This window comes from Rhopalosiphum padi, chromosome 4, assembly GCF_020882245.1.
Source record: "Rhopalosiphum padi isolate XX-2018 chromosome 4, ASM2088224v1, whole genome shotgun sequence".
NCBI classification, from domain to species: Eukaryota; Metazoa; Arthropoda; class Insecta; order Hemiptera; family Aphididae; genus Rhopalosiphum; species Rhopalosiphum padi.
Genome location: NC_083600.1, coordinates 19,813,408 through 19,916,355, shown reverse-complemented (window position 1 = coordinate 19,916,355; position 102,948 = coordinate 19,813,408). Strand labels below are relative to the sequence as shown.

Genomic DNA, 102,948 nt, shown 5'->3' with positions numbered 1-102,948 from the left:
TCCATTTAGGTATAATATATTCAATAAATAATAAATGTATAAAATAGTTATATCTTATATTAATAAAAATACTTCTATTTCAGAATAGATAGACATAGAAAAATGACAATTATTATAATTATTTATTATTATATTACTAGGTAAATTGGTATTTTATTACAATGTTAATTGTTAGATTTACACATTTTATTTTAAATTGTTAAAAATAAAATTTATAAAATAACAATAGTAATATTATCATTTTAATAGATTATTTGATTTGATTTAATTTACATGATATACGTACACGGTGATATATTATGAGTTTATATATATGAATTTAGCCAATTTAGGTATACTGAAGTTATGGTCTCTGAGTTCTTCCTATAATAGTTTCATGTCTTGCAATAGTACAAGCTAATAGCGATCTTCATGAATGGCAGTATAAGTTATATATTGACACGCTTTCGAGTTTTAACCAGCCGCAGCAGCTATGCGAGGCTACAACCTACAAAGTGTTGGCATTCATCCCGTCACCGTAACATCCAAATCTGTACGATTGCAGCCATCCACTCTACGGTTACCGGGCGGAGCCGCGTCGATGTCCAACTTCCGGTACCGGGTATAGATAAGGCCGCTGTCTGATCCACACATCGGCACAGAAAACGTGAAATCGATAATCAGTGGCCAAAATAACAGTATAGAAACGCCATCAGTTATCTTCCTCTTTTAAGTTTTAATGTCCATCTGTTCACTGTTCAGTCATAGTACTATAGTAGTCAGTAGATATAGTTTTATATACAAGTAATATAATGTAGGTATAGTTAATAATTATATATTATACTTATTAGTATTTTTTTTTATGTTTTTGTTTGATCATTAATTTGATACCTCTTCCCTTCATAGGTTGATCATCCGTCCGAACATCGGTCAAACTCTACATTTCTTTGACACTCAATCTTGCATGTTACATCGCAGTACCTACATAACGTTGCAACCGCAACACATAAAGCCTTAAAGATTCCCCGGACACCTTTCCAGAGGGCCGACAACTGACAAGATACGACGTATGCATGGGTCTACCACAATATTTATATATTATGTATACCTTATTTACATATGATTAAGTCGGAATAATAGAGTACAATGAGTATATATAAGTAGATATAGATATTTTAAAAAATCGTCTTCAATTTAAGGCTTTAAGCATACAATTTGTACTATCAATCAGAAAAACGGGGCTCTGTAAATAATTTTAGTATTCCCTACATAGTAATGTAGCCATGTATCCGTAGTTGCGCTAATGAAGAGTATAAATATTTATAGATAGTGGTTTTAAATATATTTATATGGAAATAAATAAGAAACTCGTTATATTTTTAATAATTTCAAAACGTTTGACGACCTACATGACATCTTATTGCATTTTATTACCTACTGGCTACTACCTAAAGTGGCTATATTAGTACCTACTATCCACCTATACATTACTATTCCTACATTTACAGCAAATACATTAAATAAAAATAAAGCCAATGATTAACTAAAAAATATATTACCTACTTTTAGGTTATAAAATATAGGTAATGTTTATCAATTGTATCTAAATCATGGGCGGGACTCGTATTGGCCCAGGCTAATTGGCTCCGTATAATGTATACATTTGCTAAGAACATATTATTTTAAATGTAATAAAATAAATTAGGTATAACTCCGAAAAAAATTGAAAAATTAATTGCACGTAATAAATAGAATAGTTTAAATGTTTAAAGTATATTTAGTATCTGTATTTCACATGTAAGATTTAAGTTTAAATTAATAGAGATACAATTTTAGATTTATAAATTATAACATTATAACAATATAACATCAATAATTATTAATTACTTATGTTATACACTTATACATTTGTATTGTAATAAAAAACATTGGTGTTCCTTATTGCCATCCACTCTTTCCTTTGGGTATGATAGGAGCAAAATGACTCTCATGAGTGACCCAGTGTAATGAAAATTTCTAGTTTCCCTATGAACTAAATTCTAAAATATTGTTGTCAATAAGAATATAGAATATTGTATATTTGTATTGTTTTTTATTGATATCTGTAGTGACTGTAGCAATCGTTCAAAGTACACATTCCCAGTAAACATAGTACGTATTATAATCTATGTGTATAAAAAGGATAACTTTGGTGTATGTCTATACGTAGTTATTATTCGTATAATAATGGTATAATATACATTGAGATAGGTTGATTTTACATTGATAATAATTAATAAGTATAAACTTATTCGTACATTTTTCGATAAAAAAATACGTTTTAACGGTTTATCTAAAAAAATTCAAAATCTGGTAACCTTAATACATTAAGTACATTTATACAAATATTTATCATATAAAGTACTCAAAATATATACTACATTTATACGAAAAATATCCATTCTATTCTTCAAAAACAAACAAACTTTACATGGAAAATATCCATTGCATACTCTAAATATATACTAACGTTACACGTAAAATATTTAAATATCACAAAAACAACTTCATACTTACATAGAATATACGTTGATTAAACACGCACAACTAACGGATACTAAACGTTAAATAGTTATCTTTTGACCTAAATTTATACCATAATTATACTATTTATCAACTTAACATTTAATAGTATCATCTATATCTAATAGTAACATGGACAAGTTGAACTATATTATTTTTTATTCACCAATCATAGATTAATAATCTTTATTAATCATCAATTATAAATATTGCTAGTTTACATAGGCACATAACTAATTATAACTTGTAACTTCTTTAAAATAAATCATACAACTATCTAATATAAATTATATTAATAGTAATAGTTGATTAGAAATATTAAGATCAATAGATTTAAGGTAGTTTTATTTATTATATTGTAGATATTTAAAAACACAGTATATATTTTCTTTAAGTATGTATATATTTTTTGAACATTCAAACATTAATAATACTAAATTCCAAGAATTACTAATTTCTACCATGTCTAACCATTATAAGTATTTTTAATCGGTCATATTAATTATAATATTTAGGTTTAATAGTTTTTAAACTATACAAATCTTTCATGTTTTGTGATTGTATTAATGAAAACATTATGTAAACAGTAAACACAGATTGGAATGTAGTTTAATGATTGACCACTGACAAAATACACAAAAGACAATATTTGTGAGTTAACCCAGAATTTTGGTTGACAATAATAACTTTATGATAAACTTAAATGACTTTAATCTTTTATGAAGCAATAAAGTATCGGTAAACGAAGATAGCGAGCACTCCCATTGTCAAAGGCAGCAACCACGATTTCCAAAGACTAAAAAATAAAAAACATGAATTATTATAATACAAATATATGGATATTTCATAACTTATAAATAATAGTTTAAATTGATGAGATATGTATAAATATTGTAATTTCAATAAAATTAACATTGCTTTTCTATTAAATATTTTTAATAATTTTCACTTTATTTCAAATAAAATATTTAGTGTATTAGAACAAACTTTTACAAGAAAATTCTAAATTATATTAAGTTAATAACAAAAAAAAACAACATAAACTTATAAAAATAAACTCTAACAAACTTGTATTAAAAAAATATAATTAATATGTATATGTATATAAAATAGATTTTGATAACTTTTATCATTTTTTTTTTTTTACTAAATATAAAAAATTGTCTTATATAATCACAAGTAGTCATTACCATAATATTATATTATAAAAAAAATATATGCTAAGTTATTAATAATCAATATCATTAGTTATTAAATAACACAGCAATTTTAATCAGTCATAAGTCTTAAATTCTTTCATAATATTATAGAACTCGTAATGTGTTAAGAAATATAAATTATTATGAAACAAGAATAAATAATTTGAATAATTAAGAGGTCAGTAATATTTCAATATTTCAGTCACAACTATATCACTATGCTATAACCCACAGGAAATATTGTTTTTATTATTATAATAACTATAAGTTATTACTAATATAATATGGTAAATGAACAATTGATACTATTTTTAAATTCAGTTCATACTTAAATAATACATATAAAATGTAGTTAAACGATTATTATAAATTATAATACAATAAATAATAATATAATTGAATAAAAAATATAAACAAAATTAATTAATAAAAAAATGAAACTAATAATTTTTACTCAAAGCACTTAAAATAGTAGTAAATAGTAGAAAAAACTATTTCACTAGCATTAACAAAAATTGTATAAGTACAACTTATAATTTATGTGAAAACATAAAAGTAATTTTAATTTTGTATACATATATTATGTGTTTATGTCAAAGAATTGTAAACAAAAGTACTGTATTGAATTGATGCTCAAGCTCCACCTACTATGATTGTAAATAATTATTTATTTAAAATGTACACTTAGTTATAAGTTATAACATGTTAAAATGTTCAAGTAGAAATAAAAAGATATAGTAATATCAAAACATAATTAAATGTACTATATAGTAAGGATATTATAGTCATGGCTTTTTGAGTATAGATTTTTAATTTACAATATTCTTAATATTAAAAATTATGATATTAATCTATAAAAAAATGTATAAAACTTGTACATAGAAGATGAACTATTAATTCAATTTAGCACTTATTACTTATATTATACAATTATAATGAAAATAGTTTATATTAAATATTATTAAGAAAAAAACATTAAGTAATAAAATTTAAACTTTAATTTAACTTGATTCTGAGCAACAAACTATGTGGTTTGTTAACAATAAAATCAAACTATGATAAGTAAATAAATGTATATAACTATTAATATACATTTTCTTATTGATTTTAAAATGTAATGTAAATGCCTACTTACATTTCTTTATTAAGTAATTTCTTAAAATAAAAACTTAGTAATATTATTAAAATTAATAAAATAATACCCAAACGTAAATTTAGTTTTTTTACACATCTTACTAACCTAAAATCATCTCCAGAAGCACTTGATGATGCAGGTGTTGGTTTCTTCACGGGTTTCTTATTTTGTCTTTTATCTTCCTGTAATTAAAATATTTAAATTAATTACAAAAATCAAGTATGTTTATTTATTTAAATATTAGTTACAATTAATATAAAACTACGATTTGATAAATATGAATCAAATATAATATAACGTTTCAAAAATATTAATAATATTAATACCAATGGCTTAAAATACAAAAGGAAAAAAATTAGAGAGTATTAGAGAGTATTACATACCTAAAATTCAAATATCAATGTATAAGCTATAAAAGTACAAATACTTAAAATGTACGTATTCCTTGTATTTTTTTTATTGATTTATTAAATGGATAAATTATAAATGTTAATAATAACAATATTAAAATTATTTGTTAATTAATACAATTTATATGAATTTAATATTTTTTATTAATTAGTTTACCAAAAGACAATTGTGTTAGAAAAATTATTACATTGAAAATATAAATAACCTAATAATTTTTTGTATGAAAAACATAATAAGCTAATTTTAAAGTAATACCAATAGATTATAGTCTACAATAACATTTTATCAACCTAAAGGTATTAGATGGTAAAATTAAAATAGTTATTTAAAATTATATCCTAATAATTTTTAGAATAATTTTAAAAACAAAAAAAGGCTTATACATACTTTCAAAATTTCAATATTTTTTAGACAAATAAACTTAAAATAAGAATTATTTCTTTTCATGTCACGCTTCAGCATACCACTATATACATATTATTTTTTTAAAAAACAGTAGGTTATAATTATTTAACTATTTATGATAAAAAGGTAGGTAGTATTTAAAAATGTAATATAAAAGTATATATGTATTAGAATATACAACTACATATATATAACTAAATTAGTTATTGTTGTTTTTATCAGTTGTGGGGCAAACTTCCTTTATTTGCGATAGTGGCAAAACATACGTGGTATTTGAGAAGCGATCGCTTCTTGATTTTTTCTTAAGATTTAGGGGTGGGTAGGTGCCAATATGAAAGTACCCATCAATAACTAATTATTAGTATTACTAGTACTAGAATTAATTAAAATATATAGAAATATATTATGTCTAATGACAATTGGCAGTGGGTAGGTAGGTAAATTTTAGGTCGTTTATGGACTATTTTATGTTTATTTTGTCACTGGTTAAAGATATAACAAAAGTGAATTAACCCTTGTTACTTATTGATAAAATTAGAAACTTAAATTAATTATATGATATTGAACCATTGTTGCATCAACTCTGGTTAAATCACCACAGAATATAGCAAATCAAATAAATACATTAACATACCAACATCACTAACGATCCATAACGACTAAAAATTATCCAGCTAACCAAACAATGTGTTTGAAATCAAGATAAGTACTCATTATAGTTATAAAAATCACCTAATAAAATTTGTCCTCGAAATCAAAAAAAACTACAGTTTGCATACAAAGAGGAACTAGAACATTATCACTATCAGTACAATATTCAATATTGTATATGTCTATGACAAGGACACTTACTTCTATAAGTTCTCCAATCTTGTATTTTTGCATGACTTCGCGTGCGTCACTCGAGTGTCCAACATCTTCAAACTCCTCGGTTGCATCCTTGCCGGCTTGTTCCAACAGGACCTCTTCACCACCGGGGTGCTGTAAGCAAATAAAAAAACTCGGATTAAACAACGGATTAAAACCGATGACTAGACGACGTGTACCCGGTGGAACACAACCGGGATGGACGTGACTACAACGGCGGTGGACGTACGTCGTTAAGGAATTCTGTGACGTCGTATATACAATCATTGATCACGATCCACGGATTTGTAGCGTTCGCATTTGCGGCAACCTCGGCCAGAGAGTATTTTTTCACTTCTTTTTCGGTCATCGTGACTTACGGATAACTGTTACACTGCGGTAAGAGATACGACGGAATAGTGTGGAACACGAAAGTGCGACGGGCGAAAAAAACGAAAAATAAAAAACAAAAACAAAACACTGACAACGCCTACAACGCGACTGTAAAATTAATATTTTCTACGTGTATTATCGAATATCGACTGCTGAGCAAGCGGCGGACAAGACTTAGCGAACGAACGGTGCTCTGGCCGCGTAATGTCGGCAAGTACCGATTATTATAATTACGTAGTTAAAACGGGAACGGGCAGTAGCCAACGACCAACGGAAATGCAGATTGAAATAGACACGAGTACACGACGACCGGAGTACCGGGACCGGTATTCGTATTCGGTACACGGTATTGCGAAAAGGTGGGAGTGGTGAATACTACGAGGTGAGGTGATTGTGCCGACCACTGCCGCGAATCGACGTCGCAGCGGTTTGTTGGTGTTTACGATTATGTGCGCGGATCGGCGGGCGATAGTAATTTCCGGCTTTATCATCGAAATTGATAAAAACAAAAAGATTGGTAATACCGTTGATTATAAAAATGTATAATAATATAATTTATTGTAGTACAATATTTAATATTTTTCACAATCAATGGTAATGTTACCACGATTTAATTTAAGAAAAACGCCCTTATTGCAAATATTGAAATAATATATCCTAGTACTATATCATTTAACATTTTAATTCTTAAATTGAGATAATCGCTTACTATGATGGTCGACAAACATATTCAGTTTAAACATTAATTATCATTTATCGTAGTCAACAACAATAATATTATCTTTATTTATCTTATTTATCTGCGGCGATAATACTCTACCTCGGAGATAACCACGTTTTTTAATATTACACAGCTGCATTATATACTTGTATATAGTATATACTGCTTCTGTAAATCTGTGATAGCCGATATGTAGTTACATAGTCATTAATTGTCGGGCTCATTCTAAAGGACACTTGAGCTTGTTCTGCATATTTGGTAAATCAAGATGCACACTTGATAATCAATTTTAGCATAATTGATTTTTTATAATTTATTGTTATATTATTGAAAAAAGACAGAAAATAGTTGTTTTTATAGGTATTAATATGTTTTTAAATTTAAAAAAAATATTAACTTGTTTACTATTATATACGCTTGCAAGGCAAGAGCCTAGTATATTGATGAATATTTTGTTAGTACTATTAAACCTGTTGCTAACCTTGGTTGTAGGTAATTTGTAATGTTAATATTAGAAATACATTTGACATTTTGGGTAATTATTTAGATTTAAAGATTTAATGGAACATAATAGATTAGAAGAAACAACAAATGCCATTGCCTAAATTAGTGCAACATTTATCTGGGTCCAACGAGTTCAAAAATAGTAATATTTTACTTGCTCGTGTTCAAGCTGCACAGTACTGACGTTGAATGATTAATAAGTAAAAGCAATATTCTTAAATCAATAAACCGTCAATGAACGTATTTAGAATTGTAAAAACGGAAAATTAATATTTTTATTAATTTTAACATGCCTGCTTTTCAAAATTGAAAACACCCAATTTTGGTTAATCAAAATAAATTTCGCATCAAATAAGAATTTACCTATCTGCTGAAATCAAAGAACAAGAATGGTTTAGTAGGAATTTTATGGGAGTTTCAGGTATGTGCTAGTTTTGGTATGTTTTGTTTTATTTTTTGTAAATACCTTTATACTCATATTTGGTGCAAATAGGACATGAATTGGAGTAAAATTCCCCTTAAAATAAGTCGTCATAATCTCATATAGTAGCTACAATTACGTATGGTATACAATGTATACTCAATGCTATAATAGGTAAATATTGAGTATCCCTATATAATATATATTTATTATTTAGTCATTGTTCTAAAAAAAAAAATGTGTTATTTATGCCTAGAGTAATCTCAGATAACCATGATAGTAATTAGTAACTATACTAGTTACTAACCTAGTATGTATAAAATGATGTAAGAAGGCTGTTTGTATTGAGATAAAAATGTAATTGTAATGTAATTGTTAGCGAATGGTTTTTTTTATTATTATGGACTGGTCAAAACTTTTACCCCCTCTCAAAAACTTATTTTGATGGGCTTATTTAAATTAAGCGCTTAATTGATTAAAATTCTTAGAATAAGCGGTACCTACTTATATTTTATATATTTTAGTATAGTTAATAGTGAGTAGTGGCTAGTGGATTAGCGAGTCTACAGTATACACTCTGACACTCATGTATACTAATATTATATAATCAAATTATACCAAAGTCCATATGTCCATAAATACAAAAAAAAAACACTATTAGACAATTTTTTTATTTTTTAGGTTCCTCCATAGTTACTACCTACACAACTAAGAATCGGCAGTATAAAATGTTTTTTGGTACGTTACATGTTAGTTGTAACTACTTATTACTAACTTGTAACGCCGTATCGGTAGTTCAGGTAGTTGTGTATTTCATTTTTTCTAAATGTCCGTTGCATTATTAGTATTCATATTATTATTATCCTGGTTTACCGTTTACGCAGTTCTATTGCGCACCACAAAAATCTTACTTAAATACTATCTAGTATCTGATGATTTTATTGCGTACTTAAATTTTTCATTACATTATATTATTAAATTATAAATTATAATAATACTTGTAGGTATACAATGCCATTGTCGCGTCAACAACGCGGGACGACTGCGCAGTGCGCACTCGTTTCTATCCCCTCCGACCCACCGCTGACATGAGTGGGTTGCCCTTGACTTCTTCGGACCGATGAATGATGATGCGATTTCAGACCTCAGTAGGCAGTAGTTCAGTAGTATGAAATATAGTTCATTTATCAATTGATACTTGATGTTTGTGATTATAACTTTATCAACAACTAATTGTCGCTACAATATACCTACTATAGTACTATAATAGTAATATTAGTACCTATCTATATTATAACAATAATTAGAGTTAAGTATTAGCTACTTAGGACGACAAAAAGTTGGCTCCCGGGTTGTCTACAGGTAACATAGAGTTGGTTCCGGCAAGCTTTCATGATAATACAATATTGTTAAATTAGCTTTTCAAATTATTATGATATATTCAATCAGTAACATTTCCTTTCCATTTTATACAGACTTGGAACTGTGTAGAATTATTATAGATACATATATAAAAAATTTCATACTTCACACAGCTCAAACAGAATACCTAGGTATGGTTAAAAATGTTGCTCAGTATAATATATTTATACTATACACTATATACATATTGCTCAATACTCAATAATAATAATGAAGTGAAACTCAACAATTACTACTAGATATAAAATTATATTTACAAACTTTCCCGGGTATCGTAAACCCTAAAAAAAATATAAGATTATCGATTTGTACATATTTTGTAATAGTCGTATACTGGAGAGTAATTATATTTGGGAACAAATTTGAACAGTTGTATACTGTAAAGTAATTTTTTTGGAAACCAATTCGTGCACTTTATTTGACTATAGAGAACCAATTCCGCATTACCCCCTACTTATTAAACAATATATAAATTAAAATTGATAGTTTTTCATGAATCAACTATAATCAACACGTATGTGTTGAAAAGTAAAAAGTAACCTATTTTTTTTTTATTATTATTATTTAATGAGATTTCAACATAAATTATAATATATTGACAAATACATATCATTAAAAACAGACATATAAACTATAAAGTTTATATGAACTATAAAGAAAAATAAATAAATAAAGCTCACACTACTAAATTTGGTGGCCTGATTGGAGAATAAAACTAATTGTGTGTATAATCAGACTTCAGGGGCATATTTATGGGGGGCTGAGGGGGCTTCAGCCCCACTCCAAAATCCAGGAAATATTTAAATATTTATTAAGTCTGCTTATTATGTCCTATTATTTTTAAATTGTAGAAGTGCAATATAATTAAAAATATACCATTGCCCCTAAAAAAATTTCTAAATACGCCCCTGTCAGACTTTCATTATTATCCGAAAGAGTATTGACGAGGGAGAAGTTTATTCCGAAAGTGAAAAAAATCGGTTTAAAGCTGCGCTCTTTGGGGAGAGAGGGATGAACAGTTTAGGAGCAGGTGTTGGAAGTCAGAGTAATCCTCTCCACAGCTCGGTAGGGGGTAATAGGAGCAACTGCAGTTAAGTCCTGCAAGTTTAAATGAGTGATGTGGTAGTAGGCTGTGGCCTAAAGTACTATATAAGTACCTATAGGTTATGAGTTTACTGTTTATTACACAAATTATCTTGTTGAATTTATTGACCAATCATTATTGCATAATAGATATCCGTTTTATGCTTTTGATTTGTATAATAGATATATTTATTAATTATATCTGATTTTTCACGGCGATTCCCTTGACAAATTTAATTAAAAAATTAAACATTGCCATTTATTAATACATATATAATAAAGTCAATACAGATCATAATATATATACATAAATTTAAACATTTTAAAATTAAACTATTTAATATTCAAACAGAAATACAGAATAAACATCTATATAACTTTTATTTCCTAATTCATATACTAGTTGTGAACTGAGTGATTATTTTCAAGCATTCGACTTGAACACTCACTTTATTAAAAAATAATAAGAAATATTTTTGAAAATATTTTTTTAGAATTGTTTGGCACAAGTATACCTAACTATTCTGCATAATATTGATTCACTGCTGGTGACCTAATCGATCAAAAACTTTTTAAAATATAATTTAGTAAATTTGTCGACTTATTTAAGATTCAAAGACTATTATAGAAATATTAAAGAAAATCTACACGGTTGAACATAAAAAATGCTATAATGTTCCCATTTGAATAATAATTAATATGTTTATTATTGGAATGAACTTGAATATTTGATATTATGTAAAACAACTCTGGGACTGTATTATACAACATACCTATTAATTTAAAAAATTACAATAATATGGTATGAATTAAAAAAAACGATTGCATGGGTATATACGACGTAATAATGACCTCTTAGTGAATAATAATAGTAAATAATTAGGCTAGGTAATTTTCTATTGCTAAATTAAAAATATACTTATAGTTAAAAAAGTCATTTTTATTTTTTATTTCATTAAGAAAAATAAATTGTTAATATTTTATAATATAAAAATTAGTTGAAAACTAATATATTTTATTCTATACTTTAATTTTATTTAGAGGTTTATAATTTCAAAGTATAACTTAAGCCCATTATGGTATTGAATACTATGCAACGCTAAAAAAATTCTATGCTCAATCATAACTTAGGACACTTAAATTACTTAACCTAAATTTCCCACACTACTTCGCTCGCATCTAATCTTTGAATTGGCAGTTATCTTTAACTAATTAACCACTGCCTACTTGTTTAAAATTCAATTTTTGAATATTTGAAGTTTCAGAAACGTTTTTTACTTAGGACTACGAAATTTAAAATGTAAGCTGTTGTTCAAAAAAGTATAAGATAAAAGTATAGTTATACCATTAATTGGCGTTCCTTCATCCATTTTACATAATATGTATATTTCAATAACATCCACACTATACCTTAATTGGTTCGTGTGTCTCGTTGACTGGTCCTCTAAGTTGGAAGTTAAACGCAGGGTTAACTACCCTACCTTGATAAAAAAAAAATATTTTTTATGATACCATCGTAAACTAATCCTCTCAGACACAGATTAATGGGTTAAATATTGAACATTGAAATCGGTCTGTGGATTTAAAGGTTTTAATTTGGAATTTATAACGAGTATATTTAAAATTAGCACCTACCAAAACCCAGGTTGATATACAAGGTGCATTATATAATTATATAGAAATGTTACAATAGATTAGAATATTAGATGGATAGCGGTAAGAAAAATATAGATCGAGTATGTTACCTATGTACTTTTCAGGATAGATAGTAGACACAATTTTGGAAGTTTTTTAAAAATATTTATACATGAGAATATAAAGCTATATGTATGTATGAACTATGAATTCAATATAATATCAGATGATTCAGTTGATAAAACAATTTTAAGACTATTACAATTTGTTAAGAACTAAATATTGGTATATATATATATTATCATAATACATTCTAACATAGTAATACGTTATTGTAATACCTACTTCCCATAAAACCATATCAAAATAACATAATTAACTATAATTTGTTTTTATTTAAATATAATTTGGAAAATTAAAATATTTTATATTATAATCTCATATAGGAATGTAAGGTAATATACTAATATAATAATATATAAGATAAAAACTACAGTTTTGGAATAATGTGATTTTATTAGTGTAATAAACCATCTTCGTACTCGTATAAATCTAAATGTCTTAGCCTAGAAATAAGATTCAAAGAGAATATTAGCTGAAATCTTTATAAAATAATATTATACTTGTGTAAATTATTTTTAGTTTCGACAAAAACGTCGAATATTTCAATAGTTTTAACTTATAAATAATATATTATATAATATAAGGTAAAAGTTTAGAGCGCCTATAATAAAATTTATTCACAATGTTTAATTTCAAATTAACTAGCATAATACATCAATGTATTTTTATAAAGGTAGAGTATTATACATAGCTATTAGGTACCTCCTTTTAGTGACCAAGTTCTATTCGCGAAGGTCGAATACCAAGGCTACTTAATTGCCTAAATTAACGGTGTTTCAATTATATGAGTTATGACGTATTGACTTATTATACGTATATCTATGTTATATACCTACTAATTATACCTATGTGTTTAGTTAATATATAATCATTAATCAACCCTTTATTTTTTTAATATATATTTAAATATTTTTGTACTTATGCTATAAGTATGAATAATTATTAGAAATTAATGAAATAAAAATTTAATCATTCGTATATAATAATAATCATTTACAAAGTTTAAATAAAAATTATAAACATATGTAAAATTAGTCGATAATATTTGTGTTATAGTATATACCTATAATATTTTTTTTGGATATTTCATCACTTGTTGATTTAAAAAAATCTTTAATTTAGAGGGTGGAATATGTTGATTTTTTAAACAATGTTTATTTCATTATAATTAGGTACGTTTATTATTATTATTATTGTCAATATACAGTTAACTATTTAAGAATTTGACCTATACAAGTTAACATTTTAACAATGATATACAATATACATGATATATTAATATTATAATCATCAATAATATATATTATAATGTATAATGTGTGTAAAGTTTTAGCCGTTTTAGGAAAAGAATAGTTTAACATGCAGTAGTAATGTATTACTAAATACTATAATAGACAATACTAATCAGTAGTATAAACAAATGATGAAATATGAGTCTGACGTACATTTCATCATTGATCTTTATAATATACAGAAATCTTACCATACAAAATTTGTTTAATTTTTGCTTTAAACATTTTATTACTAAATGTTGTATTTTCGATAAATATTGCATCCAATACAACACAAATAAAAAAGTTATAAAAAAGTTACTTATCTTTTAACTAAATATTTTGAAAATGTCATTATGTAGGTATAGAAAATAATAATTTAAGTAACGAAAATAAATTAACTGTTTTGAATTTCTATCGAAAATGTTTTTCAAATAATAACAAAAATCTCTTGAAGAGAAATCGTTCCCTATTTTAAGTGAGAATATCAATGTCGTCAAAATGTATACTTTAATTACTCATAAAAATATATAAGATGAATTTATGACACTTAAATTTTTAATGACCATGAAAAATTGGATGGGAATCTTGTGCTACATTTTAAAAACTTATGTGTACAAATTAAAAGTTTTAATAACAATATAATTAACATATTTTTATGATTTTGACAAATTTCGTAAACATTTAAACTTTAAATGTTAATGAAAAAAATTGTGATTATGTATTTTGGATATTTTTTAGTTGCAGTAAAAATAACTTATAATGAACATTGCATTAAGTTTTCAATGTTTTTTTTCTAACAAACAATTTATTACATAGAAAAATTAGAAAAATTCAAACCTCTTTAAGACTATATAAATTGTACAAAGAAAACCAAAATATTTTGAAAATTATGATATAATATTCATAAAATGTTAATATAATTAATATTTTATGGAAATGTCTATAAAATTATTCATTTTAGAATTAGGTACAATAAAAAAAAAAATCAATTTTTCTGTTAATTTTTTGCTTTTGCAGATTATTTTGAAAATGATTACGAGTTATTATTTTTGCCTCACCAAAAAGACTAACTATAGTTAGATCCATAATAGATTCAATTTTCTACCAGAAACTATCCTTGAAGAGTTGAAGATTGAAATATTTGAAATACCTACCTCATCATTGTAAAACTAATACATTTATTGCTCTGCTCAGAATTTAAAATATAATTACAAATGTACGATGAACATATTATTTTGTATCATTAGTTTAATTATTTAAATTATTCAATATGTGTGGTATACTCGTACTATAATAATTCTATATCAATTGCCTATCACGATAAGTTATAATATGAATGATCGATTGATGTTACACCGCTGAAGCAATATAAGTTAAATCAATTGGTAAAATTTGCTTTTTATAAATTGCAAACATGGATTAATTATATAGAATATAGATATTAGTAGTTAAAACAAAAATATAATGATTCAATTTAAAATATTTTAGTACGTCAAACATTTTAATATATACATTTTATTTTTAAGTGTATTGTGTATACTCCAATCGATTATGGTTTATTTAAACACTCAATAGATAATAATTTAGTTACCTATGACATATAATTTTTTTATAGGTATTTATATAGTTACCAGTACACCACACTATTATATAATTTGATAAAACAGAGCTTATATTTTTTAAAAGCATTATTATTTAAGCTTCTTAAATATAAACAAACATCTAACAACAATTTTAAATAGAAATTAAAGGATTTTAATGTATAATAACCAAAAATCAATAAAATATTGTAAATTATTGTTGTAATATAATTCATCTCTAAAATGACACAATATACAGACGACAGACCTAAAGTTTGATTGTTTACCACGCAAGTAAAATAATAATTTGAAGGTTCTATAGTTCTACCATATAAAACCATATGGCATATATATATCCGTTTATCATTCACTTAATTCAAATTAATTATGAATTAATATAATAATATTAAATACTAAATAGTAATAGTTTAATATTTCAGCCCAAGGACCATTAAGTACTTAATTACATTCATAAAAGTACGGTTAAAACAATGACAATAATATTTTTGTCAATAATAAATTATCAATGCATATGCACAGATAGTTATTATTAAAGAATATATTTCATAAAAAGAAAACATACTGAAATATTTAATTTTAGTAATTAAAAATATTTATAAAAATACTGAGTAACAAAGACAAGAAAAAAAATGATAATATATTATAAAATAAATAAAATTGTAATATTACTTAATAATAATAGTGTTATGACTTTATGACGTTGAATTCGGTGTAATTAAAGATATTTTAGTAATGTGCAATGTGCATATTAAACAATATTAGAATAGTGGTGGTGATGAAATTGATGATCGCTATGAAAAAGACAGCAATTTTCTTTTCGTAGCAAAAAAATTATTGTAACTTGTAAGACTGTGTTTATTTAATAAAATAAAATAATAATAAAATGTAATATAAAACCTATTTTCATACATTACATCTAAGCATAAAAACTATAATATTATATTTCTTCCAAATAAATACACAAACCTAATATAAAAACTCACCTCATCTTTTGAAGACAACTTTCCTATTTTTAAATCGTTCATTAATTTGTAAGCTTCATCTGAGTGTCCAATACTATCGAAACATAATGTTGCATCTGTTCCTGCTGCTTCGACAAGAACTTCTTCACCTCCCGGGTGCTAAAATCATAATTTGACCATGCTTACATTTTTTTTTAATAATACTGGTATTTAATTATATTATATACTTTTATGTAAGTTAAATTAACTCATGATTCTTACAAAAAAGTAAATTAAGTAAAATTAAATTTTTCCATGTGGTATCACAGCAACTAAGGCGGTAACTACGAAATATTACTTCTTCATTAGTTGCATTATTGTACAATAATAGCAAAAAAATAATATAAAAAAATAGCAATCTATATTGTATTTATATATACAATATTATATATATGCTATGGTGGCTTATATATACATTAAATATTTATATATTTTTATACATATTATATACAAAATAAATAAATATATTTATTTTATTGTAAAACTATTTACCTACACATTTTAATTTTATATTCACTTTTTATTCTTAAAAATATATTTTTATTTTTTATATACAAAATGCAATAATAACAAATTATTATCTATATTTACTTTAATACTTTCCATGTATTATTTACTATAGTGATCATTTAACATATAAATAACTTGGAACTATTAAGACATCAAAATGCAATTTTAGATTGTAAATTATAACAATATTCACTATTCAGTATACTTAAACTTCATGATATTAAAGCGAGAAATTTGCCTATTGGTTATACAATATCTGCAGTGAGAGTAGGCCGAGTAGGGCTTAGGTATATAAAATATATCCAATTATATTAATTGTATATATTTTTATCCGTAAATGATTTTTCTAATGGAACACTTAAATATCAATGTTATAATTTAACTTGTGATTCTTCCTCACTGATCGTAGAGTTAACTGGCAACCGCTTAGTAATGATTTAGATGCATGTAGAGTTCTTAAAAGGATTTATCTACTGATAAATAATGAATTACCTAACAGAATAATTAATAATACATTATCATTAGGTTAACCAAGAACAATAGACAAAAAGGAAGAAATTAGAAAGATATTATATATTAAGATAGTATGAATATAAATAATATAACGATCGAGTTAACATTTAACAAATAACGGTAAAAAGGCTTTCTTTTGGTGGCTCAGGTTCAACTTAGGTTATTTAGCTGTCCAAGAAGAATGTATACATTCTACGACCTATAGATATAATATTCATTTAGAATGAGAATAAATAAATGAACGATATAATACAATACTGTATGTAATGTGTAAGTAAAAGTGGGAAGGAACTAGGAAGTATATCCAGTATATTCACTGATGAACCATAAACAATCTAGAATATAGAAAGCAAATATTGCAAATTTTTAGTCAACGGGGGTTAGAAGTAATCTGATATTGTTTTTTTTTATCTATATTAACTATTAAGTAGAAATAAACGTGCAATTATTGTAACAAGTAACTTAATAATAAATTGAAATGTTATAATATCTACGGAATAAGAGTATTTAAAAATCTTTTTTTATCTGTTATTATACTAATAAATATGCAAGTGCAAGCCAAAGTTCAAAACATATTTTTAAAATAAATGAAAATTTTAGTAAAGGAAACCATAAATACAATTTACTATGGTAAAATTATTAGCATCTACAGTCAATTTTTAAATTGTGTAAAACGTTAATAGATAATTACTTATATTACGTTATTATTACAGCATAATGCCATAATATAAAGTGTATTATTGTATGCTCGTACACGGTACACATACATCTATTTATATTATTAGGTACTTTATTAATATTTAATAATTATCAATTTTAATTAGAAGAAAAGAACAATAACTGAATAAATGCATCATTTATATAATATACATAAATGATATAGTATATAATATATTACATATAAGATATAAACAATGCTAATATATTATAGGTATATAATTTATTAATTTAAATATATTCACGGTTGAATTTAACTTAATAATAAATATGGATAATAAATACTACGTTTTTGTTATTAATTATTAGGTTGGTATATGCTACTATATTAGTTGATTTAAATTGTTTAAACTCAAACAGATATTTGTTTCAAATAGTAATATATTCTTTAAACAGTAACACATTATTTGAACATCTCAAATATTTTATAACCATGGTATCTAAAAATTAATAATAGATTGATAAAACCATATTTTTAATATTTTCCTTGTAATAAAATACATAGGTGTATAATTTATGAACACGATCTATTATAGGTAATTTATAGCCTTAGACTTAATATTATGTGGGGTAAATATATATCTATAGGTAATAAGTCAATACTTTGTATTTTTTTAAATTCGCTTTAAGTATTTTTTTTTTCGAATACTGTATTTACTTGTTATTTACATATCAGTTTTACATTTTAGAATATTTATAAGGATTTTAAAATAATTGAAGTAAATTATATAATAAGTAATAAATTGTAAAATACGCTTATCTCAATTCACGATACTTATCTCGGTACAAGCGTATATTGGGCACTAGATAAATTATAATAATATAAATAATAATATATTTTAATATCAGTAGTCAGTACTTAATATGAATTATATGCATGTAATACATTTATTATTCTATATAAAAATGTAAGTATTTACGATATACAATTTTGAATCAAATCACAACATTATAAAAACAATTTAAAAATTGATATCGTGTATACATTTCCATCTTCCAGAATTTTTTTTTGTTTTCCTCAATATTATTAAGAAAATATGTTGACCTCCACTCTTCTCTTCAAAAGTATCAAATAGATCCACTTTTCAACTAAAAAAGATATTTAATAGTTGAAAACTGAAGGATTTTTGTTGCTCTAAAAGACGGTTAATGGTTATAGACACAACAAAAATAAAACAACCCACATATTATTATCATTGTAAAATGATTAATTATTACACACTAAGTATATCGCATCATTGAGAATCTAAAATATTAATATTGTACACTGTACAGTGCAGAGTTATTATTACAACTATCTAAATTGAAAATTCTAAGTATCGATACCAAAGTATCAAAAAAAAAATATTTAAAATATTATGAATATTCATCGTAATTCAAATTAATTTGTAAAAAAAATGTTAGTCTCAATTGTCAAGATACTTAAGATATAAGTATAATATAGGTACCTGACACTTTTAGTTATTATACAAATATCTACTTATAACTTATAACTTATAAATTATAACTATTGTATTAACTTTCAACAATATATATTATATATATATATATGATATCAATTTATCATGTATTAAAATTTAAGTATTATGCTTGGTTTAATAACATTATATTTTTTAATAAATATTTAAACACTTTAACTATATTTTTAATGAATAATTTACCTAGCTATTATTGATTTATCAGTTGGTGGCTTGTTGCTCAACAATAAATTATTAGATCACCGTTAATTATACTGGTTAGCAATATATTACCGCATACTACTGCAGCAATAGCTTTAATTTATAAGTAAAATTCATAAGCATAGTAAATTAGTGTTTAGCTTTTAAATTATGCAGATAATGAGATAACAGATAAAGAGATCATAATATGAGAGCAAATACTATACAAAAATCTATATAAGATTATATTATTGTAGTAGATATAATATAAATTATTACTATTATTACCTATTCTATTAATAACAGTTAAAGCAGTTTTATAATATTTTATAGTACAATAAATAAATAGGTAATTGAATAATAACTCATTATACTCAAACCAAGTACGTCTAGTACGACTAATACTAGTATATTTCATATGTTTTTTAATATAGCTATTAAATTCATTTGTTTTACTATACTAGTATATTATGATAAGTTGATTTAATTTTTGCCAAAAATATATTTATTATATTATTAGTATTTAATTATTAAAATATTATATTATTAATTTTTAAGTCAATATCACCTTATAAAACAATGTGATTAATTTCATAGTGAAATGAAAATAGATTAAAATTAATATTCGTATTTTGAAAATTTTATAACGTAAAAGTTTTAAGTCCTAACCAATAATATTTTTGAATTATGACAAAATAATTAACATCGTTATTAATCATTAAATTTTGTAATTTTGTCCCAATTTGAACTTTAAATACTAAATACACGCTGAACGCTGGCTGATTTTTATTTCTTGTGTTTACAATACATATACAAGATTATTTCTTACTAAATAGGAAGTTATTAATAGTTATTTTCATTAAGTAATCTGAAGCTTGTGCCACCCCCCTCCCCAACTAAATTTATCAAACTCCGACTATATTTGTAAATTGCGCATAATTTGTTTAATAATATGGGAATATGTAGATATTTGATCTAAAGTATCTTTTTATTTATTTATTAAAACGATTTAAAATCTATACAGATAAGAGCATAATAATTAAATATGATCGATCATTACTATTAGTTGGTAATTGATAAATGACAGTTTAACACAAATGGACATGCTCACATGCACTCAGCAGTGTCGCCCAACTAAACTATCTAATAATATATTATATAATTTAGCGACTTCAGTTTTTATAAATAATATACGAGTATAATTTATGATTAATATTATGATACCAGTACTCACCACTGTAATAAAATTGGTAATATCATATACATTTCCATGAATGCTGATCCAAGCATCGCTAGTAGTTTTATGATTGGATACTGTGGTAGGAGTGTAACAATGTATAGACATATTACAAAATTCTTATTATCAAATTTACCTTATTTATATTAAGTAACAAAGTTATAAAAACACTAAAAATTAACTATCTATTTAAACAACATATAATATTACTCATTTAGAAATCGAATTTGCCGTGTGGCACTATGCTAGCTACTAACAAATATTGCATGTTAACATCAAATCATTTGAATACAATGTACAAGTTTAGGAAGTGTCGATCCTCAAAACAAAGCATAGAATATACATACAATTATATGTTTCTGTGCTGAAATATAGTAGATAGTACCTATATAGAGTAAATTACTAAGCATAATGTATACATTATGGTAAGTTCTTAATAATATTATTATGTGAGCCGTTGGGTTGATATCAAACTATGTGAACCGGTATGATTAATTAATTACGAATTATATAATAATAATCACCAAAACAATTTAAATAAAAGTATAAAGATACTTGTGTAATGTGGAATTTTAATCAAATACTTTAAATAACTAGAAATTGATTTATTATTATTAAGATTTATATGTAACAGCATGTTTTTTTTGCGACTTCTGATTATTGATTTTGTCAGTAATGTCCACGAATCACATCACGATGAGATAAATGGTGGTATTTTTATTTTGTATGTTTTTGCATATTTTGGATAAAATGCATATTAGCATGTATTGAATAAAATGCATATTATTACATAAATTGAATAAAATTAATATTATTGCATATTTCGATTATAAGAATGCAAAAATGCATGTTTTATAATATATTATTATATTTTATAATAAATACTAATATTAATATTTCATATTTAATTCTAGCCCTGCTGATTAAAGTATAAAACTTTGTTTTTTTGTCAAACATAAATTTTATTTTTATAAATACAATCTTATGGTACAATAATAGGTATGCGATAAAAGCTTCAGTCAATTTAAATCAATACTACAAACTACGAACCAATCGTCAATCATTATATTCGAAATTTAAAAATAATATGTGCTCGTAGCATGTAACACACGTATTTCCACTATTGAATGTAAATTATAAATTTTATTTTTAAATTATTTTATTTTATTTTATTTCTATATTTAACTATATTAAGACAAACAGCCAATCACAAACAACATATTTATTTATCACTGATGTATTTCAATAAATAATTTTTTTTTGTAACTATATTTTAGTTTTTATCTTATAAAAATTTAAATGCATATTTTACATTTTTATTATGATTTATGATGATAGTTTTATAGAAAATGTATTATGTTATCGATTATCCATTTGGTTTATTATAACTTATAAGATTGAAAAGCTTGAAATAAATTCAAGTTAATATGTATGTTCTTTAATGTTGTATATTATAAACATACATTTATTAATATCCTACATTCTATATCCTTATTATAATTCATATTTATTTATTTATTAAGTGACTAAGTGAGTATAGGTCCTAACCCCGGGCATGGACCAATTGCGCCTAAAACAAAATTTTTATACTAGGGTCAATATACCAATTGCGCTGCATATATTTTAGGGTCAGTGTACCAATTGCGCCTCTTATATTTTTCGGTTAGTGTACCAATTGCGCTCTTTATATTTTACGGTCAATATATCAATTGCGTTTGTATTCAAATTATATTATTCTAATTGCCATGCTCAAATTATTATTTAAAAAATTATTATCATTCTTAAAACGTGCAAAACATCATGATTACCTTAAACTCAAAATCTTATTATTATTATTATTATATTTTTATGATTTAACCACCTAGTCTCTTATTATTATTAATATTATTTTATTTTAATTTTCATTAACTCAACTGTATAAGCTTATACGTTTCACCGACTTGGAAGACTTTTACTTTTAACTCGCAAAAAAATCGGTTATTAAGTTTTCCTTAGGTAATGTAAAATGTATTGAGCGCAATTGGTCTATCGACCCTAACATTTTTAGAGCGCAATTGGTATATCGGCCCTAAAATGTTTCGAGCGCAATTGGTATATGAAAAGGTAATTTTAAGCGCAATTGGTAAACTCCCCTAACCCCATGCGCATTATCTTACTCGCTTAGTTTAGACCAATATTGAAGACTTATAATATCACCCTTTACTTTATTAATATAATATAATATGTGTTGTATTTAAATATTAAAAATTAACGACAAAAAAACACTTTACAGCTCAATAAGTTTAATGTAATTTTTTATTATTAAAACAGTCTATTTAAAATATCAATTGTAAATGATTTACATCACTTATGTATAGTATATATGTCAGTTTTTGGATTAATAGTGATAAAAATAATTAATAACTATCTATTTGAATGAATTGAACATTTTAGGACGTTATACCTGCATGTGTTGTAGTCTCTGTCTTAATCATGGCAAATTTACGTTCAGAAAAATATATTTTATATTATTAGCTTTAATACTGGAGCTAATTAATTTACCTTTTATCAAAGTTAAAGGTAAGAATACTATCTAGCTATCTAGGACATATTCAGTGGCGGCGGCAGATATTTTTTATTGAGGGGCGAGGGGCGATATCGGGTAAATTTTTTTCTAGTTGGGCATTTATGTATAGTATAGCTACTCAATTACCTATTAATTATTGTTTATACCATATTTTCAAGAAAGTGTTGGCAGACGGCAGTATTGCTAAAAATGTTTTAGGTATAAAATATGTATAATATATTAATATTATGTTATATTTCTAAATAAATAATCAAAAAATATACTTACTATATTATTATCACAAATGTACTACAGTAAGACTTCAAATTTCCTCCATTTTCTTTTATTTGTATGTAACAATAAATAACTTATTATTTTTTAATGCATACAATTTTAGAAAGTGTGCAGTTAGTATTAACTGTATTGAGTATTTTTATTTCTAAATGTGCGATAAATCATATTTAATTTGAATATAACAGTCAAACTTAAAATAATATTGGGTAGTTGCCCACCCATGCTCTCATGTAGCGCAGCCCCTGGACATATCAAATACTTTTATATATATTATCATTTAAAAATGAGTTATGACTTATGAACATTTTAAAGTTGTAAAATTTTATTTAGCTATAAATTACTTTAAAATAATAATACCAATAAAAGTATATGACATGTCCTGGATAATATTCTTACCTTTAACTTTGATAATAGTTAAATTGACTCCAGTATTAAAGCTAACAACAAAAAATGTGTTCTGTTGAACGCAAATTTGTCATGATGTATGACGTATGTTAGTGAGAGAAACAACACGTGCGGGTATAATGTCCTCGTAAATGTACCATTAAAATAATATACCTATATTTAAAAGACTATAGAAGGTACCTACTACCTACCTATTGGACATTAGCTTATGAGACCATACGTTCTTATTAAATTGCACGTACATAGTTTATAAATGGCCAGACCCCTCAAAATCATTCATAGCCCCCCCCCCCAAATTAAAAACTCAAATTGCGCCTATGCCCGAAAGCATAAATCGACCTTTTTTTCGATAACTCATAAGCGCAAAATTAATTTCCGTTTTTGTACCTTAGTAGTGGGATAAAAGCGCAAAAATAAATTGTATTACCTGATACAATATTTTACTGAACTAACGCGCGACGCTCGACGCTTTCCATGTACGCGTGGCCTTACCCGTTCCACGACAGATTGCAGCAACTCGTCGCGGAAATTATTGCATTTGTCTATGTTGCCAGTTTCATCTCGGGCAAGCCTGGTATAGACAAATTTCAAAATTAGGACTTAAAATTGAATACAACCAAAATGAATCAGAAATTTCACATTGGTTGAAGTATTTCTTTGGATTGGCTTTTTACCTTCTATTGAAGTTTCTGAAGCATTTTATGAACTATTTTTTATTGCTTCTGACAATCAGAAGATATCAACATTTTCAGATTATATTTTAGTGAATTTTATTGAAAATGGCAATAGATATCCACCACATGTCTGGGTTGAGTCACCTACGAACGAGCCAAGTACTACCAATGATCCAGAATCATATCATCGTCATTTGAAGGATCAATTTTATAGCCTACACCCATCTATTTATAATTTTATTGAAGTCATAGGCGAATCTAGAAATTCATAGCAGGGTGTGCCTTTACCTCAAAAAGGCCCTCTGTATAGTTCAAAATACTTATCAGTTATCATACGTTTAAAAGATGTTTCCCATTTGAAATAACAATATTAATAATATTAAATAATGTTAAGATTAATTTTTATTAGTTTAGATGCTATTTTTCATGCTGTAAAATACACATGTAATGTACCTATAAAAATTATTCAATTTAATAAACTACAACTATTGCAATATATGTTACTCAATTATTTTTGGACACACTTAAAATCAACAATTAAATTGTTAATCAATTATGTTTAAAATTCTTGGAATTTTAATATAATATCTTAATTTTATTATCATTAATAACAAAGAATTGTATTAATATATAATATAATAATTGTTGTAGTAATCAACAACTATTTTTTATAGGTACATTTGCTATCATGCTTATCACGATAATATTTATTGACAATATTTGTACTTATAAAAATGTATTAAAATTAAAAGATAAATTGTTTAATGTTATACTCAATAATCAATTCCTTTGTAACTGAAATGAGTGTTATAGGCCCTGCACAGGTTTATACGAGTCGCAGGGTGTGCACTGGCACACTCAGCACACCTGTAGATTCGCTTATGATTGAAGTGATTAAAGAACACCAAGCAGAAGTTTATTTAAAATTACAATCAAATGATCGAAAAACTACGAATCGTAAATCTTAAGTCATCTCAAATACAAAAACTTGGACCTTGTATAAAGATAAAAAATGTCTAGATTGGTATACTTGAAAACAGCGGGCTTCAAATTTCAAATTTAATTTTAAGGTACCTATTCATTATTATATTATTAGTTTAATATATATTTTATTTATTTATTCATGATACTTGTTTAACTAATTTAAAATAATACTCAAAATTATATTTTTTACTGATTTTTAATACTGACTTTTGATTTTTGGAACTAATTTCAATATCACTAATTTTAATATCACTGTAAATGCTTAATTTAATATTAATTATAACTACGATTTTAATTAAATATATACTTTTTTTATAAAATTGATTTTCGCTTATGGGTTGCGTTTTGGTAAAATTTTGCGCTTATGGGCTACAGGCTTTATAAATATTAAATACTATTTATAATCAATGCTACTACCTACTAGACTACATAATTTATGTTTATCATAATAACTTGGGCGTATGTTTGGTTATCGATTCTGAAATTATGAGGAATGAACTATCTATATAATATTCTATATACGAGTATCGTAGTATAAATATAAGTATAATATAATTTATTATAAATAAACAAATAGTATTTATAATCAATAATCAACTATAATAATTTATATAACTTTGTATATTATATAAATATATAATATAATAAAATTAACATATCTAATTTCGATATTTCAGTTATGGAAATAATTCAAAAAATACACAAATATATGTTAATATATTAGGAATATAAATAAATAACCCTACATTATATTTAGAAGGTATAAAAGAAACTTACCATATTTATGCAGACATGTATAGATATTACACATTAGTCATATATTCTTAGTATATACAAAAATCTGAAATTTATATAGATATAATCATTATTATTGAAATGAATAGTGTTTTTTTCCATTATTTATTTTATATTATTTCAAAAGATTAATAAATTAAAAAAAATATTAATCCTATATTGACTTAATTATATAATTTTTCTATTGCAATTTTATATTATATGGATTTATCGGTATTAATACGTTTTGTAATAACTGTATAATTTAGACAACACTCTAAACGATTTATAAATTAGTTTCGAAGGATTTTGTAACATTCAACTTAAATTTAGATGGTTTTTACTAATTCTAAACTTTTTAGGTATTTTCAAAATGCATACCCTAATAAATATGCAATCCAAATATTGTTGTATATTAGTATAAATTGAGGAAATGCATCATTCAATATAATCATGGTCGACGATCAAATTTTTGAATATACATATTATATTGGTTCGGAGAATACCAAATTATTTATTAAAATATTATTATTTATTAATCGATTAGTCACAATACAAAGTACTAATGAGTAATGATAGTCTATTTGATGTAGGTATAGACGGTATAGTCAATATACAAAAAAGTGTATTTTGTACTGGACGCTTGAATGGCATATATTTTATGGATGAGATAAAAACAGTGTATTACGATTGCAGATATCTTTGTTCTAAGGCTCTGGTCGTGATACTTACGATTAATCGAGGTTCTATTGTATTAGAATTAAAATGTACTTCGGATACAGAAACTATAAACATAGAATTGCTGGCTTCTGCTATTGACAACTATGTGTATATACTATATATAGTGTTGAAATACATAATATTTGTTTCTGTCGCACAGTTTATTCATTACTGTAGTGTTATTGTTACAAAGAATACGTTGTCTAACATATTCCGCTCCTTCTAAAAGTATTAAACATACATTTATCGTACAACTACATCAACGAATATTATACTGCATTATTTTGCAAAATAAAATTATCACATCCGACGGCGAGACCCGATCGCTGTCTGCTACGGCCGAGCATCAGGCGATGCTGCCGGTTTCAGCTGAACCATCACCCGTGAATGGTCAGTCAGAAAAAGTATATCGTGAGTTTTCTGGTCTGATGACAAGGCCATGTTGTTCAGTGCCCAACATAGTGGTGATGTATTGTGCAAACGGTCAATTAGAAAAATAATATCGCAAGTTTTCTGGTCTAACGACAAGGCAATATTATTCGATGCCCAACATTGCAGTGATGTATGGTGTAGGTGATGCAATTGAGTTGCAATCGCCGTCTTCGGTATCAACGCGGCCAGTTTCGGTGGGTCCGACCGAACGGGACGTGACGAGCGACGACTTGAACGGTCCGTCGAGGAAATCGTGTAGTTCGATGCCGAACATTCACGTGAAATTTAGCACAACTGAAGCGTCTGAAGCGACCGGATTTCAGTGTATTCATGTGCAAGCTTCAGTCGAAGTTAAAAATGGATTAACAATACCAGACGATGAACTTACTTCTTTGGATTCAATAGCCAGCAGCGAGGGTGGAATAGTTTTTACGGTACCTACGACTCAACGTGAGTGCCGTACGTGGTGGAAACGCACCAAAAAATTCGTCCGTCGGTTGTTTTGTTGCATGCGTAACACATAGGAATATAGCCCATAGTATAGTTATTGAAAATAGTTTATTGTTTTTCACAAATAAATATGTTTTTGCTATATTATTTAATTGGTTTTTATATTTTATTTGATGTATTATTATTAAATAAGGTTAACACACATTTGTAAAAATGCTGACTTTGCCTTTATAGTTTATAATAATAATACAGGTACTTTCAGTTTTTTTGTAACCAGGGTAAAAAAAATCGCGTGGTAAGGGTAAGGTATATTGAATATTTTCAAGCTTTTTGACAAGTGTTTTACTTATAGATTTGGTACTTAAAGCAATGAAATTTTACAACTTTACAATTTTTTCTTCCGGTCACCCCCTCCCCCCCCAAAAAAAGGACCGTCTGGCATCTAGATAGGGTTGTGCCAATAAGTGCTCGCAAACACGAGACGAAACTAGATCACCGTGCCATTCCATTAGTCATATACAATTATTATTTATTAGATAGGTAACTCCAATAACATCAGATATGTCTTAAACGTCTGAAACTGTACAACTTAGTTTCAGATTTTAGATTGAGGGAGGACTGGATGAGCCACCTCAATACCTCATTGAACGCTGACTCCATCAACGTGTAACGCATCTAAAATTTATATTTAGTATGTAAAATATATAGTTGTTAAATGAAAGACCTTTGGATAATTGGATCGTTTAAATAATAAAGCCCTAGGGCATTTGAAAAAATATAGGTATATAATAAGTTCATCGTTCATCGTAAATCGTTAATGCCTGTACCATAAAATATTTTCTACGCGACTATGCTTATACAATTAATAATATCAATTTTAAACAAATATAGGTAGATATAGTCAGTAGCGTAAACTGAGTGGTGCAAAGGTATGTTTTTGCACCACCAGAAAATAATTGAAATATATAATAATATATAGACAGGTACTAAATTGTAATTTTCGTGCATGTATTAGGCAATAGACATTGAATTATTATTCTATCTATATTTTAAAATAATAAAATCAAAAATATGGCAATAATTCAGTACTTGACAAATTAGAATCAAAAATAGAATACATAAAACAAAATTATATTCAAAAAGGTTTTCCATTACAATTACAAAGACATTAAAAATATTCCGAACAATACTTATACTAATACAGCAGGTTGCGAAAGATTTTTTTCTTGTCTAAAGAGGTTAAAAACTTACCTTAAAACGACTATGGGACAAGAAAGGCTTAGTAGTTTAGCTACTTTGCAGCTCGAAAAAAAAGAATAATATTAACTTGGACTTTATTGATGAATTCGATTCGGGAACTGCGAAAAGAGGACATTGTCTCAACTTAAAATAAATAAAAAACATTTTTGACTATTTTTTTTATTAATGTTATAATAACAAAGGTTTTACTGCTAAAATATTTCAAAATGTATTTATTATTTAAAGAAATATATTATAGTTTACGTATAGGGAAGGATTTTACTTAGGAAGTTGGATTATTGGTGTGTTGAAAATAATTTTAAGTTGAGAATATGCCACTGCACCACCAGAAATTGAACCCAATTTACGCCACTGGATATAGTAGATAGGCCGGTGATTCATTATTCAATATCTAAACATTTAAAATAAATTGTATAGTATCTACTTACCTCGGACGTCCTCGGTGAATATTGTCGGTACTTATAGTATGTCTTGTAAAGTTTATTTTGATGAGTACATTAACAGCCAACAAACAATTAGGTACTTTAAATTTACTGAAATTTTAAAATGAGACTTTTCATGTCATTATATTAATATAATATATAGCGATCGTAATATAGTAATCTCGGGACATGGCTTAAAATGTCTTATATAGTTATATGTACAATAATAAAATATGATACCTAAGTACCTACCTAACTTTATTGTACAGTTTATGTACTTATTACTACTTATAACTACTATAATTATACATAAATGAAAAACCGCGATTTAGTGTTTGAAATAACCATATATCTCTAATAAGTACCTAATACCATGTTAATTAACATTTTTGATTGGTATACGGTCGATATTAGATAGAAATTTGATAGGTATTACTGGTATTTTTTTTTTCTGAAAATACCGAGAGCACGGTATTACTATATCTTATTAAGGTACCAATGTACGAATTTAGGAAAAAAGCCCCTAACAACATTCATCGGAAAAAAAAGCCCCGTACCAACCAAATACATTATTCGTTATTTTATTATGATTTACATAATTAAATAAAATCATTACATTTATCTATGTAACACTTTTTTGACATATTTATACGTATAGGTGTGTAGCTGCAATCTGCATTTAACATTGTCAATAATTGTAATTTGTCATTTGTCTCATATAATTTAAAAAATGTTAAATAAATTATTTAAATTATATACAAATAACAATTAATTTATATTTTTTAATTATTTTAAATTTTTACCCTTAAACATTTTTTAAATTATGTAAGTACAAATGACAAATTACGCGGTTAAAATATATTCGGGGATGTAGTTGACAAAAGGTCTTCTAAAGGGTTTTGCTAATTTTTTTTGTAGTACTATGGCCTATGGGGATAGAAGTAGTAGGAGTCCGAATTGCTACGCAACAGTCAGTGTTTACCATTTTGAATATTAATAAAAGCCAAAGAGGTTATAGAGGGAAACAAGATCACAAAGTGGATGACGTCACCGGGGTCAGAAAACAACTGATTGCTACTTGCTAGGCAAAATAAAAAAAAAATTGTTTAAAACAAAAATATATTTCTGATACATAAATAATTATTATTATTTTTTTCAAAATACGCTCACTGGGCCACCACCGTCCACCACCAGTCATCATCACGCCTAGAAAACAACAAACGAATAACAATAACAATCGACGCGCTCGTACGTTGTTTGGCGAGCGCGATATTGAAAGAAAAATTAAAATTTTATAAGTTCAAGATACCTACATTTTTATCAAAATTGTCTTGCTGTTGAATTTTATTGGAATTAGCTGTTGCGATGGACTCGGATGAGGATGCGTTGAACGATATAGACTCTGGAAATGAATCTAGCGGAGATGATGTGGATTTTGCAATGGAGGTTGATGTGCGGCACGAACGTGAAAAAAACCAAGACGTTGATGATTTTCCCTTTGAAGTTCTGTCCACAGACAATATTGTTCAACACATGATTGATTGCATCAAAGACGTGAATACTGTGCTTCAAGTAAGCATAATGATAGTTTATTTTCATAAATGCAATACATGACCTTGTTTTAGAGAACTATTATTGTATGCACATAATATATGTTATTAGATAACCTTTGCGTTTATAATTTTGGAGATATAATTTCTGACTGGTATATTATGTTTTGGTAATTTTAGATGCCTGCTACAACGACTCGCATTTTGTTGAATCATTTTAAATGGGACAAAGAAAAGTTAATGGAACGGTTTTACGATGGTGACCAGGATAAATTATTCTCTGAGGCTAGAGTAATAAATCCATTTAAAAGAACTCAACCAATTATACAGAGGGTAATGAATTATTTTTATGAATAATGTTTTAACAATGCATTTTAGATTACTTAACTCGTTCGACGCCGATTTGACATACGCGCGTAAAATTGGTGAATTTTTGGTAATGAATAGCTGACACAAATTTCAAATGTGTATGGCTTTAACCACTTAAATAAAGTCATAATACCAGACAGGCCACTACATATCAACAACGCGTTGACACCAGCTTCGGGCGCCCATTTACTCATGTCAACTATGTATTGACATTGGCGTCGAACGTGTTAAATCACCATTCTTGGTATTGAATTTTTTAGAGTCATATTCTTTATTATTGACTATTGTATATTTATAGTATTATTTGGTACTTTTTGGTTATCGTACACCTTCAGCCAATTGACTAGGTACTGCAGACTTTCATTTTATTTCTGTTATATTAACTAGGTTTTTTTTATTACTTTTTACATATTATATTTATCATATGGGATATAGGTAGATACTTTTAATTATAAATTTGGATTTAATAAACTTCTATATAATTTATTACTTGAGTAAATAGCAATTACACAGTTAATAATTTTTTTTTTTTTACATCAGAAATTCAGTTATATGAGGGGATCTAACATAGACCAAGTTTGTAATTATTCTTTATTATGTTCTTTAGCCGATCGTCATGTATGTTTAATAGTATATGTTCCACTAATCAAGCCTATAGAATTATATTTGTAATTCATCTGCATATATTAAAATAAATACTAATCTGATTGGAGTATGATAACGGATTTAAAACTTTTACCAGTTGCCATTTGGCCTATTTACGTATACAAGTTGGAATACGATAATTGAAAAGTATCTATTATTTAATTGTATTGTTAACACATTTTAATTAGCTTATTCTATGCTGTAATATTCTCATATTATTTATATGTTATTAAGATAATATGTTTTTGAGTTAAAACAAAATTAATATCTATTAATTTTACTTATTTATTATTGCCACTGCATAGTATAAAATTGATTATTTTGTCACTAGATAACCATTTTATTTTATAAATTGTAAAAAAAATGAATGATGTTTAAATTGTACTATAGTTATAATTTATATTAAATATTTACACATAATTAAACAAAATAACAGGACAATTTTTTAAAGATAATTTCATTGTTTTATTATAAATATAAAATACTAGTTTTAAATATTATTAAAAATGACTCATTTTTAATAATGTTTATAAGACAAGACAGGTATGCACTTGTCATTACATAATATACACTAGGAATAATGATAATATCATTGACAAATAGGTATTGGTCATAAATTTCAAATTTTTAAATTAATCTGACTATCAATGGTGGCAGTATGATAAATTTTATGTGATACTATATTAGTAACTAAGTAGTACTTTTTTAGTATAATAAATTATATTGTTGTAATGTTATATACTAAATTTCAATAATTCCAATAAAATTAACAATTAGTTTATCTAATTATAACAAAATTATTTTGATTATTATTATATCATATTTAAAATTTAATTTAGTTGGTACTAGTAACCCGACTAGTAATTAATATTTTTATCATTTACATATTTTCTTACAGCCAACATCTACACGTAGTAGAGGTACTCCTGGAATGGAAGATTGTGCTATTTGCTTTGTAAGGCTCCCAAACAATGTAAGTTAATTACTATTAAGGGTTTATTTAAAGCATTATGGAACATCTTTTTTTTATACTTATAGATGATGACTGGATTAGAATGTAATCATCGATTCTGTACACAATGTTGGACAGAATATTTAACAACAAAAATTATTGAAGAAGGTGTTGGTCAAACAATTGCATGTGCAGCAAGTGGTTGTGATATATTAGTCGATGATGCCACTGTTATGCGATTAGTCAGAGATCCAAAAGTTCGAATGAAATATCAACATCTGATTACTAATAGTTTTGTTGAAGTAAATTATTTTATCTCTGTATATTTTATCTGTATCTCTATAAATTTTAATTTTGTTGTTTTAAAATAGTGTAACAGATTATTACGTTGGTGTCCATCACCTGACTGCAATAATGTTATTAAAGCCCAGTATATTGATTCAAAACCAGTGATCTGTCGATGTTTGCATGTATTTTGTTTTGTGTGTGGAGAAAATTGGCATGATCCTGTTAAATGTAATTTATTAAGGAAATGGATCAAAAAATGTGATGATGATTCAGAAACTTCAAATTGGATTGCAGCTAATACTAAAGTAATTTTGTAAACAATTATTTATTTTGCCAATTTTGAGCGACCCTATGATTCTTTTTTATCTACATTATCAAGTCAAATTTTTATTAGGATATTATAGATCATTATTAAGTTTTTAATTTTTTTTAAGCTATAAAAAACTATCATCATGTATTATTGAAAAATTTTAAAGGGTACCTACACAAGTACTTAAACAAATTGTAATTAGAATTGTTTTTTTATTGCTTTTAAAGTTAATACCTTAACATACCTCTTTTTTATGATATAATTTTTATTTTGATAATATCTATTAATAGTCATAGGCTTTATGCTAAGTATAAACATATAAGTTAAAAAGTTAGATTTTATTTCATAAAAATTTGAAATAGTGTTTTTTTTAATAGCAAAAATGTTTTTAGTTGAATAATAAATATTTATTTTTTTCCACTAGATTACTAATCATGTTATCATATACTTATAAATTGTTTTTATACCATTGAATACTTACATATGATATATTTGATTGAAATATTGTTGATGAACTGTAAGACACTCATATTATAAACTTTTAATATTACCAGAGTCGTGCCATTAAGATTTGGCGCCCAGGACTAAATTAAAAATATTCGCCCCCTGTTTTATTTATCATTATGCATTTCAATTTTTTTGGCGCCCCTTTAAACCAAGCGTCCTAGCCCCTCCCCCCACAGCGCACCTCTGAATATTACTATTACATATGTTTGTTGACTATACTATTTGTATTGTATAGATTATGTATTTCCTAATAATAATACATAAAAGATATTTAACTAAATTTTTTTGGAAATTTACTATATTATTATTGTATTGTGATATACACCCAAATTAATTTTGGAGAGTTTTGATGTATTATTAATACAAAACACTGATTTCAAACTTGGAAATTATCTAATTTATAGAATTCTTAAAAATTATTATATATATTTATATTTTATACCTACTCTGTCTATATGAGTAACATCAGGTGGCAACTGATTTTTGTCTAGTCCAGTCAGACCATGTCCCTTGATAAATCAATTTTTATGTCAAATTTATTATTTTTGTCAATCTGTCATGTTTTTATCATCTTTGCTTTTTAAGAATTTCCCTTGTCTTCTATTTTTTCTTTGTTCCATTTAATTTATGGTATAATTATTTAGTTATATCAATCTTTTGAATTATCTCTGCATCTTTTATTAAACTCAGTACATATTTTAGTTTTTAACATAAATTAATACATTGAGCCTCTTTCCATCATGTATAATCATTCTTTTTATATTAATAGTTTATAGTATCTGTTAACCATGTTAATGTAGCATCTTTTATTCTTGCTAAATCCAAATAATATTGTTATTAATAATTTCTGTAGACTGCTACTAAAATAACTTATTGTCAATATATTTATAATTGATTAATCTTTAATTTAAAATTCAATTTTATACTTTTAAATTAGATTAAGTATTAGCTACTTATTTCTATTATTTTTTTTTATCAAATTTTTTAAAAATATTTTTATCATACTTTTAGGAGTGTCCTAAATGTAATGTAACTATAGAAAAAGATGGTGGTTGCAACCATATGGTTTGTAAAAATCAAAATTGCAAAACTGACTTTTGTTGGGTATGCCTTGGCCCATGGGAACCACACGGATCTTCATGGTAAAATTAAGAAAGAATAACTTTATATAACTTGTCTATTAGTATTATTATATTAATTTTAATATTATGTAGGTATAACTGTAATCGGTATGATGAAGAAGAAGCTAAAGCTGCTAGAGATGCTCAAGAAAGATCCAGAGCTGCCTTACAGAGGTATCTTTTCTACTGTAACCGTTATATGAATCATATGCAATCGCTTAAGTTTGAACACAAACTTTATGCTAGTGTTAAAGAAAAAATGGAAGAAATGCAACAACATAACATGTCTTGGATTGAGGTATTAATTAATTTTAAATACACTAAATTGTTTTTTTCTTTTTAATGCCTATTATAATTATTTAATTAAATTTTATAAACAAAATTAATAATTATGAATTAAATTGTAGGTACAATTTTTAAAAAAAGCTGTTGATATATTATGTCAATGTAGACAAACACTTATGTACACTTATGTGTTTGCATACTATTTGAAGAAGAATAACCAATCAGTTCTTTTTGAGGTAAATCTAATTAATTATATAGATTTATCTATTTAATTATTGTCACTAAATTTTAGTATTTTTACTATATTAGGATAACCAGCGAGACTTAGAAAGTGCTACTGAAACTCTATCAGAGTATTTAGAAAGAGATATCACTTCAGAAAATTTAGCTGACATCAAGCAGAAAGTTCAAGATAAATATCGGTAATACATTTTTTTTTAAATTAAAATGGTTTCCAAATATTATTAATAAATCCTAAGAATATATATTAGGTCTTTTAAACTAATTTAAAGTCAATTTTTATTTATTTTAACTTAAATATTATAATTACATCATATTCTTAATCTGTATGTAATGGCAAATTAAACGAATATGTATTTAATTAAATCTATGAATTCTTAATTATATGTAGTATTCTTCAATCCTATTTTATTTTAAATTTCACTTATTTTATCAAAATATTTTCTTATATAACTAATTGAAAAAACTAATTTTATTATTTTTAGTTACTGCGAAAGTCGGCGAAAAGTGTTGTTAGAGCATGTTCACGAAGGTTATGAGAAAGACTGGTGGGATTACACAGAAAAGTTGTGAACTAGTCACATATATCTGTGATATAAAATTAAGTATACATACAAAATACAACACATTTACACAAACATGTTTAAAAAAATTTTAACTACCATAAACTATATATTATATATTATATATATATTTATGTTTATGTACTAATAATTATAAGTCAGAAATTTAAAAATACTGAACAACTGTAGCTTTATTTACTATATTTTTTTTAGTAATTAATACATTTGTAATTTATAAGTAGCAATGTCCTCGCTGTATATCTTATATTATGAATATTTTTATTAATTTTATTTTTTAATTATAATTTAAGGTTTTTTGGCCTTATTTCCATTGTTTCAATATTGTTGACGAGAAAAAAAATCATCTGTATGACGTAATCATTTTTTATCATAAGTTTTATCCTTGATAGAATAATTTACATCTTCAAAAATTGCTCATTATTCTATATAATTATTATATACCTACTAAATTAATTGAAGTCTAGTATCTAATAAAATTAAATTGTATATCAGAAAACCTAAGACTCACATTGTCCAATTAAAATACATTTTTCTCAAAACAGTTAAAATTAAACTTTAAAGTATATTTTCAGGGTACTCACTACTGTGATAATATAGATTTGAATTGGAAAGAAGTGTACTTTATCGGTATTCTTAAAGTCTTGTTGGTATTTTGATTTTTTCATGTTAATTTAAATTATATTTAAAAAAAAAAAGTTTTATTTTGTGTTATTTTGTGATAGCTTAGGCTGTACATTTTATTTTCAAATTTTCTTTTTGTTTACATAATAATTTATAACTAAATTTAATATTGTACAAGGTATAGTGTGTTATGGTATATAGTGAGTATTCTATTAAAATACATCGTGACATTTTCTTAATTTGACAAGATTCCAAAATTGAAATTTAATTTGAAGTGTTTTTTAGCAACATGTATATTATAGTATTAACATTTACAGTATAAAAGATTGTTTTGTAAAATGAAATTGATTTTTTTTAATTGAATGCTCACAATATATAATTTTGTATCACTATTTCCTATCTGCTTCCAATATATGAAATATCATTGTAGATTTGCATAATAATATATATTGTAGATTATAAATTATTTATTCACAAGTACAGAAAATAACTTATAAACTAAAATTAGTTTTGTATTTTTGATGGTGCATGAAAGTAATGTATTCCATTTAAAAAAAAACTTAAAATTATCTATCGGATATGAATAATTTATTTATTTTTACTCTGAAAAATGATTACAAATATATTTGTGTTGTGTTTAATGTAAATTATTGTATTCAACTGATAAAATTCTAATTTTTAATTGAATGTTATTAATTATTCAGATTATAAGTACATAAACCTTTTATTGAGCTCTATGTATTTAATTTAAATGATGCTAATTTTATGATTTTTTTTTTTTCATTGATTATATAATATATAAAATATAGTATATGCCATATGGTAATAATGATTTATTTTTTATTTAGATTTTAAAATCATAGTTCTTATTGTTAGTTTATTGTATTCATAAGTATATACACAAGTGTATAAATAATATGATTCTCATTCTATTTTAGTTAAAAATATTTTTTTTAGTTTATATACCAGAGTATTTTTTTATATTCTTTCAATTTATAAAAAATATTGATCCTAAATTCTGAAAATACATTTCAACATTTTTAATATCATCGATCCATACTTTAATATTATTTATGTTCAAAATTGTGATACAATTTTTGAGATAAATTAATTTGTCTTCCAAATATCCTTTTATGTGTATTTAAGTGTTGTAATAATTAAAAATTTGTTTTTTCAATGTAACTATAACATTTTAAATAACGTTATTACATGAAACTTTATAAAAAAAAAAAAAATGGCTAAGTATCTACTTCAAATTGAAATAATTATAATTTCTTTAATATATTATAATATAACCTAGAGGTATTCAAACTGTGTCGTAGCTCCCAGCTTTCCAGGGGTTGCACAGAAGAGAAAAAAATATTAGTGATTATTGCGTTTAATGTATTATTTTGTTCTAAACTTTATACATTTAATTTTACTTTTCTATTTACAAATATTATTACATTTTTATCTGATGTAGGCATTTGATGTATTTATTATAAATTAAAAATATTTTCTTTTTGTGTCTTTAATAATTTAAGAGCAAACAAAATGTAATGAAAAATGAATAAGTCGTTGGATTAAAAAGTTTGAATACCTCTGATGTTACTAATATGACTATGGAAATATATACATAGAAGGAGAGAGAGATAGTGTGTTTAATTTGTATAAATACTTAATGTTCTTTATATATTATGAACGATTAATTTTGGTAGATTTGAATATTATTTTGAATTATAAAGTTTTACATAGTAATGGACTGTCTTATGACATTTATTTTATCCTGTATTTTTGATTGTATTTGTATATATATACGATTATATTGGGGATTCTTAATTAAATTTTTTTCAAATATCCCAAAATATTTTTTTCTTACATTCAAACTATCTTATGACTGAATTTATGTTTTTAATGTTTTGCTTATGCATTTTAGATATTAATGTATTGATTTTACAATGATGTGTTTTTCTTTTGTATGTTTATGAGTACACAATAAAGATCAGCACAGGCCATTTTTTTGCGGCCTGATCCGGCCCAAAACTTAAACTAGTACATAGTACTTTTTTGTATTAGGGTACTTAAACAAATAAATTAAGAAAAAATGGGAATGTTAACACAAATCAATTTTGTGGTTTTTTTTGTAACTCGAAAATAATTATTCGTAAGTACTTGAATTTTTCACCAAATGTTTATATTATCATTTTATATTTATAAATAAAATACATTTCTACTCTTTTTGAACTATTTATAGGAATTAGAACATTTTTTTTTCAATAACTGTTACTGTTGATAAAAACTTATTTGTTGGTTTAAAATTCTTATAAATTTAATACAAGAGTCCTTATTATTAGTTCATACTAAAACCATAAAATCGAATAAATATATAAAAGCAATTATTTTTAATAGGTAATTTAAATTTAAATTTAGACGAAACTATTTATTTAAAGATAAATATTGATGTCAATTATTTTGTAATAATTTAAAGATTCGAGGTAACTCAAATGTTTTACCTATATTATATAATTATAAATTTTATTTTATACCAAGACCGTTCATACCTAGGAGGGTGGGTTAAACCTCACCCACAATTTTTTCTGAGTACTGCCCTGCTTTACACCATGGCATTGTTGAATGATTATTGTGTACTTAACTATAGAAAATTACCAACACAAAGTTAATTTATTATTAAACCTGACGTCATTTATGTAGTTGACTACTAGAATAATTAAAAATGTACAAAAAATGTATAATTTTGATTAATAAACTAATTTTATTGAAAAATAAGTATATTCGTATTATTTTAATAATGGTTATATATTCATATATTCATATACAATATGGGCAATAATTTATTATTAGGTGTTCAATTTAGTTACTAAATTGCCCCTAATAATCGTAGTAAATGCAACTTAATGTGAGTGGTACTCACTAATCTCTTATCAGCGGTATAGGAGCTAAAATTGTGCAATCTTCAAAGACATGGTACATGATGACAATGATAATCGATTAAAAAACAGTGCTGTCACATGGCACAGCCGCGGACATCAATATTTACTTAAAAGTTACGTACTGAATCGGCTATTTAAGATGACCGTTTTTCCTAATTTAATATAACCACGATTAAAGACCTTTAATCGTGTATTAATGTATAATGTAACATTATAAGAACTGTAGCTTGTACGTCACCGTTCTGGCCATTACTCATTACACGTTGTTGTTATTTTTTATATATTAATATAAATCCGTTTCTCTTCAATACCTGTGTTGCGCGATCTTTAGGAAATCAATCCGTTTTTAATCGCATTGACGTCGATGGTTTTTTATAGTGCTCATACAACCGAGGTAGGTAATTCATTTAGATTTTACTTCCATAGTATGTCGTGAATGTAAGTTATTACGACCTACGCCAGCAAACTGCGACTCGTTGATTCCAAGTCCAACCGACGCTCTATATTATCGTATATTGTCGGTCATTTGACACATTTTTTTGACGACGCATATCGACATATCGTTACAGACTTATGAAATCTAAATGCAATGGCACTAATTGATAAAGACGAAGTAGGTAACGTTCATTTGTTGAACGACTCTTGGAAACTATGGTACTGGAAATTCAGCGGAACTGTGGTCCCAGACGAAAATTGGACCGATAATTTGTACGGGTTGTGTGAGTTTGACAGCGTTGAAAAGTTTTGGAGGCAAGTACTTACCAACAAAATATATAAACATAACATTGCTAGAAGTTCTTTAACTTAAAAGACATACCTACGCTTTATAAGTCACTAAATAAGTGTTATGACTACCAACTTGCCTATTATAATTACCTCATTTTAAGTTCTGTCAGTGTTATGTATCATGTGTTAATTAATTTACATGTACATTTATTGATGAGGTAATATTTAATTTTTAGAATTTACATTAATAATTAGGTACTTTTTTTTTTTTAATTTGTAAAAATTCATGATACACTTATTTTTAAAATTGGTCAATGGTCAATATCAATAATACTTACATTAATCCATATTTTACTCAATATATTCTAAATTTGAATGCTGTTAATTCAATGGAAACAGAATTATTCATTTTATATTCAAGCTATATAGTATAGTAGTATATAGCGGCGAATTGGATCATCTGGATACCGGAAAAGTTCCCTTTGGGCCAATAGTCGTATTATAACTCGAGACTGATTTACTTGGTAATTGGTGGGCCTGTAACACAGTAATTTCCCGGGTCGGATACTTTATTCAATCCACTAAGGTAGTATAGAGAGTATATACCTAGTAATATATGTTATTTATATAAATTAAAAAGGAAAAATATTGCTTATATTGATTTAATGTTTCCCTTTAAGAATAATATATTCTTATTACCTTGGGTATTAAAAAAAACATGCACACATTTAATAATTATATATGTAATATTTTTGTGTTTTCTTTCACAGTATATTTAATCACATTAAAATACCAAGTATGTTAACGACTGGCTGTGATTACTCTGTATTTAAATCAGATATAAAACCCATGTGGGAAGACCCAACAAACAAGAATGGTGGACGTTGGTTAATTAAGGATAATGGACTATTAGATCAGTACTGGATGGATATTGTAATATTTATTTTACCACATACATTTTGTTATACCTCTACCTAATGGAAATATATTTTTATTTTTTTAGTTGTTGAGTATGATTGGAGGGATGTATGATCCATACAACGATAATATTTGTGGTATTGTGTATAATAGGCGTCAATACAGTAAAATATCTGTTTGGATTTCTTCATGTGATACAAATATTGTTAACGACATTGGGTAATATTTTATTTTGTTTTTACATGTATACTGGGCAATTCTTTCATCAAAAAATACCCATTATTTCAAAATCTATAAATGTTTTTGAAAATATTTTTTTTTTGTCGTTATAATTTTTAAAGTTTTTACTTTTTTTTATGTATTTTTAATTTAATATTCTGAAACAGAACAATTTTCCTGAATATTTCAATATATAAAAATCAAAATTTGGATAAGTAGTTTATAAAATAAGTATTACAGAAGAAGTTAGTGAGTAGAGTTGTAGACCAATATTTTACGAGGTGTACCACTCCACTCCATTCACTTATACTTTAATTATTTATAACTCCTAAACTGCTCATCCAAATTTTGATTTTTATCTATTGAAATACTCCAAATAATATTCTGCTTCATAATATGAAATTATAAATTTATATTTTCATTCAAAAAAATTATAATGATAAAATAATCACCCTGATTATAAAGTTCAAAATATTTTTTTTTAGTTCAAAACTCAAGCATTACCTTGATACAAAAGAAAAATTTAAATTTGAAAAACATAGTGAATTTTGGAAGAAGAAAATAAATTCGCACAAGAAAAATTATTTAGGCCAAATGACACAAACAAATATATAAATATGTTATACTTAAATTAATGTATTAAGTAATTTGTTTTATTATGTTATAAGTTAAAATAATTCCATATTAATAAATGATAAAGGTAGTTTATTAAACCTTATTATGCTCCTAAGTGTAATAGTCAATAAACTATTAAAATAATAAAATCTTATGATATATTACATAATTACGAGAAGTAAATTAGTTATCGTTGAAAATTTATTATTGTTTTTTGTTTGCCAAAATACACTGTTTTTTTTTTTTTACTTAAAATAACTGTCATCAATTTAATTTATGCGATAATAATATTTTAAGTATTAATCTAATCATGTTTTAACTATTATAGAATAATATATAATAAATCAAACTTTTTATAAGACTAATTATTCTGATATAATGTTTAAGATTTAAGTAAATTCAGTTTATATTGGTTAGGTATTTGAAGTCGTTATCAGACGATTACCAATTTATAACGCATGTGATATTGGCTATCTAGTCGTCTCAACTCAAGTTTATGTTAAGTATTTATAACTGAAATATTGAATAGAATTCTGATTTGTTTGCTGTTAACTGGAATTATGGCATAAAAAATTTAAATATTTGCAAGTTGCACAAAAATTTAGAAGAATTGATTTAATATATATACAGTGAGTTCTGCTTAATGTGATCACATAGGTTCAGATCATTTTGATTCTATTAACCGGTTGATTTCTACAAAACATTTTTTTTATTGATGAGTTTATATTTATATGTATGTTTAAAATTAGATTAAAATAAAGTAAAAAAACTATCCATTTTTTATTGTACTTGAGAATCTACTAATTTCATTTTCATATTAGCCTAAAATTAAAATCCATATTCAATTAATATAATATATACATGATTTTTAATTATTTATAAATAAATAATAATGTATATTGTATCAATAACTTTTGGAACAACTGAAAAGTCGTTTTCGACATTTTTGAATAGCTCCTTTTAACTTTTTCCAAACAATTCTTTTTCCTTTTTAGTGAAGGTTTCAAATACCATTAAAATGATAAATTCTTAAAAAATGATTTAATTATCTGGTACTTGGTGATTCTAATATGAGGTTAATTTAACATTAATAACATAAGAACTGGTTTGGGACTTTCAATTTTTATTCCAATAAACGGTTGATTCTATAAACCAGTGATCACAATAAGCAGCTCACTGTAGTTCCTTTTCTATATAATAACATTAAGTCGTGTTTTATTCACAATTAATTAATTTATTATTCCTTTGTTACAATTGATGAATCTAAATTGTATGTAATATATTATTACAAAAAAAAAGTCTTTTATTAATTGATTTCATATTGTTAAGGAAGTATCTGGGGTAGGTTGTATATTAATTAATAAAAGCATTGATTTTAGAATATACTATTCAAGTAATCTAGTATATTCTAAAATCAATGATAAAAGCTTCTTTTTTGAAAATCTGATTCATCTTGATTTTCTTTAATTTTATAATTTATGATTTTATTTGAAAATGTATTATTTTTTTTTAGTTAGTTAAAGGTGGTGTAGGGGACAAAGCCCCCTATGGGCCACTTTTAGCTTAACAATTTTAGTACTCCTAAAACTCATACTCAATGTTAATAAATATTTATTTACAGATTACCATCTCAATGATCTTTATTTTCGTTATAATTATTTATTGGATTTAACAACTATCATTTATATATCATATGATAAATTGAGAAACTAGAATCATTCTACTCGATGTTACACTTAGTATTTTTAAGAAAAAAATATTTTCATTTTTAAATATATAATTTACAAAACTAATTAATACATGTTGAAAGATAAATTACATTAATCAATAAAATATAAAAATTAATGTATACAAAAAAAGTCTCATTAAAAATATAAATGTCACTAAGCTAACTGTCCACAAGAACCAATTATTACTTTCTCAGTTGGCAGACCCGCTTTTGTTCCACATTTCTCTATTTTTTTCATAACATCAATACCACTTAACACATGGCCAAACACAACATGTTTATTATCTAACCATTCTGTACGTGCTGTACAAATAAAAAATTGTGAACTATTTGTATTTGGTCCAGAATTAGCCATAGATAAGACTCCCGGGCCTGTGTGTTTTAGTTCAAAATTTTCATCATCAAACTTTTTTCCATAAATTGATAGTCCGCCAGTACCATTGTTATTAGTAATGTCACCGCCTTGACACATGAAATTTGGAATAATTCTATGAAACGTAGTGTTTTGATACCCAAAACCCTTCTCGTGGGTACATAAACAACGGAAATTTTCTGCTGTACGTGGCACAATATCAGCTCGTAGCATGATGATAATTCGACCAGCATCCTTTTTACCAATTTTAATATCAAGATAAACTTGTGGGTTCTTGGCTTCATCTTTGCTTTTGTCTTCTTCAATTTTTTTATCGTCCTTGGGTTCCAATGTCTTACCAGCATACTGTACAAGCCAGTCATCTTCCGACCATACTGGTCTGGTTGAGCCTCTGTTAATCTTTTGAGGTTTAGCTAAATTAACGCGAATAGTGCGGCCAAATATCTCTGCTTCATTCATGTTGTCAATAGAATCTAACGCATCTTCGGGTTGTTCAAACTCAACAAATGCAAATCCTCGGTGTTTCTCAGATTCATAGTCTAATGGCATCTAAAATTCATAATAAATTTTAAATTGAATTAATTTATATTATATAAAGATAACCAATATCGATCTATTATGGATACACATCAGTAAATACATTACCTGGACATCGACTATATCCCCAAAAGGAATGAATGCAGATCTCAATACTTTATCATCAACTTCTTCAGCTAATCCACCTACATAAACGGTGCGCTTCAAATACGATTTATAAGTATCAGCGTCGTTCATATTGTTGGTATTTATTAAATTATTTAACGTTTTAAAATTATGTACAACTAAACTAAACAGACAAGAGACAACCCTCGAAATTTTCAAAGTTTCAACTTTGCCGGTAATCAGTGTCCTTATCATTCATCAAAAAGTAAACACAATACAAACCAAAATATTATTAGGTTATGTTTTACTTAAAAAAATTAATTTGAAATCAATATTTGATTGTTGGGAAAAAAAGTATTGGAAATTGGAATACATTTTCTTTACTTAGTTTATTGGTTATTCTAAAATAATTTTAAATCAAGTATTTATTGCATTTAAAAAAAAAAAACGTGAATGATTTAAAATTTTTGATTATCAGACCATACAAATTTAAAATATTATTTTATATTTTACATTTTCTCATGACGACCGTCCAGAACCTCGAGTTAGTCGAATTATACTATCAAATGGCCGATGATGAGTAAATACTGAATACAATTTAATATTTCAGTTTGTAAAGATTCTAATTTTCATTTTCAAATTTAGAATTTGGATCTTTTGATTTTGTTTAGGTCTTTAAACCATATCACAATTTAAGATACCACTATCTTTTTATCATCGGTCATATTATCAACTAATTTTTATAAGTAACTGATAGGAGATTCTCTAATCTTTAAAGAAAAATTTAAGTTATTTGTGAATATTTAGTTTTCTACCCTACGTTACTGCAATATTTATTTTGTGTGTATTTGAAAAATTATAACTTGTCTACGATTATCCACAGTGACCATGTCTCGACAGAACACGAGATTAGACGTTAAGAAAGTTGTAAGTATTTGTTCCATTTAATACCAAATATTTTCATAGCAAGTAACATCATACTGAACTAACATCATTAAAATCGAATGTATTCAACAACAATATACCCCAATAACAGTAAACTACCTACAATTATACAGACGAGTGACTTTCCCAGTTTTTATTTTACTTGTTAAAATTTATTTTTGACTTATTCTATGATTTTTTTTTTTTAATAATATTGATAAAATATATTTTAATCAATATTACCATCTTATAATACATTTTCGAGATTTAGAAATATTTATTACTTTTTTTTTAAATGTACTCATACAAATAAAATGTTTCACAGAAAACTTCACTGATAGTAAATATATCTTAGATATATTATTATATTATTTATTTATACTTAATAATATTATAGATAGGTATTATAATTCTTTTATTTTTGTATAGTAAGTACATCCTATTTATTTCAATTAATTCACAAATTATTTTCAGAACTCCGAGTTATTTACTTTAACTTATGGAGCCATAGTGTCGCAATTAATGAAAGACTATGAAAACGTTGAGGATGTAAATAAACAGTTAGATCGAATGGGTTATAATATTGGAGTACGAATGGTTGAAGATTTTTTAGCACGTACTAATGCTGGAAGATGTTACGATTTAAGAGAAACTGCAGATAAAATTCAGGTTAGAATTGTGTATATATTATAAAACGTTTTTGTTCCTAATTACTAGAATTTGAAGTGTTCATAATTTATCATAATCTTTTTATTTTAGTATGCATTTAAAATGTATTTGGGTATAACTCCGGCTTTAACTAATTGGAGTGCTGCTGGAGATGAGTTTTCCTTAACATTTGACACTAATCCACTAACTGAGTTTGTGGAACTACCAGATAACTATCAAAATCTCAAATATAGCAATATACTTTGTGGAGCCTTGAGAGGATCATGTGAAATGGTATTTATGAAATAATGTTTAAAATAAGCATGTGTGATAAAATACAATATTATCACAGATTAGATTCTTGAAGGCTAAGTTTTATGACAAAAATAACATTTATTTAAATATATTTATTTATTATTTAAGATAGTTGAAGAAATGTAATTAAATTAAAAATGTCTTGTTTTAAATTATAAGTTCAATATCACAAAAATAATTTTATAACAGAGAAAAATGCAACTTAGGATCTATTTAGGACACATTTCTAAACGTCATTCTATAGTCTATACTAGAATTAGATAATTATACAAAACAGTTTTCTTTTTATTATTATTCTGTACAAAAATATGTCTTTGATATTATTCTCTAACGCTTTTTTGTATTAAAATAAAAGTAAAATGTATGTTCTTACAATCTTTATTAATGTTCAAATAATTTTTGTACAAACAAAATACAATTAAAAGTATTATAATTGATTGTTATGTGTTAGGTACAAATGGATGTGTCTTGTTGGTTTGTGCAAGATCAACTTAAAGGTGATTTGGCCACTGAATTGCGAATAAAGTTCAACAAAAGGTTAGAAGATGCTATACCTGCTGGAGAAGACTAATTTGACTTGGACTCATCTGTAAATTAAATAATTATTTTAATATATTATATTTTATTTTATTTTTTACCTTAATACTATCTCATAAATTTGTTATTATCTATAAATAATTATATATTATTTAATATTATATAAAAACCTTTATTTTCATTATTTATAGTCTGATTAGTTGATGGCATTTCATCATCACTTTCTCCGCCACTTTTTGTTTTTACTGAATCACTATCAGATTCATGAGCATCGTTCTTTTCAGTACTACCAGTGGCTATTAAATATGTCTCCCATTTTTTTAAACGTTCTTCAGTTTCTTCAGGTGTTTCAGTGACTCTAAAAAGTAAAAAAATATTTAAATATAAATTATAATTAAAAATGAACTGTTTTTAATTATTTAAATTGATTATACACACTTGTATTTAGTTTTTCCATCCCATGTTTCAGCAGTTATTTTTCTTTGACCAAACCACCTATTATTTAATAGTTGCACACAAGCATCAGCTGCATCAGGTTCCTTAAAATTAATCTGAGCAACGCCCTCTGGATGTCTCTTTAAAAAGAAATAGTATAAAGTTATGAATTATATCTACAACCTAAAAAGTTTTAAAATATTTCAGCAGTCTTATTTATTTGATCTTAAATAGCCAATGACATATGCATCTAAAAATTTTTTACTTAATATTCCAAATGTATGTTTACCATTCAAACCTTATTATCTATAGACGAATCATCTGTGCGAAAAAGAGTACATTTACTTTCTAGTTTCTATACATTTAGACATCCTCTTTTACGATGTTATTTTTTTTATTTAATATATATCATATATCATGTATGAATAGAGTATGCATATGTTTAATTTAGGTTTGATAGAAGTATTATTAATATATTAAGTTAAATTCATATTGAAACTTGAGATGAGTTAACAATGTAAAATAGGTATTCACAAGAATTTAATTTAAAAAAAACTGGTAATTTATCATAAATTATTGTATACTTACATCATATACAACTACTTTTTTCACTACGCCACATTTTGAACATTCTTCCCTGAGATCTCTTTGATATTCTAAGAGTAATGAGACATCATTGTCAAATGTTTCTTTTTCGAATAGATTTTTAACAATTACAACATTTTCATGTTTTCCTCTTCCACCGATAATTTTATCAGGCCTCCAATCAAATAGCCTTAAGGAAAACAGATAATTTATTATACGAACATAATATATCATTTATACTAGATTATTGTTTATAATAGTGAAATTGAAAAATTACTTTTCTTGAATTTTTTTTATCTTTTCTTTATCTTTTCGTTTTTTCTTTTTTGGTTTTAATGATGGGTCATATTTTTCTCCACGCATTGTAAATTTTGCTTTTTCCACATGGATCTCTTTTTCGCGAAATATGTAACCATCTAACAGCTTTAATGCTAGATCTACTGATTCTTTCTAAAAATAAAAACAGATAATAACAGTAAAAATCATAATCGTAAAATCCACTTTTATTTAATAGTTGAATAACGTGTTTTTGTTCTATATATAATTCTATAACTTATAATTTATAAATAACGTCATTGGAATTTAAAATGTATAAGGTCGACTTGATGGATTTGACATATTATTTTCTGTCAATACTCAATAGGTAATGGACGCCTATGATGCCATCGTGTATAAACGTAATAACTCATGATGTATGAATTATGACTAACATAAGAACTAGTCTAACATAGAGCATAACCTCATTACCTCATACCATGCATATATTGATGGATGATTGATAGAAATATTTATTGTAGACGGTAAACCTTAGAGTCTAAGGCTTAGACGTACCAATGAGGTCCTAAATAAAATATAAGAAAAAAATCGTCCTTGTCATCCTATATACATTCTACGTAGCCTGTAATAATGTAATATGTTATTACTCATAACTTATCTTCAAATAGACTTAACGGGGAAACTTTCAAATTAGGTAAATACTTAAAAAGTTAATAATTAAAATTCTGTTGTTTTGAAAGCTGAGATAAAGCTGAATACAAGAACGTGCCAATTTATTACAACACGAGTTTTCCCTCATCACAAAAATAGAACTCCACTGAATTATAATATGATAATTTATTTCATCGTAATATGTATATAGGTACTACTAATTGATAAGTATTAGTGGTATAACATTTACTTATTAAAGGTTTAAAACAGCGGTTCTCAAACTTTTTTTTTTACGTACCACTTAACTATATTATCAATCAGTCGCGTACCACTAATGATTAAAAATAGAACGATCCAAATTCCAAATTGTATAGTTAAATACATTTATTTTAAATAATAAATCAGTAAAATACTACAACTGCAGTATAATTATTTTTTATTTATTAATTTTTTAAAATAAGATATGAATTGGAAGAAATAATTGAATGGGTTTATTATCCAAAAACGGCCCTCCGCGTACCACCATGAAGTCTTTCGAGTACCACTAGTGGTACGCGTACCACAGTTTGAGAACCGCTGGTTTAAAATATTTACGTATTCGTGCAAGTGCACATTTTTTTAAATTTTTAACACTACATTGTTATTTATTACCGTAGTCCGTAAGTCTGTAACTATTCACAATTTATAATGTATAATACCAATTAATAGTACCCAGGCGCGGATCCAAGGGGCGATAAATCCCCCACCCCCGTAGACTCGGCCACACAGGTGAATTCTAGGACATATGCATACTCATTATTTCTAAAACTCAAATGTATATGACATAAGTGTATTTGTTGTGTGAAGTTACAATTTAAAACTTTAAAAGTAAAAAAAATGTGTACCGATATATTTTATCCTATTTTATACACGAGTCACGAGTCACAACTATATGTGTATATAGGTACGAATATAAAGTATAACTATATATTTTATAAGACACGCTCATCGTCACTCACACACCCATGATTACATGTTAAACAAATATATATATACATTAATTGCTATGTAGTAATAATAATTTCCAAGATGTTTCAATTGATGCAATAACAATTATAATATTATAAACATAAAAACATTTTATTTTCAATAGCTACGATAGAATAAAAATAAAATGACTTCATAAAACCAATTCGGGCTTTTGAAAAAAAAACGAAAAGTAGTCAGCATTAAGTGATCAATTATGTAATTCAAAATTATGGCTAAAAACAGAACTAAAAATGTCTAATTTGTTTTTGGGTAGAGGGACGCAATAACTATGATTTGTTAAGACACCAATAAACCTAAATATGGTCATGGGTATACTCTCTATACTTATATAGGCTATGGAATACATTAACACATCACATATTGACATTGTACAGTACAAATTATTTGTACATCCAGACAATCACTCTATAAAGCTCAGAAGTGATGAACTGATGAACGAAACGAAACAAGCAATGTACAATTCTTTGTCCATCAGTCTGTTCTACACAACCTACCCAATTAATTCGGGACAAGAAACGGGTTAGGTAAATTGGGTTTGCGATAATTTGTGTACATTTTAAAAGCAGTAAATTGAGTCTCACTGTCTCAGGGAAAACAAGGTAATAGATAAGTTGGGTCTTGACTAGGTATATGACGTATATTATCTATATCATATTATTATCTGGAAAATACATTAACTTAATAATTACTGATTGCATTGACATTATTATACTTTTGATATTGAAGTCACTAATTCCTACTCATTGGCATCTGTAGTTCAAGAGTAATGGCGTAGCATAGTGTATAAGTATACGTATAATACTATTTACTATTAATACTGTAAAATGTGTAGAATAATTTGAAAATAAAATTAATTGCTAAATAAAAATAATAAAATTCAGATACTTAAATCACTTATTACTTTTTTTTCGAAATAAAATTAATCGATAAAAGAACATTTGAGATTTATAAAATTGTACATAGGCGGAATCATCAAGTTTTTCTAAAGTACCTCTAAAACGTATGGCAAATCTTTATCAAAACCTATATTAACGTAATCATCAATATTCAACTTGGTTTTTACAGTATTTTAATGTTTGCGCCTCACATAATTTAAATATAAATTCCATTATTTGCGCAAATGCAATAATAACTTTTACATTTTAATAGCAAGGTACGAAATAACAATGAACACAAAAGCTTTTGAGGAGTGGTAATTTAGATTAAAACAGTTTAACAATGTATAGTTTTTAATGATAATAATTATTTCAGGAAGGGCGTTAACATGCAAATTATATTGGTTTTTTTTTAGGAGTGTCTTGGGGGAAAATGTCTGAGAATCTAAAGCGACTGTTATTGGTAATATTGGTAAATATTAAACATTTAATATTATAACATATTTACATAAGTAATATAATATGTAGGAACCTTTCTATGAATAAAGACCAACGGTATAATAATAAAAATATATTTAGCAATTACGCAAGTAATTGTAAAACTAAAAATAAAAAACAAAAAAATGTTATTTTAAATTTATAAAATAGGATGGTACAATCGATCAGAGCCGTGCCGTGGGGAGGGGGGGGCTAGGGGCATGCGCCCCGGGCGGCTGGTTTAAAAGGGTGCCAAAAAAATTGAAACGGATAATGATAAATAAAATAGGGGGCGAATATTTTTAATTTTGCCCTGGGCGCCAAATCTTAATGGCACGGCTCTGCAATCGATATTCGATTTAATCTGTAATACAATTTGAATAAGAAAAATTAAAAACAGATTACTTTTTCAACTTAAACATTATAAATAATAGTTAGTTAAGTGAAGTACATGTAATAATATGTTTAAGATATTATTTTTTTATAGTAAAAATTCGATGATATTGAATATTTGTATCGATGAAATAATGACTAATTATAGTTTAAAAAAATAAAACAACTATTTTCAATGTCATGTTATAAAAATTAATAAATATCTATAGTTATAAGAGCATAAAAAATAATACCTACTACAATCGTTAACCATTAATTTTTTTATGGATTTATTTAATATGCGATATATATTTTTATATGAAAAAAATGCGTACCTACAAGTGCTTAAAATTTTAAATTAGTCTGATAATAAATTTAAAATATAAGATGCTGGCTTCTGTTCTACTTCACTTTTTTTTTTATGAATAAAATTATATCAATCAGCATTTACAAAAATAGTGTATTTAAATTTAATTAAGTTGATTAATTAAATTAACATATAATAACAAGTTAAAGATAAAAATAATAGTTAAAAGGTATATAAATAAAGAAGAACAGTTAATTTAATCCTAGGTAAGAAATTGTAGGTTGTTATAAGAAATTGACATCATGATTTTGTATAAACACATCTAAATTTAAATTTTTTATAAAAAAAAAAAAAACAAAAATTTCGAAAATACAAAAAATATTTCCAAATCTTAGAACATAGAGACTTAATCTATAAAAATACAATATACGGGGCTGGATCTAAAGAGGGGAGCAAACCAGGACACTTGCCCAGGAAGTCTTGATCGGAGGGCGCCAAATTACTAAATAATAAGTTAATATATCAATAATTATAGACATAATAGAGGGAGGATGAATTATATGAGAGCGCTAATTTTATACTTTGCCCCGGGTAAAAAATATACTAGATCTGCCATTGACAGATACGTATGAGACATGTAATAGAAATTACCACTAATTAAAAATATAAAATAAACATAATTATATAAGTTTCAGTATCTACCAAACATAACTAGTTTATAAGTATTATTATTTTTTTTTTAAATATAAGTCTCAATATTTACTGAAATTCATAGCGCGATGTTTTATAATTTAATTGGCTGGATGATCTAAACACGCCCGAAGGTTGAATAATGAATAAAAAACCGTAATACTGGGAAGTCCATAGAAATATTTTAGTATTAAAGTGTAACTGATCTCGTAAAGAACAACGTTTCTTAAAATTTATTTTTTACTTTTTTTCAAACTAAAAATGAATTTTAAAATATTAACCGAGTTAAAAATTGTTTTTCTTTATTTAATAATAATTGGTAGGTTCAAATAAAATAAAAACAATTGACATATTTTTCATAACAAGGATACATTTAATTTTTTTTACAGTTGCATGTTATATGTGTGAATCAAAATTGGTGTACAATTGTCAAAACGGATTTTCAAAATTTGGAAGTAACTGTTATTATTTAAGTAAAGAAACTGTAACGTGGCAAGAAGCTTTTTTTGAATGCAAATATTTGGCAAAAGGAAGTAAACTTGTTGTGCTTGCTAAAGAAGTGGAGGATCATAATATTCGAAAGTTTTTAAAATATAGAAGAAATGGTAATTATTTTTAACCTATTATGTAGTTACCACCATCAGTAATACAAATAAATAATTATGTTTCAATATTTTTAAATACCAAATATAAATAGGTATGTAATTTTCAGAAACTAAAGTACTTGTACATTACTGTCATTACCTATAGTACTACTCAATATATCAACAAAATAATCTGTATTTTCTCTATATATTATACAATAATATGAATTTATTAATTAATTTATTATTTATTAGTTTAATTTTATTTAAATAGACTATTCAAGACAATTCTAAAATAACTTTAATAATAAATAATAAATAGCTTTAACAATATATATATTTTTTAATTGTTCTAATTATAATAGTAAACATAAAAATGTTGTAAGTTACATAAATTGGAAATCAATCATTACACGGAGCAAATAATATATATAGATATATCATTTTTTTATTATACTAATTAAGAATTTAAAAAAAAATATATAATATGTAGTGAAAACTGAGATCTCTCAAAATTAATATTTATATTATTTACAAATTTATAAATGTTTTATCATTAATCATCAAAAATACTCTAAAAAATTTGTAAAATAAAAAAGTATACTCTTAAAAATAAAAAACCAAAAAATATACACAATCGATTTTTTTTCAGTGTTTCATAGTGTAATTCCTAGCTTACTAAGCAATACATCTAATAACCCTTAAAAACATGCAAATACCATAATTTCCGAATCCTATTTTTTACTAAATAAGAAAGGCTGACTATTAAATAAAAATTAAGTTAAGTATAATATTATGCTTATACATCACATAAATAGGTTATAATGTCAACACATAATATTCATAATAACATTTATCCTATGAAAAGCCAGGTTAGTTTGCTATATAGTATTATTATACAGTGTTTTACAGAAAGAACTACTAACTGGTATAATAACTTTTATTCTAATCAGTTTATTTATTTATTGATATTTTTTAATTTTTAATAAGAACAAGAAATATTTATTATTACTAGGAATGGGCAGTATTAAATATACCGTAATTTGTATTATGAACATTATATTCATAGACTGGAACTATACATAAACATTAAATAACAATGCTGCTGCATTGTGAGAATTGTATCAAAATATATGAATTGATGTAACTTGTCTTAATGATAACTATGCATGTTTACTATTATTATAGAATATACAGTATATACCAATATATAATAACTAGTGATGGGTCGAACTGTTCGAATCTCGAACCGAACCGAACCGAACCCTTGATGTTCGGTTCGATTCGAAATTCGAACTCGGCACGAAAAAAATTCGAACCGAACTATCAAACATCTTTGACTGTTCGAAAATCGAACTTGAAAATATTTGTCGAACCTGACTTACTGACCACGATAGTTCAGAGACCAAATATTTGTACAATTCTTCAAAATTTATTTTAAAAAAATAGAAATAATTAGACTATTGGCGATAGAAAGTTATAAACTGTAACAGGCACCTTATGTATCATTTATAATAATAATGATAAAAAATATTGAGCTCAAGTTCGAGTTCGACTTAAAATGATTCTAGGTTCGTTTCGGTTCGGTTCGGTAGAAAATATGAAGGTTCGGTTCGGTTCGAGTTCGAAAAAATAATTTAAAGTTCGGTTCAAGTTCGGTTCGATTTAAAAAATCAGAGTTCGACCCATCACTAATAATAACAAAATAATACTGCAGTATAAAGCTTAATAGGGTAGACTATATATATTAAACTGTAGTTATCTTATTATAATATGCAATAACTCTGTTAATAGCAAAAAATATGAAATATATATAATATTATAAGGGCATGGTTATAAAAATGAATTAGATAATGAATACATCTAGATAATAAACTGGTTTTCATTTTATTGATTGATAAATTAATAATATTAGATATTTAGATATAAGCTATTTGCACCTAATTTACGCTCTTCCTCGGTTATTAATTATTAAGTAATTAGTTTATCATAATTGTCAGTTATTTCTTTTACACGCTATTAATTAAACTGAATTAAAGTTAAACACTGAAATAGTATTATATATGAAAATAAAGAAACAAACTTTAAAATTATTTTAAATTTTAATTCAAACTAATTTCAACATTTTTATATTGGTTAATTTAGAAACAAAAGAAAGATGGATAGGTGGCATTTATGATTGGAGCCAAGACCAATGGAAATGGGCCACATCAGGACGTAAAATTCGATACAATAGATTTGAAACAATACAACATTTAGACAATGATAGAAATGATCAATGGCAGTGTTTATCACTAAATCCAAATAATGATTATAAATGGAATGCACAAAGTTGCTTACAAAAAAAAAACTTTATATGTGAAGCAAAACCTCAACCAGAATGTATAAACATTACAGTTTAAGAGCAAATTGAATATTCATTAAAACAAAAATATAATAACATTTTAAACCTAATTGATACATATTATTAAATGATTTAAGAATATTTGAAATATTTCCTATTTATACCTAAAGTTATACAACTATTATTTAACAAATTTTAAAATTATATACTAACATTGTAAGTCAGTGTATGAAATCAAAACTTAATTTCAAGAAAAAATAAATATAAACAGAATGTAATACAAATTATTAGAACCTAATAAGTATAGAGCACAAATCTAAGTAGTTTTAATATCAGCTTTTGCTAGGAAGTTATCAAATATTTACTGACCTGATAATTATAATTTATAATTTATAAAATTCAATAAAGTATTAATAAGTTACATAGTTAAATACAAAAATAATATAATATTTTAATACCTATGATCCCAATAACATTTCTTAAGATGTAAAAAACCATCAAGTAGTATATTAATAGTGCTTCAATAACACTAGGATATAAAATTTATGTCTTCAATAATAAAACAATAACCTTAAAATATTGGACATAATTTTGTAGCTAAGTAAATTAATCAATAAAATACTAATAAGCTAATCCTTAAGTACAAATAATGTGTACAATGCATTTAAATAAAGTTGTATAGATTTAATAACCAATAAAAAAGAACTAAACAAATATATGTATTTTAACTTTTAGCTAAAAAAAAAAAATTAATCAATGCTTAAAAATTACAAAAATAGCAATATATAAAAGAACCAATTTTAATATTATAAATTTAAAATAAATTATTGAGTTTATTAAAATATATAAATGATTAAATTTGCAATCATATTATTAGTACTATTATTATAACAAATACTTATAATACCTTTATGTATGTGCATAGAGCGTCTCCTTTAAGAATGTCTGTGCCTCGCTCAGTATAAAGCTTAATTTTCATTTGACCACTGTCGATATCTTTCATGATCAATCCACATTTTTGCATTAAATCAATAAATTCCTGTTCAGTTATATCTAATGGCAAATTTGAGACATATACTTTTGTATTATGCTCTTCGTCAATCTCAAACCAATCTACAAATTAGTTAAAAAAAAATCATTTTCATGAAATTTTAAAAAAAAAGTATTAATTTACTTGGTTCAGAAGGTTGCGGGAGTTTCCTTTTTTCAGATTCAGGTTTTACACCAGAAGTATTCAAGGTAGATTCAGATTTATTTTCTTTACTCTGAGCTCCAATAGTATTTGTTTTCAACGTGTCCGTACTATTTATGCTTATAGCAGAATTATCATTTGAATTAAATCCATAACTGAGTTGATAATGGGCCATAAAGTCATCATCAATCTAACACAATATTAAATACTACAATTTATCAAAATTTTAATAAATGTTAAATATACACAACTATTTACAATTCTTATAATTTATTCACATTGCAGTTATCAATAACATCTTATTTTAGATTCTGATAAATTTAATGAATGAATTGATTTTACAATTTATTTTTTAGGAATTTATTTAATATTTATTTAATAATTATAATTTGTACATTTCAAAGGGCAATTCTTTTAATAATTTATTATTTAAAATTATAATACCGTAAATGGATTAAACTATTTTTTTTATGAGTTTTAGCATTTACATTTTTTAAACCTACCTAATAAATAATAATCTAATAATCATTAGATCTTTTATTCTTTTATAAATAAGTAGACATTTCAATAAATCTTAATGTTTTCTTATTGATTAAATCGTCAATTATTATTATACAAGCCTCTCTATAGATCCATTAATTGTGCTGATTCGATTATTCATACTCTTTAGTCTGGTTATATCTAGTATATTATAACTATTTCATTATCGGTACAAATGAGAGTCTTATAAGAAAAGCTTATCTAGGAGTTGTATTATAGATTTTTTAGAAAATAATTTAGCCATTTAGTGGTTTGAGAATGATGTGGAGTCCCTCACAAGTCTATATTCAATACATTTTAAACATATAAACCAAATTAAAATGTATGTTATGTCACTAAATTTAGCCAATTAGAGCTCACAAGAATACGCAATGTAGTTAAAATAATAATCATTATAATGTACCTTAGGAAACCAAGCATTTTTCTCTCTATCCCAAATATAAACTGTTCCATCAGCTGGATCAGTATAAGTTTGGGTTATACCATCATGCCCATACTTTCCTTTGCTCATATCTTGCCGCTTTTCTGTACGCTGAATTCTTCCTTTTTCATCATCATCATCAAATTCTTCTCCGTCATTAATATCATCAAAGGTTTTTTCTTCAACCAAACTTATAGTTTCTTTATGTTGAACTTCCCATTTATTAGACTTTAGATCCCACAAATAAGAAACATCTAAAATAATAATTTATCAATAAATAATCATTAAATTATTTTACCTGTGAAATTAAATAATAGTTAAAGTAGCGGGATACATGTAATTTACTGTGTATATCTCTTTTTGTAATTGACAAAAACAACAACAAATTTTTGTTTAGATATTGAATTTGAAGTTATTTAAATTATTTCATGTTATTTAATGACAATTTAAAATTTAAAGGTTTTGAAATAGTAATTTGTAAACTTCATTTATTTCTTAATATTTATACAGAACATAATTACTTGTTTGTTTATCAGTATATTTGTATGTTTTAAAAATTTCATCATATTCATAGTTTTCAAAGCCTTTTTCAGCCCAAGTTTTTTTTTCCTTATTCCAAGTATATTCTTTTTTAGTACTTGGATCTGTGTAAAAACATACTCCATCTATATATTTATAGTTACTGTCATCGGAGTTTGGAATATCTGGTGGAACTGATGTTGAGATGGAATCCATATTGATAAAATTAACTACACGTTCTAAAATAAAAATAATAAAAATATAAGAATTAAATAAATATTTAACATCGATTATAAAAAAAGAACGAAATGGAAAATTTAAATATCCAATACTTACAAATTACCATGTTAAAAAGCACCAAAGCACCAATGTATTACAAATACAATCGGGTGCCCATATTATAGTGTATACAAAATCATATTATGATAACAGTTTTATTTTTTAATTATTACATTATACACGGTATATACAACCGTGATTATATCACTGAACCGTATGCAGTTGTGGGATAAAATGTATAGCATGAAGTTAGCAATTAACCATGCCATTGATAAGGAAATCTTGATAACCGATTCGTATAATAAGTTGCCTATGGCATACCCGCTATCCAAATTTTATTAAATTTTATTCAAACTATTCGATTAATAGTCTAGTGAGCGCGACATGATTTATAAAACAAAATATACCCACCTAATTTATCATTGTATGTAATATTATATTGTATTTTTAATTTATTTTGTAAAAATAATGTATACATAGTTATAAGTTAAAACTAAAGTCATGTGTTGTTTTTTGCTTCATTATATTATAACTGCGTTCGTAAAGAAGCCCGCTTTCTTTTTCTTTTGCAACAGTGATTAAAAAAAATTGTTCTTTTAAGCGGTATTTAATATTTTTTATTCTATGTTTTTGATCATGGCAGTTGAAAAACATAATAGTTCCTGTAATGAGTATTTAATATAAGAACAGAAAGACAATTTTGTTATTTGGAAAATGTTTAAAGACTAGGTACACGTGAAAGAACTTGAAAGAAAAATTATACATCAAGATAAAAAAAAAATAATTTATGGAAATTTTAAATTTTCAAATAATAAGTGAACTCTTTCAAAGGCTCTTCTTAAAAATATTTATTTTAAAATATAATGCTTTTTGAGGCCGAGATAATATCAATAGTTACTAGTTAGTCCCCAATTCCCCATGGGGAAAATCCTTTAAAAATCGCTTAAAGGTGATTTTAAAAAAACTTCGAATTTAATAAATCTTGCAATATAATCCATCTGGGAAATTAAGTTGGTACCGGATTGGTTGCGATCACCACTGACATCACTTATATAAAAATAAAAATAATAATTAATCAACTGAATTTAAAATTTAAGATTGCTTATTGTATTATTACCAGCATTTATTTTTAGCTGATATTTCTAAAAAAAAAACATAAAAAATTAAAACTTCTTATGCCTAAAAATTATAGAAGGCTGCGTAGAAGGTAAAAATGCTTGAGAAAGACCTGCACGAATGGAGTATATGCAACAAATAATAAAGGTCCAAGAGTGTAATTCTTACGAAGAGACTAAGAGGAAGGCGAGCAATAGCCAATAGGGAAGAATGAATAATTACTACAAACCAATCTCAGGATTGAGTAGAAAAGAAGAAGAAGATTAAAAATTGTACAAAACTATTCAAAATATTTTAAAAATAGTAAATTTAATAAAAAACGATAATATAAAAATGTTAAGTATTGACGATTATTCGTTACAGTCGTTACACCAAAAATACAAAATTAATTTTGTCGAAAATTGGATTAGAAAAACCCCTGGTTCCTTAAATTTTTTTTGTTTTTTTTCGTGATTATAAAAAATGTATTGGGAATTTTAAAACGTGTATACATATACACAAAAATACAAAATAAACACATTATTGTAAAATAAATACATTCATTGCTCCACTTAGTCCACTCAGAAACTAAAATGTAAATCATTAAAAAAAACTAATAAGTAACATACTTAAAATATTATAACGATTAATAATATTGGTTTTACACTTAAGATTGTATATATAGGTAATATATACATATCTACTGCTCGGTGACTTATTTAAACCTAAATAAAATTTTTTACACGAGATTATTATAATTGTAAATTATATTATAATTCGGTTATAGGTAGGTACTTTAGAATTCGCAATACAAGTAATATAATTAACAAAACTTAATATTATTAAAGATAAATAAGTTAGTTTTTCATATCTTAAACTTTTAATACCACTTAAAAATAGTTCAAATAAGTACAATACTTGAGATTTCATATTTTTTAGACCTATGTTAACATACATTTATCTTTAGTCAACAATCAATATTAGTATAAAATACCTATAATATAATATAAGTAATATTCAATAGGTTATTATAATAATGTTATGACTTATACCTATAACCTATGTATTACTTGATAGTGTGATACTACCTTTAATATTATTAACTATTACATTGTAAACTGATGAATAGTGATTACACTAATTACTAATTAGTTATGCTAAATGGCAATTTCCAATGGTGAATAAAAATATTAAAATAAATTAGATATATTTAATTCAATCTATAATAGGTAATTCATAATGCACGACGTCACTGAAGAATCGTGATAGCCATTTTTAACGAAGTACCTATACTCTATAGTCGTCTAGGAATATTATGAGCTACATATGAGGACGTCGCACCCGCATGTGCTGTCTCCGTCTTACACACGTACGACATAGACAAAACGCGTTTACGCAGTCTGAGTAGAAAGTATAGAACTACTAGACCTCGCTCAATTTTGGTTCCAGAGTAAATATACCTATTATAAAATTAAAAGATGACAATATTTTGGAGGGCAAGACGATGAGTTTTTAAAAAAATAAAATTAAAATTTCAAAAAGTTAAAGGTTATTTAAAAAATGTTGAAATTTTCGCTATTTTTAAACGATATAGGTAATGAACATAATATTGGGAATAATGGAAAAAACTCATCGTCTTGACCTCCAAAATATCGTCATCTTTTAATTTTATAATAGGTATATTTACTCTAGAACAAAAATTGAGCGAGTTCTACTCAGACTGCGTAAACGCGTTTTGTCTATGTCGTATTACGTATTTACGTGTGTAAGACGGAGACAATACATGTGGGTGCGACGTCCTCTTAGTTACTTAGCTATAAAGCATAATATCAAAACTGTCTATATATTTTTAATTTTCATTGGCTCATATATAGACATATTATTATGTAGATAATTTGTATTATAAATTTTAAATCATAAAAAAATAAAAAATATATAAATCAGAAACGTTTCCCGCCATAAGTAAAAACCAAAAAATGATATCTAAACAAACAACAGATTACAAATGTGAGGTTATTTTTTTGAGTTCTTAACTTGTTTCTTTATAGTCCGATGTTTGTACTTTGTAATGTTTGCATTATAATAACTACTTAAGTTTTAACTGTTTAATTTATTATTCATTAGTCAATTGGAATTGAAATTTTCATAGTTGGTTGCCAGTTAATTGATGTAATTTTATAATATAATTTCCTACTTTGAACTAATATGTTTTATTATACTATAAATATTATAATATAAAACATATTACTTAAATTGTTTAATAACTACTATATTATTATGACTATAGATAGTATATTTACTACAGTCTACAGGTGTTTTGTATTGTTGCCATAGTAAATACTGATCGGACATGATTTCTTTTTTATATAATCTAACAGATAGATTAATTGCATACAATGATGAAAAAAATAAGATTGACAACAATTACAGCTTGAACACAATAAAGTTAACATAAATATGAATACCAAAGAAATCATTAATTTGGAACAGCCTGAAAAAGTATAAACTTCTATTTATCTGACACCTTATTCATTACTTATATTAGTATAATTATATAATAATACTTTATTAATTTGTTAGAGCAAGGTAGGTACACATATATTTTAATTATTATATTTTGGTCAAAGAGGATTTTAAACACAGAATACATATGAATTAGCAATAATGATAAAATTTGTCCTTGGCCTTATGTATCATATAATATGATTATTCTTTATCTATTATAGTTGGCACTTTGACATGTTAGTCATTTTTGTATACTAAAACTAACCGGTCACTAACACTAATTATTTATTTTTTAGAAATAATATTTCTCTAATGGAATTATGATAGCAGCTAATTCTATAAGCCAACTTTTTAGACAACATCCTAATCGTGGAAATTTGTTTCGTGGATTTTCAAAAGCATCCGTGATGAATGACTGTAGACTTGCTCAAGATACATTTGTATTACGACAGGTTATTTCTGTTTTTATAATTATTTTTATAAACATTTTATACGTACGATTATTTCGGTTTTTATTTCATATAGTTATTTGATAAAGAATCTTGGACATATACATATCTATTGGCTGATTATGTAGCAAAGGAAGCAATAATTATTGATCCAGTTATCGAACAGGTGAATCGTGATCATTCAATACTTAAGCGACTTGGTTTGAATCTTTTATACTGTGGTATATATTTTTTCTATTTTCTTAAATATATCTATTGATTTTATGCTTGAGTTATTATGTATAATATACAGATAATTTTGTTTTAGCCAATACTCATGTACATGCTGATCATGTGACTGGAACTGGTGAATTGAAGAAGTTAATACCAACATGTGAAAGTATTATTTCTCTATGTAGTGGAGCTCAAGCAGATAAATATGTGAAATCAGGAGATGAAATACAGTTTGGAAGATACTCTGTTGAAGTTAGACAAACTCCAGGACATACTAATGGTAAATATTTAATGACATTTTGTATTATAAAAGTATGATAACGTGTGAACAAAATGGATTAAATTGACTTTTAAGACTACTTTGTTATATTATCTATAACTTTTAATGAGTTCATTTTACTGAATTACTATCATTAGTACTTAGTACTTACTTATTATAATGATAGTGTTTCAAGAGCAGCTTTACTATTCTTTTTACTTAAAACATCATTCAATTTTTCATTTTTCATTATTTTAGACCTAACAATTTCATTTATACTTAAGTTTATCATTTTACCATAATTTTTATATATTAGTAGGTATAATAGATTAGAGATAAGAAGACCAAACTCCGTTCACAAAAAACATCCGGAAAAAAACTGTGAAGTTAAACTACCACTCATGTGGATAATATAGGAATTCAATTATATTATTTTAGATTTTTGAAGTAAATATTCAATACTTTTGATCATGACCCATAGTAAATTTTTTGAGAGTGTTAAGATTACAAATTCATGTATATGTCCACGATATTACTTTTAGTTGTATTAATTGAGACAAAAAATATTAAGTATAAGATTTTTTATAACAAGGGCTGTATGGGGTTGGAATAGGGAATGGCAAATACTCAAATTATTCTAAATCAAACATATTGATAAATTAATGAAGTAATACTGAGTAATGTGCAATTTATTGAATCAAATGTATTATATATATTACCTTTTCCTGAGAAATGAATCAAGAAGTACTCTTAAGGGGGCCATGAACTCTGTAGTCAATTCCTATAACATTTATTTAGGAGGTTTTTAACAAACAATTGTATAAAGTAAACCTTGTCAATAGTATGAAAGTTAGGATTGATAATTAACTTTCCAATATAGATAAATGGTCTTATAAATTTCTTATTAAAAATGTACAATTTATATAATTTATATTTTATTTAAAAATTGTACCCCAAGAACAATGTTCTTGAATGCAATTTATATATATTTAAATGTTGCTACAAAATATTTTGTGATTTGCATATGATATGTAAGCAGAGAATATTAAAAAATTCAAAACTTGTATTGTAAATTATAGTAACTTTTTTATTAAGTTCTGTGATAACGGTATATTACCTTTAGTCATAGTTGATCTAGGTATAGACTAAATAAAATTTGATTACCATTTTGTTTGCTTATTACTTTACAAATTCTTTATTTTAATTTGATTTTATGTGATACAATTAATACTATGTATTTTATACTAACTTAAAGTAGTAATCTTAATCATGTTTCTTATATTTAGGTTGTGTTACATTTGTTTGTCACGATGAAGCAATAGCATTCACTGGAGATTGCTTATTGATTGGTGGTTGTGGACGTACTGATTTTCAAGAAGGAGATGCCGAAACTTTATACACTTCTATTCATGAACAAATATTTTCATTACCTGATTATTATAAAGTGTATCCTGCACATGATTATACGGGTATGTTCTGAAAATAGTTTTGTATATTTTTAATGTAAAGATTGTAAATATAAACTATTGTACTTTACACTATAAATTAATATTTGTATTTTAAAGAGGTGTAATAAACTTGACATTAATTAAACTCAGTATACAATTTATTATACATACATTCTTATATCTTGTGAAAATAATTTCAATTTCATAATTAGGTATTAGAATATTATTTTTACTTAGTAGATACTTACAATGGTATACAAATAAATAAATTATATTACTAAAACTAGGGTGGTAGTCTGTTATTCATTAAAATAAAAATGTAAGTGTCATCAATTCCCCAGTATTGATATTATATTATAATAGATACCTATGTTAAATATTTATTTTAGGTCAAACCGTTTCAACAATTGGAGAAGAAAAGACTTATAATCCTCGTCTCTCAAAGTCTTTGGATGAATTTATTGAAGTGATGAACAATTTAAAGTTAGATTACCCTAAAAAAATTGGTTAGTATTAAATATGTTATACAGTGTGTTTATGCCACAAAATACCACTAAATATTTCAGTTGGATGACTTTGTTTTGAAATGGGGTTTTCAGGGAATAAAAATGAGTAATGCTTATTTAGTAATACTAAAAGCCTTTTAGTATGCACATGTTCAATACTACTTACTTTATTCCTAAATTACAACACAATTTTGTTCTATAGAGTATTTTTTTAAATAATTTTTGCATTAAAAGTTTATTTTTTATTTACAAAATTGGCAAATGCAATTTAATGTTGAAATTTTATATTTAAATATAAATAATAACTTATTTTTGACAACATTTTATTTATGTTCAATTTATTCTTAAAAATCTCTAAAATATCTTCAATATTGTTAAATAACTGTTTTTAGATAAATTAGACATAAACAAACATTCATTTTTTTTTCGTAATTTACTTTCATTTTTCCATCTATACTTAACTATTATTAGCTAAATAATGAAGGTAATAAAAATAATAAAAATTTACACATTCTATAAATTTATAGTTAAGAATCATTTATTTGTATTTATTAGTTTTTATTACTTAATAAATTGTTCATAGTTTTTGCCTTGATGTTCCAAACACTTTAAAAATTCTATCGATGTGGTAATATTTATTTGATTTTTTCCCTAATTATGAAAACAAATATGTATTTTTGTGTGTTATAATTTCTACAGTTATTTAACAATATTAGATATTTTATTTCAATTTTCAAATAGAATTTGAACATCATCAAAATATTATTAAAAACAGATTATTCATAAATTTTGTTAAAAAATAAATACTTTACCCAAATCTATAGAACAAAGTGGTGTTGTTATTTATTAAAATTAAGTTGTTTTTTGTATTGCGTTTGCGCATACCAAAATGGTTACAAATTTGAAATTTGTCTGAAAATGCATATTTCGATACTCGTTTTCATTCTCCAAAAATCCTATTTCAATACAGACTGTATTTAACTGAAATATTTAGTGGTAATTCTTAGCACTAAATTGTATATCCAATGTTAAATATAATTAATTATTAATTTTTTACGGTATGTGATGTTATTTTATTTTCAGATATTGCTTTACCAATCAATTTGAAATGTGGTATTCAAGACGAATTAAAGAACAATGATTGACAATTTTATTTTACCATGATGATATAAAAAATTTAAAATGTTATACTATTGAAAATTAAATAATTAATATTTAAAATAGTTCTGTTTTATTATACATTTTTTTCAAAATTATTTTCCATTTAAAATGTACATGTTCAATATTTATGTTTAGTAACTTATTCTACTATACCAGAAACCAAATGTATAAAAAACAAATGCATTATTCAACCTTTTATACATTTTATACAAATTTAGTATTTTAAATGAACCCTATTTATGCACAAAAATATTTTTATTTTCTGTGTTCAGAAAATTATATTATTCTTTAAAATGAAGACGTTTTCCTTTAAATAGTTTAAATCATAATCTTCTTCTTCTTTTGATTTTTGCCTTTAAGACCGTGCCACTAAATACAAATCTTGCCATTTGATTCCTGGTCCTATCGTTTTATATCTTTTTTACACGGTCTTACCATCTCAACCTGAGCCTCCCTAAAGGTCTTTTACCTATGGGCTCTTCCTCTATTAGCTGTCTTACTAAAGATCCTTGCTTACGCCTGGCATACCCCCTCCCCATATGAGTTCTTTTTGTGATCTCCTTTACTATTATATAGGTCTCTGAAACTGCATTTGGAGTTGATAATTATGCAATTTTCTACATTTATTTATTTAACTGTCAAAGACTAGTCCATATATTTTTCTTAAGATTCCTCTCAAATACCCCTAATCTCTGTTCTTTGGCTTTCCTCAGTGCAAACGTCTTAGAACCGTACAGGACAATAGTTATATACATTCTTATTTTTTAATTTTTAGAGAGGGTCCTAGAGTTTAGTAATTTTTCTAATCCGTAGTATTCCTTGTTAACTAGTTGTATTCTCGACGACACCTTTATCAGACAGAGTCTGTCTTAAGTTCATTATCTTGAGTAATAATTGATCCCAGATATTTAAATTTTCATACTTTTTTAAATGCATGTCCTTCTAACTAAATATATTGTTTTAGACCATAATTTCTGTTATTTCTGCTGACAATTAAGTATTTTGTCTTATTGTCGTTAACGGTTAATCCCACATTCTCCGCGGCCTTTATAAGTTTTTTTTTCCCAGACTTTTTATCGCCTCGATATCATCTCCTAATAGAGCAATATCGTCCGCGTATGCTAAGAGTCCTGTTTTATCTGTCCCAGCTCAATTCCTTCCGAAACGTTCATTTATCGTACTATTTTCCAGTAGGTACCGGGTTAAACAACCCTGGGGAGTGCATCCCCTTGTCGAAGATCTGTTTTGCACTCTCAGGGGCTGTGATGTTATGTTTGCTATCTAAGCTATCTTAACCTTTATATTCGTCTAATTGATGCTGGCTCCAATGAGGTTTACAATTAATCATAATATACTATTGAATCCAATTTTTAAAATAGATTTAAAAAAAAAGAAAGTCCTGTATTGAAGCAGAGCATAATATTTTGTGCATAATTATAATGGTGTTTTTTTATGATGACACATAAGTAGGTATAACCAGAGCCGTGCCGTGAGGGGCCTAGGGGCATGCGCAAAACCAAAGAGATGTAACCTACCTTTTTTTTTTTTTTACTTATAGTAGGTATTTCAATTTAATGGATTTAGTGGTAGGTAATATAGCCATCAACTAACTCGTTTCTAATATCGTCATATATTTATTTATGTTATTAATAATATAATTAAGTACCTACCAACCTACCTAAGTAATGAGTTTCCTATTACTATAAAGTAAAATATACTTTTTTATTTTTATTTTATATTACCTATTTATATATGTGTTCGTGGAATACAATTTGAGAACTTCTGGGTTAGAAACCTAAATTAAAATGTTATAGGATAATGTATTAATGTGCCTATAATTACCACACTAAAAGGAGAAAATTCAAATTTAAAAAATGATCTCTATTGTCATTAAAAATATCTCAAACCATCAAAATGTTATTGTTTGTGTAATAAAAGCATTAAAAACAAATATGTAAAATATAAAAGTAAACTATATCCCATATAACTATATGAGATACAAAAATAGCCAATATAGGTACAGGTTTATGTAATATTGTATAATTGAGTTAAAAATATTACATCTATTTTTTTTCGTAAAAGATAAAGTCAGTATGTAGTAACATTACGTGTAAAATTTAGCATATAATATGTATATCAATTTTAATATACCTACTAATACTACTATAATAGTATAATACCTTTTAATATTGTACTCGCTGTGTTATCGCATTTATACATACGGTCTACATATTATCTTCTATTATTAAAATGTTTACTATAAAATGTTTTAGATTCTGAACGGAGTGATGAATGTATTTTTTTATTAATTACTTAAATTATTAAGTTAAGTTGTAGATACTTTTATCCGTTTAATATTGTATAATTTCATTTTTAATATAATTAACAACTGTTACATGCAACATGCTTGCATGTTTTTGTTTATCTTGCATCTTGGTTTTAATTATGCTAATGAATCCACAACTACAAAAATTATTCAATGTGTATTGCCATTTTTATTTTTATCTGTATTCAGCGTAGATATACGTTTATAGTTTGTTAGCAATGGACGGCGAAAATGATACATCCGAATTGTTCGTAAATGTTCTCGAAAACGTGGGAACACTCATACAAGAGTTTGTTGATCGTAAAATTGGTAACTATAAAATTTTGTATGCAACAGTAGGCTTTTTTTATACAAGTATATCAACATAATATGTTGTATAATAATAGCATACCAATGCAAAACATAATAACTCTGTTAATTTTTTGAACAAACTATTTTGTACTAAGAAAACTTGTACCAAAATACTTTGTTTTTACACTTATAAGATGCAGCTATAATAATTTATTACAAAATGTATACGAAAAAATTCATTAGGTTTACATTTGTATTAATTTTGTTTACAGAATTTAATACAACTAATAGGTTTAATACAGGTTGCTCTAAAGAAGTACAGTGTGAGAATGTAGCATTGTTCTGCAATTTAACGACACTACTATGCCAATGTGCCGAGTAATTTTATATTATTATAAATATATCATATTTGAGAAGTATACATGGATGACGGATGTAACTGTAAAGTATAAAAGTCTAATGAGAAAATATAAATCATTATTATTAAAGAACATTATTAAATTAGACATGATGATGATGATAATACAATTATAATAATAATTAATTTTATTATTTAATTGTATATTATGATCAGTGTTGGGTAAGTTACATTTTAAAAGTAACTGAGTTACGTTACAAGTTACAAAATAAAAAAGGTAACTACATTACTTGTTAGTTACTTAAGAACAAAAGTAATGCGTTACATTACTTTTTTTTTACTCAAAAGTAACTAGTTACAATGACGTTACTTTTATGTTATTTAAGTTTCATAAAAAAGTCTATTTTGAATCAATCATGTTTTAAATTTATACAATAATGTATCTTCAAAATTTTGATCAGTTATACGTGCTCTTTTTTTTCGTACAAATGTCTCTAGCTACACTAAAGAGCCTTTCGACAGAAACGCTTGAAGGGAGTGACGTCTTAAACTTCACAAAAATTTATTTCATCATAGGTAAACTGTTTAACATTTTTAAATCGCCAGTGTAAACTGTATTATAATAACTCTCCTCTTCACTATTGGGTTGATCAGAAACTAACACTGGTAATCCCGAATCCGTACGTCGATGTACATATTTTATCAGATATGATCTAAAAATAATTAAATAAATAAACTATAGCTGCATGTTGAAGCAATCTACTAGTAAATCGGTGTTTATAATCAGTTTTCCACGAAAATTGAAATTTAAAATAATATTAGCACAACATTTTGTATTTATATTATCTATACACTATACTGAGAAAATATTATAATTACATATTATATAACTAATTAAGTTATTAATATAATTACATTTTCTGATGCGGATACGAGGGGGAGGGCTGCCCACGAAAGTGCGCTCGTAACACCGCGATATACATCCCCCCAAAAAATTAAAATATAAAAATATAATTAAATTTATAATGTAACGCATTCTTCTGGTAAGTTACTTCTAAATAATTAACGTCGTTACTCTTGCCGTTACCCAAAAATAATAGTAACGAGTTACGAGTAATGCACGTTACGTTACTAGTTTACTACCCAACACTGATTATGATAAAGATTGATATAAATTCAAAATATTTCTCATCAGATCAATTTATCATGTACTATTTTTATTTGACCTACTTAAAATTAAAGATTTTAAACCAAATAAAAGGTTTATTTTTTTTTCTTATATTTGTATAAAATGGTATTTTTACATTAGTTTATGTTTTACACTCGATATTTTTTTATCGATAACAATAAATTTGTATTTAAATTATTAAATGTAAATAGATTTCACTTCTGGAATGATACAATTGGAATATGTCAATTTAAGCGCAAAAATATGATTGATTGGTATACTAATAAATATGGTTTCACTCCAAAAGATGAGATGTTTTATTTATGTAAGTAAGCATTATATATTTTGGTTTTAATTTATTTAAGTTCGTTACACACATTATACTACAATTATATAAATGCCTATACCTTAATAAACAGTTAATAACAGTGAAATAAAATGTGGACATATTATAGGGTATGGGAAATAGGAAAATTTTATATTTTATTCACAAGGATGCTCAATGTTCAATGTTCAATGCTCCATTAATAATATGCAATATGCATTTATTAAAATTCTGACTTATGTAATTATTAAATACCTTTATACTTGAAAGCCACCATATTATCAAAAGTAGATAGGCATTTAGAATTATAATGTCATTATTAAAGGGTATATTATGGTGGCGATAAAATTTCAAGACTTTAAAAAAGTCAAAATATTTTGAAAATTTAATCGTAAATAGATAACCATAATATAAACATTTGGTGAAAATTTCAAGTATTTACAATGATTCGTTTTTGAGTTACAGCAAAATCAAAAAATCGATTTTGTCGAAAGTAGTGACTTACTCTCCATCTCTAGTTCTACTATACAGCAGAGCGATACCCACTTTTTTAAAATTATAAATTCACAATATTAATCAAACAATCAAACTTAAATATTATCATTTTTTAGACTTCAAATATTATAGTATTACCTATACGTAAACCAATGTAGAGTAGGATTATATATACATTGACACAGGGCCGTATTACCGCTTATTAGGCTGTTTAAGCTAAAGCCTAGGGCGGCAAATTTTAACGGTCGAAACGAAATAGCTTTTTTTTTTTTAGGTGGTAAATTTATTTCATTCTATGTGCGGCAAAACCCTAATTCGGCCCAGCATTGATATATTATTAAAACAAAATAGCTTACTTTATTTGATTGCAATAATGGAAATTTATTTACTATTTAGCAAGGCACTTATACCTACACGGCTATACGTTCATTATACGTCATTTCATTTATATTTTTGCTCTAACTTATTGACCACAGCGTAACTAAATCACTTAGGCCATAACATTATACCTGATAAATTATAAATAACATATTATTATTATAATCATATGCAATATAGGCGTGCACACGTGCGGATGTAACTTTCTGTACTACACAAAGCAAATTTTTAATTATTTATTATTTATTTCTATGACACCAATTGCCAGTGGCGGATTTACGGGTGGGGAGGGGTCCAGGGCCCAGGGGGTTTGGTTAGGTTTTGTAAATTTTGAATTTCAGGTCTACATACAATATAGTATAATATTTAGGACCTCCCCAGAAAAATTTTGAAAATCCACCACTGCCGAGTGCCGACTGTCTAAAGCACACTTGCATATATTATGTACCTTAACGAAATATGTCGCGATATCTTAGCCACACGCGATGTGTTCAGTAATCCATCTTATAAATAATGACAATAGTCAATAAGTACTCGTATTAAGTACTTATTATACGTCCTAAGTCCTATACTTGTTGGACTGTTCGATTAAAACGCATCTGAGTGGCAACCGCCGTTTCCCGACCAAAACGCGTCTAGTAAGGATGGAGTCCATAGTTCATTTGACATTACCGACAACGCTGATGATATTCGCTAGTCGCTGACATAGATCTGCAAATGTGAAATGGTTTGCTTCTCTTTTAGCCTTTAGGCAAGAGTATAAAACACCTAAAAAAATAGCCAACGATACAGTTTATAAGGGTTTGTTTTTATTTTCTATTGGTATCGAATTGTCGATTTTTGGTAAATTTTTCTTTTTATTGGAATAAAAAATTCTTTAAAATTTACAATTACTTCGTTATTATTTATTAGGTACCAATATAAAGATGATGAATACAACAAAATATATGGAGAAATTTCAAAAATGTGTAATAAAAATGATATTGGAATTCTCGAGTTTAGTAAAACAGCCGTATTAAATTATTAACCAAAAAATCTTAAACTCATTGAAGACAGTGGCGTATATAGAAATTAATTTCAGGACGGGGGGATTAAAAAAAATTTCAATTCTTAAATTCCAATTAATTATACAATCAAAATCAATGCCCGTACCAACCATACATTTCAGGGAGGGTATGGACCCATAAACCCCCCTGTATACGCTACTGATTGAAGGTGTTCGAATTCAATCAATTTAAAGCGGGATCTCACTGAAGATAACAAATATTATTTGACACGTCATATGTAACAAACTAAATAACATGGAATGGCAAACACAGAAAAATTGACTACAAAAGAAACATTGGTAAACTAAAATAAACCATCATTGAATACTTAGCTAAATGATTGTTAAATAATTTTCAAATAGGCATGTTTAATTAAATACAATAAATAATAAATTTTAATGAAGTTATTGAAGGAAGATTAATACTTAAGTTTAAATAATATTGTGATAGTTAGTATTTTACATGATTTTTCGATTATCAGTACATAAAAATACATTTTAATTTCATATTTAGGTAGATATCTATTTTGTTTTAATTCTTTTTTATAATAAAAACATTTAAATTGTTGTATACATTTTTTCGGACTCAAGGAGGCATTGAGAGGTCAAAAAAATAGTTCTCATTATATCTGTTACATTTATATTTGCTCACACCTATTATATTATATTGTACAAAAATCTAAGCACGAGACTGCCTATATTAAACTCCTTAAGAAATATTTACTTCCAATTTTAATGAAGTAGCAGTTTTAAAAAAAGTATATAAAAATAATTTCTGCTTTAAAGTAGGTTTGAAGTGTATATCGCCATTGTGGTTGGGTCACTATAATGGGTGTGTTAAGTTTGAATTCAACAAATAATTATTGTATAATATGATAAACGATTCTGAGTGAAAGTGTAGGTCAGGCACATAGGATAGTTTAAGTTGCATTTAATTACTATGTTTGTTAATCAAAAAACACAAAAAGTATATTAATATTATTATAGCACATTTTAAATAATTGTTATGTTTTTTTTCCAGTAAAACTAGAACCTGAACATGCACCATCAAGATATGATGTAGCTTTGCCTGTATTAATCATTATGATTATAGGTTGTTTATGCTTCTTGTCTTGTATAATTTACATCTGTAATGGTAAAAACGAAGTTGATGAAGACAAAACTGTGTCCGCTGCATTATTTAAGCAACACGCACAGACAAATAGATTACAAACATCAATTGTACGGAACATATGAATATATGAGTATAAAGTTATAACTAGGCGTAATAATAGTTAGTAACATATTTGACATGAATATAATAATTTAATTTGTTGACATTCTACCAACATTAAATATTTATTTTAGAAAAAATAGTTTACAAAATGGTACCTAACACCTATATATAGTCTTTTTAAGGAATAGGTAGGTATCTTAAAACTCCAATGTTTAAAAAATATTAATTTATCTCCATGCAATTAAAATTAATTATTATTATAAATGATATTTTATTAGTCTTTTTGTACTCAATTATCTTAATCTTGTTTGTCATTAATTTCATCTCCATTCTGATTGGGTAAAATAGTTGATTGCTGCTGTTCATCACCACTACCGTCTTCATGTCTTGACTTTGGCCTTGACTTCTGTCGTTCTGATTTTTTTCGCGGAGCTTTAATGAATTTATTAATTACAGGATCTTTGCTCTGTATCTGAGTGCAATCAGCTATAAGGTGGTTTGGATCTTTACAACTATGACAGCGTTTAGGTTGAGGACTCAATGTACATTTAGCAGCAATATGATTGGCAAAATCTCCACAGTTGTAACATCTAATATAAATAATATTTACAAATAAATATAATAGAATACACATTTTATAAATTTAAAATACCTCAGTTTTTTTTGAGGATATGCTTTTTTCGATCCTTTACAGTATTGACCCCTTGGCCCAGTAACAAGAGTAGCTTCTAAGCCCTTATCTGATTCATGACATGTAAACTCTACACGTTCATTTTCTCTAAGAGATCTAAATCCATCTTTTTTTATTACTCTCTATAAAAAGAAAAACAAAAGTATAATGATATAAAATCAATGTTACATCATGACATATATTAAACACGGTATAATGTGAATTTTATTTTACCTGATGAACAAAAACATCTTTACCACCATCGTCTGGAGTGACAAAACCAAATCCTTTTTTTGAGTTAAACCATTTGCAGATACCTTGGCGAACACCTTCAGGAAGTTCTTCATTTTCCGGTCTTAGGTTTTCGGCATCATTGGATGAGAGACTATCGTTTCCATTTTTGTTCGGTTTTTCATTTGTTTCCACTGAATCTTTGAGGTGAATAAATTTGGATTTTACTTTATCGTCCCCCAAGTGTACTAAATAAAATAAAAAAAAATAATTAATTATAATAATTATTGAAAATATAATATGTTGTTATAATTTTAATTTATATACATTTATTTAGGTCATTAAATTATTAAAATGTTCGTATATTGGTTAATAAGTAGAGAAATTCCGTGTAGTTATTTGTTTCGTATGAATCAAGTAGCTATGAGTTCTATTTATTTTAGATAATTGGCAATTTTTAATTTTCGGCTAAGCGATAGCACATTATAGACATGCGTAAGTTAGTAGTAGTCTTATTATCAATTATAGCAATAGAAAGCATTTTATCTGCAGAATTACAGTGTGGTTTATAGGGATGTAAGATTTCCATCATTGCGTATGATTGGTATAGTTTTTTTCTTGATGTGAATTGTCTAAGTTAGTTTCTTGTCTAGGTTTATCCTTAAGTAATTCACTTAGTCATCTTTGCTGTTCATTGAATTTTATGGTTATTATTTGTTTACTAAGGCTAAATTACGTATCTTTGCAAGTAAAATATCTTGGCTTAATTTTCGTAGGATTAAGGGTAAGTTCCATTTAGTTATTTTAAACATAGAAATTGATATACCTATGTCTTTTATATTTTTGATAAAAATTATTTAATACAAGTTAATTTTCTGACAAAATTGTTTTTTAATGTATAAGAAAATAAGGACAATTGTATACAACACTTAAACGATTATTATTATATTACCTATGATAGATATAGATAATAAAGTTAATTTTGTCTTTTTTGTGTGATATTTGTTTTATTAGATCATTGCAAATTAAATTACTTGTAATACTAGGTATTAAACAAAACACATTAAATTATAAATCGTTGCTCGCACAATATTTATATATGTATGTGGTATACGGTATACCTATTAGAGTATAGCTAATTTAAACACAGTAACTAACAACAACTATACACCGGATGTAAATTTATCATTTTATGTGATATGTACAATGTTCTAATTTGAATAGATTAAATGTTTATCATAATAAATGTTATGTTTCATTTATAGATAAAATAAAAGATAATTGAAAAAAAATCACGTGGTATGTACTACAATATAATGCATAATAATATATTAATATGTATATAAATCTACGATGCTTACAGACTATTAGTCAATGAAATATACAAACTATAATATAGAATATATATATTATATGATACCATAATATATCAATATGGCATGTGCAGCACAACATATGATGATGAATTACTATGATATAGTAATATCTAATATTATTTTTACTCATCATTTAAATCAATAATGATTAGTCATTTCATCAAAATATGTCCACCGTTGTATGAACAACGGATCTGGTTTCAGAAACAATACATTTAAATATAGCAGACGAATGTAAATAATAGAACTATGATATTATATTGTATTGCAAATACAATTAATGCGTGTGAAATGTACCGGGTGATTTTTTTAACAGTAAATTCTCATTATCTCAAAAGTACCTATTAACTTTTCGACTTTTGTTAATCATTATAATTTTGAGTTTTTACTTTTTTAAATATTAAAATGTTGGTCTATTACTCTATTTATTTAAACTTTAAATACTTATAAGTTATAACTAATCAACTAAATAACTACTCGTTATTCGAACGTTACATTGAATATTTCGATGTTTGTAGTGTGTTGTCAATTTGTCATTTAAAAAAGGATAAAACACTTTGAGAAAAAAAAAAATGTTAATTAATAAAAGAATCATCAGTATTTTAATACTCTTGTCATTTTATTCATAAACAAATCCGCAGTTTTAAATCACTGCACGTCATAATTAAGTAATAGATGTATAATATTATATATATAATAATATAATATTATAATTTAAACATAAAAATTAAACATAGACATTGAATTCTAAACACGTGACATTCATTTTATTTTTTTTATATTACTTAACTTCAAGGTCATAACATCAGTGAAATGTGTAGTTTCATCTATGAATTTACATTTTGGAAAGTTCCATAAGTATAATAACAATCAACAATAAAATAATTAAAATTATATTATTATCATGTATTATATAAGTGTTGTTATTACACGCAAGTACGTGGGTAATATGAATACGATTGAACGACTATATGATTAAAATATATTACACGTGGACCTAAAATAGCATGTGTTTTAGAGTATTAAGTATGCCGTATAAAATAAAAAGTGTACAATTTAAATTTGCAAAGTATAGTAAAAAAAATAAGCTTAGAAATAAGCTCATTAAAAACTGGACATGATAGACAAAACAATGATAACTTAATATTCTTACCCACTGTAGTAACTATTTACTATAGTAAGTACGCGTAATTATATATGCATAGGTCATAGGTGGTTATTGTATAGTATAAACGTAAATTATATGTATGCAAGTTACTAGGTAGTTAAAGATATTTATATTGTATAAAATATCGAAATACGTTAATTATTTAAATATGTATAACTGTAATAAATTATTTTATAACTTAAAGTCGACGAATCACTTTATATATAAACAAATCGAATTTCAATAAATTAGTCAACATAACGTGCAAGAGCATTTTAATTCCACACAGTATTCACCGTCTCACCGAACATTTCCAGGTACGTTTAAATATTTAATCATGCAACAACTTATCTGTAGTAATTACTAATTATACAACATGGACAGATTTTATTGACAGAAACTTCAAATAAATTCCAGTGTTATATTATGAGAACTTGGAATAAATTAATATAAAAACAAATCAATAACTTACTATTGTACTCTCGATAATTCAAAAAAAATTCATAAATGAAATTAAACGGTTATTGGTCCAATGAGAATATTTCTATAATTCCAAGAAAACACGTATATTTTGGTAATAAGTGCGAGGCGGCGAGAGACTCCAATTCGAATATTTTTAGCCAAACCATCAACAATCTATGATTCTATGATTCGAATGTATTAATTGTAAATAAGCTCAAATACATTTAATTAGAAGTAAGATGGTTCAACTAAATACAGACATTCAGTAATTACATATAGGTATATTTTTAAATATTTAAGACGAGTGGATAACTAAGGAAGTAAGTCGTTATAAGTATATATAAAACGTTCACCCATTTAATTAACGATATTATATTATCAAGAAGATTAATTACATTAATTAATTCAATAGAACACAAATATCCGAGATTTAGTAAATAAAATATTATTATAATGTTCTAGAGAAAATAACATAGATTTTACATGGAATTTGAGATTGGAAATAGGTTAAGAAATTTGATATAAATTTTCAACTTAAACAATTATAAGTAGTAGAGGATAATATAAAAACACTTAATTTTTTTTTTGGAGATAAATTACTAGACTATTTTCAATAAATATGACTTTTTCTAAAAAAAATAATATTAACACATTTATAAACAAACAATTTACCCAGTGGCGTAACTGGGAAAAAAATCTAGGGAGGCAATGTATAATGAATGTAATATATTTATTATTATCAAAACACTGACACCCCTCCCCCACCGGTTAAAATATATACCTTTAGCTTTCAAAAAATTGTCAGGGGGGCAAGTGCCCCCACTTGCCCCCCCACAATTACGCCACTGAATTTACCTATAACCAATACACCAATAGAAATTAATAATTATAAAACAATCTACATTTGGCTTAGTAGTAAACATGATTTACATGAACATTTACATTTGATTTATAATTTAAGAAATATTCAAATATATAATATATATTTTTAATTGCTTTTTTCCTTATTACTAGTACGACAGTGGGAAGGAGTTGGAAATAGCTGAGTCCCAAAAATCTACAAAAACCAAAATAATTTTGTGCATTAGTATTTTTTTTTTATATATTTTATACTTTAATAGGTATAACAATATTATTTTATTAAATAGTTATCAACAAATACTATTTTTAATTAAATTAAAAAAACGCCATACTCGTCTTTTTGAATTAAAAATAATGCGATCGTCTTTCAACTATTTTAAGTGTTACGAAGTCATTAATAAAATTATCGTAGACCCAAAACCAATAAGTATGGTACATTGTTTTAAAAGTAATAATTTTTACTGTTTTATTGGAATCAATCATATTTATTTAAATGTATCTATAGGTAATAGATACATAGATCCTAGTTATTATATAATTTAAATTCGTAGTATTAAAATTACCACAAAACAATTATTATAAGATTTACTACCCAATTCTTTTGAAGAAATTTTCCAATAATGCGTTTATTGATAATAGTCTTTAATAACAGGTTTTTAATATTGGGGATAGACAGATAGTTGAAAGGATTTTGAACCATTGAAGTTTTCAGTTATGTTTTGATACGTTTCATTTGTTATATATCACAAGTTATATAGTTATTAACTATCAATATTTCAATATTCATTAACTAATTCACAATCATAAAAAAAATTATTAAAAAAAACATTAATAACATTTGGCAGTTTAGCACCCCAAGCCCACTTCACTTCACTTTCACTTATGTCAGCAACGGAAAAGTAGTGAGGTTAATGGAGATAAATGTATAGTATATAAAAAATCTAGATATATTCTTTTAATTGTGAAAAATTGTAAAGAACTCATTAAAATAATATGACTTATACCTTATACAGTTATACCCAATGGCTTATGATCGAATTCTCTCTACTAATACAAAGTTGTTAATAGTTTCCAAATATGTCCATAGTTACATTTTTATACAAAGAAATTTATAATACTAAACAAACTCGTAAAAACAAATGTAGTCTTCCTCTCAAATTATAGGATTTAGATGAGTCGTTATTCCATACACTATACAGTAACATTATTGCTCACCTCTAGGTTTATCCACAATTACTGTTATAGATAATATTTCACAGTTACCTAAAATATTTTAATTCTATTTTTAATTTGAATAAATTTCGATATTCGATAATGTTATTTTATTTTAATGTATAAGTGTAATAAATCATTATATATTTAATAATTACAAATTGTGTTGATTTTATTTGTATAAATTATAATTATAATTCCATCAGCCGTGCAAATATTTCGTGCTATGGAATGTCCGACGTGAGATCACCAAACGTATTACACGACTGTAGTAGTAGATTTCAAAATACAACAAAAAATTGTATTTCTTATCCCATCTAGCAAACACGCGCGAAATCAGTACAAACAAATAATACAAATTATTATTGTATGCTACAAACAACCTGGCCTACAAGTAATAATATAAAAGTACCTACCTACAATACATGTCAACGTCGCACAGCATTATTTGAAATCGAATATAATCGAAAAGGTCGATATATTAAAAAAAAAATGTACATATAGGTAGGTATAGCATATTGTATACCCTCGGTATGCGTGCAATATTGAAGAAGGTTTTGGCAACGTGGCACTGGAACACGAAAACCGTATATAATATATATAACTATATAATTCTTAATATGTATACGTTTAAAATATGAACCATCTGCATTTCGCCGTCCCGTTTACCTGCGTAGTTCTGATTTTCTACCCTTAACAACCGACAGCGCAAACCCTTAGGAAGGAGAAAACCATTTTTAGAAACGCCAGCTGCAACACTCTTTTATACATATTTCTTGTGCACCAACATCGGTGGGTATAATATATTATGAACATGTATAAAACGGACTATACATACTATATAATATGGCGTAGATGTACATAGATAGAGATAAATAATATATAATGTGATATTCAATATATCGGATACTATTGGCTATACCTATATATATAATTTTATAACTAAAACGTCACTCTACCGTTTTCCTTTTATTGCTGGCGTTCTATAATTTATTGTCACCTGCCTAAAATAAAAATCTACCCTTAATAATCCTACCTTTGCTACATATAGTTACACCAGTACTCATCATTGTATATATTTAATTAGTGTTTTCTCGAAGACGAATACCAAGTTTGAAAATAATCGAGTAAACATAATATACCTGCTATTATCGTATAATACTCTTGAATACGACGGAATAAAAATGTTTAATATGAAAATTACTGTTAGTTATAATTCTTATTGAATATTGAACCGCGGTCAAGTTGAGAGTACTCTGTTAGTAAAATATTACATTGTGAATATTATTTTAGATTTAGCTGAAAAGACTATAACGTCCTAATTATAACTTTCTTAAAATAATACTGCAGGGCTTTAACACCTTCAGCCCTTTAGTTTTAATTCAGGCATGTATTAGACGAATACAATATATTGATATTTATTAATATTATAATATCGTTTAATTTGTATGAAAATGAAATCTTTAACAGGACACATTTTTAAAATATCCGAGAAAATATCATAAATTATATTACACACTGTGCATCGTAAAGTAATTTATTATTCTAGTATTAAAGAATATACCTATAGGTACCTACAATCACTTATAAACGTGTGGATATAAACAAAAAATTAAATAATCAGAATTCAAGGGTTTTAAACACAATCTACCCATAATTATAAAGTTCTTAAGCAGTGATATACCTACATAATATACATGTTTGTATCATACGCAATAATAGGTCGGAAAGACAAAAAATAATTATATAATATAATAATAGATAGTAGATACTAGCTTTAATTGAACTGAAAAGTTAGATTGGGATGATTTTCCATTAAACGCCAAAGAGTTTAGGCCGACAAAGCATATAACATCAAAATTGTCTGTTACCTAAAAATACTATCAAATATTCTTAATATTCTACAATATGAACACCAGATTTTTTAATTTTATTTTTTGAGTATTTACATATACGTGCACTGCGCCGTGTATAATATAATCTATTATAGTAATATACTGCAGTGTTTTATATTAACGTATTCTTAACAGCTATCTCAATTGAAGACTATACTCTGTCGGATAACGAAATGTTACAAAGGACAATTTACTATTAATGGTATTTGGTATAAATTATTCGAATAAGCTAAACATGTGCTTGTACTAGGAATGTATATATTATGGACTTGATAAACTGATGAACTTGTATTGAAGTTTGTAATACAAATAAAAATATTAGAAAATATTTGTATTAAACACGAATCACGAAATACAGTTATAACATATTACACATAATATTATATTTAGGTATTACTGTATTAGGTACTATCGTAAATTCATAATGAAAGACGGGGAATATCGAGATACACCTGCAATCTGTATATTGTATTATATAACCTTAAAATATATGTAGTGTTTTCTAAATGTATTTATCTGGGTATATTTTTTTAGTTTATATTAGACCAACGCAACACTTAATTTATATGTAATTATAATTAAACTAAGATTTATTGATCACATTTCATCGTATTAAATAAAACGATTTAGATATATTAATATATCAGTATACATAATATATAATCCTATATATACCTATATAATATTATAGTATAAATTAAAATAATACGTAATAACGCCAACTGTGGGATATCTAGAACCACTAGAACCATCAAAATAGAAAATATATAGATACTATTCAAATATTCAATGATAGTTTTATTGACTCATGCATTTATGATAAGATAAAACTGCAATAGTCGGATTTAAACCGAAAGAACTCTAGATCCTGCCATAAACAAATAGCCTAAAAATAGCTAATATCGCCGTTTTGAAAACTGCGTTTTGACTATCACGATTTCGTATTTACTATTTAGTAGTACACATATCGCGGTCGGTGCAAGTGTAATATTATATTTTTATCAATCTACCTATATATATTATGAAAGGTACGTACGATTTAAGTGATTAAACTTTGATTGCGTACATTCCAAACTTAAAAACTAACGCTTCACAATCAGTAATTCGGTCCACCAAAAATAACTAATTATAAACCGGGCAAGTACGTAGAGTAAATATAATATATATGCGATTGTATGTAATGTATACAAAAAAATATATTATATTAACTAATTTCATATAAAACACACGTCTATTTGTTCGTTTTCCGTCTGAAACGTAAATTCATAAACTCATTATCTACAATTACTCACCACCGTTAGAAGGCGCCGTCGAGAGTTGATTGTTTTCTGTATTGTTTTCACTCATTTCGGTGCAGGTTTGTGACTCGAAGCGTTCGACACCTGCAAGAAAAGCATACAAATTAAGAAAACAATATATAATATTACAATACATTCGCGGTATGTACAAGCATTTTAGGTGTGTGTGTGTGCAAGTATATTATAATTTATAATGTATAGGAGAGGTACGACGACGATATACCTAACCTCTGCAGGTCTGCAGAATGTGAAATGTAGGTAAATATAGATTAAATTTACAAATGTATAACCGAGTTTTATCAACGTACACATATTATTATCATGTAGGTAATATGAAAAATTGCAGGTCGCACACATTATAGTGCCGTCGATTGCTATGAGAAAAACGAGACGAAAGACAAGAAAACACTATACACATATTAATATTATTATTATTTATTAATTATACTGGTCACCGCGATACAATCATAATAACATGGGTGTCACTACCCTTGTTGACTCGTGGTCGTACAAGACAAGTATGTAATGTAAATAATTTTAATATATATGAGGTAAACGTTATATTATATTATTATGGGTGCTCACTGCTTAATCCCTATAAATTGGTTGGTTATTAATCAGACATGAATATATCGGAAAGCGACCGTTGGATGTATCTTTATATTATCGACTGTATACATAATATCATAATTATTATTATTGGTAATTACCCAGTGTATGTAGTTAACAATATTAACGGTCGTCCGTTATGGTACCCTCGCAATATTCTATGACCACGGCGAAAAGAAGAGTAAAAAAAAAGGTCCGTCGGATACACTCTTGTCACAGTCTTGTGTAATTACGCATCAAAAGTCACGGTTATGATATTGTCTCGTAATGTGATATGTGTTATTAAAGTAACACTATAATATTATAGTCACAGTTGTATACTATAAATGTATTGAAAAATGTATTATGGCGCGCGTGCCGCGTGTGAGGTCCTCGTGAGCTGCGTGCGCGCGCGAATATGTGCGTTCGTGTACTGCACCGAGACCTGGCGCAGTTGGTGCACGTTTTCGTCGTTCGGCTGGTTCGTCTGGTGGTGGCGGCGGCGGCGGTGGTATGGTAAAAATGTTGTGGCCTTCACGAAAAACGCGTCGTGTTAGGTTAGGGTGCGTGCGCGCGCGCCACTCGGGGTGGCGTATAATATATAATATAATAATATTATACGTGACGCGTAAATGGTAAATATATGTATTATTATTATTACTATTATTATAGTATTGTGTGCGCGCGCGACCGACGGGGCATTTTTCCCGGCGTGAGCGAGGGGAGGCGAGAGAGCCGGCGCGGCATATCCCCCAACCGAAAAATGGACGGGCACTGCGCATGCGCCCCGAACCGTAAATCACTCCCATCCGGCGGGGGCCGGTCACAGCAGCAGCATTGCTATATGGTATAATATCATTCTACATTTTATATATATATATATATATATATTATTTATGTATATGTTATTTTTATTATAATAGCCGTAATAATATGTATATAATAAGTTTGTGAGAAAGCGCCGAATGGTGGTGGTGGTGGTGGTGCGTAGCGGGGTGCTGTCACACCAGAGCCGGTCGGCGGTCACCGCTGAAAATCGCGGAACCGGCGTCCGGTGTCGTCGCGCATTGTATGCGTACTGCAGTTGGCGTCTCGCGTTGGTTTTTACGTTTTTAATATTATTATTTTCCCTCCCATTTTCGTTCTCGAGATTCTCAACGTCCCGTGATGTTATATAATATTATGTGGCAGAGGCCAAACACAATATTCTGCTTTGCCCGCGCGTCAACGCCGCATCCCTCTCCTCCCACCACTCGCACACAAACACACACACATACCCACCCGGTACAAACGCGATGTTGTTTACGCGCGGCGTGTCGTAGGTTAGGGAGAGTATATTATGTACATGTGAACGGGTAGGAGGAAATGGAGGACGCGACGACCACAATATACGGATAATGCGATGAGCCGAACCGGCGGAAGACTATATGTGTATTATATATACATGCGATGTGCGTGTACACTGTACATAATATTCCGGACGAGAGATTTTCACGCGTACAACAATAATAAACCATGACCCGCTCGTTTTTAGCTGGATAACGAAGTATGTGTGTGTGTGTGAGTAGCTGCTGCAGTCGCGGTGCACGTTATGGCTTTGGGCGACGGCGGCCGATCGAAAATGCGCGCTAAAACACACGCTACACTTAACCCATCACACGCGGTACTGAAGCACCGCCATCACTGTCGCGGGGTTAGAAAACCGTCGTCACACCACGGCGTGTGTGTACGTTAAAATAATATTATTCCAAATGTATATAGTTGTGTGATGTGTGTGTGTGTAATCTATATACCTATCGCACGAAAATTAAATTCTTATTTCATTCATTTTTACATGGCCGAACAGCTTTACATATATATATCGTTAACAATAAATAAAATTACAAATAAAAACAAGAATGAATGGCCTATAAATCTATTATATATCTTTCTGGAAAAAAGTAAATTTCTCGCCAACTTATACATTGTCATTTGATGCCCGAATAATACTTAGTCATCGGTTTTAGAGATGAGGAGCATTTATGTGTACATCTCCCGAGGCTCTTATGTCTTTCTTATTTTAGGGAGTTTAGGCCTAGAATCTATATACAAGGAGCTATGTTTCGGATTAAGGGGAATGAGGGATTCCTAAGGTATATATGTACTCTGCAAAGCTGAGAAGTTTATTTTTAATGAATTCTCTGAGGCAGTAGCGGATACAGAGATCACTCAAGGGGGGGGGGGGGAGGAGCGAGTTTTTAAGAATTAAATTACCTATTTTTATATAACCTGTAAACTAATGCTCTATGTGTTATTTGTATAGTATCAAAAAAATAAAAATATCAGCTTTCAGCTCAATTTTATAATATAAAAATAACGTAAAAAATACGGCCCGAGGGGGGCGACCACCCCATCATCCCCCCTCGTATCTGCCACTGCACTAAGGGTCGAAAGTAACACAGCAATAGCCAATAGGCATAAATTAGTAGAGGCACTGAAGCACTCTGCAGCTGTAGCAGACAATCTGCAGTCTTTGTATCCCGTAACTATAATTACATTTCCTTATAAATAGCATTTTATTGAACATTATTTGTGTATGTAATACGAATAACGAGTATATTATGTAATCATTGTACATACTATATGTCGTTATATACTCCTGAGTTTTGAACAGCTATATTGCCTATATTCAATATCCCGACAAACCGTTACAATATTTATTTAAGTTATTAATCTGTTCTTATACCTTAACTCATACTAATTTATATATAAAAGCTTTCGAATCACTTGAGTATGTATCGTTGTAACCTCGTATTGAATAATATTATCTTCTATATAGGGATGATCGTTAAAATCCAATGACTGAATGACCACACTGATTAGGGATTAGTGATTACTAGGTATAATATACTGTTATAAGTCATGTAACCTATAATCTTATTTATCCACATTAAAAATCAAAATAAATTCGATTAATTGTTTTTTTATGTACACCATTATACCTAACTCGAATAAAGTCTCTAAAAACTTACCACAGAGACGCCAGGTTTTTAAATTACCATGTGACTCACTAATTCAGGCGTGGATACAAAGATGGACCTTGGAACCTATACGCTTTTCCTCCCTAAATCTCAAAAAAAGCTTTTAGAAAACTAAATAATATACATGAATGTATGATATATCTACGTAGGTACTCATAGATAATTTTAATATTTTTTTTATCAAAAGACAAAAGCAACAATATTAAAAATTGCCATGCTTTATGTTTTATTTATAGCAAATTAATTTTTTCGTACTTGAGAATTGTCAATAAATTGACTTGTAACCATTTCTATAAATGTATTTCTTCATCGCAGTGAACGTGAATATAATATAACTATGATCAAAATTTTTTTCATGTCAAAATAAATTATTTTATTATTTTGTCATGTTTTATTAATTAAATAGAAAATATTTTATAAATGTATGTATATTTTATAAATTTACATATTATAAATGTTTTTTAAATAAAAATCCTAAAGAGTCGAGCACCATCTCAAAAATCTCATGAACGCTTCAGCCCCTTGCCACCCCTTCCCCCCTTGTACATGGCGCCTATTAAGACTCTTGCTACAAAATCAAGACCAATATGGTACTGGTACTAATAAGACCAAGACCAACACACCAAAACAATACCGACGCTGCAAGATCATGACTATAACAAGATCAACAGTGCAAGACTCTTGCAAATTTTTTTTTCTCCGAAAACACATTAGTGTATCTAGATTTCATTAACTAATAAGTAATAATGTATAACGAAAATAATAAGTGATTAAATTTGATCAGTATTCAAGAAAATGGCGAATTATTGAAAAAAAAGATTAGAAATAATGGGAATTAATATTACAAAATAATGTTTCATACTAATTAGCAGTCGAAAGTTGTTCTGCTAATAGAAATATTTATGTCCATAATATACACCTCTATTTTGAATCGAATATACTAATATTATAATTGCTTAAAAGTTAAAGTCAATACGGACTACGGATCATTTAGATTGTACCTACGTTTTTATTTTCATTCGGGTTTTGTGTAATATTTCCGTACTGTGTACCTAAACTAGTTACGGCTATACAATATATAGCATGTACAACATACAAAAACACTTATAATAATTAACATTGCAAGTATGATTCTCGATCTTATACAAATATTTTAATCGGTGGTATTTACAGTGGTATTATAATATGATATTACATGCATGAAGAGGTTAATGATTGAATTATTAATAAAGTATATAAATATTTCACTTAAATTGCATCTTAGAGGTCGTAGCAAAAAATCTACACGCATCTATAACAGGTATTAAATTTTTTTCATATATTGTGAAAATAGCAAGAGTCTTGCGCAAGACTGAGTCTGCAAGACCAAGACCAAGATTTTGAAAGTCTTGGTCTTGGTCTTGTTTTGATCATCACAACGCGTATATATATACTCATCCTACTTGAATATCTCGTATTATATGCAACTGTACCGCAATAGTGTCTGTTTGATTGTAAAGTATAAATTTATTATATAGTCATATAGAAGACGTGATATTTAACATACCATCTCGACTGAACAGCGTTTGAGATAATTTTTATTTTCATATTTTTATTGCGCGCTTTGATCTTGGAAAACATATTATAAGTAATCGCAGTGCAGAGTGACAGGAGTGGAATCAGGTCAATTCCGTAGATATAGTGAAAGGGGTAAATAAAATTATTTTAGTTAAAACACCGGATGTATAAAGAATGTTTGGTTTGATTTTGATTTTTATTAGATAAAAACGTTAATATATTAATTACGTTGTACTATAGTATAGCATACACAGATATATATTTCCAATAATGGATATGAGGGAGTGGAGGTTACATTAAAAATGTATATGCCTATGTGTATATTAAAAAAATACAAAGGGGGATGGACAGTTGAACACCACTACGTTGCATCTATGTTTAAAAGTGTCGCACTTGCGCAGTAAGTCTATACACTATATGTAAGTCTATTGCGGTAAGTAATTCTGATTCTTAACCATGTTTTTTATGTAAGTTCAATATTATAGTAGAAATAAGCACAAACTATAGATATGTATAGTAAGTAATCAACCTAACCCTTTTGTTTATTGTTGTGAAGTTTGTTAAATAATTCTTTTATGATTATATTGTCACAAAAAATAAACATCACTAATTTAAAGTATAATATTTCATTGACTTCAAAAATGTAGTTTAATAAAAATTAAATTATTAAAAAATATAATAATATTACAAAACATTATATTATGTAAATATTATGTAATAATAGTTATTGGTATTTTAGGTACCTGTTAATATGTGTATATGTACATGTTCTGTCATGATGGTGTACATATAGTTGGAAATTTTGTTTAACAATGAACATAATATTAACTTAAAATTAGTCCATAATTTATGAATACAGAATAAAAGTTGCTAATAAGTACGTACCTAATACATATATTAGGCTCTCATCTTAATAGCTATCAGTATTATAATATTACTCTTGAGAAAATCACAAAAAGATTTACAAATACATTTTTATTTTCAGTTTCGTGTTTTTGCCACTTTATAGTCACATTTCTGTTAATTTTATTTTTATATATACACAATCAGGAGTATGGGTTATTATTTATATAGTTCATAATGTTCATATAATATTACTTGCATATAGTTTGCTTATAAGGTGGTAGGAAGGTACAGTTGTATCTTGCTGCAGCCTACTCCAGATGTTGAGGAGGTTTAACAACCGATAATACACAAAATAAAAATATATACACTTCTATGTGTTATTCAATGATAAATAACTATTTATCATTTTTAATTTACACGTCTTAAAATTAAGACGTATAAATTAAAAATGCACAATATATAGGTTGGTACCTACAATACGCTATTCAGAAATTAATTTCTTTAAATACAATTTATATCATTTATAATTATAAGTAAGTAACTATTTTGATCTTAATATATATAGCATGTTTTAATAATATTTAGATAATATTTTAAATATGTATAAAAATCGAATAGAAAATTTGTTAGTAGAGTATTAGATATTTTAAATTAAAATAACTTATTTTTAAATATATAAATTCAACAGTTTTTGGATTTTTTTTTGTTTGTTAATATTTTTTATATTAAAGCTCGTTTACTGTCGACTGGATAGAAGTGTTTAATGTACATAATATATATGATGTGTAAAACGTAAAAAGAAAAAAAATTGAAGAATTAAACGAAAATCTTAAGAGTATTATGCGTTACAAATTTAAAAATAAACGTCGTTTTTACATTATATTATACTACAATTCAACACAATCGCACGCGGTGAACACGTGTCCCAACTGCGGAGTAATGCTCTTTAGTCAAATAGGTAGGTATTATAGCCATTATAGGTATCTTCTTAGTAATACAATGGTCTACGGGACCTCTGTAACAGGGATATAAGGATGGTACCGAGAAAATGCGCCACAGGGAATATATTTTAAAAACCAATACAATGTATAGCCTTAGGAGTTAGAATTATTTGTGTTTCTGTGGCCTGTGTGTTTGAAACCATACAATTTAAAAATATAAAATTCCGCTTAACACGATTCCTCTAAATTTTGAAACGCAAGACGACTTTGCAGTATTATGTATGTACAATGTATATTTCATACAATGAGGTGACGACACATATCTTCTACGTAATTGCAAAATGATAAAAAAAAAGCTACCAAATATATGATACATTTTAAATTCCCACAATATATTATTAGTAGACTACGGTTAAACTAAATTGTCTATCTAATTTTCACTAATTGGACAACATAATCTTATTGATGTAGGTCGTAGCTACTGAGCCGTGCCGTTAAGATTTGGCGCCCAGTGCAAAATTAAAAATATTCGCCTCCTATTTTATTCATCATTATGCATTTCAATTTTTTGGCGCCCCTTTAAACCATGCGCCCTTTGCGTATGCTCACTAGCCCCCCCTCCCCCACGGCACGGCTCTGCGTAAGTATATCAATATTCCTTATTATTGTTGTTTATCATGTGGACAATAATTTGGAACGTAAATTTTGAGATCGCAATTGAACAATATATTGTATTATCAATAATCCAATATTATTATAGTTTATTATACTAGTAACTATATATAGTTGATAGAAAAATTATATTAGGAAATTGGTAAAAGATTATCTTTTATATGCTATTCAAACTCTGACAGAAATACTACTCACAGAATATTGTTACTTATATATTATATTTTAATCATTTTTATTCGTGGTCTAATTTTTTTAATTTTTATGGTGGTGTTGTCTAAACTAACAAAGGAGAATGGAGATAATACAATTTATTTCTTATGTCTATAATAGACACTCGCACGTAGGTACCTATTTCGTTATTTTTAGGTATTGTATATATAATTATGGGCCAATTATGTTATATTTGAACACATATTAGAGAAAACAAGATATAGAAAAACAAACAATACAGTAAATACCTACCTATATAGTTAAGAAAAATATAAAATATTACAAATTACAAACGGTGTGTAAATATAAAATATAAATGTTAAAAGTCAGTATAGAGTTTTTAAATAAATTATTGAACGTATATATCATAATTTTTATTATGTATATAAATAAATAACTAACAATGACTAGAATGGGATATTAATATATTATGTAAGTATGTGTATAGTGTATCATACTATAACTGACTACTGTAGTAAAACTTCACGATGCGGCCTAATAAAAATTTAATTTTGTATTCCACAGTTTAAGTTTTCCTATTTTATTCGGACGTAAAATGAAAAAATAGAGATACGACCGGAGAAATAAATACATTTATATAAGAATAAATAAATATATTAGGGCGATACGAGAACGCAGTGCGAATAATAGGTACATAATATATACCATTATATACTGCAGTATATGTATATGTTTATGCAATCATACATATATTATACGCTACACACATAATATTATGTACAAAAACAAAGGCGGTCACTATATCGCAGTGGGAATGGTGAATATTACACAAGCACGTATTTCGTTCTTGTATATTATATTATTCTATTTTATCATTTCGCAACGTGGGCGGAGCTCCGCGTACGGTTGGCTCCGTTCCGCAATGTCGGATTATATTCGCACGCGCACACCTGTATCATGTATATATTATTATTATATTTGCATATATTATAGTGTACACAAATACAAAAATACATATCTTCTATACCACTACTCCTTTTCACATGCACGTGAACGCTATAACTGTTAGTGAATATAATATTAATAAAATACATATAATAGATATTACGCCTAGTTATATCTTTTATGATAAATACAATGATTATATTATGTAAATGGGTTATGTACTATAGTATATTAGAAATGTTGGCTTTGATTTAATAATAAAGCCATCATATTACCTATATTGTTATTGATATGGGTACAGCGGTACAGGTGCAGACGCGGTGTTTCAATCAATTACTCGAGGGTATATTATACTCGCGAAGACACATGATATTTCTTATGTATAAGAACTCTAAAAGCTTATATATAAATTAATGGGTTAGAATTTTAAATAAAGTAATAGAAATATACCTACCATATATAGGTACCATAAATATCTATATATTGTTAGCTATTTTATGTAATTTTGAATTTGCGAGAAAAGAAGTGACTTTCTAATTGTATAACTAGGTTTGAATTTTCACGGAAATGGCATCTTTTTAATTCGAAAAATAAAAATCGATGTGGATTTGTGCAAAATCTTTTGCTGGCGGATTCCATGTATATTACCTATAGATATTTCATTTTCGCATTTTACGAATATGATGAACTATATATATAATGTGAATTTTAAAACTATAATATATATCTTGCTGCATGTGCATGATGTGCTCATAGGCCATGGCTGTGGCTATACCTACATGATTATATTCATACATTTTCTTAAAAATCATAATTTTTACCAGGATACGAAATATACGAAAATACGAATTTCTGACAGTTTCATGTAATTTTGAATGATCTGGGAAAGGAGGTATTAAGTAGTATGGTATGTAATATAAATAATTTTAGCTTAAAAATGGTAGATCATCTAAAAAAAAGTACAACGATTAACCTGATTGATTATAAATTATTAATGACGTTCTACACGCAGTATGATGTAATTGTAATTGAGAATACGACTTCTATATTTATAATTTACATATTCAAACTACGCATGAAATAAATTATTATTAAAAGTAGATTTATGTTGTTTTATCGTTGAATTTATAAATTAAATAATATAGCGTCTATAAATTACCAAATTAATAAAAAGACTGACTTGGGGTTTGAACTAATTGCATTTTAAGCAATTGTTATTCCCCGTGACCCGTATATATAATAATTATAATAATTGCAAATGTATTTTATTATAATTATTATTATTTTGATAATACAGGTGACATTTTCATACAAATATAAGTATAGCCAATAACCATCCATCACCCAATAGCTGATAAAATCTTTAATAAATATGCGGTTATCCGAACGTACTACTCGTATTGTTCTATGGTATATATGAGTGTATGACCCCTCGTAAGAGTGTGAGACAACAAATCTATTTTTTTTATTATTATAAATTATATGAACAATAGATATGTATCTAACTATTATTAACTGTTATAGTGTTACTAATGGATAACGATTTATTTATTTCAGATTCTTATTTATACAATTAGAGAAATTATAATACAGCTGATTATGTTAATTATATGTATTATTACTTAGAACTTGTAACATAATAAAATGTCCGAGCATGTGTGCAATGGTTATATTGAGAGGAGCTTGTGAATTGTAATGTATACAAAACGTTTTGTTTTTTTTTTGGTAATAATTATAATATTAAAAATAAACTTATTATCAATATAATAAATTACTCATATTATTTTACTGAGGGCACATTAGAATTAATTAAATAAATATAGATTGTGTAATTTTTTTATATTCATATCTTTTATTTATGGGTAAAAAATAAATAAGGTATAGTATTAGAACAATTGTACTAATAAAATTAAAATTCTTAAAAAATAAGTTATTCAACAAAATATAAATATCTCTTTGTTATAGCTAGGTTCCAAATTTCCATGAAAATTATAAATAATATTATAATATTATTATTATTATTAATATAGTTATACCTTATACCTACAGCTTTGCCTGAAAAAGTTTATGCTGACATTAATTAATAGCACGGTATATTATATATAAATAAATTATATTGTCTGTAAATTTTACGTGTAATACGTTTTCCGAGCTTGCATTAATATATATAGCCATATAGGTAGCTTATAATTTAATAGTATTCATTAATTAATTCAATCCAATATTTAAGGTAACAATAACACGAAATTGGACCCTACTGAATGCTAATTTGCTATGTTGTCCGTTTGTAAAAAGGAGATAACTGTACAACACATAAGGGAGCATGAAATCTTCTAAACATCATCATGCGTATTCATTTCATGTAATGATTTTATAGATTACCTATGACCTAATTCATTATATGATACGTATACATATGCTGCAAGATGTAAGCTATAAATAATTTAGTAATTTATTTTTATTTTTTAAATGTTATGATTTATATTGTATATTTGTATATACATAATTATAACATATACTGCAATATACATATTATATATATATAAATACTTATATCATTACTCATATACGTGTATAATACTGATTCTTCTTTTAGTTTATTCTTTTGTATAGCCGTATAGGTACATAGAAAAAAATCCAACTAAATTAATACTGTACTGGTGTAAAAAAATTATAACCAAGAACACTCATATAGAATTTTTTCATTATATTTTATCGTTATATTGAAGCAGTGCGGAACATGAATAATTCAATGTAGGTACCAACTATATTGAGGTTAATATTAGGCTTAGGATCATCTGTCTCTTATTTTATTTCCAGAGTTCATTTATATTTCGACAAGAGGAAACATCAAACATATTACAATAGTTTTAAATTTATGTTTTTCAAAAAAAAACATTTATATATAATATCTATATTATTATCAATGGCCAACTCCGATATCCAGGATATTCTTATAAATACCTACATGTATACTTACCTATATAGAATATATAGATATATATTGTAAATAAATAGTATTATTGACTGCTAGCTAGACTATACATTCACATATTTTAGTGTCATCCTATATGTTAAAAATACCGTAAAATCGTAAGTACACTATACGCAGAGCCCAACTAATAATGTACCAATATTATTTGTCCCCGAGCCCTAGTTGATGATTAAATATTAAAGTAGCACTGTAAAATTGTATGATTATAATATTACTTTCGTTGGACAGCACTTGCATCATGTATATCAGTAAACTTTAATATTTTTCATTAGTACTGACATTTTATAACTGTATATAGAAGTATAGACGCAGCTAATAATTATATTTAGATATTATACAAGTATTAAAATTAATTTATGTTCTGTAAATAAATATTTTGTTCACTAATGCAAATATGTTATTTTAATGTTCACTGTTTTTTTTTAAATTACATTTAACAAATATTAAAGGCCCCTAAAATTATTTTGTCCCGGGCACATATTTCCTAAGTTGGGCTCTGACTATAACTTATAAGTATAATAATTTTTACCTATAAATTAATAAATCTATACATGCTTATATTATGCTTATTTAATTTATGCTTTATTCTATAATTTTATTGTTACAATATTTTTTGCCACTTTGCAGACAGATTTATATTTTTAAACCTGTCTCTTCGTATGGATAACTGAAATCTTAAATATATTTACTTCTTGATTAGATCTTAGAACATATAACAGACATCCAACAAATATTGAAATGGATTGTAATTTTTACATATTTATAAATGTAATTTTTTTCTTCATTAGAAATATAAAGAGAAAAATCGGAACTTTTCAATTATATTTATGTATGCTATTCCTATACTTTGGTATTATAAAAATAGTTATACTTATTTGATTAAGATGTATAGATAAGGTATATTAAAATAATTTAAAAATCAACTTCATCGTTGCAATTATATGTCGTTATTCAACACAACAGAATATTTTTTTTATCAGTAGCCAGATGAGGTTGTTGGAGAGTAGGTACCTACACTTTTTTTGTACAAAAACCAATGAGGTAATAAGCCTCACAGAAAAAAATATTATGCTTCGATTACGATAATTTTTTATTTGAAATAAACATATTCAATATCTTCTATATAATACATAAAATTTATAAAATATAATACTAATATTTTAAAAACCATGATAAATTATTTGTACATGCAATAATTTTAAGTAATTTTTAAGATACTAATAATACTAATACTGTAAATTTAAATATTACCTATATTATTATTAATATATAATAATTTTCAGCTCTAGTATATGAACCCTAATCTGTATGGGCTTTGGACAAAATATATCCATAATGTCTTTGCGTAAATATGACTCTAAAAAAAAACAAAAAAATTTATCAAAAAAGTTCTAACATTTCTAACTATGTACTATAACTACCTACTAATCAGGCATGTATACAGAGGGTGGTTTGGGGGCCCCCCTCGATTTTTTTTGATTTGTTTACGTGATTGCTACTAATACATAGATATTATACATTTTTAATTATAGGCTATAGGTAGGAATATTATTACCATTATTGTTATAGTGTTTTAGACAATTATTAGAGTAGATACCATAATAGGTAAATGGTAATAATTTTTGAATAAGAAATAATAAATTAAATAAATAGGTATAATCAAGTATTTAAGAACATATAAATAGTTTTGAATTTGTTATAATGTAGGTACTTTTGTAATAATTTGTATTTAGTAATATTGTTATAATTTTTAACTATCAAATACTCAAATTATAGTCAATTGAATAAAATCTTTCATAAACCAATAAATTGATCCTATATGAATAATAAACGTTAAAATAACTTAATTAAAATATCTATAAATAGGTACGTATGGATATTTTCCATTATTAATACAATATTTATATATTTATTTATTACAATAATAAATAATAATATAATAAATAGTTATAACACTACATAAGTGCATATAGTGGCTAATATATAGACAAATACCATTATTGAAAAAATTAGTCTTCGAAGCATGTGGTGCTCCTGATGGATCTTATTTGAACTACAAATCTGTCGTCAAGATCATGAAGATCATAATGTATTCATATTCTGCAATGTATATTATTGTATATGATCCAAATTTTAAATTGTAATCTCATAAGTGATAGATTAAATTAAATTAATTCAGTTGTTACTTGTTTTATGATTGAACTACAATTAAACAATATAATGGTTGTAACTTTATAAGACCATATTTTGAAGGACGGACTAGGTAAGACGTATATCTTAAGACCGTGGTTGTAACTGGTAGTATGGTAGTAGTAGTGGTAGTAAACTGGATGGAACTTACTACAGTTCATGGTATATTGATGGTTGTTGATAATACAACACTGTTCAGTACTTCAATGCCAGTATTGTCAGTATGCCACTATGACGCTTGCTGTTTGCGACAAACGAGTAACAGCACAGATAACAATTATTATTATCTTTATCAATATTATCAACTATTAGTAACTACCAAGTCTTCAACTAACGTCTAACACTGAATTTGAACGATTGAAAATAAGTTTTATGTTGTTTTATTAAAAAATTAAAATACAAATTGTATGAAATTAAAATTGATGGTGAAGGCATTCTACAATCAACCAAAACTAAGTAATTAACATTCATTTATTAATTTCTATTTGGTTTGCTAATTGATAATTTATTTCATAAATTAAATTTACGTTAATATATAATTTAATTTAATTTTATTTGACATAACAGCAGCGAGATTTCCAAGAAACATTCGATAATATGTATTGATTTAAAAGTTATTTACCATTTAGTATTAAGTTGTAGTATTAACAATGTATTAATGTATTATTCATTGGTATAATTTGTTGATATTTTTTACAGTATATTTTAAGAATGGAGATTCCTGAAAAACATCTAGAGATTGCCACTATAGAATATGTTCAACCAAAAACTAAAAAGTTTTTATTTACATCAGAAGTATTAGGCGTCACCTTATATAATCAAATATTGTGTTTTGATAATTGTTTTTTTATTGTTATTAGTCAAGATAATACGTTTTCATGCTTATCTGTTGCTATGACACAAAGAAATAGCAAAGATACAATATCTAGTGCTATTTTTAGCACAGACCCTGATAGTAGATCTGAATCAATAGCTAACACACTATCAAAAAGTTTGAAAACGTCAATTCCAATATATGTGAGCTTTAATGCAAACATTGAAACTATTGGATTAAAAGATGTTATTTCAAGTTTAATTAATTTTTTTAATTCTCATTCAGAAATATTTGTTAAATAAGTATTGAATTACAATAAAAATAATTATTATATTGGAATGAAATTATTTGTTATAGATTTATGTATATATTAAACTGTCCTAACTTCTGAGGCATTTTCATTTAGATAAACATAGGTTTTTATAAGTACAACTCATTAAACAAGGTATATGATATAAAAAATTTACAAATATATGTGTATGTATGAACATATTTGTTTTTAAACCTCTATCACAAGCATTTGAGGCACCTAATTATATATTAGTAGTACGTTGGAGTGCATCTTTATTTTTTCCACGTATTTGTTACCTTGTTAGTTGTTGGTAAGTTTAGATTTTGTCTTAAACTGATGGTATCCTTAAATACTGAAAAAGTGATTCAGTAATTAGTCCTATTAAACCGGTTAGCTGTCACAATGATTAGAAGGGAAGTAATATGATGACCATGTCGAATGACTGATCTTGGATTTGCTTGCACAATTTCACAAACGTTTTTCAACTCGCAGTTTGTTATTTCCTTATATGCCATGTAAATATATTATATATGGTATGCACAAATTTTCTTCAGATAATTTACATAAATGATAATTCATTGTACAACTGGATAATACTAGATTTATGGACGATTTAAAAATATTATTATTATTATTTTATTATTACTATATTAAGTACTTGGGGAAAATAAAATGTTCTAAATTTATAAATTTGATTATATACTATATATATAAAAAGAAATGGATATCATTTAAGTTTAAGTACTTAATATTATAATATATAAACTGCAAAAATATGTCAATGATTGCCTAAAATTTATGTTTTCAATAATGTTAATAAATCTAAATCTTGTCAGCCCTTAGTCATCAAACTCTAATATATGTATATGTATAACTATATTAGATTATTAATATAGGTTTAAATTATTAAAAAAATATTATATCAGTCAGCTTTTTATTTTATTTACTTGACTCCATTTAAATACATGTCTTAAAATGTACCAAAATCAAAAATTTATTAACATTTTCTTAAAGCATAATTTTTAATATTTTTTTTTTGTTACATTGTATTTTACATAAACAAAATGTTGACACCAATACCAATTAAAAAACAGTTTTATCAGAAAAAGAAAATGTATATAAAATAATTCTTATTCATACTTAGAACTTAATTTAAAAATAAAAAATTCAAGAATCGACTTCCATGACAGTTTCTTCAGCAATTTGGAATTTGATTTCACTTTTGTGCAAAACTTTAGTCAAACCAGTTGGATAAACATATTTAGCACTAAAATAAATGTTCATAATATGATTTATAAGTTAGAATATTATAGTAAAATAAAAAAAAAACTTACGTTGCTGGCTTCTTATTAGGTGTCAGATAGTTTCTGAGCATACGAGTTCCATCTTTTTTGATGATACATAGATCCACATTACTTCCAGATCCAAGATCATTAAATACACCACCCAAAATAGCATCACATGCCAATTTCATACCTTCTTCTTCCTAGTGGAGAATTTAAAGAATTTAAAACATCAATTATAAATTAAAATGATTTTTTACTTACAGTTAAATTTTCATTCCAGCGACTTTCAAGTTCTGAAATAGCTGCCATACTTCCTGATCCCATAGATATATACGGTAATTTATCAATTGAACCATGAGGGTAAATGGAATATAAATGTGAGCCACTGTTATCAATACCACCCAAAATTAATGCGGCAGAAACATAACCCTTAAACAAACAAAAAAATTAATAATTTAAACAAACATCATAAAATATAAATCAAATCACCATGTATTTGAAAAGGTATTGACGGAGTGACCTGGCAGCAAATGCAACAGGAACCATTTCATCAGGAAACTTGAATGCCTGCAAGGAAACATTGGCAGATACCATGCGTGTAACTTGCATAGTGTCTGCTGCTGTACCAGCACCACAGCAACTAAAATATTACCATATTAAAAATTAAAAGATATTAATAAATTATAAATAAACATACTGCATATATTTGCCAATGTAATGGATTTTTTCACAATTTTTTTCCATGACTATTGTGTCTGATGTAGCACGTGTATCTGCAGCTAAAATGACACAATCTCGAGTAGTTACTCCTACAATTGTAGTACCAGTTTTTCGAAAACTAGGCATTTTTAGTCCCATTTTTTCAAGTTTTGCATTTCTAAAGATGAACAATTTAATAAAATATATTAAACAATTGGAAAATGGTGTTATAAAATCATACACAATGTAATTATATTTGTAATATGTATAGGACATAGGTAATAAAAATAAAAAGTTAAATTTATACACTCAAATATAAAAACTTTTAAATTAAGTACATAATTTGATTGCCTTAATTATTAATATAAAAATATTATTTAAACCAGGGACGAATTCAATTAGTCATGTGCATGTCCTTCCTTTCCAGAGCTCACACCACAAACATATATAAATCTACATTAAAAAAAAATATATTTAATTTAACTATACATTATATTTAATATATATGTGTACAAAGTACAAATATAAATATATATATATAATTATATTTTTGATTGGGTTATTTTAGTAGGTCTCTACTAATTACGCTTAAGACGTCTATGTAAAATATCAAATAAAAGCTAGGTATTTGAATATAAATATAATAATACAATTAAAGATTTGAAATTGGGTGATACTTTTAAATAACTTTTATTTATTTTTTTATTTATTCATTACACCATCTCAAAATTATAAATTAACAATAATTGAATGATAGAATAAATAATTGAATATTTTAAAATTTACTACATAAGATTTTTGTGGTATAAATTTAAATGAAATACTATTATTAATTAAACTAACTCTAACTAGATAATCGTTTAAAAATTATAAAATAAAGACAATATAGCACATACTTGCTTTAAATATTTATTAAGAGTAAAATAATTTAAATTCTTTTCAAGGTACTAATATAATATTTTATTGGCAACAAATAATAATTAACTATTTAGTGTTTAGTTCTTAAAAATTTAGTGTAGTCAAAATTAAATAAGTGTCTTACTTAAATCACATACAATTATGAAAAATAAATCCTTAATTACCCAATATAAGATACATATTTTTAAAGCAGTAATGTCTATATTATTGACAGAAAAATTAAGATTTACCTTTCGAGATTCCTGAATGAAAAAGCACCGTCATCGTCAATAGAACTGTAGTTTAATGCCATTTTTAATTCAAAAAGGTAAATGTAACTACAAACGATGTGATTTGATTGATGTTATTGTAATTATATTATGACTTATATGAGTATAATAGAACTTTTTAGTTTTTAACTAATTTTCCACTATCATGTTTTCGATATTTTCATAGTCATGCACATGAAGAAGGTAGATAATGATATCTGATAAGAAAAACCGCCTGAAAGTTAGGTAATTAACCTCATGTTTAACCAAGGTTACATAATTGTTATCTATGGTTGTTATAAACCACATTCTATAGACACGGTCGGTTACGTACCACCTAGATCCCGCGACAAGTAGATCCACGTACGTCAACTGGAACCCTTTGGACATTTAGAACCTCAAAGACAATTTAGATTCCATATTAACTATAATATCCCACGTC

The 102,948-nt window shown here is 26.2% G+C and overlaps 11 protein-coding genes across 15 annotated transcripts; 6 read left to right on the top strand and 5 right to left on the bottom strand.

The window, feature by feature from the left end:
• Positions 1-2,923: 2,923 nt before the first annotated feature.
• LOC132929750 (cytochrome b5-like) lies at positions 2,924-21,577 on the bottom strand. The gene is made up of 5 exons (XM_060995306.1): positions 21,348-21,577; positions 16,698-16,835; positions 6,544-6,672; positions 4,981-5,057; positions 2,924-3,337 (listed from the first exon to the last, which is right to left on the bottom strand). Exons 1-5 carry the CDS (start codon positions 21,456-21,458, stop codon positions 3,259-3,261), a joined length of 534 nt encoding a protein of 177 aa, XP_060851289.1. The 5' UTR covers positions 21,459-21,577; the 3' UTR covers positions 2,924-3,258.
• Positions 21,578-31,372: 9,795 nt separating this feature from the next.
• On the top strand, positions 31,373-38,831 carry LOC132930971 (E3 ubiquitin-protein ligase ariadne-1). Its single transcript, XM_060997107.1, has 10 exons — positions 31,373-31,882; positions 32,041-32,193; positions 33,773-33,847; positions 33,913-34,128; positions 34,198-34,419; positions 35,943-36,073; positions 36,146-36,350; positions 36,460-36,573; positions 36,647-36,759; positions 37,063-38,831. The coding sequence occupies exons 1-10, from the start codon at positions 31,676-31,678 to the stop codon at positions 37,148-37,150; spliced, it is 1,524 nt and encodes a 507-aa protein (XP_060853090.1). The 5' UTR covers positions 31,373-31,675; the 3' UTR covers positions 37,151-38,831.
• A 1,989-nt stretch (positions 38,832-40,820) lies between these two features.
• On the top strand, positions 40,821-43,288 carry LOC132930973 (eukaryotic translation initiation factor 4E-like). Its single transcript, XM_060997109.1, has 5 exons — positions 40,821-41,106; positions 41,282-41,462; positions 42,209-42,371; positions 42,442-42,575; positions 43,061-43,288. Exons 2-5 carry the CDS (start codon positions 41,302-41,304, stop codon positions 43,188-43,190), a joined length of 588 nt encoding a protein of 195 aa, XP_060853092.1. The 5' UTR covers positions 40,821-41,106; positions 41,282-41,301; the 3' UTR covers positions 43,191-43,288.
• Positions 43,289-44,812: 1,524 nt separating this feature from the next.
• On the bottom strand, positions 44,813-46,197 carry LOC132930972 (peptidyl-prolyl cis-trans isomerase E). Its single transcript, XM_060997108.1, has 2 exons — positions 45,938-46,197; positions 44,813-45,841 (listed from the first exon to the last, which is right to left on the bottom strand). Exons 1-2 carry the CDS (start codon positions 46,187-46,189, stop codon positions 45,074-45,076), a joined length of 1,020 nt encoding a protein of 339 aa, XP_060853091.1. The 5' UTR covers positions 46,190-46,197; the 3' UTR covers positions 44,813-45,073.
• Positions 46,198-46,374: 177 nt separating this feature from the next.
• On the top strand, positions 46,375-48,464 carry LOC132930974 (trafficking protein particle complex subunit 3). The gene is made up of 4 exons (XM_060997110.1): positions 46,375-46,861; positions 47,333-47,527; positions 47,618-47,800; positions 48,273-48,464. The coding sequence occupies exons 1-4, from the start codon at positions 46,823-46,825 to the stop codon at positions 48,390-48,392; spliced, it is 537 nt and encodes a 178-aa protein (XP_060853093.1). The 5' UTR covers positions 46,375-46,822; the 3' UTR covers positions 48,393-48,464.
• Positions 48,184-60,136, bottom strand: LOC132930970 (HIV Tat-specific factor 1). The gene is made up of 10 exons (XM_060997106.1): positions 59,992-60,136; positions 59,658-59,894; positions 59,119-59,390; positions 58,158-58,365; positions 57,891-58,096; positions 49,656-49,828; positions 49,382-49,568; positions 48,797-48,933; positions 48,529-48,716; positions 48,184-48,408 (listed from the first exon to the last, which is right to left on the bottom strand). Exons 2-10 carry the CDS (start codon positions 59,869-59,871, stop codon positions 48,389-48,391), a joined length of 1,605 nt encoding a protein of 534 aa, XP_060853089.1. The 5' UTR covers positions 59,872-59,894; positions 59,992-60,136; the 3' UTR covers positions 48,184-48,388.
• Positions 52,619-57,093, top strand: LOC132930975 (lithostathine-2-like). 2 transcript variants are annotated; one of them, XM_060997113.1, is made up of 3 exons: positions 52,619-52,681; positions 54,445-54,660; positions 56,785-57,093. In XM_060997113.1, the coding sequence occupies exons 2-3, from the start codon at positions 54,456-54,458 to the stop codon at positions 57,039-57,041; spliced, it is 462 nt and encodes a 153-aa protein (XP_060853096.1). In that variant the 5' UTR covers positions 52,619-52,681; positions 54,445-54,455; the 3' UTR covers positions 57,042-57,093. The 2 variants fall into 2 exon arrangements, with proteins under 2 accessions (XP_060853096.1, XP_060853095.1); XM_060997112.1 differs by lacking the exon at positions 52,619-52,681 and adding an exon at positions 54,155-54,374.
• A 2,909-nt stretch (positions 60,137-63,045) lies between the features above and the next one.
• Positions 63,046-67,632, top strand: LOC132929071 (persulfide dioxygenase ETHE1, mitochondrial). Of its 4 annotated transcripts, XM_060994128.1 has the most exons (8): positions 63,046-63,198; positions 63,335-63,528; positions 63,831-63,986; positions 64,060-64,204; positions 64,291-64,476; positions 65,742-65,924; positions 66,293-66,409; positions 67,493-67,632. In XM_060994128.1, the coding sequence occupies exons 3-8, from the start codon at positions 63,855-63,857 to the stop codon at positions 67,552-67,554; spliced, it is 825 nt and encodes a 274-aa protein (XP_060850111.1). In that variant the 5' UTR covers positions 63,046-63,198; positions 63,335-63,528; positions 63,831-63,854; the 3' UTR covers positions 67,555-67,632. The 4 variants fall into 4 exon arrangements, with proteins under 4 accessions (XP_060850111.1, XP_060850114.1, XP_060850113.1 ...); XM_060994131.1 differs by lacking the exon at positions 67,493-67,632 and having other exon boundaries at positions 66,293-66,414; XM_060994130.1 differs by lacking the exon at positions 63,335-63,528 and having other exon boundaries at positions 63,053-63,198.
• Positions 67,633-70,052: 2,420 nt separating this feature from the next.
• On the top strand, positions 70,053-75,436 carry LOC132929073 (uncharacterized). The gene is made up of 4 exons (XM_060994133.1): positions 70,053-70,205; positions 70,460-70,565; positions 71,926-72,038; positions 74,978-75,436. The coding sequence occupies exons 1-4, from the start codon at positions 70,115-70,117 to the stop codon at positions 75,190-75,192; spliced, it is 525 nt and encodes a 174-aa protein (XP_060850116.1). The 5' UTR covers positions 70,053-70,114; the 3' UTR covers positions 75,193-75,436.
• LOC132929072 (protein lin-28 homolog) lies at positions 75,384-85,438 on the bottom strand. Its single transcript, XM_060994132.1, has 5 exons — positions 85,035-85,438; positions 84,319-84,408; positions 76,077-76,321; positions 75,825-75,985; positions 75,384-75,762 (listed from the first exon to the last, which is right to left on the bottom strand). Exons 2-5 carry the CDS (start codon positions 84,371-84,373, stop codon positions 75,471-75,473), a joined length of 753 nt encoding a protein of 250 aa, XP_060850115.1. The 5' UTR covers positions 84,374-84,408; positions 85,035-85,438; the 3' UTR covers positions 75,384-75,470.
• A 14,834-nt stretch (positions 85,439-100,272) lies between these two features.
• LOC132930568 (proteasome subunit beta type-7-like) lies at positions 100,273-102,691 on the bottom strand. Its single transcript, XM_060996503.1, has 6 exons — positions 102,489-102,691; positions 101,339-101,518; positions 101,131-101,281; positions 100,903-101,070; positions 100,690-100,841; positions 100,273-100,622 (listed from the first exon to the last, which is right to left on the bottom strand). Exons 1-6 carry the CDS (start codon positions 102,548-102,550, stop codon positions 100,523-100,525), a joined length of 813 nt encoding a protein of 270 aa, XP_060852486.1. The 5' UTR covers positions 102,551-102,691; the 3' UTR covers positions 100,273-100,522.
• Positions 102,692-102,948: the final 257 nt, after the last annotated feature.

Coding starts and splice junctions, on each gene's coding strand:
- LOC132929072 (XM_060994132.1), bottom strand. CDS start 84,373: ATGAGTGAAAACAATACAGAAAACAATCAACTCTCGACGGCGCCTTCT. Junction 76,322..84,318: donor GACGGCGCCTTCTAACGGTG/GTGAGTAATTGT, acceptor TATTTTATTTAG/TACACTTGGGGGACGATAAA. Junction 75,763..75,824: donor TATCCTCAAAAAAAACTGAG/GTATTTTAAATT, acceptor TATTTATATTAG/ATGTTACAACTGTGGAGATT.
- LOC132929073 (XM_060994133.1), top strand. CDS start 70,115: ATGGACGGCGAAAATGATACATCCGAATTGTTCGTAAATGTTCTCGAA. Junction 70,566..71,925: donor CTACTATGCCAATGTGCCGA/GTAATTTTATAT, acceptor AAATGTAAATAG/ATTTCACTTCTGGAATGATA. Junction 72,039..74,977: donor AGATGAGATGTTTTATTTAT/GTAAGTAAGCAT, acceptor TTTTTTTTCCAG/TAAAACTAGAACCTGAACAT.
- LOC132930970 (XM_060997106.1), bottom strand. CDS start 59,871: ATGGATTCCATCTCAACATCAGTTCCACCAGATATTCCAAACTCCGAT. Junction 58,366..59,118: donor AAAATGCTTGGTTTCCTAAG/GTACATTATAAT, acceptor ATATTGTGTTAG/ATTGATGATGACTTTATGGC. Junction 48,409..48,528: donor TATAAATAATGAAAATAAAG/GTTTTTATATAA, acceptor TTTAATTTACAG/ATGAGTCCAAGTCAAATTAG.
- LOC132929071 (XM_060994128.1), top strand. CDS start 63,855: ATGATAGCAGCTAATTCTATAAGCCAACTTTTTAGACAACATCCTAAT. Junction 63,987..64,059: donor ATACATTTGTATTACGACAG/GTTATTTCTGTT, acceptor TATTTCATATAG/TTATTTGATAAAGAATCTTG. Junction 64,477..65,741: donor AACTCCAGGACATACTAATG/GTAAATATTTAA, acceptor TCTTATATTTAG/GTTGTGTTACATTTGTTTGT.
- LOC132930971 (XM_060997107.1), top strand. CDS start 31,676: ATGGACTCGGATGAGGATGCGTTGAACGATATAGACTCTGGAAATGAA. Junction 32,194..33,772: donor CTCAACCAATTATACAGAGG/GTAATGAATTAT, acceptor ATTTTCTTACAG/CCAACATCTACACGTAGTAG. Junction 36,760..37,062: donor AAAGTTCAAGATAAATATCG/GTAATACATTTT, acceptor TATTATTTTTAG/TTACTGCGAAAGTCGGCGAA.
- LOC132930975 (XM_060997112.1), top strand. CDS start 54,317: ATGAATTTTAAAATATTAACCGAGTTAAAAATTGTTTTTCTTTATTTA. Junction 54,375..54,444: donor TCTTTATTTAATAATAATTG/GTAGGTTCAAAT, acceptor TTTTTTTTACAG/TTGCATGTTATATGTGTGAA. Junction 54,661..56,784: donor TTTAAAATATAGAAGAAATG/GTAATTATTTTT, acceptor TGGTTAATTTAG/AAACAAAAGAAAGATGGATA.
- LOC132930972 (XM_060997108.1), bottom strand. CDS start 46,189: ATGATAAGGACACTGATTACCGGCAAAGTTGAAACTTTGAAAATTTCG. Junction 45,842..45,937: donor GGGATATAGTCGATGTCCAG/GTAATGTATTTA, acceptor TATGAATTTTAG/ATGCCATTAGACTATGAATC.
- LOC132930974 (XM_060997110.1), top strand. CDS start 46,823: ATGTCTCGACAGAACACGAGATTAGACGTTAAGAAAGTT. Junction 47,528..47,617: donor AAACTGCAGATAAAATTCAG/GTTAGAATTGTG, acceptor TTTTTATTTTAG/TATGCATTTAAAATGTATTT. Junction 47,801..48,272: donor TGAGAGGATCATGTGAAATG/GTATTTATGAAA, acceptor GTTATGTGTTAG/GTACAAATGGATGTGTCTTG.
- LOC132930973 (XM_060997109.1), top strand. CDS start 41,302: ATGGCACTAATTGATAAAGACGAAGTAGGTAACGTTCATTTGTTGAAC. Junction 41,463..42,208: donor AGCGTTGAAAAGTTTTGGAG/GCAAGTACTTAC, acceptor TTTCTTTCACAG/TATATTTAATCACATTAAAA. Junction 42,576..43,060: donor AATATTGTTAACGACATTGG/GTAATATTTTAT, acceptor ATTTTTTTTTAG/TTCAAAACTCAAGCATTACC.
- LOC132930568 (XM_060996503.1), bottom strand. CDS start 102,550: ATGGCATTAAACTACAGTTCTATTGACGATGACGGTGCTTTTTCATTC. Junction 100,842..100,902: donor GCTGGAATGAAAATTTAACT/GTAAGTAAAAAA, acceptor ATTCTCCACTAG/GAAGAAGAAGGTATGAAATT. Junction 100,623..100,689: donor CCTAATAAGAAGCCAGCAAC/GTAAGTTTTTTT, acceptor CATTTATTTTAG/TGCTAAATATGTTTATCCAA.
- LOC132929750 (XM_060995306.1), bottom strand. CDS start 21,458: ATGTCTATACATTGTTACACTCCTACCACAGTATCCAATCATAAAACT. Junction 5,058..6,543: donor AGATTGGAGAACTTATAGAA/GTAAGTGTCCTT, acceptor TTTTAATTACAG/GAAGATAAAAGACAAAATAA. Junction 3,338..4,980: donor GCTTCTGGAGATGATTTTAG/GTTAGTAAGATG, acceptor TTTATTTTTTAG/TCTTTGGAAATCGTGGTTGC.